At 37.6% G+C, this 139,332-nt stretch overlaps 2 protein-coding genes across 4 annotated transcripts; one reads left to right on the top strand and one right to left on the bottom strand.

The window, feature by feature from the left end:
• Window positions 1-32,181: 32,181 nt before the first annotated feature.
• On the bottom strand, window positions 32,182-96,887 carry C6H9orf85 (chromosome 6 C9orf85 homolog). 2 transcript variants are annotated; one of them, XM_004276389.3, is made up of 4 exons: window positions 96,389-96,800; window positions 68,073-68,179; window positions 37,870-37,980; window positions 32,182-37,379 (listed from the first exon to the last, which is right to left on the bottom strand). In XM_004276389.3, the coding sequence occupies exons 1-4, from the start codon at window positions 96,488-96,490 to the stop codon at window positions 37,232-37,234; spliced, it is 468 nt and encodes a 155-aa protein (XP_004276437.1). In that variant the 5' UTR covers window positions 96,491-96,800; the 3' UTR covers window positions 32,182-37,231. The 2 variants fall into 2 exon arrangements, with proteins under 2 accessions (XP_004276437.1, XP_033296074.1); XM_033440183.2 differs by lacking the exons at window positions 32,182-37,379; window positions 37,870-37,980; window positions 68,073-68,179 and adding exons at window positions 93,021-94,422; window positions 94,797-94,868; window positions 95,631-95,733 and having other exon boundaries at window positions 96,389-96,887.
• Window positions 96,888-97,442: 555 nt separating this feature from the next.
• ABHD17B (abhydrolase domain containing 17B, depalmitoylase) lies at window positions 97,443-134,754 on the top strand. 2 transcript variants are annotated; one of them, XM_049710782.1, is made up of 5 exons: window positions 97,450-97,582; window positions 116,480-116,763; window positions 125,602-126,071; window positions 130,023-130,202; window positions 133,220-134,754. In XM_049710782.1, exons 3-5 carry the CDS (start codon window positions 125,605-125,607, stop codon window positions 133,437-133,439), a joined length of 867 nt encoding a protein of 288 aa, XP_049566739.1. In that variant the 5' UTR covers window positions 97,450-97,582; window positions 116,480-116,763; window positions 125,602-125,604; the 3' UTR covers window positions 133,440-134,754. The 2 variants fall into 2 exon arrangements, with proteins under 2 accessions (XP_004276438.2, XP_049566739.1); XM_004276390.4 differs by lacking the exon at window positions 116,480-116,763 and having other exon boundaries at window positions 97,443-97,582.
• Window positions 134,755-139,332: the final 4,578 nt, after the last annotated feature.

Below are 139,332 nucleotides of genomic sequence, written 5' to 3'. Positions count from 1 at the left end.
GGAAGATCCCACATGCCGCGGAGCAACTAAGCCCACGGGCCACAACTACTGTACCCACGCGCCGCAACTACTGAAGCCTGCACGCCTAGAGCCCGTGCTCCACGACGAGAAGCCACTGCAATGAGAAGCCCAGGCACCACAATGAGAAGCCCATGCACTGCATCGAAGAGTAGCCCCTGCTTGCCACAACTAGAGAAAGCCCATGCACAGCAATGAAGACCCAATGCAGCCAAAAACAAAATAAATGTTTTAAAAAAATAAAATCAGGTGGGAATCCTATATTGCATCATTGAGGACGACAACTGGATTCTGTCCTAGCTGTATAACTGACCAGCTGTGGGCAAGTTACTTGATTTCTCTGATCTGTGGTGTCATCATCAACAACGTCATGATTATAATATTTGCTCTGTATAATTGTTCTCAAAGACAACAGAATATTTTTTAACATCTTTATTGGGGTATAATTGCTTTACAATGGTATGTTAGTTTCTGCTTTATAACAAAGTGAATCAGTTATACATATACATATGTTCCCATATCTCTTCCCTCTTGCGTCTCCCTCCCTCCCACCCTCCCTATCCCACCCCTCCAGGCGGTCACAAAGCACCGAGCTGATCTCCCTGTGCTATGCGGCTGCTTCCCACTAGCTATCTACCTTACGTTTGGTAGTGTATATATGTCCATGCCTCTCTCTCGCCCTGTCACAGCTCACCCTTCCCCCTCCCCATATCCTCAAGTCCATTCTCCAGTAGGTGAAAGACAATAGAATACTTTAAGAAAAACACCTAGTCAAGTGGCTAGCAAGCAGGAAGTGCCCAGTCATTGGCTGCTTTAACTAATGCTACTACAGAGATGGTTCAAAATGTTAGAATCCTTTCTGTTAAGACTAGACAAACTCTTATTACACCCATGTAATAAGTGCTAGAAATTTAGAAGGGGGGTAGATGCTAAACATTTAGAGGGGGTTTAGATATGCAGGAAAACCTGAGGGAGAATCTGGGACGGGGATTTCTTATTTACGAAGAAGCCATTTAAAATCTTTTTCTAAAAAGGCTTTCCCATGGAAAATGGTAACAGCTCACTGTCCCACCTCATGTCCACTAAAGCAGGGGTCCCCAACCCCCACCCGCAGCCTGTTAGGAACTGGGCCGCACAGCAGGAGGTAAGCGGCCAGCGAGCAAAGCTTCACCTGCCACTCTGCATTGCTCCCCATGGCTCGCCATCACTCACATTACCGCCTGAACATTCCCACCCCCCGTCCGTGGAAAAACTGTCTTCCGCAAAACCGGTCCCTGGTGCCCAAAAGGTTGGGGACTGCTGCACTCAAGGAAGAACCAGAGGAAATGAGGAACCAAATGGTTTGTTAGCAATTATGCTTAAACCAGAAATAACTCAAAGACATTTATGGATCCTCTTTATGCTTTTAATCTCAAAAAAAATTGTATCTCCCCTTAAACAGAATGAAGTCCCAGATATGGATTGGCATAATATGGTCTGAATTGCCACTGCCAAGGTGGAAGAGGTCTAGTGTTATCAACCTGCCACTGGGCAGCTGGCTGATCTCCAGGTATTGTACCCCCCTGAGGGTTCAGTGTCATTCCTGGGTACTAACATGCTGGAAATTCAGCCTTGGCAGTAGCCAGTAACCAGTAGGTCAGCCTTGGTGAGAGGCAGCTCCATTCTGTTAGAAAAATACAGAGCCTCAATTCATATTAGTACAGTCACTCTATTTACAGGCCCATTGCTCAAGCATTTGGTGGCCAGGGAGAGATGTTGGCTGAGTCATCCTGTCCACCTGGTTATTGAGCATCTCCACTAGAGTGGATGCCCTTGTATCCACTCTTATCGGTCCACCTACATATCTCCAATCTTCCTATCTTGCTAGTTTCATGCCCCTGACCAACTAACCAAACTATTTGCTCCCTACCCAGAAGCCTATATATATATCCATATCGCTGGCCATCTCTCCTCCCATACAAATCAAACAACCAAGTATCCCAGCCACAGCTCTGTCCACTGGGAGGATTCCCCTCACTCTGTCCTTGAAGATCAATATTGAATGACTATTATGTGACAACTGTTCATTTCCTTCTCCCAATATACTGATCCAACCCACCTATGAACCAGACACAAGAAGTTTCCGCTTCGACCACTGGATCATCTGGAAGCTGCTGTGAGATCAAGTGCATAAGTTGAGGAAGAGGTGCTATGCCACCAAGGTGACACACCCTCTAAACCTGCTTGGGCGTGATCTACATGAACCATTTTTCATCATGCAGTGGATTGTGGCAGCTCGTTATGATTCAGTGGTTACGATGTCGCCTAGCCCATGGTGATATCATAGTCACTTGATATCCATCTCTACAATGTCGCAGTAGCCCTCGTGGAGCTTTTTTTTTTTTTACTATGGTGAGTTGTTCTCTGCTACAGAAGGCATGGTGATGTCCAGAACCCTTCAGGTCTGTGCTGTGGTTCTCCTATCAGAGCTTGTCAGACACTAAACAGTATCCTTTCCACCATGGGTACATCTAGCACCATTTGGTCTGTTGAATCGTTTAAGCACAACCATCCGGGCAGACTGTAATGCAACCCTAACCTGTGATAAAGTCCTTTCTTGCTCTGGTCTCCACTCAAAACTGGCTGTGTCCAAAATATAAAGAGGCCCAACAAGCACTGAGCCTCTTTCTTAGTGATTGAAGGTATAAGGTACTATAAGTTGGTTTTCTCCCTTAAAGGGATGTCCCAGCATACTCCAGACAATTGAACCCCTAATAACTTCACCAATACGGCAGGACCCGGAATTTTTTCAATTTGTCTTTCATCCTTTGGGCCACATATGTCTAACTAAATCATCCATAATATTTGCTACTTTCTGTTCACCGGCTCCAATTAACATTGTATCAGTGATATAATGGACCAGTGTGTTATGCTGCAGAATATCAAGATGATCAAGGTTTATGAAGATTATTTTGTGCCAGAGATCAGGACAGTTGATATAACTTTGGTCAAAATCAGAGAATGCACCTCACTGTCTTTTCCACATTGTGAACTCTTTTGATCATCTTCACTGAAAGAACTGAAAGAAAATGCATTCCCCAGACCAACAGCCATATATCAAATGTCCAATCTGCAACAATAAAGATGCCACATACAGTACAGCAGCTATAATTGGGGGTACCTTTGTTTAAGTCTATATAGTCCAGCTTTACTACAACAATCCACCTGGTTTTTGCAGGGGTCATGCAGCTGAATTGAACAGGAATACAATGGAGAGCCTTTAAGATTTTGAGCTCAGTCCCTATATCTGTGTGGACAGTGCTCAGATAGAAACTGTCTCAGTATATACGTCTATTTGGGGAAGAACTGAAGGAATATATATTGTATATACTTGCTGGAGAGTTGCAGAAGCCTACCTCCAGGGACCCTTCCTCCCCTTCAAGTGATGGGCTTTGGGTCTTAGAACCACTCAAATATGAAAACTGGGAGAAAGATTATTTATAGTGGAAAAGTGACATCAGTCTTTTGCTCACCAATTCTTAATTTTTTTCTGGTGATGCAAGTCAAGCATCTCCCCAGTTGGCAACCCATTTTTCTCATCCCCAAAAACACCATAGTCTATTAGCCATCACTATTCATCCCTGCAGGTCAAGGTGCTCTACCTGATATTCCACCCTCGCTGTTAATTATGATAATTATGCATACTTTGCATCTGATGTTTACATGCTGTCACTGGCCTCTGTTACTCTTCCCATTGACACTAGGAAGATTAATTTTGCAAAAGCACCTATGATTGATAATCCCCGCCTACAAGGACAGCCACCACTGAGCTTTCAGTGATTTTGGTGCCCCTCACGAGTACATTCGTTGTCACTTTTATACAAGCAGTATGTGCTGGGTCTTCTTTGAGAATCCAGCCAGCAGGTGGCTTCTCTGGTCTTATTAATAAATCCATTCTTCATGCCCACCTCTTTGATCATACCTACTCCTTCCTCCATATGCCTTCACATCAGTTCTGGCATCTCCACATCATTTGCTGCAGGTCATCATCATGTTCAAGCTTCCCATCCCAGTGGCATATGGGGACCAGCTGCATGTTTAATCCCAGGTTACGGGAGATGCTCCAGCGTCATTTCACTCTCCCCCATCCGGCATTATATTCTGCTCCTCCACCACCCTGCCCATCCCAATAGTCTCAAAATCCATTCCTGCACATGCTCCCCTGGTTCTTCACAATACATACTAGTCATGCCCTGCAATTATTTGGGTGAATACCTATTTCTACCACAGTAAGTTTTTTGGTTTTTTTTTTTTTTGCGGTGCGTGGGCCTCTCACTATTGTGGCCTCTCCCGTTGCGGAGCACAGGCTCCGGACACACAGGCTCAGCGGCCATGGCTCACGGGCCCAGCCGCTCCACGGCACATGGGATCTTTCCGGACCAGGGCACAAACCCACGTCTCCTGCATCGGCAGGCGGACTCTCAACCACTGCACCACCAGGGAAGCCCTACCACAGTAAGTTTTAAACCTCCCCTCCTGGGTTATCCTGAGACCTAACCCTGGTTATTGCCTCCAGGCAATGAGCTGGAGGCTGGGGATGGGAGTGTCAGATCTTGAGAACAAACATCATCTTGTAACACAGCCACCTCATAGGTGGTCTTTGAATGTTCTCCAGGCAAGAGGAGACTGTTGCTTCTGCCAGCCCCGTGGGTTCACAGGAATATAGGGAGGGGTTCAAGGTTCTTAGACACATCCTTGAAAATGTCTTCATCCTGAGGCCCTGACTTTAGTACAGGAGACTGGTGGAGGCTGTGCACTTGAATAGTGTTCTTTGCAGCCCAGCCACCTTATTTAAATCTTGGGCCTGATTTTTAGCGCAGATTGCCCTATAGCTGCAAGAGATAAGACTCTTTTTATATGCTGCCAAGCAAGCCTTCTGGCTCTTACAGCTTCCTTTGAGTTAATAGTTGGCTGACCAGGATGTGCTCTTTTCCTTCAAAGATTCCAAGGTAGATATCCAGCCAAGTCCATCATCTTTATAATAGCCACTGCCCATACCACTCAAGTGCTGAGCTTCTGAACAACTCAGGGCTTCCCCTTTCACTTATACCAAACACAACCCACCACACTGAGAGCCTTAGCAACTGTGATGCTACCGCAGGCAAAGGATAACATCACCCACATACCACTAGCCAACCACCAGTAAGACATTTCCAGAGACCATTTTAATAGCTTGTTTTCTAGGGCTAGTTCTGGTCCAAATATCTTAGTTCAGATTCACCCTAAAGCAGAACTTGAGACTAGGACTTGAGCGCAGGTTGTTTATTCGTAAGATGAGCCCAGGAAACAAGAGTGAAGAAGAGGGGAAAGTGAATCAAGAAAGAAAAGTCAGTATTAGTGTGCATTGTCAAGGTTGGTCCTATCTTGATTCTTCTGGTACTTTCTGAAAAGGAGAATTTTCCATCTTAAGGATGGAAAGCTGTAGCATTTATTCACTGGCTCCCATCCGCCATTGGCTGAGGACTGCTCCTGAGGCCATTAACTCCCCTCACTTCCAAGTTGCTCTTGGGGGGGCGGGGCCTCATCTTTGAATATTAATTAAAGTAATAATCTACAGAAAAGCATAACCTCATGAATCCTGAGTCTTATGGACATAAATTCTTTCTTTAACCCAAAAGACCCTCATAATCATAGGCTTATAGATAATATTCATCAAGTTTGGGGGTTTTGATACAATTTACTCATGGCAACATTACCTGTTGACTATATAGATTCAATGAAACCAACCATTTTAACTGACCATATCAGTTCTTTACATAAGACTAGAAAGCCATAGAAAAGTAGGCAGTAGAAACTTTAAGTGAATTTTTAGCAAGATCAAATATAGATACCAATTTAACTAAGATTTCCATAGGTCTATTATATCTTAACCTTATTGTCTAAAATGTTAATTATCTTGGCACTAAACTTTAGATTTCATAAAGTTGTTCCTGTACAAATTTCATGGTTATTAAATGTGGTAAAAAATCCAACATGAGCACACAACAGTCACTATAAATAGTCCCTTCAACATCAAACACATACATACACAATTACATTTCATATTTATTAAGACTTGACTGTTAGAAAACAATCATAAGAAATATTTAAGACTAATGAGGAATATGAAAAAATAGTCAGAGAAATAAGAGCTGAAGAATTTATATACATACATGACTATGGAATTCTCTTGGCCAAAAAACAAAGTCGCCATATGTCTGCCTCTTGGGAGATATGAAAGGTAGTAAGTATTGAATGGGTCAGACGGTCATTGAGAAAACATGAAAAAAATGACTGGCTAGTGGGTCTGTTGCAATGGGGTATATAGGCTGGGGTTCTTCCACACACCGTCCTAGTTTCCTAGTGGCTGTCACTTTATCCAGCTCTTCCTTATGGGAGAAGTTGTGGCTTTAGGCTTTAAGCCACATTCTTGGTCATGACTTCTGGGAGGGTCCTGCCTCTTTAAATCCTATACCTTCCTCTCAGCAAGACTCCAGAGCTACTTTTTTTCAATCCAGCATCTCAGTGGACTAATGACAAGAACACCTGAAATGCTGTTGACCCCAGATTTGAGTATCGTGCTTCTGATTGGTGGAGGCCTGCTATTCGGTCCAGTTTAAGAGAGTGGTCCTCCTTGGGGAGCCTAAGAGGCAGCGGAACGTAAAGCGAAGGGTATGAATTTAGGCATTGGGCACACCTGGATTTGAATCCGAGCTCACTGGATGACTTGGAGAAATTATTTATACTCTCTGAATTTCTATTATCTACTACATGAGGAAACTAATGATGGCCATATTTCAGGGCTGGGTCAAGAATAATTTGTATAGAGCTCCTGTCCTATTTTCCACTCAGTAAATAGCAGTGTGATATGGGGTTGAAAAGTGTGGGCTCTAGGGCTCTTGCCACGCAGTCACTGTTTGATCTTGGGCAAATTATTAACCTCTCCATGCCTCAGTTCCCATGTCTACAACATTGGAATAATGACAATACCTTCCTCACTGGCTTGATGTGAAGAGAAAAGTATTGCTGGTCTTTGTACACTGACCTCTTTCTATTCATCCAACATAAGCTTATTAGTATCTCAAAAACTTTGTGCCTTTTTCCCTGACTGTAATGTTCATTCAAAGACTGGTTTGTTTGTGTGTGTGTGTGTGTGTGTTTATAAAACATTTAGAACAGTGCCTGGCACACAGTTAGTGTTCCATATGAATGAACTATTGATAATAAGGAGAACAAAAAAAAAGATTGAGCTATTACAGTATCACTATTATCCCGTAACCCTATAGAACTGAAAATCCTGAGGTCAGGCTCTTCCAGAACCAGTTCCTCTGTCTTCTAGAAATCTTCAAAAGCTAGCTGAACTGCTGCATGTAAGTTCACTAAGAAATATATCTCTCCAAGACACCTCCATTCCCCAACCCCTTTATCATGTACTTAGTATGTGTGCAAATAAAATACCACATCCACACTCTTGTCCTTGCCATTAATCTTACTTGGCACTCAGCTGGTGCCCAGAGGACAACACTGGACTTGGAGTGTGAAGAGCCAGGTTTCAGACTCTGCTCAGCCTTTGCTGGGTGACCGCTGGATCTATCAGTATCTTTCTTTCTTTGTCTTAAGCACTAATTTCCTCATTATCTGTTGAAAGGATTAAATAAGTAATATAATTTGTATATATGTAAATAATATTGGGTCACTCACCTGCTCAATGGCTCTCCTTTGTCCTCAGAACATTTAAACTCCTCACCATGGCCTTTGCCTGTCAGACACACCCCACTACTTCACTTCCCCTCTCTCCACTATAAATACATCAAACACACCAAGTTTACTCATAGCTCAGCAGCTTTGCCCTCGTGTTTTCCCCCATCTGTAATGTCCTTCTCCAGATCTGTTCACAAGGGTTTGGGGGGTCTGTCTGTTTGTTTGGGGCCTTCTTCAGATTTCTCGCCAAGTGTCCTCCTGTGGGAGGCTTTCCCCACCTGCCGAGTCTAAGTGGTGCTGTCCCAGCTGCTCCCTATCACATCATCCTCTTTCATTTCCCTCATTGCACTTATCAACATCTGAAATTATTTTGTTCACTTATTTAATATTGCTTCTGTTTTATGTTTTGGTTTTTTGGCTGCAAGGCATTTGGGATCTTAGTTCCCCAACCAGGGATCGAACTCGCACGCTCTGCATTGGAAGGCAAAGTCTTAACCACTGGACCGCCAGGGAAGCCCCTGTTCACTTATTTAACAATTTTCTCTGAAGGCAAGGGCCATGTCTGTTTGGTTGACAGCTCTCCCCACAGTGTCTAGACAGCACCTGGCCTATGGGAGATGCTCCTTAAATATTTGTGTATAAATGGATGTGGACATGCTCCACAAAGGGGTACGAATGCTGGTGTCCTAGAGGATGTATTGCACTGGCTGTGGCCACTCACTGCTAGAACCACAGCCAAGAGAGCAGCTGTTCTCAGGGAGCCAGCCTCAGAATCCCCTGGAAGGCTTAAGACACACATCGCATCAGGAATCCCCAGCGTTTCTGATCCAATTGGTCTGTGTGGGACCCATGAATGTGCATTACTAATAAGTTCCCAGATAGATGCTGATACTACTGGTCCACAGACCACACTTTGAAAACCACTGCTTCCAAGGATCTAAGATCCTCCTTTGTGTCTTCAGAAGCAGAGGGGAAACAAGACATTTGAAAAGAGACCATACTAAAAGGCTCAGGAGGAAAACAACCCAACACCAAACCAAAAAACCCACAAACACCCAGGGCTAGACCCAACCAGATAATATGGTTTATATTTTATGGCTTTGAGTTCCGAGAGCCCTCCGAGTCCCAGCTTCCTGACAGATCCAGCCTCTCTTCCCCAGCCCCTTTCTTCAGAGCATATGCACATGCCACATAGAGATAGTAAGATGTTTCACCCCACAGCCTTAGCAGGAACAAAACCAATGAGAACATAATACAACACAAGAATTGCATAATCTGAGCAAATGTGATACATATAATATAGCAGGAAGTCTTTATTTCCTTAACAGTGTCATGTATTTTGCAGCTCCCTCCAGTTCCTAGGGCAGGGCTTTGTCCCTGGAGTGTGCCTAATAAACATCAGAAGTGAACTGAGTTATGGCTTATAACATCTCTTCACCCACAGAAGCACAATATACTTTACTGATGTTACCCATCTGTTCTTATCCAACTGTATTTACCCATAGTACCTGGGATCATTTATTATTTTTAAAGTTGCTGTAGCTTTCTAGATAGCACACAGGCTCAATAAACTACACCTTTATCCTTCCTTCTCTCTGTACTATCTTTCTGGATCATTATCTTGGAAACCTGTGCTTAATTACTAGCCTTGTATTTACTTCAGTTGTCATGGCTTGCCATGACTGTGGGCTGTTTTTGAACAAAAATATGCATAAACATTTCTCCCTTAAAGCTCAACAATAAGTAATTACCCTTTAATGCCATCTATGATCCTCTTGAGAATGAAAATTAAACTTCCCACTATGTTTCCCTTCTTATCCTTTTTTTTTTTTTTTTTTGTGGTTGTGTGCCCCTTACATATAGAGGACCCTGTTTTCTTGCACACAAGTATTTCCAAAAGCCTATTGGTCTTCAAAACATAGACTAAAGCAGGAGTAGGAGGACATGAGGACTGACAAGAGATGACCATAGCATCTAGATGCACAGTAACGTTTCTCTGTGGATATCACTGAGTTCCAAATAAAAAACAAGATAAAGTAATGGACAGAAGAGTACTAGAAGGGGTGCAGATCAAGCTCCACCTGTGGTAGTCATGGGTGTACCAGTCCTCTTCACTCCCCAGCCCTAAGTCTCAGGCAAAACCTTTGCTCTAGACCTTAAAAAGACATGCCAGGAAAAAACTGGAGTCAAAGCAGGTCTAAGACAAGGAGCAAAAGAGAATCTTAGACTGTGAAAGTAGAGAAAATGAGCGAGAAGATGGAGAGAGCACAAAAGAGGAGGAGATAGAGATGCAGAGACTCTTCTAGAAGGATGAATCACTCTTCCGACCTAGCTACACACACACACTCCCCCAAAACACCCTGCAAGTCCCTCAACCTGGAAGTCCAAGCTTCCACAGACTGATTCACCATCCAAGCCCTAAATAAACTGCTTGACTTAGTTCTGAACAGGATTAATCTCAGCCTTAGTCACTCTTAGATTAGTATTTCCTTTATACCTGCAGTGGCCGCCTGTTTTGTCCACCCAAGGTGATTAATGGACTGAAGTCATTTTTCTGACATCAACTTCATGCAGCCAGGTTTTTTTTTTTTTCTTTTAAGACCATTCAAAGCCTCAATAAAATAGAATGCGGCCTCAGGATTCTCATCCAGATTCAAACAATTGAAGCAATTCCTTCATTCCTAGACCAGGTTAGAGAAACGTAAACAAAGAAATCACAAGAAGTTAAAATGTGGCAGCTGTTTGCCAACCCCCAGCCAAAAGGTAATCTTTTATGAAAGGATGTCTTGAAGAGCAAGTGTCATGCTTGCAGATCTCTGGGGAATGGAGGGAGTTAAGAAATTTCTGACTGATGATTTATGGGTGAAGACAATTGGTATATCACATTTGATCCCCATAATGGCCCAGTGAGAAAAAAGAATTTCATTTTATACATAAGGCAACTGAAGTTCAGAGAAGGGAAGTGATACACCTATGATCACACAGCAAGGACCAAGAACTAAAACCCAGGCCTCCTAACTCATAGTCTAATGCTTGTGAAAGTATGTACAGGCAAAATGTTGGCCCTCCCCAAACTTAAGACAAAGAAATGTATCTCCTTACAGTCAGTACTATTAAAAATCTCCCACAAAAGTATGCTTATACTTGCATTCGCCCATAGAAAGCATAATCGTCTTATTCAGAAGTCAAGACTGGGGCTTCCCTGGCGCAGTGGTTGAGAGTCCGCCTGCCGATGCAGGGGACACGGGTTCATGCCCCAGTCCGGGAAGATCCCGCATGCCGCGGAGCGGCTGGGCCCATGAGCCATGGCCGCTGAGCCTGTGCGTCCGGAGCCTGTGCTCCGGAACCGAAGAGGCCACAACAGTGAGAGGCCTGCGAACCGCAAAAAAAAAGTCAAGATTGCTTGCATTTTTTTCCTCCCAAGACAATAATGTATGAAGTTGAAAGGACAATAATCAAGAACTAGATGTCTAGTTCAAAAACAATGGCAGCCAAAGCAAATCCTCTTTATCCTTTAATTTCCTCTCAGTCTCTCAAAGAATATATTGTTTGCTATGAATCAAGCATAGTCAGATATTGTTGAAAGCTTCAATAGGAAAAATAGAGGCCCAAACCAAACACAAAAAAGGGAACCCAGAGGAAACAGGTATAATGTAGGAAGTAGCATAAAATATTTTTTAAAAACCATCATTATTTTCATTGAGACAAGAGGAGATATTTCATCCATAGAAACTAAACAGTGTGCTATGGAAAAAGAATCAAGAATAAAAAAAGTTCTTTGAAAACTCAGAGTATGACCAAACAACTTACAAATTCAATAGAGGAGTTAGATGATAAAAATTAAGTAAATCTCCCAAAATGTCTTACATAAAAGACAAAGAAATGGAAATAAGAGAAAAAAGACAAGAAACTTAAAGAGGAAATCAAAGATATCTACCAAGTGACAAACAGCAGTACCAGAAAAAGGAAATAGATAAAATGGAAGGAATATTATCAAAGAACTAATACCCAAAACAAAACCATCCGGAATAGAGGAACATAACTCTCCAGTTGGAAAGAGCTCACCAACTGCCTGATTTAAACAAACAAAAAAAGACTCACACCTCAGCATATCACAAAAAAATTTTTGGAGGAACAAACTAAAGATTCATACCACTTTCAGACAGGAAAAACAAGTCACAAAGGATGGGGAATCAAAAGGATATTTGATTAAATATTAAAGGACTAAAAAAATATATATACATATTGCCAAGAGAAAAAAGAAAAAATAACTTCATTAAGTGAAGTGCACCCTTAATTCACAACAAATATGTTTTTGAAAACTAGATATGGCTTGGCTGTCTTAGAAACCTTTCTTGTTATTCATTTGCATCAGACTCAGTCATTATTAAAGGAAATTTTGCAAAAAAAAAAAAAAAGGATATTTGATTCTGAAGAGCAACACCAACACCAAAAGGTGTGAAGACAATTACTTCAAAATGTTTAAGCAACAGTGCCTGCCAAATTCTGTATCAAATTACAAATCAAGTGTGAAGATAAAGACACTTACATACATGCAAGGGCTCCAAAAATTTAGCTCATGTGTCCTTTCTTAAGAAGCCACTGTAGAATGTGCTTCAGCAAGGTAAAGGAGTTTTAACAACAACAAAGGAGACAGCATGGCATACAGAAAACAGGGACCCTACAAAAGGAAGTCACAGAATTGAGAGGCAGAGCGGTGACCAGCAATTCAGAATGGACCAAGGGGACCAAGGACAACAATGGTCAACCTAGAACCACATTCTCAGTAAAACTCTTTTCCTTTTTAGAAAAACAAAAACTAAAATTGCTTACCACCAAAAGACTCTCACTAGAGAAATGTTAAAAAAAAACATACCTGAAGATGGAAAATGATCACAGGTGACTGAAGGAAATAGGAAGGAGGGATAAAGAAATAGGCTAAGATCCTGGTAAATATAAACACATAGAGATTGACTATATAAGTCAGTAATAATGAAGTCTAATTAGGGGGGGAAACAAAAGAAGATAGAATTAAAACCCTGACAAAAATAACGTGTAAGACAAATGCCAAGGTTCTTGAATTCGGGGGGAAACAGATTAACTTAGATTTTGTTAAGAACACACATTAAGATTGTAAGGGGTAACAGGAAATAATTAAACCTTTATACCATCTTTGAAGTAAGAACTACAATTAAGAGTAACCCAACAGCCCTAGCTAGAAAGAAAGCTCTTCCTTACCATAGAATTTCAGCTAATACATGTAAAAGAAGTTAAAAATTAGTAAGTCACCATTTTGTAGCCCCTAACAAAAAGAAAAAAAAAAAAAAAGGGTCCAGCAAGGATTACAAATGAACAGTAAAACCAACAGGTAAAAATTTGATGGAGAATGAAATATTTACAAAGCAAATATTTCACAGGTTACTTGTGAGTCACAAGAGGAAAAACCAAACATCATGTTGAAGGCATTAGGCTTACCCCATCTGAACCCAGTGATGGATATTTTCATCACTATTAAATGGAATGAGACATTATGTGCAACTTGATGTGATGCAATGGGAAGTAAACAACATTGCCTATGATGTATTCTTGCCAAAAATGCTTAGCCTGAATCTAATCAAGCCTTTAGCTCTCATTTGTAGTTTACAGGAAATACAGGGACTAGAAGAACAAGTTAAACAGGACTACAAGGAAGCAGTCAAACAAAACCAGAACTGAGGTCATTCTACAGTTAAGTCGACAATGTCATGAAAAGGCGTGTGTGGGAGGGAGGAGAGGAGTATTCTAGATTCAAGGAAGCTTAAGAGACATAAAACATTATGACCAAAAGATACATACAGACCAAGATTGGATCCTAGTACACACTAAGTAACTGCAAAAGCTATTTTGGAAATAGTTGGAGAAATCTGAATACTGAGTACTCAGTGATATTAGGGAATTACAGTTGATGTTGTTAAGTTCGATGACGATATTGCAAATATGTAGAAATATTCTTATTTTTAAGAGACCTGTATTAAACTATTTAAAATACAAGTTTTTTCCTTTCTGCAATTTACTTTTAAATACGTAAAGAAAAAATAAATATATGAAGTAATTATGGCAAAATGCTAATATTTGTTAAATATAGGAGATGTTTTTTTCATTAAACTAGTGCTTCTCACACTTTAAAGTGCACATGAATCAACTGGGACCTTGTTCAAATGCAGATTCAGACTTAGCAGTTCTGGGGGGCCTCGGATTCTACATTTCTGAGAGGCGCTCAAGTGGTACCGATGTTATTGCTTCATGAACCACATTTTCAGTAGCAAGATATTATAATATTTTCTATGCATTTCGGATTGTTAATTAAGGCTATTCACTAAAGAAAAAGAAATGAGTGCATAAAATCCAAAACAGAAGAAACCAAAGTCAAACTGAAAATAAATTCAGAAGAAAGTGTCACCAGCAAAGCCCATTCTGGGTAATAAAATAAAGTCTAACCTTTTTTTTCCTTTCCCTTTGTGCTTAGTCTTTCACTTGCTTGTAGGACGCCGCACTCGGAAGCACTGCACGCAGCACTTCAGACGGAGCTCCTAGTGAGAAATGGCTGTGCTGACACTTGCACTCGGAGGACGCGTGCGCAGAAGCGCTGCGCAGAAGCGCTGCGCAGGACGCCTCCGTTCAAGATGGCAGCGGCGGGCTGTGTGCAGAGACGCTGGGCCTGGCGCTGGGATCTGGAGCCTAAGCAGCGCAGCTGCGTCCAACATGCAAGAGCTCTGCTCCCTCCCCTCCCCACTGACAAGATCCCTATGAAACACACCTGCCCACAGCCGGTGGGGAGAACAAGTACTCCAGAGTGCTAGCTCGCACCTCTCCATTCTTGGATCGAAGAATAGAACTTTCCTTTGCTTCTGAACCAAACTTGGTCTCATTCTCTTGGCTACAACGACACTGGGCAGGAAGACCCTTTCAGGGTACCAACCCGAAAGGGTCAGTAACAAAAGCAGTGGTAGAAAAAAAGAGGGAATATAGGAAACAGCAGGATGAGAAAGCAAAAGATAACTTAGAAATAAATTTGGGCACATCAGGAATCACAAAAAAAAAATGAACTCAATTTACCTGTTAAATGACTGAGATTGTCAGACTGGAAAATAAAAACTCTAGTCATATCCTATATACAAGAGAAAGACCTAAAACATAAGAACATAGAAAAACTGATAATAAAACAACTGAAATATAGATAGTACTAACCAAAATAAAAGCTTTTGTAGCTATAGTACTAATACAAAATAGAATTTAAGGCAAAAAATATTATTAGGTTAAAGAAGTTCCCTAGGTTGGTAAAAGTTTCAGGTACTAAATTGTAGTATTCTTGTAAAATGGAATACTCTTAAAAGCAGTGAAAAGGAATGAACCAGAGTAAAAACAGTAAGTTATAGAAAGATGTGTGCAATATTATACCATTTCTATAAAGTATAAAACCAGGCAGAAAATATATGCACACACGTGTGCGTGCGTGTGTGTGTGTGTATATAATATGCAAATACATGTGTGTGCACGTGTGTATAGTTTAGGGATACATAGACATGGGAAAATTATAAAGAAGTACATGGGAATGACAGAACATGAATTCAGAATAGTGGATCCTTCTCAGGGGAGAGAAACACGGGAATAACAAGTGTCCTGGAAACATTTTATGTATTAAATGGCTCTGGTGTTTATTACATTAGTCTTCTATATTTCATAATATTTTTTCAAAGATGATGTAATGAGAACATGTACTTACTCACCATTTGTTCAAATCCCATTGTAATGGCAGAAAAAAATATTTTTAAAAGAATGAATTCCTAATAGCTTCAGAAGCAACAGCAAAAAGGGGACACAAACCATCAGACTAAAACAGTGCAGGTTCTTACATAGAGTAGTAAGAGCAGGGAAATCATATCCCCAAACCCACAGCAGGACAAAGAAAAGAGCAGTCCTCTGGGAGAGACTGGAAGCTCACAGTCATGACTTGAAAGCACATCTCAGTTGCTAACACCTGGAAAACTCTCCAAAAGCAATTGTTGACAGGCTGACTTAATTAAGTCCACCTGCAGCAATCATCACGGAATAACTGGGCCAGACTGACCCTTCTCTTTCTCCCCCTCCTCTTTAAAGCTGAGGCAAGTGGAGCTCCATGAGATTAAATGATCTGCCGAAGGTCATACAGGCTCTTAAGTGTCAGTCTACACACCAAGCATCTCTTTCCACTTTACCGTTTAGTCTTCCAGGAAAATAGCTTTAAACCAAATGATCTCTAAGAATGCATCCAGTTCAAAAACTCTTTATTAATTTTAAAAAATATTTTTAGTTCTTTTCAAACTCTTTAAGATTCTTGAAAATGTTTCACTAGTACCTCTGCCTAGTGCCTGCAAGCTCCAGAACCTTCCACTTCTAACCATAAATAAGTGAATAAATTGGATTATCTCTTTTTGCTTTTTTAAGGCAGGAAGGTATTAGCAATTCAGTTAAATCTATTTCCAGGTAATGAAAAGTAAAGCAACAGTAGCACATATAAAAACGGAGCCCTGGTGAGACAAGACACTGATAGGTAAAAGTTCATGATGAGTTATTCTTGTCCACAGTTTAATAAGACTCAGTGGTTTAGGTATCCATTTCCCCTAATGGCCTGAGGGAAATTGTTTCCTGCCACAGACCCTGGGATTACCACAGTAATCTCTCTAAAGATGTTGTATGTTAAAACATGAATTGTATGCCGTATCTTCCTCATAATTCTTGCCATTTAATTTCCAAAAGGATTGTGGTATGTTTTTGAGTTCATCCATTCTTTTCAGTTTATATTTATTGAGGGCCCACCATATACAGACTTGGGGCCCACCATATACAGACTTAGGCTCCCACATGAAGCCTAGTGTCTAGTGGGAGAGGTTGGTTAATGAGAATGTCAGTAACTGAAAAAATTACAGATTTTGAAAAATGCTAGGAAAAGAAAAAAAACAGGATGTTGAAATGTAGAGTTTCTGGGGAAGGATCCTTTGGATAAGGAGGTCAGGGAAGACCTCTCTGAAGAAGGGATATTTGACCTGAAACCTGAAGAATAAGAGGGGGCTGGGTAGAAGAGAGCTGGGGAACAGCAGTCTGACATGGGAGCAGTTAATACAAAGTTCCTAAAGTGGGAATGAGCTTAGTGTTCTTGGGAGACAGCAAAAGCCGGTGTGACTGAAACACAAGAAAAGAGAAGAACCCTATCAGATGAGGTTCAGGGTGGGCAGGCCACAGATCACACAGGTCTGAATGCCTTCGAAATGAATCTGGATCCTACTCTAAGAATAATGAAAACCCAAGTAAGTGTGCTAAGCAGACGGGTCTTCCCGTGTCCCTTGTCAAACATCAATCCCCATTTTTTCAAGTACACACCTACCAGGAGGGCCAGGCTAGGACCTATAAAAGCGAGGCCTCGGGGCCTTTAACGAGCATCATAGGTGATCCTGATCACACACTCAGGGAGACATTGCAGTATTTGGTTCACCTGGGGTCAGTGTTAACTCAAAATATAAACAATCCAATAAATTGTTACATTACTTACAATATGGAAAAGCAGTGAGTGTTATTAGCACACCAAAATCTAGAAAAGTCAAACAAAAAAATGGATACAACTTTCAGGGTTTGGGTAGGAAAGCTGTTTTTCAGTCCTTCCTGGTTAAGAGGGCAGCTATAGAACACTTGGCTGAATCATCCCCCTGGCTTAATGGGATTTACGAAAAAAAAAAAAGAGACACTGTACAAAAGAATAGAAAGTCCCAACAGGACTTCAAAATGAAAATATCCATCATCAGGAACGCAGATCCTAATGTTCAGTAAATATAACGTGATTGAGAAACCATCACCGACTGGTTCAAATCATGACCCCTGAAACTAAACTTTGTAAACTTCGTAGCCAAAAGAAAGAAAGGAGAACAAAGCCTCCACTGGGGATGGAGGGTGGAGGGTGGATAGTGAAAATACTTAACAACAGGTAGCACATGGTCATGGTTCAGTCAGCACAGAGGCCAGCTGTGAACCCCTGAAGCTACGTGTACAGTGTTTGAGCAGGAAGGAGGTGAACGTCAGACCCACTTCCTCTATTCCCACTCTCCTATCCACCACGGACAAACCAAGAGGTCACTCCAAAACTGTAGGACCTCTTCTGAGGCAGTTAGAGCCACTGCCACACCCCTAAAGTGATTATTACTTTCTATCCATTCTGAGTCTTCAAACCCTAGAAATGCAGCATGAGCAGTGATGCTGATGCTGGCCGTGAGCTCAGGAGGGCTCTGAAAGCAAGTGTTGCTCTCTAGGCATTGTGGTTTTCCAGGTACCACTTCTGATCAAAACAAAGCAAGAAAGCAAATTTCAGGGTTGGGAAGATCTCTTTTTCTTTTTTTTTAATTTTTTTTTTTTGCGGTAAGCGGGCCTCTCACTGTTGTGGCGTCTCCTGTTGCGGAGCACGGGCTCCGGAGGCACAGGCTCAGCGGCCATGGATCACGGGCCCAGCCACTCCACGGCATGTGGGATCTTCCCGGACCGGGGCACGAACCCGTGTCCCCTGCATCGGCAGGCGGACGCTCAACCACTGCGCCACCGGGGAAGCCCTAATTTTTTTTTTTTTTTTTTGACTGCATTGGGTCTTCGTTGCTGAGCGCGGACTTTATCTAGTTGCGGTGAATGCGGGGCTACTCTTCATGGCGGTGTGCAGGCTTCTTATTGTGGTGGCTTCTCTTGTTATGGAGCATGGGCTCTAGAGCGCCGGGGCTTCAGTAGATGCGGCACGTGGACTCAGTAGTTGTGGCTCATGGGCTTTGTTGCTCCGTGGCATGTGGGATCTTCCCAGCCTAGGGCTCGAACCCGTATCCCCTGCAATGGCAGGTGGATTCTTAACCACTGCTCCACCAGGGAAGTCCGGAAAGACCTCATTTTTCAAGGAACAGTACACAGACGACAGCACTGCAATACTTACGGAATATTCTGCAACAAAAGAGAAAGGACATTGTGTCAAGCTGCAAGAGAATGCCTTACTTGTTGAGAAAAATATACTTCATAATACTAAAAACATAAAAAAAAAATAAAAAGCATTTGCGTTATGTTCAAAGGCAATAACATAAGAAAACGGTGCCTTTGAAGTTAGATTCATAGCGGAAAATCTTTACAAATAATATCACAGAAAAAGAGCCACTCTCCCTAATACTTAAAGAGCTCCTAGAAATCAAAAAGAGAAAAACCAAAAAACCAGTAGAAAAATGGGCAAAGACCATTCACAGAAAAAGAAGTACAAATGACTGTGGATATATGAAGAGTTGCTTAACCTCACTCATAATGAAAGAATGCAAATTAAGACTATCATGAGATATCATTTTCCTCCTCTACTAGATTGGCTAAAATTCGAAAAAGTAAAAGTACATTCTTTTAGCAAGGAAGACCGACACTTCACTCTGATTGCTAGTAGGAATTTAAATGGACAACCCCAGTCACTTGTTAAAGTTATTAAAGATACTATTGCAGATTCTTTTAATCCAGCAATTCCACTTCTGGGAATTTATCCTGTATCCATAAGTTCATACCTTTAAAGTGACATATATATATAAAGTTATTCATTGTACAATATTATTATGACAGCAAAAGATTGGACCATCAATGATAGGGGACTGGTTAGATAAATTATGATTGGGGGAGGAGCTGGGGGAGGAGAGAATCATGTTGCAGAACAGTGTATATAATAACCTTGTGCATATAAAAGAGAAAAGTTTGTTTCATCATTCCTCTATAAAGGGGTATTTTGATTGTTTTCAGTTTGAGGCTATTACAAGTAAAATTTCTATGAACATTCATGTACAGATTTTGTGAACATGAATTTTCATTTGAATTTTCATTTTCATTTCATTTCATTTTCATTTGAATTTTCATTCATGTACAGATTGTGTGAACATGAATTTTCATTTCTATGGGATAAATGCCCAGGAGTGTGATTATAAGTCATATGCTAAGTGTGTGTTTAGTACTATAAGAAACTGCCAAAGTATTTTCCAGAGTGGCTGTATCATTTGACCTTCCCACCAGCAATGTATGAGAGATCCTTATCCTTGCCAGCATTTGGTATTGCCACTATTTTTAATTTTAGCTGTTATAATAGGTGTATAGTGATAGCTCAGTGTGGTTTTCATTTGCATCCCCCTAATGGCTAAAGACGTTGAATGTCTTTTCATGTCTTTATCTGCCATGCATATATCCTCTTCAGTGAAATGTCTCTTCATGCCCTTTGCTCATTTTCTAATTATATTGTTTGAACACACACTTGTAAAAAGTTTATGGATTTACTTTATAAATGCAAGTTTATTTTGTAAGCACGAAGGAAATATAACAAGGCTATATGATGATATGGATAATTAAATTAGTTTCAGGAGACAGAATGATGATGTCACTAAGACAAATATTGGGGAGATAGTACCAAGATATGAACATAAAAAGGAAAAATAAAGAGAAAAAAGGAGGGGGAGTGAGGGAAAGTGGATAGAGGAAGAGAGGGAGAGAGAAGAGAGGGAATAGAGAGTACAGGGGCAAAGACAGGGAGGGTTAGAACAGAAAGAATAAAGAAGGGAGAATAGCAAGAGAATAATGGCTTCAAGGAGAAAGATGAAATAAATCAAGGCGAAGTACACCCTAGGACTAAGGGCTTTTATTGGGGACTAGAAGGCACCTCCAAGACGAGTGGACAAGGAGACTGAGGTTTTCCATAAAGAAGTTTTTGGTATTTTAAAATCGAATTGAAACCTGCAAAGTGGTGAGACTTTGACTTTTTCAACTAAATCTAGGCTGATTGTTAATGGTGAAGTTGAAAGAGAATTAGAGTCAAAGGATATGATTTTTAATCCCAGCTCTGTCGAAGACTGAGACCCCGGACAAGCTTTTATTTGTAGACTAGGAAATCTGCCCTTTCTCTCTCTTGGGGGTGTCGTATGCTATAAAGCACTTCCTAGAAAACACTTTTGCACCTGTAAGGTATTCTACAAATAAAAATTGTGATTGCTGGTATTACAATGACGTTGTGCTCTTCACATTATAGGTAATTTCAAATGTAAATGATACAATAATCTACATAAGTATATAGGACCACAGAGAACAAGGTGGGGTGCAGGAGACATGAAAGAGGTTAGAGTTAATGGCATGGGAGGCTGTGACCCAGTACAGCCTTTGGTGAGAGGAACCTCTCAACCTCTGTCTTCCTGTTATGGCAGTAAGAGGAAAGCCTGGGGTCATCTAGCAGATAGAGAGGTGGGAAATTCCAGGGGTGGTTTCCCATACTGAACCCTCTCTTCCCAATCCAATTAGACACCAATTCAAAGACACTGTCCTCTTCTCAAAGCCACCACCGGATCAAAATCCTTATCACTTCATACCAGAATTTGAGCATCAGCCTCCAACTCAGCAGAGCATCAGTATTTCCCAAAAACCAGCTTTTCCTGATTTTGCCATCTCAGGCCATGACACATTTAGCCTTTCTGTTTAACCTTTTCAGTTTCTAAACTTTAAAGTCATTCCTTGTAAATTGGTGCAGCCACTATGGAAAACAGTATGGAGGTTCCTCAAAAAACTAAAAATAGAGTTGTCATATGATCCAGCAATCTCACTCCTGGGCATATACCCAGAAAAAAATATAATTCAAAAAGATACATGCATCCCTATGTCCATTGCAGCACTATTTACAATAGCCAAGACACGGAAACAACCTAAATGTCCATCAACAGATGAATGGATAAAGAAGATGTGGTATATCTATGTACACATACAGTGGAATATTAGAGCCATTAAAAAGAATGAAACAATGCCATTTGTAGCAACATGGTTGGACCTAGAGATTATCATACTAAGTGAAGTAAGTCAGAAACAAAAGGACAAATACCATATGAAATCACTTACATGTGGAATCTAAAATACTACACAAATGAACATATCTATGAGCCAGAAACAGACTCACAGACATAGAGAACAGACTTGTGGTTGCCAAGGGAGTGGGGAGGGGAGTATTGGGAGTTTGGGGTTAGCAGATACAAACTATCATATATAGGATGGATAAACAACAAGGTCCTACTGCATAGCACAGGGAAATATATTCAATATCCTGTGATAAACCATAATGGAAAAGAATATGAAAAAGAATATATATACAATGTATAGCTGAATCACTTTGCTGTACAGCAGAAATTAACACAACATTGTAAATCAACTATACTTCAATAAATTTTTTTTAAAAAGACGTTCCTGAATCATCCTCTTACATATATATGTATATATATAATAAAATTTTATAACTGTATGGTTATAAAGATGGATACAATCCAGACTGGATTCATTTTATATATCTTTTTTTTCTCATTTTGAGATAAATTAAAATTCAAACACTGTTGTGGGTTCCTGAAAATATCATGAGTCCTAGGCACTGTGCCTACTGCTTAAGGGGTAAGTGAATCCTGTTGTTCACTAAGTTCCACAGGCTGTGGGACAAAGTCCCAACTTTCTATACAGAAATTCAGAGCCTTCAAAAATCTGACTATTGCTCACCATTATAAGTGTTTCTGCCTTTGCTTTCCCCAAAGGATACCTTTCCTCTCTCAAACTAGCCTGCCCACTGTTTTTCAAACACAGTTGTTCCTGCTGCCATTGGTAGAGTTGCTTCTAACCTTTTGGAATCTATTTCCCCAAATCTTTACTTTCACTTATATCTGTTATAGGAGGCCCATTTCAATTTCTGGTGTGAGAAAGAAAGACAGCACGGTATAGGCAGAAGAATATGAAGTAGATTTAGATGGATTTAGGTTTCTTTTCCTCTCTGAGTTAGAGTTTCCTTATTTCTACAATCAATATATTACCCTCTCTTAGGATTGTCATGAAGATTACATGAGATGAAGTACAAACTAAAACCCCAAAACCCTAGTAAGGTACTGACCACACAAGCATCCTTTCTTCCTTTCCCTTTTCCTCTCATCTTCCTAACTGTGCGGGATTTCCATGATCTATTTCTCTGTTGAAACTCCTATACTACATATTTAATTAAACCCAGGCAATTTCTTCCGGGATTGGGTTATAAATATAAAGAAATATAAAGAAACAGCTTTACTAGGTATAATAGACATACTATAACTTGCATTTTTTAAAATGTACAATTTCTTGGGTTTAAATATACATCTCTAAACCCATGAAGCCATCACCTCAATTGAGATAATAGACATACTTGTCATCACCAAAAGTTTGTGGTCCCTCCTGTCAACCCTCCCAATTCCCCTCCTGCCCCAGGCAATCACTGATCTACTTTCTGTCACTATAGATTAGTTGGCCTCTTCTAAAACTGTATATAAATGAAATCATACAGCAACTATGCTTTTTTATATCACTTCTTTCATTTAGCATAATTATTTGAGATTCATCTTTATCGTTGCACATATCAATAATTTGTTCCTTTTTTGGCTAAGTAGTATTCTAATGAAATATCACAATTTATTTATCCATTCACCAGTTGATGAACATCTAGATTTTTTCTCCCAGGTTTGGGCTCTAAAGTTGCCATGAACAATCTCCTACTGGGGATTGCCAGAGGTTTCATAAGACATTCTGTCGGTCACAGATATTTGGGGTATGATTGGGTCTACTGGGTCATAAGGCTCAAGTGGCAGGGCAGCTTGCACCTCAGCCTGCACCTGTTTCAGAATGCTTTCTTGCGCTGGAGCTCACTCAAAACTGTCAGCTTGGGCTTCCCTGGTGGCACAGTGGTTGAGAGTCCGCCTGCCGTTGCAGGGGACACGGGTTCGTGCCCTGGTCTGGGAAGATCCCACATGCCGCGGAGTGGCTAGGCCCGTAAGCCATGGCCGCTGAGCCTGCGCGTCCAGAGCCTGTGCTCCACAACGGGAGAGGCCACAACAGTGAGAGGCCCGCGTACCGCAAAAAAAAAAAACAAAAAAAAACTGTCAGCTTCACAGCTTACTAGGTAAGTGGGTTGGAACATTATGCTCAAATGTGGCATATGCTGCCTCCAAAATCCAAAGAAACCCAACATACTTTGTGCTTCTTTGTGGTAGTCAATGCAAGGTGCAGCAACTCGCCTCCCACTTTAGAGAGACATGCCTCAGCCTGTTGCGCACATCAAAACATCACACATGTGGAAGGCCCTTGAACTTTCATAGACTTTTGTCCCACCTTCTAGGATGAATGCGACTTACTAAGGCATCTAGGATACATGCTACTTCCTGTTCCCCAGGTCCTATTAGCATTGTGTCATTATTGTAGTGGATTACCCTGATGCTATGTAGACTATCAAGATGATCAAATCCCCTTTGGACTGTTTTATAACAGAGCAAGAGGGTTCACACGGCCTAGAGACAAATCAGGAAAGGTATACATTGCCCTGCCTTGAAAAGGCAAACTACTTCAAGATGCTTCTGATTTTTAGTAATGATGAGAATGGAAAAAAGCATTTGTCAGGTCAACAGCTATGTAGGTAAATTGTCAGGTAAACAGATATGTAGGACTACACTGATTTGTTCTAGTAATGGTACTCCAGTCAGGCCATGGTTATGACTGTCATTACCATCTGTTTAAGTTCTCAGTAACATCTCCATAAACCATCTGACTTTTATACTAGCCAAACAAGCAACTCGAAAGGGGATATGATAGAACCACACCACTGCATCTCTCAAGTGTTTGATGGTGGCACCAACCTCTGCCATTTCTCTGGAAACAGAGCATCGCTTTTGGCTTACTATCTTGATGGGGAGAGCTGTGTAGCTCCAGCGTTTTCACTTTACCCTTTCTATAATAGTAACCACAGTGACATCTGCTCCATAACTACAGGAGATGCTCTCATCTTTCAAAATCTGACAACCTTCAGAAGCTTCAAAAGGCTTTCGGATTATCCACTTACAGTTGGAAACTCACTGTTTCATTTCTCCTTTATCTTTCATACACCCTCTAAGGCTGTCAGAAGAAGCCAGGTGGCTCCATGATCTACATAATCATTTATTATCAGCATAATGACTGAATGCCACAGCTACTTGATTTCCCAATGCCTTAACCTCTTCCTGTACTTCATCTCATGCCCACACAGTGATAATCTGAATAATCACAATGCTGCCTTATACCAGGGATTATATTTCCTCTGCCAATAGTTAGTTTCTCCCACATCTCTCGCATAGCACAAGATTTAATCTGTCCTGCTATATTTCCCTATGGCTCCTAAATCTCACCCACATTTGCCCCTTACAATAGAATTTTTCCAAATATGGCCAGCTTGTCCCCATCAGTTATGGCCCACACCTAAGGTTTAGACAGCCCGGTGCCTGAGGGTCTGTAGTACCAGGCTGTCCAGCAGGGTGAGTCCATCCTTCTAGCTGTGCTAAATATACTGTAATGACACAATGCACGGACAGCTTGGACCTTGGCCTGCTGAGCCATTTCAGCCTTCCCTACTCGCTCCCCATACTAGCTGGTATCAACTTTGCAGAAGAGCTTTGCCTAAGGGGCCGGAGGATCAGTAGTTTAAATGCACATCACAGGTGATTTTGATGTACACCCAGGTCTGGGGACCACTGCCCAATATGATATCTCAGTTGCTGGGGGTTTTTTGAGGGGGTTAATGGCACTGTACAGTGATCTTAGTGTCCACACTTTTGGGCAGTGGAGAAAATATTTTCAGTTTCAAACAGGAACAAATTCGTTCCACCAAATGGGAAGAGAGAAGAGAAAAGAAACTGCCTCAGGCAGAGACTGCAAGTGAGGGGCTTTTTTTTTTTTTAATTTGGCCATGCTGCGCGGCATGCAGGATCTTAGTTCCCTGACCAGGGATCAAACCCAAGCCACATGCAGTGGATGCTCGGAGTCTTAACCACCAGACTGCCAGGCAAGTCCCACAGGGCATTTTTATATAAGATATTTTTAAATGTTTTCTTATAGAAAACTGATGCAGACTCATTTTATTTTTTAATTTATTTATTTTTGGCCGCATTGGGTCTTCGTTGCTGCGCACGGGCTTTCTCTAGTTGCGGCGAGCGGGGGCTACTCTTCCTTGCAGTGCGCAGGCTTCTCATGGCAGTGGCTTCTCTTGTTGCGGAGCACGGGATCTAGGTACACGGGCTTCAGTAGTTGTGGCACACGGGCTCTAGAGCGCAGGCTCAGTAGCTGTGGCCCATGGACTTAGTTGCTCCGCAGCATGTGGGATCTTCCCGGACCAGGGCTCAAACCTGTGTCCCCTGCATTGGCAGGTGGATTCTTAACCACTGCGGCACCAGGGAAGCCCCAGACTCATTTTTGAATGAGAACATAAGCAAAGACTTAATGACTCTCTGATGTGGAGCAAAAGGCTGCTGGTCCAGTGGTGGACAAGAGCAACCTTGAAAATAAAACTACAAAATAAAAAAGAGGCTCTAGATGGACCAAAATGATTCCTGCTACTACAATGGTTATACACCATTTTCTTAGGAAGAACCAGAGGCTAATATGAGAATCTACATTTGGCTTTTATGGTTTGTTGTATACACAGTTTTCATTATTGAAGGTAGATCCAGTTATTCTTTTGTGCCCTTCCTGCAGTACCTGGTTGAACCACCTCCTCCAACCATGTTTGTTTATTTACACACAGAGACATACACACACACATACCTTTATACACATACTGAAATACAGAAATACTACTTTGACTTAAAGATAATGAAAGCCATTTCTTCACATTCTCAAGAGATGCCGCTCCCCCCCGCCCCCACTCCCTAGTCATACTGGACATGCCCACAGTATACCCACCACAGAAGAGAACAAAAATTCCTAACAGGAAATTTCATACTAACTTACTGGGGCAATGTGCTGGACTACATGCTCTCTGTCTTCCAATTCTAGAAATCTACCCAAACAAACAAGACTGCATGCGCAATGGTTACTCTAAAATTTTCATAAATGATGTAGCATGTAGCTGGGAGGGGCAGTGGACAGTTAGCCAGGCTTCAGGACTGCAAACGTCCATAGCTACCAGAGGGGTTATTATGTCTCTACACTGGTAATTTCTTAATGTGAAGGATACTACTTTTAAATTGAGTTACATTTATATATCTGCCACAGACTGGCAGAAAAATATTTCCAAGTTATATCAGATAAAGGATTTGTAAGAAAACAACCCCATTTTAAAAATAGGCAGGGGCTTCCCTGGTGGCGCAGTGGTTGAGAGTCCGCCTGCCGATGCAGGGGACACGGGTTCATGCCCCGGTCTGGAAAGATCCCACATGCTGTGGAGCGGCTGGGCCCATGAGCCATGGCCACTGAGCCTGCGCGTCCGGAGCCTGTGCTCCGCAACAGGAGAGGCCACAGCAGTGAGAGGCCCACGTACCGCAAAAATAAATAAATAAATAAACAAAAGTAGGCAAAATATCTGAATAGACATATTACCTAAGAAGATATACCATTGGCTGATAAGCACATGAAGAGATGCTAAGTCAACATCATTATTCATTAGGAATATACAAATTAAAACCATAATAAACTTCACACCCACTAGAATGGTGATCATCAAAATGGATCAACAATTACAAGTATTGGTGAGGATGTGGAACCTCCTCAATGAGAACCCCTCAACACCGATGGCAGGATTATAAATGGTGCAACCACCCTGAAAAACAGAAAAAACTTGGTAGCTTCTTAAAAATTAAATGTAAATTTACCATAGGATCCATCAATCTCACTCCTAGGTATACATACACTCAAGAAAAATGAAAACATATGTCCACACAAACACAATGCAGATGTTCACAACAGCATTACTCATAATAGCCATAAAGTGGAACCAATAAAGATTGGAATGGGTAAACAAAATTAGTATGGCCATACAATGGGATATTATTTAGCAAAAAGGAAAAAGAGAATGATGAACTACTGATACATGTTACAACATGAATCTATCTCGAAAATGTTATGTTCGATGAAAAAACCCAGACTTACCGACTACATATTTTGTGATTTCACTTATCTGAAAGGTTCATAAAAAGCAATTTTATAGATACAGAAAGGAGATTAGTTGCCTGGGGCTGGGAATAGGAATGGGGAGTGACTAAACACTAGGCATGATGGATCCTTCTGAGGTGATGGGAATGGACTAAAACTAGATTGTGGTGATAATTGTACCACACTGTAAACTTACCAAATCATAAAATTAAACACTTAAGTAAATTTTATGGCATATAAATTATACCTCAATAAAGCATTTAAAAAGTATAGAGATGGAATTATCACTATGTTGTATGAAAAGCTTTTATAGAATTTTACAGAATTTATAGCACAGTGAAGACTGATACTTTTAGCAGTGATTCTCAACCATTTCCAGGACTAGAATCCTTTTTTAACAGCAAAAATAGTGACAGCCCTGCATATTTATACATATATGAATTGAACATCTGGTATAAATTGAGGAAACATAATTTCAAGAATACTGTGAACTCAGTAATAATTTTAATTGAATTTGCATTTAACTAATCACATCTACACATAAAAATAGTAGATACATATGTAAGATGTATTATTTATTCAGTCTACTGTCAATGCTGAGTGCACATGTGGATTCATAGGCTTCTTGAATACTGGTGGGGTCAGTAGCCCCTGACTTGAAACTTCTTCGAAATTTTTTCATCTCCTAATGCAGCACTGAACCAAAAAAAAGCAAATTTACTACTTTAAGTTCAGTTCCATGGTGTTTTAGTCATCTCTGTAGTCCCACATGGGGGCAAAATGTACTTAAGTGGATCATGGAAGAAGAGAAGTCGTATGACTGGAAAAATACAGAAAGTTTGGCTGGTTGGATGCTTGTTCAAACATACAATGGAACTGTTTTGTGGATTCCTGTTTTGTCTCCAGTCCATCCCCAGGGCCCATTTCAGTTGTAACCAGTCGTGTCACTACAGTTCTCCAGCACAAACCTTGTATTAGGTGATCATGACCATGCAGAGACAGCATACTCCCACATGTCTTGCTTCCTCTGGGATTTTCATTTTCTGTAGGATATCCTCTCAACTTTACAGACAGTGGCATAACGTCATTAAATATTTCCAGAACTACCAGTTTAGGGCTTCCCACATATAAATCAATCACTTAATAGGATCTGAAATGTACTATTTTCATTGCCAAGAAATGGATTCCAAAATTGTTTCCAAATTATTTATAAGAAACACTTGTTTGTTTCAGCAAGTCTTGTTTTTGTCACTGTCCACTAGCAGCCGCTCTTGCTGCACCTGCCTTGTTCAGCTGGTAGTCACAAATGTTGCAAAGGCGAGAAACATCGGAGAAACTTATTTTTTAAAACAGTGTGTAACTATTCAGTTGTACTTCCAAATAGTATGTTCAGTATGCTCTTGGATGAAGTATAATAAATACACTATTCTCCCTGTGTTTCCAGATGTTCTGGACACTCTGTAGTGTATCGATTATATATTTTTCTAGAATAACAATTGGACCTATTGCTTTAAATTCAGAGCACTTCATCAGGAAACGTACTGAGTATACTATTTGAAAGTGTAAATAACATAATTTAAGTCAGTTTATGTTTCCAAATTTCGTGGACATGCTGTAATATCCTCTTCTAAGGGACGTCAGTTTTGTCCGTAGAAGATCATCTTTCCTAACCTCAGCTGGTCCTGGCAATTTCCCCAGGGCCAATTCATTTCCTGGATCAGCCATTTAGGTCATTGTTCTCCATGTTACTGTGATTTTTGTTCATAACACTAAGAGAAAAAAATAACTTTTACAGAATAAAGAAAATATACCCCACAAATAAATTGTGACTAGATTAAATAAGTGAAAATAAAAAGTAGAATAAACAATAACAATTACAAACAACTACACAAATAATGTTGTTTGTAATTTAAATATGCAAGCTTATAATTTAAATAAAAGTTCAGTGTAACGGAATATGCTTTTCTAATTTATTTTGTATTTTTAATTCATTAGCTAATTTTAAAAATATAAATTTTTTGATCATTTGATTTACTAAAGTTTCTCAGTTCCTGTGTCTGTGTGATATTAATTACGGCTGGCAATATGGTATTACTTAGTTTTAACAAAGAAATGAAGGGCAGTTTATAAAGTTGTTACTGTCAGAAATATTTTTTCTAAAGCTCACTATTGTACTCACAAATTTATGGATGTTATTTTTTTTAAATAAATTTATTTATTTATTTACGGCTGCGTTGGGTCTTTGTAGCTGCATGCGGGCTTTGTCTAGTTGCAGCGAGCAGGGGCTACGTTTCGTTGCAGTGCACGGGCTTCTCATTGCGGTGGCTTCTCTTGATGCGGAGCTCGGGCTCCAGGCACGCGGGCTCAGTAGTTGTGGCTCGCGGGCTTAGTTGCTCCGAGGCATGTGGGATCTTCCCGGACCAGGGCTTGAACCCGTGTCCCCTGCATTGGCAGGTGGCGTCTTAACCACTGTGCCACCAGTGAAGTCCCTGGATGTTGTTATTGAAGGGCCTATCCCTCACAAATACTAAAAATAGCCGATAGCAAGCCTGACATGTCTTATTACAAATGGAAGGGTTTGCCTCTTACTTTCAGCATGCAAGAATTCTGTATCAAGGTTTCTTTTCTCTCCCCCGCCAAAGAATTTTCAGTTTACCTATGTCTCACCCACACAAAGCATCTTGGGATAATTTGAAAGAAAATGTCTAAGCCAAAATTTAAAAAATAATATTTATAAGCTCTATGAATAGAGCACCTATGGGCCAGAAGCTTTATAGATACTGTATTTAAACTAATAGCAATCTTATACTGTAGAAATCAGTCTTCATTTTACAACTAGGTAAAGTGCACAGAAGGTAACTTCACAAGGAAATTGGCCAAGGGTCACAAAGCTAGTGAAGGAGCAGGGTTAGGGTTCAAACAGATCTTTCTGCCTCCAAGTCTCTCTGCCTGCTACTCTTCCTGACACCAAAATCCACATTGCTTTATTTCAAGGAATGGATCTGCTAATGGTATCTATTAATTTTTTTAAATTAAGTACTATAATTACTTTTGAATTCAGATAAAATTTAGATACAATAAAGTGAACAAATCCTAACTGTTAAACTTTATATTTTTAGATACTTCTGTAACTATCCTTAGATCAGGATAAGGGCAATTCCAGCACCCCAGAAGTTTCCATTGTGTCCCTTCCTAGTCAATACCACACTCTCAAAGGTAGCCACTATTCTGATGTCTATCATCATTAGTTTTGACTATTTTTGTTCTGTTTGGTTTTGTTTGTTATTTGGGGTTTTTTTATTTTTGGCCACGCCGGACGGCCTGTGTCATCTTAATTCGCCAACCAGGGATTGAACCCGCACCCTGGCAGTGAAAGCTCTGAGTCCTAACTGCCGGACCACCAGGGAATTCCCAGTTTTGATTATTTCTGAACTTCATACAAATGGAATCATAAAATATATAATCTCGTGTTTGGATTCTTTTGTTCATCATTATCTGTGAGGTCCATCCACGGATAATGTATAATTTTAAAATGTTAATTACAAATTAATGTTTATGTTCAATTCAAAGACATTTGATTTGCCTTAGAAAATAGAAAAAAGTTATTTTTAAATATTATTTAAATAATATAATTTAAATATTGAATATTTGTATTTAATTTATATACTACAAATTAATATTTCTGGAGGTTACAGAAACTTCTAAACCAAATTTTGATGGAATATTTTATCAGTCAACTTTTGAACACTAAGGTACTGTTTGTAATTTTATATCCAATATATTTTTTAAAACCCTCCATATTAGCATCAAGTACCAACTATACATTTTATAATGCAAACTATTTGATTTGAAAGGAAACATTTTTAAGATTATAAATTTTTTTTTACTTTTAAGATTATATAGAAGTAACTGATGTAACCTTATGTGTAGTTTTATGTAATGATATCTTTTGAAAGCCTGGTATTTTAATTCCTTAAAAATTAGTCTTATTTAAGAGATTTGGGGATGCATAATTTTTTCCACAGTTGTTGATGAAATTGTGCAGCTCATTAGCATAGAGCTAAGTAATCCCAACGTACTCCCCTGACTCCATAAGTTTGCCAGTAAAAATTGTGCAAAACGAAAAAAAAAAAAAAAAATTGTGCAAAACGATCTTGCAACATTTAACATTACTGACAAATTTGAAAATAATGAGTGACAAAAATTCTATGCCACAAGTTATATGGAGGATATCTATAATCTTTTTATTTTTAAAAAAATGTAGCTTTTAAACAGGGCAATCATTCAGTACAGGACTAATGTTACGAGAGAGGGAAAAGACCTAGAAGGAAAGGATAGAGGTGTGTTCAGGTTAATGTTGTTACACATTTCACTTAAGAAGAAAAGCGTTTAGGAACATGGAATATTTGTAATTTTGCACAAATGTGGTTGAAATAATATAGGCTTTGGAGCCACATAGACTTGGTTTGAACCTCAGGTTTATTACTTATTATCTTTTTGACTTTGGCAAGTTACTTAACCTCGAGCCTTAGGTAAGTCACCTGAAAAATGGAGAACACTAAGAATATTGCTGTTTATCTTTTACAATGAAAAAATATATATAAGCACCAAGTACATATAACAACTTTTTACTCTCCTAATAATTATTACCATATTAGGAGATAATCACTACAACTTACCTTCCCAATACAGCTACTAGATATATCCAGAATTGTTTGCAAACACCTATATTCCTTCCATTATGCAAGTAGCTCTCACAATAACAAGGCATCACTAATTAGGAAGATCACAGGTATTATGATTCATATATGGAAATCAATAATCATGGAGGAGAGTACAAAAAAAGTGACTTGAATTCAGGTATATCAGCAGTGGCTAAAAACTTAAGCTCTCTCCAGTGATGCCTGGGACAGTTCTTCAGAGAAAAAGAGAGAAAAGCTCTAAATTTTCTCAAATAAAGGAATATGAAAGTGTGGCAGTGGAAATGACTGTCAACAGAGCCCTGGAATAGTAGTATGAAAAATAGTGGAGTTATCCAGTCAGCAACTCACATATTTTTCTTAAGCATACTAACCCTAATAGGCAGAATGGGGTTTGGGGTCAGATGATCATGTAGGTTCAAAACCTGGACCTAAACACTTTGTGGATGTATGTCAATTTATTTAATCTCAGTTTCTCATCTGTAAATGTGGATAATGATAGTTATCACTATGCAGGGCCATGATATACATTCAAGGAGTTTATCATGTAAAGGGCTTAGTTTAGAGCACTGTCAGAATATAGTAAGCACTCAATATGTGTGCCTGTTGCCTTTCAGGACACCCTTTCTTGGTTCGCCTACTTCTCTGGTCACTCCTTAGCCTCCTAAACTGCACACATGCAGGGCACAACTCCAGGAGTCCTAGCAGAGAACAGCTGCTGTGAGGCTGAGAGGTAGGCAGAGACTTCAGAGGTCACCCAGTGTTGCAGTCTGGGCTTACCCAGAGGGGAGATTCCTTGGTGAACACCAGTGGCATTAAGACCTCAGAAAATACATGCTTAGGAATAAAAACAATACTCAAGGAGTAAGAGCCAGGAATAAGTGTGAAAATGAAATAGACCACCCCAAGCCTAAACCCAAGTTTTGACAGGATCAAGGTGATCTGCAGTAATTTATTTTTCAGAGGAAGTCTCTATAATGTATCATCCACAATTTCTAGCATACAATAAAAGTTATTAGATATGCAAAGCCAGGGGTAGACCAACAATCAAGAGATAAAATAATTAGTAAAAGCAAACAAAAGTGAACAAGAACTTCAAAATAACTGTAATTAATACATTAAAAACATAGAGAAAAAATGTACAAGATAGGTAGCACAGAATATTTCAACAGAGATAAATCTATTTAAAAAAAAGAATCAAATGAACATTTTAGAACTGCAAAATTCAGTATCTGAAATTAAGAATGTATTAGACGGGTTTAAAAGCATACTAGTAGGAATTGCCTGGCTGGTGGTCCAGTGGTTGAGACTCCGTGCTTCCACAGCAGGGGGCACGGGTTTGATCACTGGTTGGGGAACTGGGATCCCGTGAGCCTCATGGCCAAAATAAACAAATAAATATAAATACATAAATAAATGCACGTCCTTTTCACAGGGAATTATACTCAATATCCTGTAGTAAACTATAATGGAGAAGAATATGAAAAATAATATATATATGTATAACTGAGTCACTTTGCTGTACAGCATAAATTAACAGTGTAAATCAACTACACTTCAATAAAATTTAAAAAATAAAAGCATACTGAACACATTACTCCTGTTTATATAGAAGACAGAATTATGAATGCAAAGAAAGGCCAAAAGAAAACATACAAACAAACAAACACAAAAACAAATAGAAAAAAGAAAGCAGAGCATGAGAAAGACGTGGGACACACTCCTATGCATATAGAATGGGAGTGCTAGGAGAGGAAAGAATAGGAAAAAGCATTTTGAAGAAATAATGGCTAACGACTTTCCAAGTCTGTTCAAGGACATTGACCAACAGATATGAGAAACTCAGAAAACCTTAAGGAGCATAAATAAGAAATTCATACCTTAGAAATCAGTCAAATGGCTGAAAACCAAAGAGAAACAAAAAACATCTTAAAAGCAGGTTTCACATCATCTGACCTTCCATTACCTTCCTGATCTTATCTCTTTCAACTCTCCAACTGAATCACTCCCTTCCTTGCTGTCCCTTGAACACACCTGGCACAATCTTGCTTTAGAGGCCTTGTAGCGGCTGTTTCCTCTGCCTGGAACATTCTTCCCCAACATGTCTCTCTAGGCACCTTATTTAAAAAGACCACTTCCTATCCCCTTGTGTGCACTCATTCCCACCCCATCCATACCCTTAGACTCCCAATCACCCTACCATGCCTTATTTTTTTCCCACAGAACTTTTCACCTTCTAACATTCTGCATTCCATATATAAACACATATATATGTTCTTCTGAAGAACATAGGCAAACAACCAAATTGACATCTTCATTACTAATAATTAGTAATTATTTCACTTCCAGTTAATAATTACTAACTCATTACTAATATATATATACACACAAACTCACAGTAGCAATAATAATATCAGTTATTTAGTGCACTCATAGTTGGCACAGAAATATTAATTTGTACCAAGTCACACAGCTAGTAACCGGCAGAGCCAGGACTTAGATCCATGCTGAGTTCCAATAAAAATAATTTTTAGATGGGAAAGGATAAGACCTAAAGATATGTAAATGAGCTAAATGTAACAATTAAATTTCAGTCTGTTGAAAAAACAAAACAAAATCTCTCTTAGCACTAAAGAATGAAATGCAGATATTAGTACATGTCACTAGGTGATGCTCTTCATTAAACTTCTCTCCTAGTAAGGTAATCTGAGGAATTATAACTCACTCAGATGGGGAAGAATTTATGCTAGGTCTAATAATAATTAAGCTGGCTCATTAACCACAAAAGTTACATAGTTCAGAAAACAAATTTACAAACAAAAAGGTAAGCCACACGAATTTATGGTAGAAAAACTTTCTGTAGACTGTAAACTTAGAGGTTTCTATATCATAAACATGATATTTCTCTCCATTTATTTATTTTTATTTATTTATTTATTTATTGCGGTATGCGGGCCTCTCACTGTTGTGGCCTCTCCCGTTGCGGAGCACAGGCTCCGGACGCACAGGCTCAGGGGCCATGGCTCACAGGCCTAGCCGCTCCGCGGCATGTGGGATCTTCCCGGACCGGGGCACGAACCCACGTCCCCTGCATCGGCAGGTGGACTCTCAACCACTGCGCCACCAGGGAAGCCCTGTATCTCTACTTTTTTATGCTTAAAATATTTTAAAGTAAATTGACTATACACCCTTTAATATTTCAATATGTATCTCTCAAATAACATTATTACACCTAAGCAAAATGATTCCTTAATATCATCTATTACCCAAAAACCAATGGTCGATAAACATTAAAGGGGGCTCAGGCTCATTAGTAATTAGAGAAATACAAATTAATAAGACAAAGACATATGTTGCACACATATCTGACAGAAATTTAAAAGTATGATACCAAGTGTTGGAAAGGATGCAGAGCACAGGAGCTCTAATACATTGCTATGGGGAAGGGAGATAACAATCCTTCTGGAAATACAGCATTACATAGTACATAGTAATAGTGAAGATGCATATATACCTGATGCCCTCTACCACTGCTAGACACACCTAACAGAAACTGTAGCAAGAAACAAGACAAGTACACCAGGAAACATTTCAATCTTCTTCTATTACATACCTAACAGAAAATGTACCAAGAAATAAGACACTTATACCAAGAAACACTATTGTTTGTTATAGGAAAATTCTGAAATAACTCAAATGTCCCTCAGTATTAGAGAGGAAAAATAAATTGTGGTATGTAAATACAATAGAACAAAACAGAATAAAAAATGTAGAATAAAAATGTAATCTTAACAAATTAGAGCTCTTGCAACAACACGGATCAATTTCACAAGTTTCATAATAATGAAATAAGAAGAGATACAAATTAACATGCATAGTATAAATCTGTTCATATAAAGTTTGAAACCAATGCCTGCCACTTATTTTCAAATGGTTCAGCAAATAAAAAATATATCCATATATCTATTCAAATATAAAGAAAATGTGGCAAAATGTTAACAATTGTGAATCTAAGTGAAGAGCATACAAAGGTTCGTTGTACTACACTGCTACTTTTCTTTAGGTTTGAGATTTTTCAAAACAAAAAGATAGAAAAAATGTTAAAAAAATCAGACAAAGCTAACTTATATTGTTTAGGAGTATTTTATTCACGTGGGTGACAAATGTATGATTTTTCTTTATGTGTTAAACTATACATATAGATTTTATGCATTTTTTTCTGTATGTAAATTTCATAAGCGAAAAAAGTTAAAAATAATGTGATAAGATACATTAAAAACATTTTCAAAGAAAAACTGCTATATACTTGTTAAACATTATTATTAAAAAACAAACGTTTTGCTTTACAACAAGCAAGCGTAAGCAAGAGGGCTTTTGTTATGTGGGACATTAACCTGAGATCAATCTATCAAAAGGTACCTCCTGAGGACCAATTTTTGAGGCTAGCAACATAATAATGTCATCTGATTTTTCCATGAGATAGTTTCTATACAAGCATCAATTCTGAATCTTGCTTAATTTGATACTAGATAGTATATTCTTCTAAATAATTCCCATGAACTGCAATACAATACTCCAATACTCATTTTGGCAGATATACTAGCATATGCTACTTAAAAATGTATTATAAGAAAACTCTGGATGAAAGCTTTATCACTATTCAAATATCATACACAATTCATATTGTCCATGTATTTTTCTATATGTTTTTCCAATGTCCTTACTAGTATTCCACAGTATTTTTTTTAAACCCTAAAAATTAAAGTTGTTCAGAATTTCATGCTTCCAAACTGTCTTTTAATATAGTTATATCAATCCATCTGATTGTCTTCTTCTGTGTCATCTAAATCAATATCAAAATCTAAATCATCACTTTCTTCATTTCTTCTGCAGCTTCTTCTGTGGCTGGAACGTTGATTATTTTCACCATTTTCTGTCTTTTCTGGTTCTATATTAAACCTAAAGATGGAAGAAAAAAACTTTATTTCTCAGGATTTCATTGTTTAACTGTGTAGACTGAAAAGACTTTTACACTACATTTCTTGATTAATAGGAGCCTAATGAAATAAAGAGGAAAAGATCCTTGAAGATTAACTTAACTCAAGAGCCAACCAATTATAATACAGTTGTCAATAAAGTATGATCAAAGAAATTAACACATGATGTCCATTAAAGAAAAGAAGTTATATAATGAGTAATTCTTTTGTAATGTGTAATAAATGTGAACCTCATAAATATTTTAACTTTCTAAAAATGATGTTTCACTTTTATTATAATGATAGAAATATTTAGCAATTAATTAAGATGTTCTTCCTGCTGGGTAGAACAACGTCTACATTAGTGTGACATTCTGCATCTTAAGACTCTCAGAGCAACTGAATGTTTCCTTAAAAGAAAATTCACATATTAATTAAAAGAGTAAATCCCAAACATAAAAAGAAATACTCACGGAATAACATCTTCTCTCTTTCCACATTTGGCACAAACTTCAAGATCACAGGCACATGGTCTACACATTATGTGATAAGAATCCTTCACTGTCTTTTGTAAACATTTAACACTAAAAGTAGAAAAGAAAAGAAAATCTTAATTTTTTACTCATTATCTAAGGTTTATTTAATGAAATAAGGGGGTGTGTGGCTAAGTGTATAGCTGATAAGCCTCAATCTCAGATATTACTCTCATATGTTATTTAGATTAATTACATAGCATTTCTAGAGAACAGTGTACAACTCAGAATAATAGTAGATTCTTAAAGCTTTTAAAAAATGTCATCTGCAAATATTAACAATTTTACTTCTTCCTTTTCAATTTGGATTCCTTTTATTTCTTTTCCTTATCTGATTGCTCTGGCTAGGACTTCCAACACTATGTTGAATAAAAGTGGCAACAGTGGGCATCCTTGTATTGATCCTGATCTTAGAGGGAAAGCTTTCAGTTTTCACCACTGAGTATAACGTTAGCTGTGGATTTATCATATATGGCCTTTATTATGTTGAGAAACTTTCCCTCTATACCCACTTTGTTGAGAGTTTTTATCATATCATTGTGTGAAATGCTTTCTTTGCATCTATTGAGATGGTCATATGATTTTTATCCTTCATTTTATTAATGTGCTGTATCATATTGATTGATTTGAGGAAATCGAACCATTCTTGCATGCCTGGAATAAACTCCATTTGATCATGGTGAATGGTCCTTTTGATGTATTGTTGAATTCAGTTTACTAATATTTTGTTGAGAACTTTTGCATCTATGTTCATCAGGGATAATGGCCTGTAATTTTCTTTTCTTGTGGTATCCCTGTCTGGTTTGGTAGCAGAGTAATGCTGGCCTCATAAAATGAGTTTGGAAGCATTCCCTCCTCTTGAAGAGTCTGAGAAGGATTGGTATTCGTTTTTTTTTGGAAGAGTTTGAGAAGGATTGGTATTAGTTCTTCTTTGAATGTTTGCTAGAATTTACCAGTGAAGCTGTCTGGTCCTGGACTTTTGTTTGTTGGGAGATTTTTGATTGCTAATTCAATCTCCTTACTAGTAAGTGAACTTTCAGATTTTTACTTCTTCATGATTCAGTCTTTGTAGGGTGTATGTTTCTAGGAATTTACCCATTTCTTATAGGTTGTCAAATGTGTTGGCATACAATTGTCCATTGAAGTCTCTTAAAATCCTTTGTATTTCTGTGGTATCTGTTGCAATGTCTCCTTTTTTCATTTCTGATTTGATTTATTTGAGTTCTCTTTTTTCTTGGTGATTCTAGCTAAAGGTCTGACAATTTTGTTTATCTTTACAAATAACCAGTTCTGAGATTCGTTGATCTTTCCTGTTGTCTTTTCAGTTCCTATTTCGATTATTTCCAATCTGAACTTTGTTATTTCCTTCCTTCTTCTAACTTTGGACTTCATCTATTTTTCTAGTTCCTTTAGGAACAAAGTTAGGTTGTTTAACATATATATGGAATTCAAGAAAAAAAAAACATGTCATGAAGAACCCAGGGGTAAGACAGGAATAAAGACACAGACCTACTAGAGAATGGACTTGAGGATATGGGGAGGGGGAAGGGTAAGCTGGGACAAAGCGAGAGAGAGGCATGGACATATATACACTACCAAATGTAAGGTAGATAGCTAGTGGGAAGCAGCCACATAGCACAGGGAGATCAGCTCGGTGCTTTGTGACCGCCTGGAGGGGTGGGATAGGGAGGGTGGGAGGGAAGGAGACGACGCAAGAGGGAAGAGATATGGGAACATATGTATATGTATAACTGATTCACTTTGTTACAAAGCAGAAACTAATACACCATTGTAAAGCAATTATACTCCAATAAAGATGTAAAAATAAATAAATAAATATAGTTAGGTTGTTTAAGATTTTTTTTGTTTCTTGACGTAAGCATTTACTGCTAGGAACTTCCTTCTCAGAACTGCTTTGTGGGTTAACATAAAATATATCCTGGAGAATGCTCCGTGGACACTTGAGAAGTGTACGTATTTTGTTGCTTTTGGTTGGAATATTCCATATGTACCCATATAATATTGTTTAAAAGGCCATACTACCAAAAGCAATCTACAGATTCAATTCAGTCCTTATCAAAATTTCAGTGGCATTTTTCACAGAAATAAAACAAACAATTCTAAATTTGTATGGAACCACAAAAGACCCCAAATAGCAAAGCAGTCTTGAGAAAGAAGAAAAAAGGTAGCGGCAGCACACTTCCTGATTTCAAACTATATTACAAAGCCACAGTAATCAAAACAGTGGTACTGGCATAAAAATAGACACATAGATTGATGGAACAGAATAGAGAGCCCAGAAATAAACCCATTCATATATGGTCAATTAATTTATAAAAAGGAGCCAAGAATATACAATAAGGAAAGAACAGTCTCTTCTATAAATGGTATTGGAAAAACTGGACAGCCACATGCAAAAGAATGGAACTACACCACTATCTTACACTATACAAAAAAATTAACTAAAAGTGGGTTACAGACTTGAATGTAAGACCTAAAACCATAAAACTCCTAGAAGAAAACTGGCAGTAAGCTCTTGACATCAGTCTTGGCAATTTTTTGGAAATCATTTTGGAAATAAAGTAAAAAAGAAAATAAACAAGTGGGACTATAACATACTAAAAAGCTTCTTCACAGCAAAGGAAAACGCCAACAAAATGAAAAGGCAACCTACAGAATGAGAGAAAATATTTGCAAATCATGTATCTGTTAAGGGGTTAATAACTCAAATATACAAAGAACTCATATACCCCAAAGGCAAAAAAAAAAAAAAAAAATCTGATTAAAAAATGGGCAGGGCTTCCCTGGTGGCGCAGTGGTTGAGAGTCCGCCTGCCGATGCAGGGGACATGGGTTCATGCCCCAGTCCAAGAAGATCCCACGTGCCGTGGGGCGGCTGGGCCCATGAGCCATGGCCGCTGGGCCTGCACGTCCGGAGCCTGTGCTCCGCAACGGGAGAGGCCACAACAGTGAGGGGCCCGCATACTGCAAAATAAATAAATAAATAAATAAATAAATAAATAAATAAATAAGCAAAGGATCTGAATAGACATTTTTCCAAAGAAGACATACAGATGGCCAACAGGTACATAAAAAGATGCTCAACATCACTAATAATCAGGGAAATTCAAATCTAAACCAAAATGAGATATCACTCCACACCTGTCAGAATGGCTATTATCAAAAAGACAAGAAATAACAAGTGTTGGCGAGAATGTGGGGGAACAAGGAAAGTTTATGCACTGTTAGTGGGAATGTAAATCAGTGCAGCCACTATGGGAAACATTATAGAGGTTAATCAAAAAATTAAAAACGGAACTACCATTTGATCCAGCAATTCTACTTCTGGGTATTATTCCAAAGAAAACAAAAACACTAACTTGAAAAGATATATTCATCCCCATGTTCACTGCAGCATTATTTGCAATGGAAAAGAAATGGAAACAACCCAAGTGTCCATTGATGGATGGATAAAGAAAATGTAATATATACGTACACACACACACACACACACACACACACACACAATGGAATATTATTCAGTCTTTAAAAAAGAAGGAAATCTTGCCATTTGTGACAACATGGATGGACCCTGAGGGCATTATGCTAAGGGAAATAAGTCAGACAGAAAAAGGCAAATTCTATATAATCTCACTTCTATGTAAAATCTTGAATGAATGAATGAATGAATGAATAAATAAATAAAATACCTAGCTCATGGATACAGAGAACAGATTGGTGGTTGTCAAAGGCAAGGGGTAGGGGGTGGGCAAAATGGGTGAAGGGGGTCAAAAGGTACAAACTTTGAGTTATAAAATAAATAAGTCATCGGGATGTAATGTACATCATGGTAACTATGGTTAATAATTCTGTATTGCATATTTGAAAGTTGCTAAGAAAGTAAATCTTAAAAGTTCTCATCACAAGAAAAAAAATTTTGTGACTATGTATGGTGACGCATGTTAACTAGACTTATTGTGGTGATCATTTTGCAATGTATAAAAATATCAAATCATTATGTTGTATACTTGAAACTAACATAATGTTATATGTCAATTATATCTCAATTTTCAAAAAATTAAAATTTTTTCTGCATCAAAGGACATTATCAAGAAAGTGAAAACAAAACCCTGCTGGATGGGAGAAAATACTTGGAAATCATATCTGATAAGGAACTGGCACCTAGAATATACTAAAAACTCCTATAACTCAATAATAAAAAGACAAATAACACAATTACAAATAAACAAAGAATCTGAATAGACATTTTCCCAAAAAAGATATACAAATGGCCAATAAGCACATGAAAAGATCATCAACATCTTTAGTCATCAGGGAAATGCAAATCAAAACCACGATAAGGAACCACCATATAATGACTAGAATGACTAGTATCAAAAAGAAGGGCAATAACAAGTGTTGGTAAGGATGTGGAGAAATTGGAATCCTCATATTGCTGGTGGGAAGTAAAAAGGTACAGTCACTTTTGAAAACAATTTGGCAGTTCCTCAAAAGGTTATAAATACAGAAGTATCACCTAACCCAGAAACTCTACTTCTAGATACATACCCAAGAGAATTGAAAACACATATGCACGCAAAAACTTGTACATCAATGTTCACAGCAGCATTATTTGTAAGAGCCAAAAAAGTAGGAATAATCCAAATGTCCATCAATTGATGAATGGGTAAATAACAATATATATCCATACGATGGAGTATTACTTATTAATAAAAAAGAATTAAGCACTGATAAATGTTACAACATGCTTGAAAAAAATATGCTAAGTGAAAGAAGGCAGTCATAGAAGACTACATATTATATGATTCTGTTTATATGAAATGTCCAAAATAGGTAAATCTATAGAAAGAGAAAGCAAGGGTTGGGGGAATGTTTGGGGGAGAAATGGAGATTGACTCCTAATGGGTATGAGGTTTCTTTCTGAGATGATGAAAATGTTCAAAATTTGATGTGTTTGCAAAACTCTGTGATATATAATACTAAAAGCTGCTAAACTGTACACTTCAAATGGATGAACAGTATAGTATGTGAATCTTAATAAAGATATTTTTAAAAAGCCAAATAGAAATATATTAGAAATAAGAAAGACATGGAGCGAAAGACACAAGAAATCTACTTTAAACATAAACAGGCATACCTCATTTTATTGTACTTTACAGATATTGCTTTTTTTTTTCTTTTTTAAACAAATTGAAGGCTTGTGGCAACCCTGTGTTGAGCAAGTCTATCGTTGTCATTTTTTCCAACATTTGCTCACTTTGTGCCTCTGTGTCACATTTTGAATATTCTTGCAATATTTCAAATTTTTTAATTATTATATTTGTTACAGTTATCTGTGATGAGTAATCTTTGATGTTACTATTGCAAAAAGATTACAACTTGCTGAAGGCTCAGATGATGGCTAGCATTTTCTAGCAATATTTTTTAAATAAGGTATGTACATTGATTTTTTAAAACATAATGCTATTGCATACTTAATAGACTACAATATAGTGTAAGCCTAAGTTCTACATGCACTGGAAACCAAAAAATTCATGTGACTCACTTTACTGCAGTGCTTGCTTTACTGAGGTGCCCTGGAATCAAACCCACAATATCTCTGAGATATGCCTGTAGAGAGTTAAAAGGAGAAGGGCAGGAAAAAAAAACAAATGCAGGGCTTCCCTGGTGGCGTAGTGGTTGACAGTCCGCCTGCCGATGCAGGGGACACGGGATCATGCCCCGGTCTGGGAAGATCCCACATGCCGTGGAGCAACTAGGCCCGTGAGCCATGGCCGCTGAGCCGGCGTGTCCGGAGTCTGTGCTCCGCAATGGAAGAGACCACAACAGTGAGAGGCCCGCGTACCACAAAAAAACACACAAAAAAACAAATGCAAACACTAATCAGAAGGAAGGTACATTATTATTGAAATAGACTTCAAAGCAAAGAAAACTGTCAGGTTTAAAGAAAGGATATTACATGACAATGAAGGAATCAATTTTCCAAAAGCATGAAATAATCCTAAATATTTATGCACCAAAAAAGTGTGTTGAAATAAATGATGCAAAAGCATTGAACTAAAAAGAGAGATAGACAAATCCACAATTACAACTGGGGACTTCAACACTTCTCTCTCTGTAAGTGAAGAAACAAGCAGACAAAAATCAGTAAAGATATAGAACACCTGACTGATAGAAGCCTATCAATCAAACTGACATTTACAGAACACTCCACCCAACAAGAGCAATATATTCCCTTCAAGCACACATGGAACAGAATCTAATATAAACCATATTCTGAGCTATAAAACCAACCTTAAATTAAAAACAAAAGCCTAAAATTTATATAAAGTATGTTCTCTTACCACAATGAAATTAACCAGAAATCAGTAACAGAAAAACATCTGGAAAATGCCCAAATATTCAAAAATTAAGCAAAACAATTCTAAATAACCTACAGGTTAAAGAGGAATTCACAAAGGCCATTAGAATACTTCGATTGAATGATAATGAAAACACAGCACCAAAATTTATGGAATGGAGCTAAAGATGCTCTTGGGAAATTTATATAAATAAATGCTTATATTAAGCAAAAAGAACTATCTAAACATCCATCTTAAGAAAGAAGAAAAAGAAGAGTAAATTAAACTCAAAGTAAACAAAAGGGAGGAAGCAATATCAATGTGAATAGAAATTGATGAAATTGAAAAACAGAAAAAGAGAAAACCAATAAAATCCAAAGCAGGCTCTTTGCAAAGATTAATATAATTCATAAACATATAGCCAGGCTGATCAAGATAAAAGAAGAGAGACCACAAATAATCAATTTCAGGAAAGAAAGAGGGAACAATACTAGAGATGCAACAGATATTAAAGAATAATAAGAAAAATATACTAAAAACTCTATGCCTATAAATCCAACCACTTCATTGAAATGGACAAATTTCTGGAAAGACACAGTACAAAAACTTGCTTAAGATGAAATAGATAATCTAAAAACTCCTCTACCCATTAAAGAAAAATTTAGTTATGGTTAAAAACTCTCCCAACAAATAAAACTCCAGGCCAAAATGGCTTTAGAATTGGTGAATTCTACCAAACATTTAAGAGATAATACTAAATTTACACAAATCTTTCCAGAAAATAAAATAGAAAGAAACAGTTCCCAACTCATTTGATGAGGCCCTAACATCAAGATAAAAAAAGACAAAATTACAAACGAGTATTGGTAATGAACACATGCAAGAAAATGTAACAAAATGTTAGCAAATCAAATCAAGCAATATGTAAAAAGGTTACACATCATGATCAAGTGGGGTTTATCTAGGGACATGAAAGTCTCATTCAATATTAAAATCAATAAACATAACTCATCAAATCAATGTTCTAACGAAGGAAAACCATATGATCATCTAGGTGCAGAAATAGTTATTTGACAAGATTTAACATCTATTCATGAAATAAGCTCTCAGCAAACTATGAATTGAAACTTCCTCAACCCAGTAAAATGCATCTAAAAAGAATCTACAGCTAATATCATACTTAATGATAAAAGACTGGGTATGTTCCCCATAAGATCAGCAACAGGGTAAGAATATCTGTCCTCATCACTCCTTTTCAAAAACATACTGGAGGCCCTAGGCAGTACAATAAAGCCAAAATAGAAATAAAAGTCATACAGACTGGAAAGCAATAAATAAAACTGTCTTCATTTTTTATCTTTTTATTTTTTTCCCCCACCGCACGGCTTGCGGGATCTTAGTTCTGTGACCATGGCAGTGAAAGTGCCAAGTCCTAACCACTGGACCACCAGGGAATTCCTATGTCTTTATTTTTAAAAAAATTCACACAGAGAAGCCACAACAGTGAGAGGCCCGCGTACTGCAAAAAAAAAAAAAAAATTGTCTATGTAGAAAATATCACAGAATATACAAAAAAAAGTGTTAGAAATAAAATTGGGGCTCGGCTGCATGTTCGTGCGCTGTGCACCCTCCAGCCACTACATGCCATATTCATGCAAATGGAAATCAAAAGAAAGCTGGAGTAGCAATACTCATATCAGATAAAATAGACTTTAAAATAAAGAATGTTATAAGAGACAAGGAAGGACACTACATAATGATCAAGGGATCAATCCAAGAAGAAACATAACAAGTATAAATATACATGCACCCAACATAGGAGCTCCTCAATACATAAGGCAACTGCTAACTGCTATAAAAGAGGAAACTGACATTGACACAATAATAGTGGGGGACTTTAACACCTCTCTTACACCAATGGACAGATCATCCAAACAGAAAATTAATAAGGAAACACAAGCTTTAAATGACAAAGTAGACAAGATAGATTTAATTGATATTTATAGGACATTCCATACAAAAACAGCAGATTACTCTTTCTTCTCAAGTGCGCATGGAACATTCTCCAGGATAGATCACATCTTGGGTCACAAATCAGGCCTCTGTAAATTTAAGAAAACTGAAATCATATCAAGCATCTTTTCTGACCACAATGCTATGAGATTAGAAATCAATTACAGGGGAAAAAATGTAAAAAGCACAAACACATGGAGGCTAAACAATACCTTACTCAATAACGAAGAGATCACTGAAGAAATCAAAGAAGGCATCAAAAAATACTTAGAGACAAATGACAATGAAAACACGACAATCCAAAACCTATGGGATGCAGCAAAAGCAGTTCTAAGAGGGAAGTTTATCACAATACAATCCTTCCTCAAGAAACAAAAAACATCTCAAATAAACAATCTAACCTTATACCTAAAGGAACTAGAGAAAGAAGAACAAACAAAACCCAAAGTTAGTAGAGGGAAAAAATCATAAAGATCAGAGCAGAAATACATGAAACAGAAACAAAGAAAATAGCAAAGATCAATAAAACTAAAAGCTGGTTCTTTGAGAAGATAAACAAAATTGATAAACCATTTGCCAGACTCATCAAGAAAAAGAGGGAGAGGACTCAAATCAATAAAATTAGAAATGAAAAAGGAGAAGTTACAACAGACACCACAGAAATACAAAGCACCCTAAGAGACTACTAAAAGCAACTCTATGCCAATAAAATGGACAACCTGGAAGAAATGGACAAATTCTTAGAAAGGTATAACCTTCCAAGACTGAACCAGGAAGAAACAGAAAATATGAACATACCAATCAGAAGTAATGAAATTGAAACTGTGATTAAAAATCTTCCAACAAACAAAGCCCAGGACCAGATGGCTTCACAGGTGAATTCTATCAAACATTTAAAGAATAGATAACACCGATTCTTCTCAAACTCAAGAAATTGCAGAGGAAGGAACACACCCAAATTCATTCTATGAGGCCACCATCACCCTGATACCAAAAACAGACAAAGATACTACAAGAAAAGAAAATGACAGACCAATATCACTGATGAATATAGATGCAAAAATCCTCAACAAAATACTAGCAAAGAGAATCCAATAACACATTAAAAGGATCATGCACCATGATCAACTGGGATTTATCCCAGGGATGCAAGGATTCTTCAATATACGCAAATCAATCAATGTGATACACCATATTAGCAAATTGCAGAAGAGAAACCATAGGATCATCTGAATAGATGCAGAAAAAGCTTTCGACAAAATTCAACACCGATTTATGATAACAACCCTCCAGGAGGTAGGCATAGAGGGAACTTACCTCAACATAATACAGGCCATATATGACAAACCCACAGCCAACATCATTCTCAACAGTGAAAAACTGAAACCATTTCCTCTAAGATCAGGAACAAGACAAGGTTGTCCACTCTCACCACTGTTATTCAACATAGTTTTGGAACTTTTAGCCACAGCAATCAGAGAAGAAAAAGAAATAAAAGGAATCCAAACTGGAAAAGAAGAAGTAAATCTGTCACTGTTTGCAAGTGACATGATACCATACATAGAGAATTCTAAAGATGCTACCAGAAAACTGCTAGAGCTAATCAATGAATTTGGTAAAGTAGCAGGTTACAAAATTAATGCACAGAAATCTCTTGCATTCCAATACACTACTGATGAAAAATCTGAAAGTGAAATTAAGGAAACACTCCCATTTACCACTGCAACAAAAAGAATAAAATACCTAGGAATAAGTCTTCCTAAGGAGACAAAAGACCAGTATGCAGAAAACTATAAGACACTGGTGAAAGAAATTAAAGATGATACAAATAGATGGAGAGATATACCATGCTGTTGGATTGCAAGAATTAATATTGCGAAAATGACTATACTACCCAAAGCAATCTACAGATTCAGTGCAATCCCTATCAAATTACCAATGGCGTTTTTTATGGAACTAGAACAAAAAACCTTAAAATTTGTAATGGAGACACAAAAGACCCCAAATAGCCAAAGCGGTCTTGAGGGAAAAAAACGGAACTGGGGGAATCAGAGTCCCTGACTTCAGACTATACTAGAAAGCTACAGTAATCAAGACAATATGGTACTGGCACAAAAACAGAAATAGATCAATGGAACAAGATAGAAAGCTCAGAGATAAACCCACGCACCTATGGTCAAGTAATCTATGACAAAGGAGGCAAGGATATACAATGGAGAAAAGACACTCTCTTCAATAAGTGGTGCTGGGAAAACTGGACAGCTATATGTAAAAGAATGAAATTAGTACACTCCCTAACACCATACACAAAAATAGACTCAAAATGAATTAGAGACCTAAATGTAAGACTGAACACTATAAAACTCTTACAGGAAAACATAGAAAGAACACTCTTTGACATAAATCACAGTAAGATCTTTTTTCATCCACCTCCTAGAGTAATGGAAATAAAAAACAAAAAATAAACAAATGGGGTCTAATGAAACTTTTTGCACAGCAAAGGAAACTACAAACAAGACGAAAAGACAACCCTCAGAATGGGAGACAATATTTGCAAACGAATCAACGGACAAAGGATTAATCTCCAAAATATATAAACAGCTCATAGAGCTCAATATTAAAAAAACAAACAACCCAATCCAAAAATGGGCAGAAGACCTAAATAGACATTTCTCCAAAGAAGACATACAGATGGCCAAGAAGCACATGAAAAGCTGCTCAACATCACTAATTATTAGAGAAATGCAAATCAACACTACAGTGAGGTATCACCTCACACCAGTCAGAATGGGCATCATCACAAAATCTAGAAACAACAAATGCTGGAGAGGGTGTGGAGAAAAGGGAACCCTCTTGCACTGTTGGTGGGAATGTAATTTAATACAGCCACTATGGAGAACAGTAAGGAGGTTCCTTAAAAAACTAAAAATAGAATTACCATATGACCCAGCAATCCCACTACTGGGCATATACCCAGAGAAAACCATAATTTAAAAAGACACATGCACCCCAATGTTCATCGCAGCACTATTTACAATAGCCAGGATATGGAAGCAACCTAAATGCCCATTGACAGACGAATGGATAAAGAAGGTGTGGTACATATATACAATGGAATATTACTCAGCCATAAGAGGGAACGAAATTGGGTCATTTGTAGAGACATGGATGGATCTAGAAACTGTCATACAGAGTGAAGTAAGTCAGACAGAGAAAAACAAATATCGTATATTAACGCATATATGTGGAACCTAGAAACATGCTACAGATGAACTGGTTTGCAGGGCAGAAATTGAGACACAGATGTAGACAACAAACATATGGACACCAAGGGGGGAAAGTGGTGGTGGGGGGGTGGTGGGATGAATTGGGAGATTGGGATTGAGGTATATACATTAATATGTATAAAATGGATAACTAATAAGAACCTGCTGTATAAAAAAATAAATAAATTAAAAAAATAAAATTGACAAGCTGATTCTAAAAGTTATAAGAAAAAGCAAAGTAAATATATTAGCCAAAACTATTTTGAAAGAAAAACAAGGTTGGAAGACTTTCTTAAGCCTGGATTTCAAGACTTATCTTAAAGCTGTAGTAATCAAGGAAGGCAGTATGGTATTGGTGAAAGATAGATACATACATCAATGGGACAGAATAGACTCTTACACATAACTCAACTGATTTTCAACACAGTACACAAAGGGAATTCAATGGAGAAAGTACAGACTTTTCAACAAATAACCATGGAACAGTTGGATATCCATAAAATTAACAGGAAATGGATCATAAACCCAATATAAAACCAAGAATTACATAACTTGTAGAGGAAAACAAAGGAAAAAATATTTGTAACCCTAGGCAAAGATTTCTTAACTACAACAAAACCATCATCAATAAATCCTGATAAATTAAACAGATCTTCACCATACATTCACACAAAACTCTGTACATGAAATATTTATGGCAGCATAGTTCACAATCACCAAAAACTAGCAAACCTAAATGTCTATCAACCGGTGAATGGATGAACAGTCGGTGATACATCCTGATTGAATACTACTCAGCAATAAAACCGACCTAACCACTGATCCACACAACAGTGCAGATGAATCTCAAATCCACTATGTTAAGTTAAAGAAGTCAGCCTCAAAAGACCATATACTGTGTGACTCCATAAATATGACATTCTGCAATAAGGTAAAAGTATGGGGAAAGAAAACAGATCAGTGTTTGCCAGGGACTGGGAGTGAGGTAGGAGGAACTACAAAGTGGCATAAAGGAATGTTTGTGGGTAATAGAACCGTCCTATATCTTAATTGTAGTGTTTGTCTCACAACTGTATTCATTTGTCAAAACTTATAAAACTGTTGTTAAAAACAAAACAACTGCCCCCAAAATAGAGTCACTTAAGCTAAGGCCCAAATCACCAAATTGAGACAATTTCCGTTTTGGTTTTCCCAGAAATGGAATTTTAAACCAATCAGGACTCATCTAATCAGCACAAGCTAAGTACTCTGCCTGATAGGCCCTTGCCACCCCCTAAAGGAAAGTGACCTTGCAGTAACCAATCTGCTTTTTTGTCTAGTGTGACTTTCTTGTTCCCACACCCTTCTGCCTACAAAAGTCTTTCATTTTCTACAGTTCCTCAGAGCTCCTTTCCATCTGCTAAATTGGATAAAGTCAGTAAGATCTCTAAAATTCACTCAGTTGAATTTTGTTTTTCTAACACTGTACACTACAAAGGGTACATTTTACTGCATGTAAGAGACTTCATTAGGAAAAATGAATCAGAATTTTAAAAAAAACTTCACAATCGAAGTGAAAATAATTATGAAAATTTTTTGTTAAATAATTTGGTATGTTTTGTGTTTTGACTTTCCAAAAAGCTTTACTTAATTACTTTGCAATAAAAATTAGATTAAAATATTATGCCATTAGAATACACACAAAATTCTAATAATACAAATGGACTAGGAAAAATTTCAGTGTTTTTTGGCTTCAATTTCTTTTTTTTAAATAATTTTAAAGGAAGTCTGTTTTGGTTAGATTTCTGAGGCTTCCAAGAAATTCATTTCTATTAATACGTTGTTTTATAACAGGGACTCCTGGGGTAAACTAATTCTTAAGTATTCAAATTACTAATTCGGGGATAAAACTGTATTTGTAGAACTGTTAATGTTAAAATTTACATGTAAAATAGGCTCAAAAATGGGATATCCTGTTTTGGAATGCAGAGTTAAAAGATACCAGATTCTACATTTTCTAGCACATCTAATCCTCAAAATAGTGACTTTTATCACTGGCTCAAACACCTGTGTAGCTTATTAAAATGCAGATCTCTGGCCTCCACCCATTATTTATATAATCAGAATCTTGGGGATGGGTTCCAAGAATCTGTCTGTTAATAAACTCTTAAAGAAATTCTTAAGCACATTACCACTGGAGAACTCTTGACCAGATCAAAGTACTACTGCCTAGATAGGGGGGTCTTTCAATATCCTTCAATATGGTTGAGAAGAGAAGGAATTTTTTTGCTGAAAGCAATTATGCTCTTTTCAAATTTAAATCCACTCAGAAAAACAGGTTGTATTAGGCTAGTAGCTCTGAGTATAAATATACCTATCTTATAAGGAGATACACACACATACACATTTTTCAAATGACACGTTTCCTTTTTATAAACGTGAAATGTTTGTGAAAAGGTAAATTATATACATTTTTAGACGTTTACAACCCTCCAGTTTCTCTGTCACAGAAGTGAGATCTTTGTGCGCCTTCAATTTCAAATCTCTTAACCTAGGCTTTATGTCTTCATGGGGAATACAGTGAGAGAAGACCTGAAAGTAATTGAGTTTCAGCCTCTTTTTCTCACCTAAATACATCACATTCGTCTAGCCAAAGAATCTTGATCTTAAGCATGAAATGGTTTAGACATTATTTTAATGATAAGAGATATACATTCCAAGTTGTAATAAAACTTGTGCAGTATCTTGAAACATCTTTAAAAATAGCTGTAAATTATTTAATCACTCCCGAGTATTTTTTTCTTGCAAAATGTGTAGTAAGGAAAAACTTGAAATTCACCTAAATACAAATTTTACCTAATTTCCCCTGAAAATAGCTACATTTTGAATATTTTGTGAGTTCATTACCAAGAGAACTCCAGAGATGTTAAAATAATGGTGATTTTGCCTTCTTTTCATTGCTCCATGAAATACAATTCCCAGAAATAATCAATCTTGACCATGCATATACCACAACTAATCATTTTAGTGGAAACTGTGCTCAAAAAAAGGCACAGGTTACTCCTATGAACCACGTTTACTAACAAAGGAGACAGTAATACACTTTTTAAAAATGTTATTATATTTCCTTTTTTTATACTGAAAAACACAAAAGGAAAGAAAAAGTAATTAAAAGCTAAAAAATGTTCACTACCTATTTAAGGATAAAAATCAGAGACAAAATTTGATTTTGAGGACCACTGTAAATACTAGAAAATATTATGTATTTTGAAAATAGCACTGATTTGGGATATCCGGATATCCTTGCCACATAATCATTGAAAGTCACTTTAACTTCTTTGAGTCTCTTTCTTTACAATGGGTACTAAAAGTGCTGGCAACTTAGCATGAACAAAGACAGCAGCACCAAATTGTACTAGTAATCACTGTATTTGTCACCTCCACAAATTCATAGCTAAATGACAAAAATGAAAAACCCACAGACTTTCTAATGACATTCTTGTAGTATTAACACATTTTCTATTGTATAATAAAACATAGCAACATTTGGAAGATCTGTATAATTCAATGAACTAATATTTTCCAAATGAGCAAATGCATGATGTTACAAAAGCATGCATGAGTGAAAGATCCATTCAATTGCAAGACAGACCAATGGATTTTAGTATAACAAAGTGTTCTCTGATGTGGTTTCAGATTCTATACCATAACAAACCTTTAGGAAATTACCCTTCTGAGATCTGGTATGGTATCAAAGATAAATTTCTGCAATTATCTGGAAAAGGTTATTAAAATTTACTCATACTCTTTTTGAAATGTACTGTTTCCTTTTCCTTCTACTAGTCAGACACTAATGAAATTCATAGAAATATAAAACAATGCCACTTGTCTCACTAATATTTTTGTTTCAAAAGTTATTTTTTCATAAAAAGTTATTAGTATTAACACTTAATGGGCATGTTGCTTACATTCATATTATTTATTAAATAATTATTTTAAAATGTCTCAGTTTTCATATCTAATACAATAAATATCATTATATCTAATAAATATCATTAGATATAACCCATAAAAGCCAATATAAACCAAGCTATCAGGGCTTCCCTTGTGGCACAGTGGTTAAGAATCCCGCCTGCCAATGCAGGGGACACGGGTTCGACCCCTGGTCTGGGAAGATCCCACATGTTGCGGAGCAACTAAGCCCACGCGCCACAACTACTGAGCCTGCACTCTAGAGCCCACGAGCCACAACTACTGAAGCCCGCCCGCCTAGAGCCCGTGCTCTGCAACAAGAGAAGTCACCGCAATGAGAAGCCTGCTCACCACAACTAAAGAAAGCCCGCGCGCAGCAACGAAGACCCAACGCAGCCAAAAATAAACAAATAATTAACTTTTTTTTCAAATAATTAATTTTTAAAAAACAAGCTATCTGAGCTCCTCAGTAAATTTTTTTTTTTTTTTTTTTTGTGGTACGCGGGCCTCTCACTGTTGCGGCCTCTCCTGCTGCGGATCACAGGCTCCAGACACGCAGGCTCAGCGGCCATGGCTCACGGGCCTAGCCGCTCCACAGCATGTGGGATCTTCCCGGACCGGGGCACAAACCCATGGTCCCCTGCATCGGCAGGCGGACTCTCAACCACTGTACCACCAGTGAAGCCCCTCAGTAATTTTTAACAGTATAAAGAGGTCCTGAGAACAAAAGCTCTGAGAAATACTGATCTGGACAATAAATACCAATGGGAAAAGAACTGATCTGATATTTTTAGTAACTTCTATAAGTAAAAGACTCATTTTACTCTGCCACAACTTTTCTGGTACTGCCTTCATTTCCTGGTTATATTATTACACTTTAACCTTTATCATAGTTCAGCTCCACTTGTAATATTCTGACAGGTGACAGCTAGGTGCTTTTGTAAACAGTGAGCTGTGATACTCCACTCTTGGTGTACAAATAATAGAAACTCACATTAACAGAGTTCTATAAAGTGACATTTCCTACAGTGGCTCCAAGTAACCTGTGCTAACACAGAAAGATCCAGAATCCATACTAAGGAATTATATCATATGCTACTTAGGAAATGTTTTTAAGGAAACAATGTCCCCAAATTCCAAGAACTTTGAGTAGAAGTTCAATTCACTTCCCTGTGTCCCTAAATGATGTATTTGAAAATACGTGGAGAGATTTTACCTCTTCTTATTGCAGTAGATTTGATTAGAATAATTCTTAAAAGATTACAAAATATTCACCTTTGACCAAGAGTAGTTTAGAAAAAAAAAGAGAAAATGGAAACTACTGCTCAAAACTATTACTTGGAGCAGGTAATTTAAAATCAAAGCTTGCTGTATCAATCAATATTAATGTCAAAAAGTAGGCTTTATGTACAGATGCATTAGTGATGATAGTAATGAAAACTCTTCACTTTTACCTTTAAGTATTAAAGACCAAAGTCTGGGCAAGAATAAGGTCAGGGTTTACAGTCACTGTATACTATAATATGATGCAGAGTGGCCTGTGACTAAAACTCCACTCTAGGACATTTTAATACTCCTGGAATGTGGTGACGTGACTCTCATTCACTGATTAACCATCAGAGCCTCAAACTATTCTAAGAAATGCTGGAGTTGAAGAGCTAAACCAAAGAGGCCAAACTGGCACTCACTGTCTTTCTCTCATATATAGTTTATTGTCACACACTGGTATACATGGAAGGACTGATCATACTGTAGTATATAACAATGTTTACTTTTGTTTGATAAAAGATCAAAAAAAATTAGTGATCAATACACTTTTTTTAAGGCTAGAAATCTAACCGCTAAACCAAAATTCTGTTTTGTTTTCTCTTTGTTAAATGTATACTCAAAGCAGATCTTTTTGACAAGGAACATTGATTAATGTTTATGAATCACCAAGATTATGTAACAAGAGGAAAGAAAAAATAAGAGCAAATGAATGAACAAATGACAACTTATGTAGAACCCAAAGACAATACATATAGAGACAGTTTGAGAGTACCTGCATTGTCCATCAAAGAGAACAGGGGATTCTTGCTCATTTTCCCTCCATTCCCTGGTGCCTTCCTCATAGGGTTTCCTGTAAACATTGTTTACAGCACTCTACTACCTTTTCTAGATCTGTCTTTCCTATCTTCATCTTATTATTCCTCTGCAGTCTTAACTTGTGCCCTTTGGGTCTCTGTCTCCTTTTACTTACAACTAGCACTTCTTGCGACCTGCCAACAGAGTTACCTGTGGGCCCACCTCTCCTAACAGACTGTAAATTCCTTGGTGTCACAGAGTCATTTTGGTATCTTCTGTAATACATAGCACAGTGTCTTGTACATTGAAGATGCTATTTAAAATAATTGCAGGGCTTCCCTGGTGGCACAGTGGTTAAGAATCCACCTGCCAAGGCAGGGGACATGGGTTCAAGCCCTGGTCCGGAAAGATCCCACATGTCGTGGAGCAACTAAGCCCATGTGCCACAACTACTGAACCTGCACTCTAAAGAGCCCACGAACCACAACTAATGAGCCCGCATGCCGCAACTACTGAAGCCTACATGCCTGGAGCCCGTGCTCCACAAGAGAAGCCACCACAATGAGAAGCCCGCACACCCCAATGAAGAGTAGCCCCTGCTCCTGCAACTAGAGAAAGCCCACGTGCAGCAACAAAGACCCCAACACAGCCAATAATAAAAACAAATAAATAAATAAATTTATTTAAAAAAATAATTGCAAACTGAACCAAATTTTTTATCTGTTATCCCTAGCAATCCCATTTCTTTGTCAGAAAATAGCTATGTTTGGGATAATATCCTCCATCACTACCCTGGACTCTTCCTAGAGACAATTTTGTTCCTAACAAAACATGTAGATTACACTAAATTATCTTTCAAATACAGGGCAGGTTTCTTGGTTCTTGTAGGTCAAGTAAGGAAAATCTGGTTATACAAAATAAAGTTTTTTAACAGATATGTTTTCATTCTACAAGTGAAAATTTTGTGTTCGTTAATTTAAGGTATAGAAATGGTTCAAGTTATAGTGGATGACTTTGAGTCAAACCTTAGGGATCTGACATTAAAATGAAAGCCAGGAATGAGAGATTATGAAAAAACAAACAAAAAAACCTCTGCATTCTAATTTTGAATCTGCTGTTTACTAGCTGTGCCTACGGTAAGTCGCCTAATTTTTCTAAGGCCACTTTTTCATCTGCTGCTCCTACCTCCATAGGGTTCTTACTAGAAGCCAATATATATAACAAAGCTTTGAAGACATGCAAAGTTCAGTACAAATATCTTAATTATCTACTTGCTTAAGACACTATCAGAAAAATGGAAAAACGTATAGTACTAGGGTTAAAGTGAAATCTAGCTTTACGTGATCTTAGGCCAGCTCTAAGTATTTGAGATCTTTTCCTTTCCTTTTACCATGATTCCTCAAACAGTATCAAGTTCCTGATAATTCTCTGAAGAATTCCAGCAATAAATTCTCCCAAGTCTCACCAACAGAATATAATTTCTACTTTTAAGGGACTTCTTAGCTTTCTGGCTTCTACCTTTTACAATTAAGATCCAAATCAGAAAGAATACATCATTTCAGTGCCCAAACAGTAAAAGTAAAATTGGGGGCTTCCCTGGTGGCGCAGTGGTTGAGAGTCTGCCTGCCGATGCAGGGGACACGGGTTCGTGCCCCGGTCTGGGAAGATCCCACATGCCGTGGAGCAGCTGGGCCCGTAAGCCATGGCCCCGGACCTGTGCGTCCGGAGCCTGTGCTCCGCAACGGGAGAGGCCACAGCAGTGAGAGGCCCGCGTACCGCAAAAAAACAAACAAAAAAGTAAAACTGGATTTCTAAAATACCAGTAAAGGAGAAGGTTCTATAATAACAAAGCTATTTCTGCATCCCAGAGTACTAAAAGTACTTTACTGATCTAAGACATAGTCTCTGCAATGCCACTCGCAGTTCCTATTCATGGAAGTCATGCTGTCTGAACGGAAAAAGGCACTCAACTGCAGGGGTTTCCCCAGCTATTTACAGTACACCTTTCCCAGGTTGATGGGGTATGAAGGCAGGAGGGGGAAGGAAAAGAAAGAGTCAAACTACAGTTGAGTCTTTACTATCTTTTAATTCTGCTTGGATTCTGACAGATAGCATACACTGTTAAACTATCTTCATCCCAATCACCTCTGCCATCACAAACTTACTTGAATTTCCAAATAAACTGCATATAGGTACACACACATCTAGAGAGAGGACCTGACTGACAATGAAGGTTTAATCATTAAATATCCTTTTCTCCTATTTTATTTTAGAACAATTTTTCTTCCTAATTTATTACATTCTTTGCAACAGTAAGTAATCAATTTTTCACTGGTCTGGAAACGTGATATTTAATAATGTATTTATTTCAATGAAATTGATCGGGATGTTGCCTAGACCTGGTGTAAAACTTAATTCACCACTTAAAAATTCCAACCCTTTGTGCTTCCCTGGTGGTGCAGTGGTTGAGAGTCCGCCTGCTGATGCAGGGGACACGGGTTCGTGCCCCGGTCCGGGAAGATCCCACATGCCGCGGAGTGGCTGGGCTCGTGCGCCATGGCCGCTGAGCCTGCGCTCTGCAACGGGAGAGGCCACAACAGTGAGAGGCCCGCGTACCGCAAAATAAAAAATAAAAAATAAATTCCAACCCTTTTTGCCAAGCCAATAAAATTTGTAAAATGTAATGAACACAACTGGTATAAACTTCACCTTCTATTTCCACCCAGTCTAATACCCTAAGTTAATAATAAAAATGATGGGGTTTGAGAGCTAAGATTAGAAAGAGCCTAAAAATCTATAAACCAGATAAACAATCCAACTGCTATGTTTATTTTAAATGGTAAAAATAAAAGAATGTATAGAAAGCCAGTCTTTATTTACCACAATAATATATATATGCTATATACAGGTATATACAATATATATAATACATGGTGCCAGCGAAAGAAAGAAAAATAGAAAGAAAGAAAAATAGAAAAACAGGAAGGAAGGAAGGGAATAAAAGCCAGTTGTCAGGCAATAAACCCATAAATTAAGCATCCAATTTTTACCAGGTTTTTTTTTTAAGATTTTTTTTGATGTGGACCATTTTTTTTTTTTTAACACTAAAGAGGCTATTAAGTATGTAGTATTATCTATAAGTACAAAGAATTTCCCAATCACGTCACTTAGAGATCATTTTATCCACTGCTCTGTTTGGCTGCCAGTCTCTTGTCTCTCTCCTCAGCAATGGTAAGGCGGATACCCTTTCCACAAGGAACAGAGATCCATGGTTTGTTGCCTTTGCCAATAACGAAAATGTTGGAGAGCCGGGTGGCAAAGCTATTGCCGTTGGCATCTTTCACATAAACTACATCAAAAGAACCAGGATGTCTCTCCTGGTGAGTGATCATACCAATTCTTCCCAGGTTAGCACCTCCAGCCACAATTCACAGGTTACCAGTGTCAAATTTGAAGAAATCAGTAATCTTGCCAGTCTCCAAATCAATTTGAATGGTGTCATTCACCTTGATGAGGGGATCAGAGTAGTGGATGGTGCGAGCATCATGGGTTGATGTGGACCATTTTTAAAGTCTTCATTGAATTTGTTACAATATTGCTTCCATTTTATGTTTTGGTTTTTTGGCCGAGAGGCATGTGGGATCCTAGCTCCCAGACCAGGGATCCAACCTGCACCCCCTGCATTGGAAGGCCAAGTCTTAACCACTGGACGGCCAGGGAAGTCCCCAATTTTTACCAGTTTTTAAGGAATTCAACTTTGTTCGTTAATCTGTAGCCATTTCACTATATAAAATATCACCAAGTCAACAGCCTTCTCTGGCTATGAAATATAATATTTATAAAATATAAAGCTTTTGCATTTCCATCCCAATTAATTTCGTTAAGCACCAATGTTTATTAGCACTGAGACAATTTTTCTATTAGAAGAGTCTACAATAAACAAAGCATTTAATTTTCAGATGTCCTGACATAAATATTTTCTTCAAATTTAAAAAAGGAAAAATTCTTTCTCTAATAATTTATTTAAAAATCCATTTATTTTTCCTTTTCACTTGAATCTGTTTATCTTTCCCATGCATGCAATATAGCTTTAGGCCCATAATGGCTCAGGGACCCCTCAAAGGTGTATTTTAATAACAGAAGCTGTGCTTCTAGAATGCAAAGAGCTGATAAATGTGCTCAGTTTTACAATACATCAAAAGGGAGGCAAGTCAAAATGTTCAAAACATGTGGATTGTAGAATTAGCCACCTAAACAATGGGTCTTCACTCAGACGCTATAAACTCAGATTATATGGAGGAATAAGGGCTCAATTTGGACTGGTCACGGCATATTGCAAACATTATTTTTCAGGTATCTCACAGTGAAGTAAGTAGTATGCTCAGTTCCTAAGCACTGAAAGCAAGTACACCTCGGATAGTTATGAATAGAATCTATCTATCTAAAATGTGATTATAACTCGTTCAAGGAGATTCACGTTACAGTGTTTGAGCAATGAACAAATACAAGTAATGAATGCCAACTCATGGACAAATAAAATAATTCAGCACCAAGGAATGAGTGCAAGGTACTATCATGATTTAACCATTAGCTGGTGGATATACCTGGTGCTTTCTGTGCATTAATTTGCTTTCTTTGAAAAGTGAGGGCAGTGGTACTCTTTATTAGGCAGAATTTTAAGAGTACAATACTTCTTCCCTTTAAAAAAAAAGGGAGTTAACATATTTTGGCAAGTATGTAGAGAAATTTGAACCCTTGTGCACCACTGATAGGATTATAAAATAGTGTGATCACTATAGAAAAAAGTATGGAGAAGCCTCATGAAAACAGAACTACCATATGATCCACCAATCCCTCTTCTGCGTATACATGCAAAGCACTGAAAACAGAGTCTCGAAGAGATATCTGCCCAACAATGTTCATAGCAGTATTCAAAATAGCCAAGAGGTGGGAGCCACCTAAAGGTCCATCAATGGATGAGTGGATAAACAAAATGTGATACATACACACACACACACACACACACACACAATTATTATTCAGGTTTAAAATGGAAGGAAATTCTGTCACATGCTGCAGCACAAATGATCCTTGAAGACATCATGCTAAGTGAAATGAAAGTAAAAAAAAAAGACATACACTGTATGATTGCATTTATATAAGGTATTTAAAGTAGTCAAATTCAAAACAACAGAAAGTAGAATGGTGTTTACCAAGAACTAAGGAAAGAAGAAGAGGGGAGTTGTTGTTAAATGGGTTATACAGCTTCAAACTTGCAAGATGAAAAAGCTCTGGAGATCTACTGCACATGTGATTATACATAACACTACCGAACTGTACACTTTTAAATGGCTGAGATGGCAAATTTTATGTTATGTGTTTTTCACCACCACAACAAAAATAGATAGATAGATAGATAGATAGACAACTTAAAAAAAGAACACAGTTGGTCTATAAAAGATTATCTTTAAGGATTTAGTTTGGCTAATTAAAAAAAAAAAAGCTTTTAGTAAAGATGGAGCAAACATCTGGTTAGAGAGGTAAGCAATAGGGTAGCATGACCTGTTGAGCAACACCTCACTTTCTCCCCAATAGTACTACGTTTTGTTTTCTCCCACAGTTTAGAAGACCACCCCCACCCATTCCCCCAGCACACTACAGTAAACATACAAAAGCAAAACTTCTGGGGGGACAAAGTTCCACTTAGCTGCCTGCTGCTGGAGACCCAACTCTTCCCCACAAGTGCACTTGAAACATTCATGTGAAATAAGCCTTTTTAAAAACACTATTTTATTCATCTGAGCCAAGGGAGTAGAGATGAGATAGGGGAGAATTTATTTATTTAATGCAATGACGTGTGAAGAGATAAGGGTTGTACCAGGGCAGTCAGTGGAGATAAAAATTAAGAGGCAATACGTTTTAAAATTGTCAAGTAAGAAGTGCAATACCTGGGGACTTCCCTGGTGGCGCAGTGGTTAAGAATCTGCCTGCCAATGCAGGAGACATGGGTTCGATCCCTGGTCCAGGAAGATCCCATGTGCTGCAGAGCAACTAAGCCCATGCTCCACAACTACTGAGCCTGCGCTCTAGAGCCCGTAGGCCACAACTACTGAGCACACGGATCACAACTACTGAAGCCCGCGTGCCTGGAGTCCATGCTCTGCGACAAGAAAAGTCACTGCAATGAGAAGCCCGCACACCGCAACTGAGAGTAGCCCCCGCTTGCCGCAACTAGATAAAGCCCGTGCGCAGCAATGAAGACCCAACGCAGCCAAAAATAAATAAATAAATTAAAAAAGAAGTGAATACCTGGATGTGAGGACCAGGGGGAGTGACTTTGTTTAATGAAAAGCAAACATTGTTTTAGGCATAAAGCACCCACAAGTCATGAAACTGGCCAGACATCCCTAGAGCAATGTGGTTCCAAGGTATGGTACGCCAGTTCTTCTCCTCTTCACTTGAAATATGTTTCGGATGAAATCGACTTTCAATCAACATTCTTCCTTTGGCATTTAAGGTCTTCTCTCCATTCAGGGCAGCTCCATTTTGGTCTGTAGCATTCAGTGGACTCCTGGGTAACCTTTTGTTTTATTCAAAAACTCTACAGCTGCAAAGTTTGAAAACCACTGAACCAAATACGTATGACATTTCAGTGGCTTGACCCTGTGGGTATCCACCTATTTTGTATGCAACACGGTTCCTCAACCACGACACTACGGCCAGGTCAGGCGGCTATAGCTTCGTTGTAAGGGCTGTCCTGGGCGCTGTGGGATGTTTAGCCTACACCTGGGCCTCTACCTCCTAGATACCAGTAGCATCCCTCCCAAATTCTCTAGTCATGACAATCAAAAAGTCTCCAGACACTGCCAAATATCCCCTGGGAGGCAAAATCCTCCCCTCCCAGACTCTAATCTGTTTGTGGTCTGTTGCTATTTTATACTAGCTTCTCCTTTCTCTTCTAATGGTTATGTTAAACATGAGCTAACACTATATTATTGGTGATTTCTTTTTAATGGGTAGGAAGAGAAAACAAACAGGCTAGAGACTCTAACAGATATGTGGGTATTTGCCTACCACATTTCAAAATTGACAGGAGAAAAAGGTTGCTTGGTTACCTGAAACACAAGGCATATGAAGTTTCTATGCCTTAGGCATTTCAGGACCTAAAAGTAAAATTTGTCTAGATACAGGCATTTCAAAAAAAAAAAAAAAAAAAAAGCAGGACTATATATACTACTCAGCAGTAGGAAACTTCCATAAACAAGATAGGTGACTTATAAAAATTAATATAGTATTAGGCTCAGGTGAAGAGGGAAAAAGGACTTTTTGAATGAATAATAAAACACAGAAATCACTGTGGGAAAGTGGAAAAACAGAGCTTTGCAATAAGACAATTTGCATCTGAATCTTAACTCCATTTGCTTTACTTTCTTATCTTGGTAAGACATTTAATCCCTCTGAGCCCAGAATAAAAAAAGAAAGAAAGAAAGAAAAGAGCCCATCTCATTTCCTTACATTGCTTGAGGAAGGGGACAGTCTTTTAACCATCTGTATTTCTAGTACCCAGAAAATAATATAAATGTCTATAAATGAGTTTTAAGTGAAAAATATCAAGATTCCTTTCTTCTTTTAAGAGTTATACAAATCAGTTTATATTTTTAAGATTTCTTGCTTTTCCAATAATTTTCAGCTCCACACCTAAAATTATTTACAGTGTTCATGAATGGCTTGTGATTGACCAGGAATGGTAATGAATGGTTTTAATTTATCTTTGGGTTTTTTTTTTTTCCCTCAAAAGTAAAAACAAGACACTTGACAGAAACTAACACACCATTGTAAAGCAATTATACTCCAATAAAGATGTTAAAAAAAAAAAAACAAAAAACAAGGCACTTGAAAAATGAGGGGTTTTTGGGGTTTTTTTTGGCCTCGCTGCGTGACTTGCAGGGATCTTAGTTCCCCAACCAGGGACCGAACCCCACCCTTCACAGTGAAAGCGCTGAAAGTGCAGAGTCCTAACCACTGGACCACCAGGTAATTCCCCTTGAAAAATGAGGTTTTATACAAAAAGATTTAGACTCGTCCTGAACCACAATTCTACATCTAGCAGTAATCTTAATAATGATTATACCATTCAGGGGTCAAGGGAGATGTCTGTCATAGCACCACAACAGCCCTCCACCAGGGAGTAGCGATTTCTCGCCTTCAAATAAAAAAACACGAGCCAAAATGATGGGGAAATCCTGGTACAACTACGCTGACCTCTGATTAAGTGACAGTGGAAAATAAGGATGGCAGCTCATCTTAGCACTTTTACAGAGATGAGAAGCTGTAAAAAACTAAGCATTATGTTTATGAGCCTTTCATTTTATTTCTATAAAGACCTACAGCTTTGCATACTCAATGACATTTAAATTATCTGATCATATCAAAGGGTAGTATCATATCAGTATCTCATTGTTCACACATCACTAATACGTGACATGCATTTTATCCCCTTCCCCTCACAGCCATCATCCCATCCCTCTCTAGCAAAAATAGTTTTCAACTCTTCCCTCTTTCAGCTAAAGTTAGGACATCTATTCTTTTCTTAAAAGTCTCTGGGAATGGTCCACGGTTGTTTTCAGTTATTGGAAGAAATTGTAATAAAGAACATATAAAAATATAAACATAAAAATCCTGTAGCACATCACCTTACTGAAGGAAAAAGAGAAACATGAAAATATTTTCTGCCACTTACAAACACCGTACAATTTTTGCTTCCCATGGTTGAATGAAGAAGTTTGAAGAGTTTAGATGTCAACCTCTGTTTCTTGGATCTAACTGTTTGGTATCAGATCCCATGGACAATGGAAATTTGCTAGATGTGCGTGGTTTTTGGTGATTCACACGCCAAACAAATGGGAGAAAAGGCATTAATTTTCCCAATATTCAGAATATTATCTCATTCCAAAAGAAATGTCACTTATAAACAGTACTTCCTCCTCCATTTTATGTTCTGCTGAACTTTTCTTTATGTATATCATTTGGTTACATAATTTGTGGCATGAGACAGACAAATGAAACAATGCTCAGCGTTTTAACCAAAAGTAACATTCAGGGTGCTGGAAAATGAATCTTTACACAAAAGACACATCTAGTGTCAAAGTAAACTTCTTATACAAATCCTAACAAAGGACAAATTTATTTATAAGTGATTAGCTTGAACAAAACATTTAAAATTTCAAAACAAGCTACGCTACTTTAAGCACTGTTCATCAATGGATTTAAAAACCTTACAGCATTGGTCAAGTTTTGATATGCAGAGACAGCAAAGTGTACATAGGTGATTTATGCTTTCTATAACACTCAATCTTGGTTTGGAGTTTGAAAGCTAGGCTTTCTAAAATGCCTAATGTAATCTAAAATTCTAACATAGCCTGAAATTCATGATATTCTAGGCCAGGCAAGTGACCTCCTAAATAACGTGTTCAGACTTGTTTTAACTAGCAGTTTCTTAGTCTCTCATAAGCTATCATTTTTGTATTAGCTTGGGCTTCTTTATTACTAGAGATCTTCCTTTAGGCTTTAACGTCTTGTTACCTGTACTTCGGTATTTGTATAATATATTTCCTTCATTTTGCATTCAGTGGGAGCTATTCTATGGCTAACCTCATCTGCTTCAGGGTGATATAGAACAGCAGCTCCTGAGGTCCTCTTCTAGCTCTCATTTCGAAGACCTCTGAGTCACATACTACCGGCTATTGGCAACATCACCATGAGCTTCCCTGACTCCAAGGACTTCAATGTCTCCAAGACAGGACAGAGTTACTGACCTTTGGGTCCATGTGTCCACATTCAACCATTCTTAGGTTGTTGTGTTATAAGTTTTCTGGAACTAAACATAAGATTTGTTACTGTTTCCTTTTGTTTTTAACGGAGTCTTTCTATCTGAATAAAATATCTGTTCTTCTAGGAATTACAGTATACAAGTTCTTCTGGAGCCATAAAAATATTAAGGCCATAAGTAATACACAAAAAGAATAAAAATTCAAGAGCTGTCTAAAATAACTAAGTTCAGAAATTCTATGGCATGGGACTTCCCTGGCGGTCCAGTGGTTAAGACTTTGCCTTCCAATGTGGGGGGTGTGGGTTTGATCCCTGGTTGGGGAGCTAAGATCCCACATGCTTTGGGGCCAAAAAACCAAAACATAAAGCAGAAGCAATATTGTAACAAATTCAATAAAAACTTTTTAAAAAAAAGAAATTCTCTAGCAAATCACAGCATCTGAAAATGTATAATAATTGATATGATCTTTTATATACTGGCACATTCAATGAAGATAAACATAAAGGATGCAGCACAAATTAAAGATAAGAGATTAAATTGCAGATAATGGATAAGGCACAAATGTTTTTAAATTATTTCCTTTGTTATATCATGAATCTACTAAAACTCTACAGCTACATAAATACTTACTACCTATAAAAATTCTTTTAGGAACTAGCACTACCAAGAGAAAAATGGAGACTGGTGATGAAATCTCAAAATACCTTTATAAAAAGAAAGACCTGTTGAAAATATTCAAAAAACTACAAATCTTGTATTACGCCTATTAACTAAAACTACACAGTTTATAGTGAATCAGCATCTAATTTCTGTGGTAGGAAACAGAGTTAATCCATTCATGGAAATCCAGCACTGAACAGTACAAACAGTTGCCAAATTTCCCTACTGCTAATTTGGGCCAATGAGCATAAAACTTTAAAATTTTCTTTATAAGTGTTTTCTTTGGGGAGGAAATGCTAGAGAATACAAAGAAAAGACTGGAAGACAGGAGACAGAAACTTGTATAGCTATTTAAAAGGGGGTCAGCTGTACCTGTAATAAATACTAAAAATTTGCTCTGAAAAAGCAATACAGAAATAAAAAGCTGAAGTTAGTCTATCTTTACTTGAGGTTTTTAACCTTTCAGCATTAAAAAGAAGCATCTTGGGCTTCCCTGGTGGCGCAGTGGTTGAGAGTCCGCCTGCCGATGCAGGGGACACAGGTTCGTGCCCCAGTCCGGGAAGATCCCACATGCCGCGGAGTGGCTGGGCCCATGAGCCATGGCTGCTAGGCCTCCGCGCCCGGAGCCTGTGCTCCACAACGGGAGAGGCCACAGCAGGGAGAGGCCCGCGTACCGCAAAAAAAAAAAAAAAAAAAAAAAAAAGCATCTTAAGCAAACTAAAATGCCCAAACATTCAAAGCTATTAAAATTCTCAAATAAACAAATTACCCCATAGCTTGAGTTACAGATCCACAAAAAAGCTGACATAATTTTTCAATAGAAATAAACAGCAAAGGTTATATCATATTTATTTATTATTATTACTTTTTTTTTTTTTTTTTTTGTGGTACGCGGGCCTCTCACTGCCGTGGCCTCTCCCATTGTGGAGCACAGGCTCCAGACGCGCAGGCTCAGCGGCCATGGCTCACGGGCCCAGCAGCTCCACGGCATGTGGGATCTTCCCGGACCAGGGCACGAACCCGCGTCCCCTGCATCGGCAGGCAGACTCTCAACCACTGTGCCACCAGGGAAGCCCCATATTTATTATTTAGACTGACTTCCAAACTTTAATTAAAATTTCCTCCCCAAAAGGGAGAGGGAATACATTTAAGGAAGTTGCTACTACTGAATAGCTAAAAGTAAAATAAAGCAACAATGAACAAATGTATTCTAAATAGCTACTATATAGACTACCAAATTAAAACTCATAATTGTAAAAATAATATTGTACATATTAATGCTAATTTTTATAGGTAAAATAATCAGTTTTCTCTTTTAGGCAGCAACTACCCTCCAATATGGCCCTTACTCAGCTGAGCCAAAGGATGTAAGGGAGCTGCACCAGGATGTACATAAAGCTGATAAAACAGAATGCCAAAATTACAGAGGAAGGGTAAAGGACAGAGAGGTGAGAAACAAAGTCCAGTGTCTCTTCATGTAGACCCAAAACTTCAAAGGAATGAAATTATAAATTATCAATCTAGTGATTTATTTATGATACTCAATCTAAGGCATTTCAGTAATCTTCATGGGTCAAATTAAAAGGTCAGACCCTTTTTAAGACCCCCTTTAAGACCCCCTTTGGTAAAAAATATTATTTAATTTAGTAAATTAAATAGTAAACATTATTATCTCATCAGTGGGAGATAGAATTTTGCAAAACAAACTTTCCCTTCTCTGCCTTAAGCCTAGTCTCATTTTATGAACAAGATGCTATAAAAATGGTGCATTATTTATTTAGGGGAGAATGGGGAGAGGGGAATGGTGAATCCACCCTTTCAATCTATTTGCCTTCACAAGCTAGGATTCAGCATGTATGAAATTCTATTCTGCAGGGAATGGAAATTTTTTCTCTATTCACCTTAATATTTATCTGGACATGATTTTGAAAATCAGGGAATGAAGTCATATACTATGATACTGATAGTACTGGTGAGGTAATTAAGAAACTTAACTTACCATTTTTTAGGCTTTGATAAGGGTTTGTACTTGCTGTATTTTACACGCCACTCAAGAACTTCTTTACAACGCTGACATACTCCATCATGAAGTTTTGCATTAATTTTCTTAAAAAGAAACAGAAAAACAAATTGAGAATTTCACTTGTGAGCCAGCATTACAAACCCCAAAAGGTACATGAGAAATTTAAGGTTTTTTTAATTTTAATTATTTATTTTTATAAATTTATTTACTTTTGGCTGCGTTGGATCTTTGTTGCTACGCGACCTTTCTCTAGTTGCAGTAAGTGGGGGCTACTCCTTGTTGTGGTGCACGGGCTTCTCATTGCGGTGGCTACTCTTGTTGCAGAGCACGGGCTTTAGGCGTGTGGGCTTCAGCAGCTGTGGCACGTGGGCTCAGTAGTTGCAGCTCGCGGGCTCTAGAGCACAGCCTCAGTAGTTGTGGCACGCGGGCTTAGCTGCTTCATGGCATGTGGGATCTTCCCAGACCAAGGCTCAAACCCATGTACCCTGCATTGGCAGGCGGATTCTTAACCACTGCGCCACTAGGGAAGGCCTAAGTGTTTTTTTAAATAGCAACCTAACTTCAACCTGGGTTAACATTTTATGGTATACTATGTATTTCTATGTACATTATCAATTTGGCTCTTTACAAAGGCAAAGATCCTTAACTGGCTGTAGCTCAGAATCATCTAGGGAGCTTTTTAATTTCCTGGAAGGAGTATTTTAAGCACATCCCCATTGATTCTGATGCATATTTATTTTACAACTCAAACTGTATAGTTAAGATATATGCATTTTACTGTATTACGTTATATCTCAGAAAAAGGTAGTAATAAAAAAGAAAGTCTAATTCATATTTTAAGACTACTGTTTTGACAGTTCAAATCTTACCACTGAGAAATGAGAAATTAAACTGAGAAATTAGACAGTCCTGAATTGTCAGTCTGCAGGGGACAGCAGAGACTAAGAAACTTGAGAAAGGAGAGCCAGGGAGAAGCAGCTGGAAGCAAGAAGGTATTTAATTATTCAATTTAAACCTTTTGTATTCTCATGTAAAGATGTCTTAGAAAAGTTACCTTGCTAACCTGGTTTCTTCAAAACAGAAAATAAATATGTGCATGTGACTGTGGTAGAAAAGGGGCTTTATGAAGAAAATAAACATTTTTATTATAATATTAGTCTCAAAATGTGTTGCGAAATGAGGAAGGAAAATTTTTAAATGTGTCATGTGTTCTCACAACAGCTTTATATTTTATAACACATTTATTTGACTCAGGACCTAGACTATATATTTTCACTAAGTACTCTGGGAATTCTCTAACTTACTTTGGTTGTGGAAGCCTGGTCTTTGCCTATTGTTGGAATAATGAAGAAAGGACATTTTAAGTTCGCTTCCTTTGTTTGCTTTTTTAATTCTCAAAAGGAGAAAAAAAAAGCATCCCAAAAGATGCAGATTCTTTGGAAGGTTATTTGATACTGAGTTAAAATCACAATATTTAGAAATCATCTGAAAGAAAACAAAACTTCTAAACAGCATTTGATATTCTTTAAAGTTCTAAACAAGAAGGTAAGATAATGACAAAACGTTTATTCAAAGAGATATTTCAAGGGTATTTTCAAAAACCATAAATTAAGCTGTGAATACATTATGTGTGAATTTAACGCTGTGGTGAAAAACATATTCTATTACTTATGAATTGTGTGTGGGGATTCTTTTCTTCCTGACCTAGAAGGAGAGTCCCTGGGAAGATAAATTCTGCATGCCACTATATTCCCTCTTTTCTGTGGTCCACTGACTGTTGCCAGAAAGAAGGAAGTCTGTGCCTAACACCAAACTCCTCTTCTTATCAACCTTGGCACTTAGTTATTGCATACAGGGCTTGCTAAGAAATATCCAGAACTAAGGTTCACATTTCATCTTTGATTCTCACTGCCCTCTGTTGCCTAGAATATCTTACCGAAAGCATTACTTATATCTTCCTAACTCTAACAATAATAGAAACAAACTAATGACTTGATCTATGATTATAATATGAATGTGATATAAACTTTCAAATTAGAATGTTCTTAGAATGCACACCATTTTGTTACCTGCAATTTTATTGTATACAACACACGCTACTTGTTAACTAGGAAGGATTATTTGGTTTCTTGCTTGTTTCTGTTCCAATTTCCGACCATTTCATCTTGATTTACAAAGCTGTGCATAGTTTGGAAACTGGTTTCTTTAGGGTGGATCGAGAGTAGAACAAAACAGGTCTTTGTGGGAACTTGCCCTGTATGTGATGTGTGAAGCAGTATAAATGGAGACGTTGTACAGCATCCACATGACCAGCAGGCACTACTACAAAATTAAACTTGATTTTCATGTGTTAAGAAATGAATGAGAAAAGAAATGAATGAATGAGAATGAACAGTACTTTCACTTAAAAATAATTGCAGAAAGAAAACAGTGTACCTTGCTTTACTGTCTTTTGGCAAACTAGAAAAAGTGAATTCCAGACAACTGAGCAAAGAAAGCGAAATCCTAGTTCTAGGAATCACTCTGCCTGGAGCAAAGGAGATGGCAATCTTACCTTACACCTATGTTTACAACTAACCCTGTTTTGGCAGTTAATTTTAGCATGTCCCTCATGGTAGAAGATAATAGGTTATTTAAGGTTAAGATTTAAGCATGTTCAAATATAAAATCAAAACTTAGTTTTATAAGTACAAAAGCCTTTAAAGATCATTTAGTTTAACAAGCTACTATCCAGATATCTAAAGGAAAAAAATCATCAGTGGAAGATTCCACTGGACTTAAGAATCTTAGCTAAAAAAAGAAAACCTTCTTTATCAATGAATACTTCTTTTAAAAATTAGAATAGACTTAAGATGTATCAGAAGACACTCCTACTTCACATACACATAGTCTTAAAAACTGTCTAAGCCATTATTAATTCATACAACACATTTTATAGTAAGTGCTGTTATCCCTGTTAAATGTTGTTATCCCACAATGCATCAGTGGTAAAATACACAGCAATCCCCAAAAGAAAACTGGGTGAGGACTACAACCCCAAGAAGGCAGCAAGAGCAAATTGTAAATATAACATCTGTATCAATATGCTGATGCTGAAAAATATTTTATAAAATATAAAGTATCATTTAACAGAAGGAAGGCACTACTATGTTGGGGGGCAAGAATCTGAATAACATTCAAGAGCAACTAATATAATCTTTCATTAGGATTTTCCGTACATCAAAATTCTTTCAGAAATGCTAAAGGTAAAACAATGGCATATTTTACTTCCCTTCATTAATGGAAAAAAAAATCAAATTCTCAAGAAAAATGCCAATTCTAATGGCAGCTTAATTTCCATGGAATGGAATGGAATGGCCGTGTTCTCTCCCCTGCCTTACACCAAAATAAGGTATTTGCTGCCAATATAACTACAACAGTGTTATTTCAGAAAATAGGAATTTTATATTTTAACTATATTTAAAAGTATATATTTTTAAATTTTCTAGTAACACTCCTTTATTCTAAATTTGGTTAGAGGATAAAGGATCTCTGAATTTAGGAGTAAGATATTATATGACTAATAATGTGAAAATCTGTATTTTAGGTTGTGACTTTCAAATCATAAACTGTATTATTTTAAATCCTTTTAATATGGCTAGAACATTGTTGGGCATAAAGTATCTTATAAAATAAATACAACCAAAAATAGATGAGGGAGTCAGATTGAGGGAATAATGAGAGTTGGTAGCGAAAATTACAAAGCAGTCAGGAGTACAGCTGGGAAGTGCACTTGCTAGAAATCGGCCACAAGTGAGATGTGAGTTTTCTAGCAGTCAAAAAAACATGAGCTCTGCTCACCTACCTGATTCAATGTTTGTAACATGCCAAAAATCCAGTTTCTCAGAAGCAGCACAACTATTCTTGTCATTGAAATCCAAAGTTTCATTTTCCCAAAAAGGACACCATATAATACAGTAAACAATGCTCTCAAAAACATCCTTACAGGACTCCCCTGGTGGCGCAGTGGTTGAGAGTCTGCCTGCCGATGCAGGGGACGCGGGTTCGTGCCCCAGTCCGGGAAGATCCCACATGCCACAGAGCTGCTGGGCCCGTGAGCCATGGCCGCTGAGCCTGCGCGTCTGGAGCCTGTGCTCCGCGACGGGAGAGGCCACAACAGTGAGAGGCCCAAGTACCGCAAAAAAAAAAAAAAAAAAAAATCCTTATAATTCAAAGTATTTCACAGAGCTGTTTTCTACCCTAGTTCTCAAAGTAGGCCGGTGTTACAGCATGCCAAACACAATGTAGTAAAAAAGTTATTTTCGGGTGTGCAAAGTAGATACAGAGGCCTGATATTCATAAGATCTATAGAAATGCACTGCAAATCATAAGGCCATCTTCAATAAATACTTTCTCCCAAATGAGTTCTAAAAACATTCACCTCTATTACGAAAAATTCAAACATGCAGAAAAAAGTTAAAACAATAATACTAACGCATAGCCATATACACTATCTAGAGACAACTGTTAACATTTTATGTGTGTGTACACTTAAAATAAGTTGCAAACATCGAGACAATTCACCTGTCAATCATACATATCCTGGAAATAGACCTTCTCCTACTTAACCACAATACCATTACCACACCTCAGAAAAATGAAAAATAATTCTCTAATATCATTGAATGTAGCCCGTCTACACTGAAATGTCCTCAACTGCTCCCCTGCCCCCCCAAATCAGTATTCAAGTTCAGTTTGTTATCTCTCTTTTGATCTAGAAGGGTTTTCCTCTTTTACCCTCTATTACACTGATTTTTTTTCAATTATTTTTAAAAAAATTTTTATTGGAGTATTGTTTATTTACAATGTTGTGTTAATTTCAGGTATACAGCAAAGTGAATCAGTTATACATGTACACTGATGTTTTTGAAAATACCAGGCAAGTTGTCTTTGAGAATATTCCACATTCTGTATTTGTAAGATTGTTTTCTCTTGGTGTAATTTAAGTCATTGCTTTATGTCCTATAGTTCTGCAGGGTGGAAGTTAGGTTTAAAGGCTTGATTAGACCCAGGTTTAAGATTTTTTTGACAAGAATAGTTCATTTGTGCTGCTGCTATGTACTCCATATTACTCCAAGTCAGGAGGCAAAAGATGTCCAGTTCTCACCTAGTCAGTGATGAGAAATTTGACTGATCACTTGGTTAAGGTAGTAACTGTCCAGATCTCTTCAAATTACAAAGATTAGCAATAATGTATAGGGGTCATGTCAATATGCTGGTCCACAATAACATTTCGCTTCATGGTTTTAGCATCCATTCAAGGTTCTCTGTCTGAATCAATCATTTTAAATGCTAACTCTATCATTCTTTCTACATTAATTAAATTTTTTTTTAAAAAAGGTTGACAGCTTAAGTCAGTTTTGAGGTATAATACATATAGAGTAAAATTCACCCAATTTAGGTGTATAGTTCCGTGAATCTGACAAAATATAGAACATTTCCATCCTTCTAAAAAGTTCCCTCATGCCCCTTTGTTGTCAACCCCCAGACAACACTAAGTTTCAGTCTGCTCCTATAGTGTTGCCTTTTCCAGAATGTCATATAAATGAAATGATCAAGTATATAACTATTTGAGGAGCTCATTCCTTTTTATTGGTGAATGGTATTCCATTGCATAGATGTGCTATAATGTTTATTCATTCACCATTTGAAGGACTTTTTTTTTTTTTTTTTTTTTGCGGTACGCGGGCCTCTCACTGCTGTGGCCTCTCCGGTTGCGGAGCACAGGCTCCTGACACGCAGGCTCAGCGGCCATGGCTCACGGGCCCAGCCGCTCCATGATATGTGGGATCTTCCCGGTCCGGGGCACGAACCCGTGTCCCCTGTATCGGCAGGCGGACTCTCAACCACTGCGCCACCAGGGAAGCCCTTCAAGGACATTTTGAGTTGCTTCTAGTTTGGGGTGCTAATGAATATTTACATACAAATTTCTGTGTGGAAATGTTTTTATTTCTCTTGATTTACTATCTAAGAATGGTATTGTTGGGTTGTATGATAATTTTATGCTTAACTTTCTAAGAAACTAACAATTTTTCAAAGTGGCTATACCATTTTGCATTTCCACTAGCCATGCATGAAGATCCAGTTTTTCCACATCCTTTCCAGTGCTTGAAATTGTAAATATTTTTTTTATTTTAGCCATTTGAATAGGTGGATAGAGTTAGCTATTTATGCTTTTAATTTGCATCTCCTTAATAACTGATAATGTTGAATATCTTTTCATGCACTTACACGCTATCATGTATTTTCTTTAGTGAAGTGTCTGTTCAAATCTTTTGCCGTTTTTTTTTCTTTTAATTGTATTGTTTTGTTTGTTTTCTCATTATTTTGATGTGAGGTTCTGTATATATTCTAGATACCTGGCCTTTACTGATACATACTTTGCAAATATATACGCGCAGGCTCAGCAGCCATGGCTCACGGGCCCAGCCGCTCCATGGCTCACGGGCCCAGCCGCTCCATGGCATGTGGGATCTTCCCGGACCAGGGCACTAACCCGTGTCCCCTGCATCGGCAGGTGGACTCTCAATCACTGCGCCACCAGGGAAGCCCCCAATCTGTGCTTTTATTTTCATTATCTTAACAGTGTTTTTCTAAGATAAAATCTTTTAAATTTCAAAGAACAATGTTTCGATTTTTTCTTTTACGGACTATGCTTTTAGTGTCAAATCTAAGAAGTCTTTGAAGAATCATGATTTTTACCCACGTTTTCTTCTGGAAGTTCAGTAATTTTAGGCCTTACATTTAGTCTATGATCTATTTTGAGCTCATTTTTGTACATGGTGCAAAATACTGGTAGGAGGTTCTTTTTAAATTATCTATGGGCGGGACTTCCTGGTGGTGCAGTGGTTAAGAATACGCCTGCCAATGCAGGGACCATAGATAGCCTCGATCCCTGGTCCAGGAAAATCCCACATGCCGCAGAGCAACTAAGCCCGTGTGCCACAACTACTAAGCCTGTGCTCTAGAGCCCACTAGCCACAACTACTGAAGCCCGTGCACCGCAAAGGAGAGTAGCCCCCGCTCACCGCAACTAGAGAAAGCCCGTGCGCAGCAACGAAGACCCAATGCAGCCAAAAATAAGTAAATAAATAAATAAATTTATAAATTATCTATGGGCATCCAAGTTCTAGCATCACTGAATTGTGTTTGTATCTTTGTCAAAAGTTAAGTATGTGTGAGTCTATTTTGGACTCAATATTCCATCACATTAATCTGTGTCTACTCTTTCTTCAGTACCACCCTGTCTTGATTACTGGAGCTTTAAGGTTTTGAAGTCAGTATTGTGTCTCCTCCAAATTTGTTCTTTTTCAAAATTGTTTTGGCTATTCTAGTTCCTCTACTTTTTTGTATACATTTTAGGATCAATTTCTTAATTGTAACAAAAAAAGCCTGCTATGGACCTACTAGAGAATGGACTTGAGGATACGGGGAGGGAGAAGGGTAAGCTGGGACAAAGTGAGAGAGTGGCATGGACATATATACATTACGAAACATAAAATAGATAGCTAGTGGGAAGCAGCCTCATACCACAGGGAGATCAGCTCAGTGCTTTGTGACCACCTAGAAGGGTGGGATAGGAAGGGTGGGAGGGAAGGAGATGCAAGAGGGAAGAGATATGGGGACATATGTATATGTATAACTGATTCACTTTGTTATAAAGCAGAAACTGACATACCATTGTAAAGCAATTATACTATAATAAAGATGTTAAAAAATTTTTTTTAAAAAAGCCTGCTATGATTGCAATTAGGATTATATTGAAACTATAAATAAATTTGAGGGAGAATTGACATCTTAACAATACTGACTATTCCAATCCATCACCATTGCATTCCTGGGATAAACCTCATTTGTCTGAGGTATATTATCCTTCTTATTGGTGAATACAATATGATAATATTTCACTGAAGATTTTTGTGTTTATGTTCAATGAGGGATATTGGTCCATAGTTGTTTGTTCATTTGTTTTTTTGTTGTTGTTGTTGTTTTTTGCGTTACGCGGGCCTCTCACTGCTGTGGCCTCCCCCATTGCTGAGCACAGGCTCCGGACGCGCAGGCTCAGCGGCCATGGCTCAAGGGCCCAGCCGCTCCGCTGCACGTGGGATCTTCCCGGACCGGGGCACGAACCCGCGTCCTCTGCATCGGCAGGCGGATTCTCAACCACTGCGCCACCAGGGAAGCTCTGTTCATTTGTTTTAATAATGTCTCTGGTTTTGGTGTTTAGTTCAGCTGCTAGAGGATTCATATAAAAGGGTTAAAAGGACTTAAAATAGAAGTAAAGATTTTATATATCTTAGAAGAACACTAAAATATTAAAAGTCTTGTAGAATAAGCTCAAGTCCTTATTTTTAAACGTTTAAAAGTACATTTATATGTTAAAAGTGTTTTTTTGGTTACAAACCAAGAAAAAGTTTATCCTAACTAGATGGAGTTCAATTTCTTATAGCTAGCCTTTGGTTTATCATATTATATAACACTTTAGGAAATCAAATTTATCACTCAATAAATATGTACAGGGAAGGGGAAAAAACAGAGTTCAAGCTTCACGTAGAAATCTCTTTTGTATTCTGTCCAGTAGTCTGTAAATTTTGTTCATCTCCTACCACCTCATTTGGTTTTACAACTAGTTCTTTCCTTTTAATGCTTTTTTTCCCCACTGTGTATTAACAATGGTATACTATATTGTATAATTTTCTTATGACAAGAATTTATTACTTTTGTAAATGAAAAATAACTTTACTGATCAATTTTATAGATTTAAAACAATATGAGCACTTATATATAAATATTCACATTGTAGAAATTTTTATAAAAATACAGATAAAGAGAAAAAGACAAGTCTTATCACTCAGAGATTCTATACTTTCCAGCATTTCAAGCATATATATTTATAGAAATTTGCACTTTTTAATGTATGCATTGCTTTATAACTTATCAATTTTTTTCATAAGAGTATATATACTTTTAAAACATGTTTTCATTGGCTGTATTTTATTCTCTCAGAGTAATACTTTCATTTACTTAACCTATTCTCTTGAGAGTTTGCTTGTTTCCAACTTCTGACTGAATACGTATATTTTTAAATGTACTATGTTATAAATATCAGAAAACTTTTAATGAACATGCAAATTCTCATTTACACAAAACAAGTTCTTATCTCATTTCAACAAAAGAGTAAAAATAACAGGAATTTTATCAGAGGTAAAAACTCATAGTAAAGAATAACTGTCCCTTTCTTAAATCAAGTACATAATTATTTGGACATTAAAGCAAATGTTTCCTAATATTGTCTATAAAAATTTGCTTTGTTTTTTTATCCTGGCAGTTAAAAAGTTAAAAAGAATAGAAGACATTGCCACTTTCCTTTTCAAAAAGGGAATTAAAAATCATTCTTGCTGGGAATTCCCTGGCGGTCCAGTGGTTAGGACTAGGCTCTTTCACTGCCAAGGGCCCAGGTTCAATCCCTGGTCAAGGAACTAAGATCCCGCAAGCCTCTCAGGACAGCCCCCCCCCCGACAAAAAGCATTCTTGCTATAATCAACAATACCACAATTACTATAGATAGGACACCACTATTACATGATCCAGAATATTAATACTGAGTTCTAGTCTCTTAAAACTTTCAAACGTACAAACTCTTTTTTAATGTAATAAGAAGTAATAGTCTGAATGTCTATTACTCTCAGAAATACCTTATTTGGATAAGTTACTGAGTCTTACTATTTTTATGTATTTTATTATTTCACAAAATGAGCTAGTTATATAAATAGACCAGAAATACTTTTGAAGTGAGTTCTCCTAATAAAATTGGTTTTATTGTCATTTAAGGATAAATAGAAGACCAAAGTTACTATACGCTTACTTCTTTTTAGGAAACTACATTGGTTTAATGTAGCTAATTAGAGATTAGCTCTCAACATTCATAAGCAAAATATTACCTTAGTGTTCTAAAATACTTGACATACATATATATATACATCAAATACATAAACATTTCAGTTACCAATATTTGATTTTTCACTATATAAAATTCTAATTAAAAGATACCTAAGGCATAAAATGAGGTATCTTTCTACTGTAAGTTAAAATAATTAATTTTACTCCCTGAAGTCTAGTCCATCTTCCTCTCATTCACTCTGTATTCATCTTAAGTCCTTAAAACACCAATACCAAGCAGAGGAAAGTGAAAATATATACTAGAAATACTCAAAATTCTCCTCTTGTTCAACATATTTACAATACTAGCTTTTCTAGTCACGAAATAATATTGGATTCCCTCTCCCACTTTTTTTTTTTTTACTACTGAAATGTTTAACAAACGACATCTGCAAAAATAAACAATTGCATTTTCATCCAAAGACTGAATATAAAATGAGTTCTGATCATCCTAAACAGAGGACTATTCTCTCAAAAAGCGGGTAGAGCTATTGTCAGTTGCAATTATACAGAGAGGGTCTATGTACAAACTACCTACTGATTTATTTCAGCAGCCATGCAAACTACTCAGATTTTCACTGACAAGCTGAATGCAGACAGACACTTAAAAGAAGCCACACCTGCCTACAGGCAGAAACATGCTGTTGCAATATTTTCTGGCAGTAGCAAAACCTATTAAGAAAGCAATTTTTTGTCCAAAGTATATTTCACTCATTTACTTTTAAGGAAAAATTAAAATAAATTGGCGCTGTAAATTTTAACAAGCAAATATCTCTGAAGGATTCTAACAACCAAATCACTGCACTGATAAACCAATCACATCTTTAAAAGGTGTGGTCAGTTGGAACAAAGAGCACTCTGGTATGAAGATTTTTAATTCTCTCCATCTTGTTCTAAAAGGAACAGTTCAGGAGGACATGTTATGAATGTTAAAAAATATTTCCATAGAAGGACCCAAAATGCAATGCTAAGAACAAATTATAAGCAGAACATAGAATAATCTCCTGAGGACAAGAGAAATTTTGCCTTACAACAATTAAAACATTGGGAATTTAGTATTTTAAGATAATGTGCTTTCAATTATATTTAAGCCATCTTCATCATTAACTATGGGATGTTTTTAGTAAATAAATAACCCAAGAATAACTTCTCTAAGAGGAAATAGCATTATTGTCAGAGCAGTTTTACAGGAAGTAAGTTTTTTCTCCCTCAAAATTTTGCTGTAAATGGTCAAAATGTCAATGATTTTATCTAGGGATAATCTGTGTCGTTCCTGAAAAAAGACCCGCCTTACAATGTAGGATTGTACCCCAAACTCCATTTGCTCCTTCTTAAGATCCTTTGCTAATACTTCTTCCTCTGATTACCCCTTAAAATTATACATTCCTCAATATTTAGTCATCAACTCACTCACTCACCTGCCCACTCTCTCTCTTTTTCTCTCCTTCAACTTAGATGTCTACCAAGGAGGTGATACACTTTTCCTTAGAAAGAAAGTTGATTACTATAGTTGAAACACCACTGGTTAGTGTGAGAAGAAATAATAACAATAATGGTAATAATAATAATGACATTTATATAGTATCATCTTAAAAATCAATATTCACAAAAAAAAAATCAATATTCACAGTTAATCATATCAATTCCTCATGACTATCTTAGGGATAAATAGTATTATTCCTATTTTACAGATGAAGGAACAAATCCAGACAGGTTTAACAATCTGCCTACAATCACACAACTACAAAGTCATACAACCAGGGCTCAAAAGCATGCTGACTCCAAATTCCATATTTTGCCCTACCATTCCATACTGTCTCTCTTTTAGAAACTAAATCTCAGGGCTTCCCTGGTGGCACAGTGGTTAAGAATCCGCCTACCAATGCAGGGGACACGGGTTCAAACCCTGGTCTGGGAAGATCCCACATGCCGCAGAGCAACTAAGCCCGTGTGCCACAACTACTGAGCCTGTGCTCTAGAGCCCACGAGCCACAACTACTGAGCCCACGTGCCGCATCTACTGAAGCCCCCGCACTCTAGAGCCCGTGCTCCACAACAAGAGAAGCCACCATAATGAGAGGCCCGCGCACCGCAACAAAGAGTAGCCCCTGCTCGCCACAACTAGAGAAAGCCCGCGTGCAGCAATGAAGACCCAACACAGCCAAAAATAATAAATAAATAAATTTAAAAGAAAAAGAAACTAAATCTCAGTCTGATTTCTAGTTTCCCCATTGAAAGCATCATTACGTGGGAAGATGCACTTTGATTTCCAATCGAGTAACTTAGAGAAATCTTTGAAACATACAGTGTTTGTTGAAACGTACAGTGTTGTCCAGAATAACCTCAGAACTGACAGGAAAACCTATGTTAGAGACATAGGTCAAGAGTCCAGAAGAGCTATTACTTAAGAAGCTTTTCCAAAGTTTAATATCAAAAGATATCACCCCTAAATGTAATTAATCCTAGATTCTCAGTCTGTATGTCTAAAGTCCCTTAATTCAGACATGGTTCACAGTGGTATTGCACTGTATAGAAACCATCTGTTTTCTACTCTGACTTTCTCATGGTCAGGAAAAATAGAATTTATAGAAATAGTTTATGGCCTTTATTCCTATTCCTGGAATTTAGGCCAAATCTAAACACTCTGAAAGCTGGGGAATTACTTCTTCACTCTTCCCTATGTTTTAACCCTGCCTTAGTTAAAAGGTCAAACATCAGACCAAATCTCAATTAGCTATGGAATCTAAGATTAGGAACATGCTAGGAAATCTGGGTAATTTCCAGATCAGTGATACTCAACCTTTGTTTCTCCCTCTACTGTTCACAACCCCATGTTACTCTCATCATCAAATACAGAAAATAGTACAACTTAATTAACAGGAGAGTTAATGAGTATTTGGGGGAAGCACAGGGAAGAGAGGTCCTAATACATTCTTTTCCAACAGAGGATGTCTCTCAAAACTAGAGGAGATAGAGCTAAATACATGTATTTCTAGCTTCTCGAGAAATCTTCTACTGTACTTATCATTTAACTCCCTGCTCGGTTGTTTACAGTTCTGGTCAATGTTCTTTTGCTTATGCAAGTCCTTGAGTGATTTCATATCTATGGGACATGTCTGTACTTTGATCAGGTGTCTAGACAAAGCATGCTTAGGGAAAGGTTATTTATTTACATGGTTTATTATAAAACAGGTCTTTTTGGTTTTCACTATAAAAATAATAGCAAACTAAATAATTTTTATGTAAAAGACTGCTATCATAAATCTATAAACCACATGCCTAATCCTTTATAAAAATTCTCCCTGCTGCTATTCTTAGCCACATTCCTGTGGCTAGGGGCAGGCATAATTATCTTCATTTTGCAGATGAGAAACCTGAGGCTCAGAGAATTAAGAGATTTGCCTGAGGTCACACAATTAATCAGGACAGCAGAGGCAGAACCCATAAAAAGATGCCTTTTAGTTTAGGGCATTCTATTAAAGTTACAAGTAGAAAGTGTTCCCCTATAGCTTTCAAGGTTTTCTAAATAGTAAAGGAAAAAAGAAAAAAAGAAAAGCACAACATTTTGCAGAGTAAAATTCTGTCTAGTTTTTGTCCTATGTTTTGACTCAAATTCTAACACTGGTATGTTCATTGTTTTGCAAATAGGGCCAAACCTGCTGGCTTGTTCCTAAGGTAACCTAGCAGTATTATATGTTATTTGCTTAAAAGGCACAAAACAAAATTCGAAAGTTAGAAAAATTCATTTAAGAAAGAAAATATTACCTTTGCTAAGCAATGTTCTAAAAGAGGAGGATTTACTTTTCTACAATGTTCTTCACAGATTTTCAACACACTGACACCTAAAAAATAAAGTGTAAACTAAAGTAGTGAGCTACATAGGCCAACTATGTATAATCCAATTGGAATGCAAAAAGCCCTACTCAAGCAGCAATTGTGTAGTGTCATGAGGCAACACGTGTTTTCAAAAGCACTCATTAAAAGTTAGTCACAATTTGATATCCTGTCCAACCAGTATGGTATGCCCCAAGTTAGTGATCTTAAGAGACAAACTATTGACCAACCATTGTTTAGCATGTATTAAACAAAAAAGAACAATGATATTCATTTCCTTCTAATAGCATATTTTAGGAATTTATGGATTTAACTCTTCCAAGCATAATAACTGGCAATGTCCACAAACCAAATGATTTTATCTTTTAAAATAAATCAGCATTGCATGTCATTTACTTGGGTACAGGTATACAAGGACAACTGCCATACTGAAGCTAGTTAATTTCTTCAAAGATAGTTGCCTTGTTCTGGTCACACTAATATATCATTAAGAATAGCCTGTATATGCTGACAATTGATTGAGGAGTCAAGTCACAAAAAATTAGGTTTGTGCCATGATTCGTTTAGTCTAGAGCGCAGTATTCACATGTGACTTACCTAACTTCAGTTGCGAGCATTTTCTCATTCTTAAAAAAGAAAGATATTTTTGATGACAAGAATATAAAAAAACTAAGGGATAAAATTAAGGTGTGTTCTGAAGTGAAGGATGCAAATCACCTGTAACAAAACGCTACTACATTTTATTTCCATAGTTTTTTTAAAATCTGAAGTTGTCCTATAGTTCTTATTTTATTCTCACATCATCCCTGTGTGGAAGGAAGAAAGTAGTTTTGTTATTTATTGTTATTCTAATTTGTAGAGAATTGATATAACTTACCTATGGTTACAGAGAGTGACTCAGTAGCCATACAGGAAGGAATCTGAAGAGTCTACTCCTGCTTTGCCCTGACTCCAAGTTTAGGACTCCTTCCAACAGTCAAATTATAAAATGTATCACAGGTTAGAAGTAAGTACACCATGTACCGTGACCATCTCTCTGCTGTCTACAGGAACAATTGGAAAAAAGTACAAGCTAGTGTGTACTCAGTACTATGCTAGGCATTGCAAGGATTCAGAAGATTTACAATACACAGTTCTTTCCTCACAGTGCTTCACATCTAGTTGAGACAAAAGTAATGGGCATGAAGGAAATCTGAATAGTAAGCAATAGTATTGTTAAGAGTTAAAATAGTGTTTAAAACAATAGATTAACTGTTAGCTTCTTCAAACTGGGCTTTTGGAAGGATTTGGATTGAGGGGTAGGGGAGTCACTGGAGATTCAAGGCTGACTGGTAGCCTTGCAGATTTAAAAACTCTATTGTTTCATTCAGTCCCAACCCAATGGGACAAAGAGAGGGAGTTATCTATCTCTACTACCCAATGACAAATTTGCAAAGGTGTCACAGAATGGGGAAGACATCTTATGTTTTCAAAGACCATTGTTAATCTTGTAAAATAAGTCCTCAAAAGGTTGCAGATCAAAGCCTAACGTGACACACGGGTTTAATTTAAAACAGCAGCAATTCATCTTCTTTCATACCTTCTTTGTACTTCTACCAGTCAAGTGTTAAAACCAGAAGTGGGATTTATCCACAAGTAGAAGCAGGAGAGACTATGTACAGATGATCACACAGCCCATATTTTTCGGCCTTTCCTGAAGGTGTCAATAAAATTTCTAGTTTGCTCTTACTTCTTGTACACTGGTCTTAACTCCCCAGCTATACTACAACACCATGAAGACCAGAACAAGGTCTTATTTTCATCTCCTTATTGCTTAGCACAGACACTAAATAATGGGCACTTAGACTTTAAAACTTCAATGATGGGGACTTCCTGGTGGCGCAGTGGTTAATAATCCACCTGCCAATGCAGGAGACACGAGTTCGAGTTCTTCTCCGCGAAGATCCCGCATGCCGCGGAGCAACTAAGCCCGTGCGCCACAACTACTGAGCCTGCGCTCTAGGGCCCGCCAGCCACAGCTACTCAGCCGGCGTGCCGCAACTACTTAAGCCCGCGCGCCTAGAGCCTGTGCTCCGCAACAATAGAAGCCAACGCAATGAGATGCCCACGCATCTGCAATAAAGCTTAGCCCCTGCTTGCTGCAACCAGAGAAAGCGTGCACGCAGCAATGAAGACCCAACACAGCCATAAATAAATAAATTTATATTAAATAATAATAATAATTGTAGGAAATGATTTTTTTTAAAAAAGAAGAAGAAGCCTTAGTAAAATTTGACTGATTTTTTCTTACTGGGTAGCAAAAAGTAGGCATTAATAAAGGTGTCTCTAGAGAATCCCTAAGATGAGTGTTAACTACCAAGATAAACCAGGATTTTTATTTAAATATACCAGGGAACAGCCAACGAAATCATCATATGAGGGTCAAAGAACCATCCATGGTTCAATAATAAGGAGTTTAAATTAGAGCAACAGCATCACATATGTAAAAGTAACCATAATATTCTTTCATATGGATGATAAATGACAACTTATCCCATGACTATTCTAACTTTATTAAAAATTAGATCTAGCATTATGTCCTACAAGCATTCACATTTACAGGAAACATGATATCATATTACTATAATGTCTTGTGATAAGGGCTAATGATGGTATATAGAACATTCACAAATACAAGTATATACTATGATGTCAGGTATATTATTCAATTTGATGACTTCAGGAACATGAGTAATTTCAAAACAAACAAGTCAGCCACCTGGTAAGACAGGGCTGAGCATTTAGTAATATATAAATCTTTACAGAACAACAAAGCATTTAAAATAATCCCTAGTGTAGCTTGGTATTTCATATGCGTGTTGTAAACGGCCTTCAAAACCAGGTGCAATTAATATAAAGCTACAACAGAATTCTAATGCTGATGGGCCATCACTGAAAATTATTATACATGTATACTTCTATCACCTACAAGAAGAAATACTTCTTTGTTAATAACATATAACTCTGCCAAAGCAAAAACAAAAAAGAAAATGTGTCATACAACTCCGTTCCGTAAGGACAATTTGAATAATTACATTAACTTTAGAATATAAATCTAACTATTCCAGTTAGAAATGAACTTGATAAAATATCTAAGAAAATATGCACCATAAAGTTCTAAAAATGTAATTCAACCTCATAAGTAGATAAATTGGAAGACATTTAGGACTGAGGTTGAATCAACTCCAAAGCTAAAGGAAAGTTCAAATTTACTCTTGATAGTTTTAGAAGTCAAAAATCCTAAAGAGACCAAATCAATCACTTGGAAAATCAAATCACACCAATTTCTTTCATCCCAAAGAAGGATTATATCAAGTCGTGTTGTACATTTAAGCAGTTAAGATGATCCATCAGGATGCTTGCCTACATCCACTAATACTATTTCTGTAAAGAAAGGCTGGTCATCCAGGCACCTATAACTCTCTCTCCTTTGACTCCAAAAGCCGTGACTTTAAGGTTATTTAAAAATACTTCATATTCATCAAGATAATGGTTATTAGAGGAGAGAGTGGTGGTGAATAGGAGAGGTCAGTGACATTCTCTTGATCTGAGTTGACTGGGTTCAGTTTGTGAAACTTCATTGAACTCTATTACGATTTTTGCACTTTCTATATGTTGTATGTTATACTTCAACAAAAGTTTAATAAATGAAAATGCTCCATATTTACCTTTTTTCACTTTTTAGAGTAGTTACTAGTCTGAGATTCCTGAATGAAGGATACATACCATACTCATCTTTTGCAAATGCTTGCTACATAACAATAAGACAGATGTCATGTCAATAAAGACAGATGAATTAACAAAGACCAACAATCAATTATACAATGTCAATAAGAACTACTTGATTTGCATTCCTTCATTCCAGAGCACTGAACTGCTGCTACATATTACGTAGTACACCATGAGTAGTTAAAAAAAAAAATGCTTGAGCCCCTCCCGCCAGAGGTGGATGGCATTTGTGTATGTACACGTAAGAGAGAGAAAGAAGCCAAGACATATATACTAATAACTAATAAGACATGCACTATATGTGTGGTGAGAGCAATAAATGCCACAGGGCAGGAGTGAGACATTCCAGTGGGATTAACCAGGAAGGGCATTACTGAGGGCGTAGTACAAGCATGATGAACGTCTTAGTAAGATGAAGGAATGGACCAGCATTTACAGAATACTTAACACTGCATGCCAGGTACCATGTGAGCATTTTCATAAACCTTACTTAACTTTCACAATATAGCTAAACTCACTAAGATCTTGACTAGTTAAGAAATTTATCTAAGATCACAGAGCCAGTACATACTAGAGAATTTGACCTAAATCTTTTCACTCCAAGATCAATGTCTTTCTACCACACCATGCTGCCACTGTCTTGAATAAGAGCTTGATATCTGTGGCCAAAAATCCAAATCTGAAATCTGACAAAAAAAAATTTTTCCTACCCAATGGATGCACTTCAAAATATTTTTATTCTTCAAAGTAACTGTATCTGGGCTTCCCTGGTGGCGCAGAGGTTGAGAGTCCGCCTGCCGACGCAGGGGACACGGGTTCGTGCCCCGGTCCGGGAAGATCCCACATGCCGCGGAGCGGCTGGGCCTGTGAGCCATGGCCACAGAGCCTGCGCGTCCGGAGCCTGTGCTCCGCAACGGGAGAGGCCACAACAGTGAGAGGCCCGTGTACTGCAAAAAAAAAAAAAAAAAAAAGTAACTGTATCAAAACCAAAACAAAACAGACCACATCTATGTATAGGAATGATGGCCTAAATTGACAGTTTTGGAATTCTAATTCACAGCTTGAGATCAACCTATTCGACTATCCTTTTTGGTAAAAAGGTCTCAGTCAACCATAGTCTTCTAACAAAAAGCCGACTACCAAAATAATGAGGTTATGAAAATTAAGATAATTTAACAGTTGACAGTCTTGCTGACAAACTGAAACACAGAATGTGAGAAAAGGCCAAGAATCAAGGGTAATTCTTACATTTTGGTTTGAGGAACTGGGTAAATAGTGGAGTTGTTTACAGAGTTGGGAAGCACAGGAGGAGGAAAAGGTTTGAAAGAGAAAAATTAAGAGTTCTTTCTTTGCCATGTTAAGCTTAAGAAACCTTTTTGATATTTAAGAATAGAGGTCAAGTAGGTAGTTAAATATACAACTTTGCAGCTTAGGAGAGAGGTTGGCCTGGAGTTCCAGATTTGGAAGGTATCAGCATAAAGATGGTAAAGTCATGGACTGAGCTGAATGAAAAAAATTATTTCAAGACAGTGCTGGAGAGGCAAATGCTGCTGATCAACTGAGTGAGATGAGTACTGAGCATTAACAAAGATTTGGCAACACAGAGATCGATGACCTTGACAAGGGTGCTTTTAGTGGAATGGTATGTACAAAAATTATTTAAATAGGGATAGAACAAAATGGGAGGTAAAGAAATGGGAGATCCAGGAGCTTTTCTTATAAAGAAGAAAGAAGTAGGCTGGGGCCAGAAAAGAACATGGGTTTTATCTAAGGAGGATTTTTTTTTTTAATTGAAATAACCCATTACAGATGGAAAGATTGATGATGCAACAGAACATGGACAAATGAGAATTCTTAAGCCTTTAAGTCCTAAGGTAGGCAAGAAGAAATGAGCTCTAGGGTGCAAGGAAAGGGACCAGTCTTAGGCAGAGACAGGCACTTCATCCACTGTAACAGGAAGGAGAGTGTATGGGTGTAAGGCCAACTGGCCCGAGGCAGGGGAACACAATCAGATTCACAGGTTTCATCAGACCGAAATTCTCCGGACCACCCAGTTCCAGAAACTGCCCTGGAGACATTCCGGACCACCCAGTTCCAGGAACTGACCTGGGGACTTTGCACCCGGCCCAGCCTTCCCGCCTTTCGAGGGGCGGGACTAACGGTCCCCTAGGATACCCGAAAAGACCACCAAATAAGGAATACCCTGCGCCCTCCCAGATTCACCACACCCCTTTCCCTTCTTCCCCTATAAAATCTTGCCCAACCCTCGCCCGCGTGCGACTTCTCTGGCCCCTTTCTCTCGGACCAGTGAACCTCGCCCGGGAGCGCTCCCTAATAAAGCTCACTTGAAGCTTTCCTGTTTCGCGGTGCCGTTTGTTAAGATCCGACCTTACAATGGGTACAGATGCAGGTAGTTTGGTAGATATGATGGTGGATAGAAAGCTGGATCTAAGCAAGGTTAGGATTCTGTCAGGTAAGTACCACAGAAGGAAAGAAGGATAAGGGATTTGAAGTACATGCAAAAGAGCAGTTGTACTGATAGAACATGGTCTCCAAGCTAGATGAGGGAAAAAAGGACATGAATGAGGTGCAGTGGAAAGTGGAAAACTTAATGTACATGAGCACCCAGTGGAGTTAAAAAAAATTATTTGAGTAATAAGGAAACCAGGTAAGTAGACAGTGGGTTTTTTTGTTGTTCTTTTTGTTTGTTTGCTTGTTTTAAGTTTATAAGAGGAGCAGTTACCAGCAATGAGGTTTAACATTTGACCATGGGAATAGATTTCTGAGGTGGGGGGATCTAAAAGCTGTGAGATCAGATGTTTGATTATCCATGTGGCTGTAGCAATCACTAAGTCTAATGACAGGAAAACTGTGGAAAAGCAGTGAGCTGGGTACTAACGAGGAGGTAAGGATGGATCTGGAGGGGAAAATAGTCTGATGGCATGCATTTCAGAAGAGCTGGGGTTCTGAGCAAGGAAAAAATGGACTAAAGCAACAAATGGGAGAAAGGGTTCTAAATGAGGGGTTGAAGATGTGGGGTGAAAAAAACATCATTACTTAAAGACTATAGGGAAACAAGAGTTCCCAGGAATAGTCAGGGCAAGAAAGTGAACGAAATTTTATTTTCAACACTATGTCTGTTTGATGATAGTAAACTATCAGTTCCAGGAGGCAAATTGGAAGGGTTAGGGGAAGGGGACATTGAAAAGTTCAAGGATTGTATCAAGTTAGGATCTACATAAAGCAAATGAGTATAAAATTTCCCAGCAAAAATGGCCAACTTGGGAATCCTCGACACTAAAAATGCAACCGAAACAAATTAACAAACACCTTTTCTAAGCTTCATGAGAGCAGTTCAGTATCTTTCCAATAAATTCCCTTTTTGCTTAAGTTAGCAACTAAAGAATCCTAATGATAATCACCTGCATGTAGAGGGCCTTGCATACATAGACAAGTTCAGAAGAGGAATGTTTATTCAATTCATTCAGTATATTTAAGTGCTATTTGGCCTGGAGTGATAAGGAAAATCTCAGAAAGGAATCTTAGGCATGTTAGCTATCCGTTTATCCCCTTTCTCATTTCATTTCTTCCTTTCACAAAAGTCAATGGTGAGAAAAAGTTCAATAACAATTAGGCTGGAGTGAGCGGGCAGCAGGGTTGCTCTGAGGACAAACAATTCTCTGTACACCTGCCTGTGACCTCACAAAAACACTTGTGCAGGTGTGGAGAGTCCTATAGCTTAAAATAACAAATGCCGCAGCAGTCTGTAACTGTCATCCCTGAGGTTCCTTGTCCAACTGCGCCACTCCGTACTACACAGTGTTTCTCCAAACGGAAAATAACCCATTTGGGGAAGAGTTAATATACATTACGACTTTCTCTCTCTCAGGTGAACTAATTTACCTAGATGAAGAATTCTGAGAATACTTTATTTCTAACAGGGTAGTATTTAACTTTATGTAGAAACAAGTGTTGACAATGTAATTATAAAATTTTATAATCCAACAGTGAGTATGGTAGTATTCCTTAACACATAGACCAAATCAAGACAAATTAATTTCAGTTGTCATTCATTGTACATAAAATGAAATGTCTACAACATACGGTTGATGTAGAAAAAAACAACTGTAGCAGGCATCAAAAATAAGAAACATGCAAAATCAATTTATTGGCTTCAAGTGGAAGCACCTTGAGAATGTAGGTATAATGAAATATCCCAAAACATGGATGAGATTATTTTGTGTAAAAGACAGGGAATACTATACTTCAAAACATTCAAAGTAGTGAATATTCACTGGCACTATGACTTTTATTTAGTACAATACTCTTATGTATCATAATGCCCCGCATACCATAGATTAAATCACCTTGTCAATTGAAAAAGTATGTTGAATTTAATAAGAAGTCAATTGGGGGGAGGATACATTTAATTTCAATCCATGTAATAGACAGCCTTGGTGAAATATATCAAAGAGCACTTCCCAATCTGGAAAAAAGATCAAAGGGGGTCCCAGGTGATCTCCAGAATGCCAAAGATGGTTACCTTGAAACTACAGTGGAATCTATTTCTGCCCAGCTGCAGATTTGTTTAATGGCTACTCACTCATTTAAACCTTAATTGTTGAAATCCATTGATTAAGAAATAACACTTATTCCCATGACTGGCACTTCATAACTCATACCAAAATTACTCACATCAGAGATAACACAAACCAATCTGAGACCATTTCCTAAATTACAACATCTTTGGGCTCGAGGAGATAGGACAAAGATCCCATATGACTTGATTCCAAGCTACCTGAACAAAATGAGCCTTACCAATAGTATCTTTTCCATAGCAAGGTTTTATTCATTCATCTTACAGTGTCAGGCATCATGGCCAACTAAATTATTATGACTCTATCCTGGAGTCAATCTAGGAAAAGTAAGATCCAAGCTCAGTAATCTTTTTTTTGTTGTTGTTGTTGTTGTACGTGGGCCTCTCACTGTTGTGGCCTCTCCCGTTGCGGAGCACAGGCTCCGGACGCGCGGGCTCAGCGGCCATGGCTCACGGGCCCAGCCGCTCCGCGGCACGTGGGATCTTCCCGGACCGGGGCACGAACCCGTGTCCCCTGCATTGGCAGGTAGACTCTCAACCACTGCGCCACCAGGGAAGCCCCAGGCTCAATAATCTTATGAACAAGATCCACTTTGTTTTTTGTTTGTTTTTTATTTTTTGCCACACCACATGGCTTGTGGTATCTTAGTTCCCTAACCAGGGATCGAACCCACGCCCTCAGCGGTGAAAGCACAGAGTCCTAACCGCTGGACCACCAAGGAGTTCCCAAGATCCACTTTGTAACGACCATCTGTATTTCTCTTACAGAGAGATAATATTTAACTTAAGGGTCATGACTGGAGTTTGTAGATAAAAGCTTAAAAAATGGGAAAATATTAGAAGACAACTATTAGAATTAATTTGACTTATGGTTAGCTAACATATTCAATATGACAGAATGTCAACCTGTCATTTGTTTTCTTTCTGGAGAAGTTAAAAAAATAGTTTTCTTTTTAAAACATACTGATAATAGGTAGTATTCCTACAACTTCCCCAAACAAAAAGCAAACAACAAAAACAGAACTTCATGACATCTGAGTAGTTAATCAGTCATTCTGCGGTCATATCTGTTTATAATTGAGGTAAAATTTATATCAGTGTCATGCACAGACCTTAAATGCTCAATTCAATGAGTTTCAATAAATGCTTGTGACCTTCATGTTTCCGTCACTCCAGAAAGTTGTCCTGAACCCCTTCCAGTCAATTCCCCCACCACCCAAGGCAACTACTGTTCAGATTTCTATAGATGTGAGAAACACCTGACTTCTTTCCTTCCACACGATATTTTTGAGATTTACCTACATGCTTGCATGTATCAGTAGCTTTTTTTTTAAATAGCAGAGTATTTCATTATATGATTGACACAATCTGTTTATCTATTCTCTGTTGAAGGATATTTGTGGGGGGTTTTGTTTGTTTTTTGTTTTGTTTTGTTTTTTTGGCTATTGTGAATAAAGGTACTTGTAAACACAGAATCCTGTTCTGCTGTATAAATGTAATCATATCACCTTAAACTTAAGACAGCTTTCTGCCTAAACTAGGGGCTGAGGGTCTTGAAGGAATTAGCATCGGCTTTCACACAAAATGAGTGAGGAGCCCCACCCCTGCTCCAGAGCCCTGGCTGATTAGATGGGACCTGCTCCAACCAGCCCGTATCTGTGATACGTGACACTCCAGGGTGCCACACTTTATGAGAATAGACTCTTTCCCCCGAACATTTCAAACAGGTAGTGTTTAGGGGTAGTGTCAATAAAGCTCATCTCTGTTCCAACCCTAATCTGGTATCACATTGCTTCTATTATAGACAAAAACACAGTATTCAAAAACAACAACCAACACACAGACACAAAAAGGGACTTTTAATTTACCCGTTCTTTAAGGTCTCCCAGCACAGGCTACACCTAATCAATGCATAGCCAGCCACATGCTATTAATACAACTTTGGGCACATCATTCACCTCTGAGTCCTAATTTCCCAAGATGCAAAATGGGATAACTGTAGCACCTGTCTTAGGGTTATTTTTGAAGATCAAATTAGATAATACATATCAAGTATTCACAGATGCTAACATACTTAAGTACATAGCATTAGCTATTATTAACAAAACTTTATTTCCAAAACTATTTAGAGAGTATAACCTCAGATTTTCCTTTTCCTTTTCCATTTCAAGGTAGTAACAAGAGTTGCCCAAAATGAGTGTGTTCCCCCCAAAATTAATTCACATTTAACTGGTATTATGTAAACCAAAGTCTACAGCCAGGGAAGTTTTGGCTAAATAATTTTTTTTTAAACTGCAAAACATCTAAGTGTTTTATGCTAATGTACACTATGACCCCCTAAAAGTGAGATCTAGTATTGACCACGAAATTGACTTCTGCCCTAACAAAATCATGTGATCCTGTGGCTCTAACACTTTCAGACATGCTAGTAAAAACAATGCTGACTACACATATGAAACAAACAGCATCCTTAAGAAGATAATATATGCTCTTCCCATTTCATTTAGTTAAATGCTATCCATCCTTCAGACCTCAGGGAAGCCTTCTTAAACCCTCCAAACTTACTCAAGACTTCCTGCTAGATACTCTCAAGCTTCCCTTAGACTTTTCCTTCCTAGCTCTTACTGCCATTTGTATTAACATACTCAACAAGATTATTTGATTAATGCCTGTCACCTTGCCCACCAAACTATAAGCTTCAATTAAAGGCATGGCTGTATATTATGCTCAACCTTATACCCCTAGTATCTACCACAATGTCTGGTACCAAATAACTGATATGGAACAAATATGTGAATACAAGAATTCACTGCAACTTTATTTGTCATAGTGAAAAATTGAAAACAACTCAAATGTTTATTAATAGGAAAGTAATTAAATAAGCTACTCTACATATATATTATAGAATATTATACAACCATTAAAAAGAATGAGCTTCATCTCTATGTTCTGACATACTCAATTTTCTAAATGAGAAAGGGAAAATGCATTTTATTTCATATGTACTATATTGTGCATAGATGTCTAAAAACATACACATCTAACTCTTAACAGTGACTACATCTGAAGAGGAACAGGCCTGGAAAAAGGTACTTTCACTTTTATACTTTATACATTTCTCTGTTGTTTCAATATTCTTCAACAAACATGTATTTCTTTTCTAATTAATTTTTTAAGCTTTGAGCAACTGCAAGTCCACATAAATTATCATATGCTTTATGCTTCCACAAAGCAAAAAAAAACAACAGAACTGGGGCTAAAATGTGGCTTTTTCTTGGTCCAGTGTTCCTTCCACTACACATTATTGCCTTTCCAATAAGGGACACAAGCTTGATATCGATACAATCAATATTTTAGTACCAAATGACTAGAAGAGATTTAAACCTACTCCCCTCTCCACCTCACCTCTGCAAGTCATGAGAGGGCACTGCAGGCCAATGGCCATAGAGGCTTCTTTTAATAACCCCAGTGACAGGGAGGTTACAAAATTCTAGTGCATGCTCCTCACTATTAAGACAATTCTTAATTAAGACAATTATATTGAGCTGAAACCTATCTCTTTTACTTTGACCCGTTGGTTCAAGTTTGGCCATTTGGAATGCGAAGCTTCTCTCCTCTTCTGGAATATATTCAAGTATATGAAGACAGTTATCACCTGTGTCTTTTTGGGAGTGGGTGCTTTACTTAGATAAACTTTCCAATAAAACAGCTGTCATTATCCAACTTCTAATTTCAGTCCTGACAAACTGCTTGGCAGACGAGGAGACGGAGAACCATCATGTAAGACTATGTCAAAATAATGAGGTACAAGTAGTCAATTGTTACTACAATCCTTCAAGGAGAGTTACAGAGAATCATGCACATCTTACCACTCCTTTATTAGATGTTGCTGAATAAAACATCTTTCTGGTATAAAGCACAGGAATGAAGACAGGGTCAGATGCTTCTGACAAAATCTTGGCTTTAGACAGCTACACATAGATGGTTCAAAAATTTGCCATGAATGCAGCCAATTATTAGTCCTCCATCAGACAGATGAACAATCAACCTAATGATCTTCCTCAGTAAAATATTTCTTGCTGTTTTTGTTAGAACCTCCAATAACAAAGCACCTGGTGGTTCTACCAATGGACGAATGAGACTTCCTCACTATTTAAAAGAGACAAAGGAATTAATGATAACAGTGATAAACAAAATGAAACTCAGGAACTGAACTTGAGACTCATGAAAACATTTCAGACCATAATGACATGGTTGTTAGATAACACCAGAAAATACACGATGAAAAGTACAGGAAGTCTAGGACGAAGTACTAGAACAAGAAGTACAAGTTCAAGAAGTCCTGTACTTAAAAGGACAACAAGCACAGTAAGCGACACTGTAGCTAAATACTTATTAAAACTGCTTTTTATCACCTGATGAAAAACAATCAGCAGTAAATGCTTGTGAAAAGACTTAGAGTAAGAATACAGGGCAAGATAGACATCTATTTGGAATAGCACAGCTTTTTTACTCTGGTTTACCTATTGATGACAGGCACAAACTTGGGAAAGTCTTCCCAAACGTTGCTCCAGGTTTTCCTTCTGAATCTGAACCTAATTAAGGGAAAGGAGAGGTCCTCTGAGCGCCCAATTGAAAATATCCCTCCTTATTCTTCTTTACTCAACTGTGATTCCCTTCATCATAATTTATAATTATATATCTCTGTGCTTATTGTCCCATGACCCAGAAAACCATAAGTTCCTTGAAGGCAGAGTCAACTCTTTTGAACACTGTATACACATGCACATGGGACCCTGTACATGAAAGATGTTCATTATATATCTGTATAGTGAAGACAGAAAGGAAAGAAAAAGGAAGTCACTGGTTACCATGAACTGTCACTTTGGGACTTCCCTGGTGATGCAGTGGTTAAGAATCCGCCTGCCAATGCAGAGGACACGGGTTCGATCGTCAGACCTGGAAGATCCCACATGCCGCGGAGCAACTAAGCCCATGCGCCACAACTACTGAGCCTGCGCTCTAGAGCCCGCAAGCCACAACTACTGAGCCCACGCGCCTACAGCCAGTGCTCCGCAATGAGAAGCCCACGCACCGCAACGAAGCGTAGCCCGGCTCGCTGCAACTAGAGAAAGCCCGCACTCAGCAACAAAGACCCAACGCAGCCAAAAAAAAAAAAAAAAAGTTACTTTTCTTGCGTAGCCAATGTTGGGAAATTTATCACTTGTTGGACACTAATGATCCAGATCATTTATATATATCATTTAACCTCTCAACAATACAGGCGGGTTTCTCATTTGAGACCAAAGTAAGACTCAGAGAAATTAAATATTTAATAACTTGCTTAAGCCACACACCTAGAAAATTTGAGCTCCAGTTTACGTTAACGTCAGGTTTATCTGATATGATGGCGGCTGCCCCCAAGCTGCTCTTGTCTTCAATTATCTCCCCTCCATACAGCTAAGTGAGGAGAGAGAAATACTTAACAGCAAATTAGTAGCTGTATACAACCCAAGACCTCTGGCTATCTATACAGTCTGAATTTCCTTCCAGCTTAAATAAATCTGCTAAATAAATATAAACAGCAACACAAGCAGTTTTGCATTCATCAAATAATTTGATTCTCAAAACAATCTTACAAACGAGAGAGAAATTCCCATTATGTTGGTGTGGACACTGGGGCTAAGAGGGCTTAAGAGCTTTCACATTCTCCCTACAAACCTATGGGCCTGGGATTTTCCAAAAAGAAACAGTGACTGCATAAACCTGGTGCAACATTTGAAAAAGACACTAGCGTCATAATGCTCGTTTTCCTACTGCAAATATGTAATCCAAATGGGAGCGTTCAACGACTCAATTTTCCCTTTGCATTTTAGGTTTGATGAGGGTCCCGTTCATTCAGTACAATTAGTCAAATGTTCACCGCCAAATATATTTACAAGGAGACAACACATCCAGGTCAAAGAAAAGGCTACACTGCAGCCAAAACTAACTCTGGGCTGCGGTCCACATTTGCCCTGGCCAACTCCTCTCACTTCCTGAGAGCCAACTCCTCTCACTTCCACTGAACCATTCCTCCCTGGAGTCAGATTTAGTGTAATAGGCAGGCTCCTACCTTGGTCTGAACACTCTTATCAAACTTGTCATTTTTGAAGCTAAACGTATTCTGGTGCCTCTGAGGCCTGGAACGAGCCACGTTCCCCTTCTGGGAGCTCATCGCCGAAACAACAACCACCTCGAGCTGGGACAAGGAAGATGCACCCAAGCCTAGGGTACCAGGAACTATCTCCACGGAGTTCACGCTTCTGTCTCCGACCCGGAAGGAACTTAACCAGCATTTCTGCCTCCGCCTCCGGCATCCCACGTGACTCCTCGCGGAGGTCAAAGGACACCTTTCGGCCCTTCAGCTCCAGCAAGGGTCTTTTACTCAGCCCAATCTCTACCCCTCCCCATCCGCGAAGCCTCTTTCTCAAACCCGGCGAAAAATCCCACTTTCTTCGAAGCGAGAATTCCCCCATTGGTCCGAATGTGGCAGTCAGCCCAAGTGAAGGGGAGGGAAAACTTTGCTCCTATTGGCTCTTCTTTTCCGCAATCCCCGCCTCCTGCCGACTCAGCTCGGCCTCTCCGGGCGCCCTACTCCTCTGGGCGGCTTGTGATTGGTGGAAGTCGGGCTAAACTGGACTCCGTCCAACCCCCGGCCCGCTCGCAGGCTGGAGTCCGGGTCAGCCTTGGCGCTTTCGTTCAGTCAGTGACCAAGTCCTAGCTTAGTGAGTTCTCTGCTAGCCCCTGGGTTCCCTTCCAGCCTCCTTCCCGCCACGAGAGCGAACCCCGCTGCCGGCAGGCCGAAGGGGAGCAAAGAAAGGAGGATTAAAAAGAAGAAAGACCTGACTGGGTCTGGGTGGTGTCTGCAGTGCCAGAAAGGGAGGTGGCGGCGGCTGCGGCAGCAGCGACCACGGCCGCGCGGGACGTGAGGCCCAACAGCAGCCGACGGCGGCGGCGGAGGCGGCCGCTCCAGCGCCTCGCGCCGAGGCCGTTAGTCAGCAGAACGCGAACCCGTGTGGAGGAGCAGGGCCGTCGCGAGGCGAGACTCGGGAGCGCGAGCCGGCCCCCTCGGGCGCCGCCGTTCTTGCTCGTCCCGGCGCCGGGGGCTGCCGCCCTCGTCCCCCCTCTTTGGCCGGGCCCGCCCGCAGGCCGGGAGAGTCGGGCGGCGGCAGCAGCGCGCATCGCGCCTCGTAGAGGACAGCGCGGCGGCAGAGGTTCTCTCCTGGCCCTTTCTGCCTGACGCCTTGCCTGCGGCCCTCAGGTGCAGGTGCGTGGGGCCACGGGGGGCCGGGGCGCTGCGGCTGGGCTCGGGGAGGGGGCGCTAGGCCCGGAGCAGCAGCGCGGGAGGGACGAGCCCGGGCCGGGCGGGGGGAGGGGAGCGGGAGGCGTCTTTGTTGTTGGCGACTGGGATGCCTCTCGGCGCCGGCAAAGGCGGAGAAGCCACTCCCGATCGCGTCTGGGTTTTTGAGAAGATTCTCTGTTGGTTCGGTGAAGGGGAGAGGTAGGAAAGTCTTCGTAGTCGGTGAGGCTGCGGGAGTCTGGGGGCGGGAGAGGGACGGACAGACGGACTGGCAAAGGTCTTGGGTCCTTCTTGCAAAGAAGGGCCTCATTTCATTCCTTTGCTATTCTCCCTGTGGACGGAAAGATGGGTTCAGGTTCACTTTTCGCTCCCTGGCTCATTGTGAGAGTCGCGACGCCTGAAGGCTGTCTCCTGGATGTCCTCGTGTGTGCCAGCCTAGACTTTAGCTCGTTTGTGCACCGCGCTTGGTGATTTGTGTATTCTGGTCCGCCGCCGTAGGGTGGTTTTCTCTCGATGGTTGAACTCTACTTGTTTTCGAACTCTAGGGTAGGCTCATCAGGAATTGTTTTTGAATTGAAAAATTAGAAGTTTTCTTTGGAATTTTTTTTAACCCTGAAACGAAAAGTTAGATTGTACTGTTGTGAAGGGCTTTTGTAAAGAAGAGAGTTTAACCCTGGCTTCTTATTCAAAAAAAAAAAAAAGAAAGAAATGTTCAGAGCTTTGATCCGTGGAGATTTCTGCCAACGCCAGGATATAACTTTTTTAAATGACTCATAGATTTAAGTCAGCGTGAAGTGGATTTGTTAAGCAGAAGGATGAGTAACGGAATACAGGGAGGGTGACCTTTAAATTTTGGCTGTTAGCTTACAAAAAGGCATTCATGTTTAAAACTTTTCTGTAATATGCAGTACTTGATCCGTAAGATAATTCATTGAATTCTTTTTAAGGCTTCAATAAATAAAAAGTTTGGAAATCTCGCGTCATTTAAAACTACTAGTCATTAGGTAATGAGTCTGAGTAAAAAGTCAGGTACATGTTGTAAGAGCATTCATCTGTTTACATTAACAAAAAGACTTAAAATAAAATGAACTTTTCTCTATGAAGAGTTTGTCTCATACGTTTATAGCATAAACTCATTTGGGTGATTTATCTAATATCTAATCAGAGCCAATATTTTGATAATTATCATAATTGCCAGTGTTCTAATTTGGGTGCCCAACTGTTTGGTTGGGAGTAGGGGTGGAGGCTTACTTAAAGAAGAGCAGTGGAGATAGACATGTTTCACCTTATAAAAGAAATAAGGTCCCTGTTGTGCAATAATTGCTATATTACTTGAGATCCAGGAGGAAACCCTCACCTATATTTTGACCTCTCTTTTCTCCTGCTGTAGAATTAATAAGGTTAATTGTCAAGGATAGGATTAGAGTTTTAGCACGCCTAGGCAGTTTTAATCTTGTCACTTGCTGTGCAGTACTGTAGTTGATAAGTGGCTTGTTTCCTTGAGTATCTTTGCCCATTTTGAAACGTGCATGACATCTGACAAAGAATTTTCTATTTCCTGTGACATACAGAATTGCCATAAAGCATTATGGCAAAGTAATGTTTTTGGTAGTTTAATGAACACAGAAAAACTAGGCAGTTAGTGTCTGTTCCAAGTTTTGTCGCTGAATTGGTCTACAGCTCCAGGCAAGCTATCCCACATCTGAGTCAGTTTCTCCATCTGTAATATAGGACTAATAAAATGTGCATTTGCTCACTATGTAGAAAGGGCAGTGAGAACCAACAGTTCCTCTGGTTATGTGACATTGATTGTTTTAGTTAATAAGAGTACTTTTTAATGCAATTTTGTTTTGGTATCATGAATTTCAGTTCCTTGGTGAAGAATTACGATAAAGAAACATAGTTATAATAGGGAGACTGTCTATCCATATGCCATCACTTAGGAAGTGATAAACTCAAAATTTCTCCATTGTTAAGAAAATATAATTTGGTGTCATATCTTTAGAATCAGTGATGACAAGAAAATAGAGTGACAGATTGACTTGCTTGGTTTGTTTACTGATAGATTTTATTTCTAATATATCCAAGGTTTTGCTCTTAATTCTCAAAAATTACTCCTACCTACTCCTACCTTTCCTATCCTGTTAAAGATTTCTCACATAGCAATATGGCTCTCAAACCCAGCCTTGTGAGTTGGAGAGGAAAAATGATGCTTTATGACTTTATTACAGATGAAATAAAGCCTAGAGAAGTTCGTTATTTGAATTGCCTAAAGCTACACAATTTGTAAGAACCAGAACTGAGACTTGAATCTGGGTCTTCTGACTTCTAGTCCTGAATCTTTGCTTTGGAGCAGTGTTTTCCAAACATCTGTCTAGGCCCAACAGTTTTCGCCAACTGAGGTGAAATGAGAAATAATATAGCAATGTAAGTATTGATAATATACAATATAATGAATATTCATGCACTCATTACCCAGTTGGAAACTTAAAACTACAAAACAAAGCTTCCTCTGTACTTGGTACCCCTCTTAAATCCTATTCCCTCTTTTCCCCACTCCCAACTGCTAACATGCATCCTTCCGTTTATACTTTACTACATTCCTTTATATCCATGAACCCTATATGGTTTTTCTTTGATTGGTTTTAAGACTATTTAAATATGAATTTTGTATCTGTAGCTTGCTTTCTTCACTGATCATGCCAAGATTTATCTATGTTTATTCAGGTAGCTCTAGTTTATTTTTACTGTCATATGGTGTGTGTTTCATTATGTGACTGTATCAGGTTTCTGTTGGTCATTTTAGTTGTTTCCAATTGTTTGCTTATTAAACAGTGCGTAGGGAATATTCCGGTGTATGTTTACTTAGGTGCATGTGCAAGGCTTCCTCTAGGGTAGTGGTTCTTGAACCTATATCCCATTTTTAAAGTAATATTTTACAACTTCCTCATTACTGTTAAAATGAAATTCATAATAATAAACTTACATTCATATTTTAAATAAAGTAATGCCCTGACTAAAATAAAGAAGTAATTTATAACAAAGTAATATATTGCACTGTGTCAATGCTCAGGCTCAACCACACTGTAATCTTGCTACCAAGTGTGATAGTAGACCAGTAACATTAGAATTCTGGGAGCTTGTTAGAAATCAGAACCTCAGGCCCTACCCTAGTGATTCAGGTGCTGAATATTAACAAGATTCCCAGGTGAGTTGAGTGCACCTTAAAGTCTAAGAAGCACTGCTAGAAGAAATAGTAGTAGTAGATACTTTGCACGGATAGGATCACCATGAATAGGACAGCTGCTAAAGCAGATTAAACAGGTGTGTTGAATTGGCCATTCAAATACCAACAGAGGCACTGATACTGATAAGGGAGTTTCTGAAATAACTAATTTCAGTAAAGTTGGAACAAAAATAAAAGTGCAGTCTTCTCTCTTTACACAAGGGTTGCATTCTTTAAAATCTTCACCTATATTAAAACAATACAAATATACTTTGTGTTAAATCCTATTTATTAATATTTGACCTTATTTTTTCCTTCTGTTCCCTTAAATGATTGTCCAGCAGAATGTTCAAAAGTCATGGGACGTGTCACAGCATTATCTTTACACACCAAGTGTGCCTCGTGTCCCTGGTATCTATACAGTAGTACCCCATTCGTTACAACAACTAAAAAGCCATTATTGAGAAAGATTGCACTGGGATACAAATCTAATAGTAGATTGCTAGAACACAGGGTAGGAGCTGCTTCTTCAACTTGATTTGATAACTACCAGTTTTCTCTCCAGAGTGTTTGTATCAGTAATGGATTAAAGGGTCTGTTTTCTCACCTTCCAGATACTTTAGACTTGTTAAGTTTTGACATTATGAGGAGTATGAAATGTTACTTCATTGTAGGTTTCATCACACTGTTGAGAACACTTTCATTTATTTTTTGGCTATTCATGTTCCTTCTATGAATTGCCTATTCTGTTTTTCTACGGGTTTATTTTATTGATTTGTAAATGCTTTTTATGTATTCTGGATAGCAATGCTTGGTAGGCTTTACAGATATTTTCTAGTCATTTGCATGCCTTTTCACTTTAAGTATGGTATCTTTTGGTAACTAGATGTTCTTAATTTTAATGTCAAATTCTTCTATGATTATGCTTTTTCTCTTTAAAGGAAATCTTCTCTATCTTGAGATTATAAAGATTCTGTTATAGTTTGTTTTAAAAGTTTTACTTTTTCACATGTAAATCTTAAATACACATGGAGCTATTTTTATAAATGAGGTGTTTGTGAATCTAAATTTACTCAGTAAAAATGACTACCCTTTATACTGAAATTATTTTTATGTTAATGTGTGCTTATGAAATTATAGTGATAGTATATTATATTTAGTTTGTAACACCCCTTTGTGGCAAAATTAAAACTTGTTAACTCTTTTGTCATTCCAATTTTTTTTTTTAATTTGGATCGAACACACACGCTCTGCATTGAAAGGCAAAGTCTTAATCACTGGCCCGCCAGGGAAGTCCCCAATTTGACTTTTTTAATAAAAGGTTTGGGAACCACTGCTTTTAGAGTACTCTGATTCCTTTTTTCATCTGTGTCTCACATTCGGCCTCTAAAACATCACAGAAAGTGAGCAGGTACTCTAAGGTACTAATCTTTCATCATTTGCATCTCCACATTTTACAGTTTGTTTTATGTGTCTTGTCATCACTTTTTATTCTGCCTAGAATTTTAAAAATGATACTTATTATCCTAATTTTTTAACAGAATTTCAGACTAAATTCAAGTATTTTAATGTTAATTTGGCTCAGATGTAGGTCCTGTTTTGTTTTCCCAGGAATTAAAGGTGAAAATGGTTAAACAAGTCCTTGTACAGTTAAAGATGAAAAGTGGGAAAGGAAGAATGGGCCGGTGTCTACTATCAGTTACTCTTCTAGGTTTGAGGGGTGCATCTGTAAACAAAATAAACAAAGATCCCTAACCTTCTAGAGCTTACCACCTAGCAGAGGACCATACACAATATGCACAATAAATATCTAATATGTTAGAAAGCGATAACTTCTAAAGAAAAGGTAGAGAATGGTAAGGAGGAAATCAAACGAGGAAGTTTTGACCTATTAAATAGGTCTCCCTTTTGAGAAGGGGAGAATGAGCACAATGTGCAGTGAGGGCATTAACCATGTGGATAATCTTGGAAGAGTGGACAGAATATAGTCAAGTTAAACCTATGTTCCTGGCTCTCCCATTTAATAAGTTGTGTGAACTTGGACAAGTTGATTGACTTAACCTGAAGCCTTGATTTCTTCATATGTAAAGGGATGATAACCTGAGAAAAGTATTATTAAGATTAAAGGAGACAACAAGTAAAAGCCCCTACCTCCTTCCCTCCCTGCCCCAGCCCCCTGCCATGTAGTTTCATGTAGCACTCTGTACTTTATTTTTATGGCAATAGAGATAGGGGTCTTTACCCTTAAAAATACATACTGCTAAAGAAATTCTTTTCATTATGTCTGTCTTAGCATATTTAACTAAGATTTATTTTTAGAATGTAGCCACAGTGAAAGAATAGGATTAAGAGAATAAGTATATGCTTGATGTAGGTCAGGATGAAGAAGAAAGAGACGTTGAAATAACCTCATTAACTTGGTGTAGGCAAGTCTCCATTCCAATCCCAACAAACCTGAAATAAAAGAAAACGCCTCCAGGAACAAAAGTAGAAGACATTATCAGTTTATCTAGTGCAACAAATTTGTTTGGCTTCTGAATTTACATTATTCTTAAATGTGTTTTGAAAATTAAAAGCAGTTGAAATAATTCCTGTAATAAACTACCCCCCCCCAAATTCCATCAGCAAACTGTAGCCTAGATTTTTTGTTTCTGATTAGTATCCTGCTTGGTGTACTTATAATTTTTCACTCTTTAGCTTTGCCATCTCCACCCCTAAAAAGTAAAAATTATTCTCCACACATCAGCTATTAACGAGAAAATAATGCCATTCGGTAACTTGGTTTGGCAAGCTTACATTTCATTCACAGCTTTTTAACAGACCTCACTGTCACTTTTATTAATGAAGATTTAGGGCGGTTAAGTTAATGGGAGTGAGGAAGACCTTTAAAAATTATGCTTGGAAGACATTCTGATAGAATTCCCTAGGGTAGTTGCTTTCAATTTTTCATTTGTTAAAATCCATAAGAAGTTTTGCTTTCGTGACCTAATACATGCATATGCACACACAAAATAATGTTGCACCTAAGATTATCTAAATGCTCAGTAGAATGAATGGAAAAGGAAGTACTCAGAAATAAGGATAGATGCCAAGAAGGGAAGAGGGTGGGGGAATCATGTATGACATGTTAAAGAGTTTAGATTAATCCAAGAGGGATATAAGACCTATTGAAAGATTTTAAACAAAAAAATGAAATCACTTGGCAACAGTGTAGAATGTGCATTAGAGGGGTATGAGATAGATACTACTGAGTGACTTTTTAATAAGTTGAAAAGTGGTTGAGCTAAGATGTGGCTGAGGGGATGGAGAGGTACCTAGGAGTTAGGCCTTGATTGAATGAGAAAACTGAAGAGAGAGGGAGGGAGGAGGAGGGAAGGAAATACAGATTTAGATATTCAGGGTCTATAGCTTAAGGGAGAGGTCTGTGCTAGAGATTTAGGTTTAGTTTTTTAGATTTAGACACCATCAGTGTATAAATGGTAGTTAAAGCCAGGGGTATGGCTGAGAACAAAAGACAGGAAGGCAAAAGACCAAAGTTGTAGCTAAAGCATAGGTTTGGGCGAGTTAAACAAAAGATAAGAGGACAATAAAGGGCAATTTGTAAATAATAATAATAATAGTGTAACCTTTGAAAAGATCACCAGAAAAACCTAGATTGGAAGTTAGTTTCAAGAAGGAAAGGAGAGGATGATGGTGTTTAATTCCACAAGTGATTGTGTAAAAGGAAGACTAAGAAATACCCAATGCACTTGAAATTATGAGGTTACCGGTAATCCTAAATGGATCAACAACTTCATGATAGATGTTAGATCACAATTCATTTTGGCCCTCATGGGGAACAGTGGAAAATGAGAAGTAAAGAAGTTTGATTTTGAAAGATAGTCAGAGAAGGTAGTAAAATCTAGATATATACACTTTTTTTTTTTTTTTTTTTTTTTTTAAAGAGGAGACTCTTGAATATGTTTATAAACAGCAGAGATGGATCAGAAGAGCAGGAGAGGCTGAAGATACAGGAAACATCAGAGAGGATAACTGGTTAGGCAGGGTCTCTGAAGATGCTAGAGGCATTGGAACCCTCCAGAATATGTGTGGAGGAGTCGGTCCTGAGGGAGTGACACTTCGCACAGTCAGGATTTGATTGATTTCGAGGGTCCAGAAAGGGATTATAAAATACATGCCTGCATTTTCCAAGTAAAAAGAACATCTTTTCTGCATCTAGTATGGCAGGAATTTAGATGTCTCATTTCATGTTCCCAGTAACTCTGCACAGTTTACAAATAAGATTGAGGCTCAGAGAAGTACTGTGATTTGTCTAAAGCCGACACAACTTAGAAGGTAACTGAGCTGTGATTTGATTGCATTTATATCTAGTTTCAAAGCCCAGTAGTTCTAAAATTTTTTATTTTTGAGGGGAACAGTGAAATTTCCAAAAAGGGGGAAGGATAATGAGAGGCTACCAATTGAAGTTTTGCTCAGTACAATCACTTCAAAAATAAAAACTTAGTACCTATTACCATTTCTTAGTTTCTTACAAGAGTTTCATTTTTCACAAAAAAAGATATATTTTAATGTTAGAAAACTGTTGAAAGGATATAATCTCCAAATAGAGGGCAAACCTTTAAATTTATTAACTCACTACTTTTGTCCATAACTTTTCTCATTTTGCTGAAGAATGGTAAAAACTTGATTATAGGCCAGTACCAGCCCTCAAACCACCCATGCCAACAAAGATTCATGAAATGAAACTTATATATATACAAAAATATAGTACATTGTTACCATTGTATAACAAACTTCAGTTGTTATAGCTGAATATTTTATTGTGTTCAAAAAAACTAAATATTGTATTTCCCCCATGTTAGAAACTTCTTTCATATTTTGTTTTGCTGCAAATTGATTTCTAAGGGTTCTCATTACCAAACTTGTAAGAAATTAATAAAATGATAAACAAAAGCAACTCCTAGAAATTCAAAGCATTGATTCACAAACTGTTTCCTTTTGTAAATTTCTTAGATACTTCTGGGTTTTGTGTATTATGGCTTATTTTTTAAATTGCTGAAAGCCGCTGTAAATCTAAATACTTTCAGAAATAGAAAATCAAATTGCTCTAACAGATATTTTGTACCATTGCTTACTACCCTACCTTGTCCCACTTTGGGAATATTATCCTGGATACATAAACTTATTTGCTTATAGAAGTGTAAATATTGCCTAACCAACTATAACAGTACATCTTTAATCAACACATGTGTATCTTATTTTTTTAGAGTTCCTATCAAAGTGAAGAACTGACTTAGTTCCATCTTCTTTAAGTTTGAAGTTCTGCTTCTGCCTGTGATGGCACTGGAAAGTAGTACTAGTAATACAGGGGGGAAAAAATCACTGTTCAGGGGCTTACAGTGGGGCACTGACTGATAACTTATCACTTAGGGACAATATGCTCCACCTGAGGGCTGCAGGAGTGAATCACTCAGTTATTTTAAGTGCCCAAATCATTTAAAAGTGAATGCTTTAAGAATATAAATTCTTCCCACTAGCACACATTTCATCCCAAAAGAAACTGTCAGTAGCAGAGAATGTTCAGTTTTTGCCAATACAAAATTTAAATTAACTCTTCGAAGTAACTCATGAGTACAAGGCTCGCTAAAATGGCTCCCAAATTAATCAACTTGGAAGAATTTCAACTTTTTTTCTTTTTGCCACCATTCAAATAACTTTTAAAAAAGGATTTTCTAGCCTTGTCAGAAGATACTCGTGATATAACTTAATAAAGAAAAATATAGTATTATAGCTTTATAATCAGGAAAATGGATTTGCTATTGCAGTTAATGGGTATTAGCCAGATAAAACATCCCCAATTAGCACATTAGTAAAATGTGCATGTGGTAATTATCCTTAACTTACTGGTCTGCTTATTTAACTACCTTTCTTAAGGATTTTAAGTATATCAGAAGGTGTTTTTTTTAATGCATAGAGTGCAATGTAAATAGAAGCATAATTTGTTAATTATTATGGTTTCCAGAAAGAGTCAAGCCATAAATTACACACATTAGTGTTGTGAATCCTGGTTCAGAATAACAAAACAAAACCTATTTTAATTATATTTAGCATTATCTATCTCAGTTTATGTTCTGTCAGGTCTTTAGGTATAACTGAAAGTTCTTATTTTCTTTACTCTCTTTCATTTCATTAGTAAATTATTATTGATCAGGTGCTGCCTGTATACTGCTGAAGAAAACACATGGTCACTAACGTCATAGTAAAGACAGTAGGCATTAATCAATTAAGCACACATGGCAAGGATCACAATATTCAACTGTAAACGAAAAGAACTGGGTGCTATGAGGAAGAATAACAATTTAGATTTGAGGCTTTTAAGACGTCTGGGAAAAGTGGCATTTGAGACTGGAATATTGAGAGGTCAGAGGGAGCAAATGAGGCAAGTGTGCAAATCCTGACTTGGAAACAGCTTTCAAGAAACTGAAAGAGGGTGAGTGAGGGAGTCTGCAATCATAGAGGTGAAAGTATCAAGATAAGTTTGGAGGCGTAAGCAAAGGCCAGGTCACACAAGGCCTTTAAGGACCTGTGGAGAAGTTAGATTTTATTACAGGTACAGCGGGAAGCTATCAAGGAGTTCTTGAGCAGATTACTTTGTAGGCTATGTAGAAAAGAAATTGTAAGTTAGGAGAACATATGAATGGAAGAAATTCACATTTACTCTCAAATATTTTCCATTTGTTCGTTTACTCACACATTCTACGTTGTTCCTTCTGCTGTGTTATTCTACATAACCCTGGTCACTCCTTTATTTGTGAAAGCCAGGAATTACTATAAAAGAGTGGAAAAGGTAACCTCAGTAAATCAAAGGAATTGCATGTGTTCTCACCTGTAATAAAGGATGAAAGAAATTGTTTTTCCAAATTGAACTCTCCGTTTAGTATTTATTTAGACTTTACAATATTGAGGTCGAGGTCATTGAAAACTACCTGTTTGATACTGTTTTAACTTAATTTCAATCATGTTCCCACAGGTTTCACAATTTTTGTTCTCTTTAAAATGTTATACTTCAGAGGCTATTTTTATATTCTTGGTATTTTTAATAGAATAAACAATCAAATTTCTATAGGGTCAAGGAGAGGAAGGGAATTATATCCAGTTGTATAAAGAGCAACATTGTGAACATAGGATACAATGCCCCCCAAATCCAGGCAGATTACAGAGGAGAATTAGGATTTAGCATAATAAAATATTCTTGCTGGAAAAGCTCTAGATGTTATAATTGAATCTTCTCACATTAAAATTGAGGTAGTTGGGGGCATAAGAGCTCATTTAAATAGAGTTGTAACTAGAACCTGAGTTCCCTAACTCCTCAGCTGCTGCTGTTTCTACCATTCCTTTACTTTATAAAAATGAGGTACATATAATGTGAAACAAGACTTCTTCAAAAGGTAAAAATTGTATGCAATACCAAAAATCATTAGATGAATTTAATATTTCATGCCTAAGATGATATTTAGTAACCCAGTTGATGACATTTGAAAGGATGAGTGGACTACCCATCTTTAATGCTTGTTTTCTTCCTCCTCCCAAACAAGTATTTACACCAGAGATACACAAGACATGTATCTAAAACTAGCTCTCAGATTCTTCTCAAATCAAGTATCAAGGATTTGCCTCAACTGTTTTTGCAATCTTCTGTTCCCCTTCCCACCATCCCACTTTTCTCCAGTTGCATCACTGGGCATACAGCATCAGAAACATCATTGTTCTGTATCAGCTTTTACTAAAATACTTTTCAGACCTATTCTAGAAATTGTCTCTAAAAGAAAACAAACAAACAAAAAAATGGCTGCAGTATTTACTTTGTTTGCTACTTGCCTCATTAAAAGGAAAATTTAAGACAATTTTTATTAACTAAAATATCCAGTAAATCAAGATTACCTTTAGTTTATTTTGTGTGGGAGAAAGTTTTATGTGTTACTTATTCGGAGAAACAATTACCTTTAAATGTAGTCATGTGTTGATATTTAATTAAAGGATGTGGTTTATACATTGTGCACCATATAGCCATTTGTTAAATCTTCTGCTTTCTAAATAATGTGTGTTTGATGTACCTCCATGTAGCAGGTTGAAGAGTATGCCTGTTTGAGGTTTGTTTTTGAAAGCTTAAGATTTAAATAAATAAAGTTCTTCAGTAGTACACAAGTTACCAAGTTACTGTGCTCTAAAATCATCAGTACTATCAGATTCTAATGTAATTCCAAGTCAGTGCAGGCTTATATGCAGTTGCCTAAATGACTGCATCATTCTTTATTCCATGTGTAAAAGAACTACAATGGTTTTCTATACATTGTTAAACAGATTTATTTTTAAATTTCTCATTTATCTAATCCTCCCCTTTCCCTGTTTTTTTTTTCTTCCTTTCTACCATATACCTTTGCCTTAGTTCTTTCTCAACTGTCATACTTTTACATGTATTATTCTCCTAGCCTGGAGGGTTTTCCCTCTGCTTTTGGAAGTCGTATTTACTGACTTTTTAGTTCTAACTCCTTCATAAGGTCTTTCCTAAGTGTTATCTACTTTTGTCTGATTTCTGAAACTTAAAGTCTACCCTGTATTACATAGCATTTAATTTTTTATAAGATGAAAAGAGCCTGTAGAGCATTAATTTATTAATAATACATATTCATTCATTATAATACATTTAAAATACTGACAGCCAATTTACAAAAGAACACATGAATTTAAGAATTAAGAGAGACTTGAATGAATGTTACGCCAATTACCTTATTTTTTCAAATGAAGAAATATAAGAGTTAAATTACTTGCCCGAGGTCTTAAAGAATTAAAACTGACTTTTAGTCTGTTAAATATGTTGTTCTTATTTTCTTTAATTGGGCATTTAAACCTTTCTTCTTTGAAATAGTTATTCTAGTTCTTATCAGGCACTCCTGGAGAAAATTTGCACAAAACTTCCATGTTTGAAGAAATGATGGCAAAATGTTGATTTGTTGAGGCCAGGAAAGGTATTAAGCACAAGTTACAGTCATGAGGATTTATAACACACTTTCTAGGAGTGGTAGTATTTCTTCAGACCTTTACTTAACAGGTGAGTATAGCTAAGGAAAAGCAGCTGGCAACCAGGAGAAAAAGGAAGTGGTGGAGATGGCAGTTTATGTTGTGTTGATAGACAAACTGAAGGCCATATTAGTAAGAACTGATTGGCTTGTTACACAATCTATATAAGAGAGGCAATGATACTTGTTAAGGAATGTTGTACTTATATTAAGGCCTCATAAGTGCCAGCATTCCCCCCATATCCCTACTAAAAATATGGAGAAGGGATTGTTATGAGGAATATACTTGTATGCTGCTTATGCAGTTCTGTGGTTCTTTTGTCCCAATGCTTAATGAAAATACCTCTTTCAAAATCATATCTATAGAACACTTGAAATTGTACCCTGATCCACCCTGAAGCCGTGTGGTTTTGTGTTTTTTTTGTTGCCTGCTTAAACAGATTTATATGTTTCACTTCTATGTACTGCTTTATTAAATAATGGTAGGATAAAACTGACTTAATTTAAATAACCTAAATTTCACTCCTTCACCAAATAAACATTTTTTTAAGAGGTTAAATCTCAGAGCTGGCCTAGTGGAAGAGCCTGTTATTTTGAGAATTGATGTTTAATATATATATGCAAGTTTGGACTACTTCCATTTTCAATGGGAAGAATGTGCCAAGATCTCGGCTTCTGTAATGTCATCTTGTCAGTGTTCTAATGCTTAGAATTGTTTCTTATTAACATCTTCTACCCCAAAATGGCAGTGTATCAGGATAACGTAATAATGTATTTCTCTCAAGAATTGACATTGGACAAACACTTAGCAGGATGGTTCAGAGCTAGGTACTATTTAATCAATTCCATGCAAAAGCAGTTACTGTGCTATCAGCTTGGGTGTCAAATCTGAAAATTACATTAGATACCAACAGCACTATTAAGGATATGTGTGGTTCTATGAACCCTGAAACTATATGCAAAATTTTTAGAAAAAAGGATCCAAAACATTTAATAACAGAGTGACCTGAAAACTCTCTTCTAAAATATCTGGTGGTTCTTGAGTTAGAATTTCTGTTACATAGTCATTTTATGCTTCTTAAGTCTTATTAACTAACCTACCTATACTTTGATTCTGTAAATGCTCATTTTGTCCCAAACTTCACTTCTGTATGGTTAATATTCCCAGCTCTATATTCTCCTGACTTCAATTTCCTTTTTCCCTTTTGGCAGTGCACACAATCCAGATTACAATTTTGGTGGCGACTTCCTGACCTTGGAATATGCCTTCAACCTGGGCATTAAGGAATATTCCTAGCTTGTTGTTGTATACTGTCAGTACACAAAAACATATTACATTTCTATACATTAACAAAGAATTAGAACATGGTATTTTTAAAAAGGTTAAATAGAGAATACAGGAATACAAACACTCAGAGATTTCAGTTCTTCCCAAATTGATTTCTAGATTCAGTGCCACTCATCAACATCCCAGAGAATATCAAGTATCAAAGTTAATCCAAATGACAAATCCCCATCAGGTGGTTGTATAGTTGTTACTGGAAACTGATGCCACCTTTGAGAGCAGTTTGGCAGTCCATTTTGGATACATTTTAAGAAATAGAAATTTGACAATATTAAAGCATATATCCAAAGACTTCCAGAATCCTTGCATACTTGAAGGCCACTGAAATATATCACTTTCTTCCATGTAACAAGTACAATTTGCCTGTTTTAAACAGTGACTTCATAATCCTCAGAAAAGAACATCAAAGCTGTGAATTTATAAATGCCAGTCTAGGTTTTACTTACTTTTTTGCCACCTGGTGGCCAAGACCACTTCCTTCCTCTTGCCCCAGGTACATAGTCTCATATTCTGAACACCCAAACAAACTTTTTTTTTTTTTCATGTAGTCTTAGATTTTTAAATTTTATTTGGTTTGGCTTTAGTTTGTTCTTGTGTATGAAATGGGAAGGTCTTTCATCCTTGTTCTTCTTTCTCCACTGGACTCGTTATATACTCTCCATATCCACACCATAGTGAAACATTTCATTCCCAATACTAATCTTAACTCAATGATTAAAAGCATGGACTCTGGGTCAAACTGCTAAGTATCAGTCCTGGCTTCACTACAGTGATCCGGGGGAAACTAAACTTCTCGGTTTTCTCATCTGTAAATTGGGCTGGTGGGGAGGATAATGGCATCTCTTTCATAGGGTTGTTATAGGGATTATTTATGAAGTTTTTTTTTTTTTTTTTTTACAAGATCTAGCTATATAAGTATTTTGATAAATAAACACTAACTTGGCTTTTGTAACCTAGCAAAATATCATACCTGCAGGTTTAGATTTCTGAATGTCAAAAGTGATATTAGGGCTTCCCTGGTGGCGCAGTGGTTGAGAGTCCGCCTGCCGATGCAGGAGATGCGGGTTCATGCCCCGGTCCGGGAAGATCCCACATGCCGCGGAGCAGCTGGGCCCGTGAGCCATGGCCGCTGAGCTTGCGTGTCCAGAGCCTGTGCTCCGCAGCGGGAGAGGCCACAATAGTGAGAGGCCCGCGTACCGCAAAAAAAAAAAAAAAAAAAGTGATACTAATGTTTGATTTATTTTGTTTTACAAACTAGCTCAGCTATCATTGGCTTTTGAGCGACTTCTGTGTGGCAGCCATTGCTAGAAGTAGGTATACTTGAATGTTGAGTATATGCAATGAAGGGTATGTGTGAGATATGATTCAAAACAATAAGGACAGAAATGTCCTTGTGGTTAGTAAATAGTTGGTAATTTACAAAGTGGTTCAGCTGATTAATTGTACAATAAAGAAAAAACATTTTTAAGCCCAAAATGTCTGGCTCCTTTTGGAACGGGACTTCATGGGCCCCTCATATACATTTCCATGCTTTTAGAAGATACCTTTTAATAATCTATACAGACTGGAATTTAATTTTTTAGTGATAATTCACTGAGTAGTGCAGATATAAAATGTCTAAAAATTTTGAAGTTTAGGAGTTTGCAGAGTATATACTAAAATTTAAATTTCTTGAAAAATTGAAATAAGAAAGTTTTATTTTAGGAATATAAAATATTTTAAATATTTGACTGTATAATTTTCATATTCAACATATTAAAATTTAAAGTATATTTAACCCATATTTTAAAAATTAACTTTGAATTGTTAACCTAGTTTTGTTTTATTTTATTTAAATATACAGCTTGCTAGATACAGCATTTCTTTATTTTGTTTCTGATAGATGGGAAGTGAGAAATAATTCAAACAAAATAAATCTACATTAGAATGAAGCTAAAAATATTTTTATACTTTTTGAAACATTGTTTCTCCCCCAAAAGAAATGAAAGCAAGGACTTGAACAGATGTTTGTTCACCCATGTTCATAGAAGCATTATTCACAGTAGCCAAAAGTGTCCAGCAGATTGATTAATGGATAAACTAAATGTGATATGTACATAAAATGGACTATTATTCAGCCTTTAAAAGGAAGGAAAGTCTGACGCATACTGCAACATGATGAACCTTGAAGATGTGCTAAGTGAAATAAGCCAGTCACAAAAGGACAAATACTATATGATTCCACTAGAGTAGTCAAATTCATAGAGACAAAAAGTAGGATGATGATTGGGAGGGGCTGGGGGAAGGAGGGAACAAGGGAATCATTGCTTAGTAGTACAAACTTCCAGTTGGGGAAGATGAAAATGTTCTGAAGAAGACTGGTAGTGGTGATTGCCTAACAGTATAAATGTACCTAATGCTACAGAATTGTACACTTAAAAATGCTTTAAATGATCAATTTTATGTTATGTATATTTTACCACAATTTTAAAAAGCACATTGTTTCCCCCGGAGTGGCCAGGAGACACAGAGATCACTCATTTTGAAAAGCAACTGTGTAAAATAGGAATCTTTCACCCCCCTCAGGAATACCTGCACTCCCCCTCCCCACATTGTCACTAGCCTATCCCCCTCCCCCAAATTACAACTCATTAACTATAATTTGCAAAATATAAATTAACATGCTTGTTTAGGTACTTTTTTAGTGGTGGGGGAAACTTTGAAAATCTCTGAAGTTTTTCAAATTATGTATTTCTTCACTCTTTTACATGCTAAGGAAGATTGAGTGAATTGAAGCTTTTGACCGTAAATGAAGCTTAATTGTAAAGTTTTAGAACTAGAAGAAATCTTAATATCTAGTTCAAACTTCTCATTTTATTTAAAAGGAGAATTAGATTTAAAGGGATTGACTTCCCTAAAGTCACCAACCTTATAGTTTCTGGACTATACTGTACTCGTTTGAATAATTTACTGGGTAGAATCCCTAATTGCGTTACTGGACCAAATAGTTAAAGCTGTACCATGTTCTTGAATATTTGTAAGGTATCTTCTGTTCCCATTGAAAACGGTAAATAGAACACACTTTTTTTTTCCATAGGCAGAGGTGGATGGATGGATATGGGAGAGACTGATAGACTTGAGACTGACTCAAGTAAAGTACCCTATCCCCAGAAATCCTCTTTATTTTCATAGTTATAGGAGTTCTAAGACTGCAGCCAGTTAGTCCTATTCAGACTAGAAGTCTGCTGAACAGCATGCTTACACAAATATAAAGGATACTCAATTTAATTCTTTGCTCATAAATATGAACAGTCAGTGAAGAAGCAGTCTAACAGCATGAAAATCAAAGATGAACAAACAGAAGGAACAAACATCTGAAAAACACAGATGGACAGAACAACAAAAATTTGGCTCACTTGCTACTCTAAGAGAGATTTCAGAGGATATTGCACCCATAAACCAAAAAGTTGGGGGTTTTTTTGTTTTGGGGTTTTTTTGGGGGGTTTTTTGGCTGTGTTGGGTCTTCGTTGCTGTGCGCAGGCTTTCTCTAGTTGCAGCGAGCAGCAACTACTCTTCGCTGGTGCGCGGGCTTCTCATTGCAGTGGCTTCTCTTGTTGCAGAGCACAGGCTCTAGGCGGGTGGGCTTCAGTAGATGTGTCTCGTGGGCTCAGTAGTTGTGGCTCTTGGGCTCTAGAGCACAGGCTCAGTAGTTGTGGCGCACGGGCTTAGTTGCTCCGCGGCATGTGGGATCTTCCTGGACCAGAGCTTGAACCTGTGTCCCCTGCATTGACAGGCAGATTCTAACCACTGCGCGACCAGGGAAGCCCAACCAAAAAGTTTTAATGTTAAAATTGATTTTATACTCTAGAATACCAAAGTAGCGATCTGTGAGATAAACTAGAAGAAATTACCTAGGAAATAGAGCAGAAAGAGAAGGGAAAAGGAAAGAAAATTTGTAAGTATAATAGTCCTAGGATTCCTAAATAGGAATTCCTGATAGAAAGAGAAAGAGGTGGAGAGGGAATTAAAAAACAGAAGAAAAATTCTTTGAGCTAAAGAAAAGTCTTGAGGCTTTAGATCAAAATGACTTGTTAAATACACAACAGAAAGAATGAAAACACATTTAGATATAGTCTCATAAAATTTCAGAGCTCAGGATAAAGAAAAATCTCAGGTTTTTTTTTTTGTGGAAGAGAGATGGGAATTACTTTAAAAAACAAAAATCAGATTGGTATTAGGAGTCAACATTGGATGCTAGAAGATGTGGGCCAATGATTTAAACTGGGGTGGAAATTTCTTTAAAAACTTGTAATTCTAAAGCATGCCTAGTTTGCCATTTGTGAAATCTAAGTAAGAACTTTGTTTTTAAATAAATATTTTTGGCTGCGTTGGGTGTTGGTTGCTGTGCGCGGGCTTTCTCTAGTTGAGGTGAGCGGGGGCTACTCTTCGTGGAGGTGCGCGGGCTTCTCATTGTGGTGGCTTCTCTTGTTGTGGAGCACGGGCTCCAGAGCGTAGGCTCAGTAGTTGCACTGAGGCATGTGGGATCTTAACCACTGCGCCACTAGGGAAGTCCCAAAGTAAGAACTTTTTAAAATTGTACATTAAAATATGCTTTATCCCCTAGGCCCTTGTGAGGGAGGGAGGGCAAATGCTTGGAGATGTATTCTAGCAAAACCAAACAAAAAATAATCCCACAGAAGAATTAAAACATGAGATTATGAAACAACAGAAGGATGATGAAAAGAAATCCTAGCTAGACAGACCCCTGGGCTTTGAACTGTCCCAGAACTTAATTGTTTCAGTTTAAAATAACTCACTGGGGACTAAGAACATCTTCAGAAACACAGATTCTGTTGCACAAATTCGAAGAATAAGAAGTTGGAATATATTATATGTGATAAAAGCTTATGAACTTTATGAAAATTAAAAAAAGGCAGCAGCTCTAGGAAAATTAAAGGCTCTTCAGAAAGTCAAATATGAAACAAACTGAAATGTGCCTTATTTTTGAGCAGTTATCAGAGTTATAAACACCTTCACACTTGGAATTTAGTGACATAAAATATCCCACTACTTGGATGGCAGTGGATAACATTGTAAATACTTTTTGTTACCCAGTTTAAAAAAATCAACCTATAGATAAAACAAAAATTTTATAATTATAAAACAAACTGCAAATGATATAAAACTTAATGTGAAGGTAATTGTATAGCCAATTATAATGGTATTTGATTACATAGGAAGCCAGTGGAAACTTCCTAAAGTTGATGGAACAAGAAATGGAGGGCTTGCCTGGTGGCGCAGTGGTTGAGAGTCCGCCTGCCAACGCAGAGGATGCGGGTTCGTGCTCCGGTCCGGGAGGATCCCACATGCCGCGGAGCGGCTGGGCCCATGAGCCATGGCCGCTGAGCCTGCGCGTCCGAGCCTGTGCTCCGCAACGGGAGAGGCCACAACAGTGAGAGGCCCGCGTACCGCAAAAAAGAATATTGAATTCCTTTGACACCTTAAAACCATGCATTAAAATGTATGGATAGTCTGATTGATTTGCATTCCTCCTTTTAAATAAAATGGCTTTTACGTTAAGGTTGGGCTTGATGTAATATTTTTGTCAAGATAGTAGTCTTCTAAAACAGTATTGTATAGGTAAACTCATTTAGTTCTGGGTGGCTACATTGTTCAACAGGACCTATAAAAATAGCTTATATGTACTATGATGGAAAGACTGGAGAGGAAGGAGCTCCAACATTTAAATCTAGTATGAAGCATGTAAGTTTTGGTTCTGCATTGCCTGGGTTTAAAAGCTTTTAGTTCAGCACTGCCCAATAAGGACTTTCTGCAGTGATGGAAATGCTTCTTCTACACTGTGCAATTTGGTAGCCACTAGTCAACATATGGCTAGTGTGGCTGAGGAACTGAATATTTAATTTTAATTACTTTAAGTAGCCGTATGTGGTTAGTGCCTCCTGTATTAGTGCAGTAAGAATTAAGAAACTAGGGGAAAACATTAGTACTGTAGAAATGGCTACATTGACCTATGTAGGAGTGCTGAGCCAAATTAGTTTGCTTGGCCTAGCGTATAGGCTCTTCAGCCTTAATTTCCATCTTCTATAATCTTGTCATAAATCCAGTTTCCTCACTTCTGATTCTTACTGTTTAACTTTCTTTTACTGAAGAAAAAATAAATAAATAACTTCATACTAACACTAGGATTGGGACTATTTTGGTACCTCTGGTAGACCTCAACTTTCTTCATGTGTCTAACCCCAACTTTTCTCACCAGCGGGAAAGGAAACTTATTTTGACATACCCATTATGTTTTGCCTGTTTGAGAAACTCCTCTAAATTTTATAAAACTCGCAATTATTAAGGCATCTGTTCAATTTACCAACAAAAGCCACGTTTCATAGGTGTTTTCAAGTGATACATTGGCCCAGTTACTAAGTATCTCTAGAATCTTATTAGTATTTAAAAATTATAACTATCTTTAAAAGTAACTGACATGACTCTTTAAAAGAAAATAGTTTTACCAAATTTCTCCTTCCAATTTGAAATACAAAAAATATAGTGCCTTTAAAAAAACTTTTCCTGAGTTATTAAGTTTCCATTCCTATGTAACACAACCCATGCGTTCTGTCTTCCAAGTTTTCCTAGCAAAATCAGCCAATCAAGTCCTTTGATCTCACAGACAGTGGAGTACTTCTGCTGCTGATTCTTATAATGATCTAAAAGAAATAAATACAACCTACCCCAAAGAGATAAGGGCTACATAAGCTGTATTTCTACATAAGACATATACAAATAAGAAAATGTGTTAAAGTGACATGTACTAAACACCTAGTTTCTAAGTAACATTTAGCAGAAATTTTGATCATTATGAGTATTTGGAATACTCTGTCTTGAGTGAAAAATAAGGCTGGTGCCAAACTTCTTTAATGGTGATTATTCAGCTTCTCTGTATACGTTGAACTCTGTAATACATATAGCTCTCTGAAAACAGTAACGCATGTGGTTTCACTTGTTGCTGTACTTTGGTAAATGCTACTACAGATTACATGCTGGATATTAGGGTGGCAGTACCTAACTCCCTTGGTGCCCTCCAAGGATACTGAACTGAGCTTAATTTGATTTAGATACACCCCTAGGCTACTGAGCTGTATGTGATTGACCCCCTTTGTATAGTAGTATTATGGTGATTTCCTTTGGATTAGTCAGCTGGGATGTGTTGGGCTCATGGCCCCCTTGTACAGAACTAACCTAAAATCTGATTTTTTTTTCCTGCTTTTTCATAGTTGAGTATCTTCTGTGCCATCGCTTCGAACTTCATTCTGATCTTTGCTACCTCTTGCTCTTAATAATCAAACATCTACCTCGTTTATCCATTTCTGGTGTTAGGCAGGCTTTGCTATAAATCTATTTTTATTTTTATTTTTTCTGGTTTCTTCTGTCAGTTTAAAAAACATCAAGCTTTAATTTTTATAACCAAAGATAAGCATCAAAAATGGGTTGTTTTTACAGTAGCAAACAGACCAGTCTTTACATTTTGTGCAGTCTTCCCTTTTTTACTTATTTTTTGTCTTTGAATGCTCAGATATTTATTTATCTTAAAAAATTAATCTCTGGGAAGCGTTGCTGTTATTCTGAATCACTGGGACTTCTTGAAACCTGATTGCTAAATAGATAGACGTATAACTAACTGAAAGTAGTAATCGCAGATTCTCTAGGTAACAAATTCTGACATTCTACAAAACAGAATATGTAATATTACTTCCCCAGATTTCCATGCATGAAGCCAAATTCAAAGAAATTCATCTTGGATTTTAGAATGTAGTTCTTAACATGAAATCTAGTATATCAAAATTTAAGCAGTTTACTGACTACACTCTAAATTGGGTAAGACTTTAAATCAGCTCAGATACTATTTAGAGTAAAATTGTCAAAATACCACACAAAATGAAGAAAAGTTATAAGTATTGATACTTTTAAAATGTTTTCTCTAAAACCTTTTTTAAAAGACTATTGAGTACTACTACTGTTCATCATGACAAAATCTTGAACCCTAAAAGAATCAATCAATTGTCCTTCGTAGATGGTAGTAATATGAGTCAATCTGCATTACCAAGAAATTATTACAAAAGAGTTGAAAGGGAGATTTTTTTTCAGTAAATGTTATTACATCAGGAATTAACAGAAGTCGTTTCAGTTATTTCTTCTGTCAGAAGAGAGGAAGGAGGGGCTTCCCTGGTGGTGCAGTGGTTGAGAATCCACCTGCCAATACAGGGGACACGGGTACGATCCCTGGTCCGGGAAGATCCCGCATGCTGCAGAGCAACTAAACTCGTGTGCCGCAACTACTGAGCCTGCGCTCTAGAGCCCGTGAGCCACAGCTACTGAGCCTGCATGCCGCAACTACTGAAGCCCATGCGCCTAGGGCCTGTGCTCCGCAACAAGAGAAGCCATCGCAATGAGAAGCCTGTGCACCAAAACAAAGAGTAGCCCCCCAACACCACCGCTCACCGCAACTAGAGAAAGCCCACGCGCAGCAACGAAGACCCAACTCAGCCAAAAATAAATAAATTTTTTAAAAAAAAAGAGAGGAGGGGCTCCCCTGGTGGCCCAGTGGTTGAGAGTCCGCCTGCCAATGCAAGGGACACAGGCTCGTGCCCCGGTCCGGGAGGTTCCCACATGCCGCGGAGCGGCTGGGCCCGTGAGCCATGGCCGCTGAGCCTGCGCGTCTGGAGCCTGTGCTCTGCAACGGGAGAGGCCACAACAGTGAGAGGCCAGCGTACCGCAAAAAAAAAAAAAGGGAAGGAGATTATAGTATGTCATTTTATTTAAGGACATTATTTAACAGTAGTCTTCCTGTTTTGCTGAGAAAGGACTCAGGTGTTCATCTCTTTTCCTTTGTCATTGAGCAGGAAAAAATTACCAGGAGAAGCAAGTTCTTAAATTATTATTTCATGCAATTTTAGGAACTTCCTCCTGCTATATAAGTGAAGTAACTCTGAGTCCCCTGCCAAAAGGAAAACCTTAATTTTCACAATGGGCCATCTGTTTAACATTGAGCTGACCTTTCATTTTGTGAATTGATTTCCAAAGGGGCAAGATTTCCTTCTCCCTGGACGACTGTTCTGTTCTGTGCTTTATAACACACTGAATGATTTCAGTAACTAGCAATGCTTTTCCTGCCTGAACTCTCCCTCATTCAGGTTCATACATTTTTATTTGATTGCTTCTATTCTGACCCATAAAAGAAACCTAAGTAATTGTCACAAAATATGTTGGATTTCTTTCTTAACATGTGATTTGTAAACTTTTTTCCTTCTTTTGTGGGGGCTTCTGAGGTGCAGAGGGTTGAATTAGTCTTAATAATTTACTAACTCATTCATCTAAAAAATAATTAGAAACCTCATTATGTGTTAGATACTCTGCATGGCACTAGAGGTCCAGAATGACCTCTTTTTCTGTTGCATTTTGTTCTCTATTTTGTTGATATCTACCATTAATTTCTTATTTCTTTGTGTTTACACTCCTTCTTGAGTTTTAACATGCTGATAAATACTCAAGGCTAGACATTTGTAATGAAAACTATAACTACTCTTCAGGTGTATCATAGTATCATTTTTATGCTGGTTATGTCTGACTTATTTAGAGTCATAATGGGAATTCCCTGGTGACCCAGTGATTAGGACTCCATGCTTCCACTGCAGGGGGCATGGGTGCATTCCCTGGTCAGGGAACTAAGATCTCCTGTGCTGCTTGGTGCAGCCAAAATAAATAAGAGTCATATTCATGCCTTTATTCTGTGTCTTAATCTTATCAGTATTAATATTCCCAACAATTCAAGTGACCGGTGCCCTGGCACATTTTTACTTCTTAAATATTTCCTAACTCTTATTCCAGTCCCCTCCACATTGGTATTCTCCAAAGTTTTGATTCTGGATTATTAGGGATGTACTTTGCTGCTTTTTCTTTTCCTCCATTGCTTACTTACCAAAAAAGACATTATATTAACTATTATTTATTTGTCATATCTCAGATATCTCAGACTTTTCTTGCATTTCTTTTCCTCCTTGCTGGAGTTTTTCAAAGAGGGTCTTGACTTAGTAAACCTTCTCAGTTTTTGTGTGCCTGCAGATATCCTTATTTTATCCTTATATTAAATGGGTATTTTTTTTATTTTTTGTTTTTTGCTGTACGCTGGCCTCTCACTGCTGTGGCCTCTCCCGCTGTGGAGCACAGGCTCCGGACGCGCAGGCTCAGCGGCCATGGCTCACGGGCCCAGCCGCTCCGCGGTATGTGGGATCTTCCTGGACCGGGGCACGAACCCGTGTCCCCTGCATCGGCAGGCGGAGGCTCAACCACTGCGCCACCAGGGAAGCCCTAAATTGGTATTTTATCTGTGTGAAATTCTAGCTTCAAAGCTTTTTCCTTACTTTAAACTTACCCCTTCAGTGTCTTCTGGTTTCTAGTGTTGCTATTCAAAAGTTAGATGTTCATCTGATTCTTGTTCCTTTGTAAGTAATCTGTTCTTCCCTTTTGGAAACGTTCAGATTTTTGTTTCTGGCAGTTTTAATATTTACTGTAATTTGTCTAGCTGTGAAAGTTTTCTTAAATACCTATTTGGCATTCTGAGCTATTTCAATCTGAATTTTCTCTCTTTAATTCTGAAAAATTATTAGATTGTCTTTATTTTCTCCTCTCTTTTTTTGGAGGGGACTCCTATAGGGATATTGGTATTTCTACTGAAATCCTCCTTAAATTTTCTTCTATATTTTCCATCTCTTCATCCCCCTGAAAAATTCCATACCTGGGAATTCTTCAGCCTGATTTTCCAGCTCACTAATGTGTTCTTCAACTGTTATCAATATTTGTACCCAACCCATCAGTTTAATTCTTTATTTCAGATACTGATTTTTTAATACCAGGGATTCCAGTTGAACTTTTCTTTCTGACACTTTTTTCTGCTTCATCTTTAAGTTTTCTCTCTCTCTCACTCCCTCCTTCTCTCTTTCTCTCTCTCTCTCTCTCTCTCTCTCTTTTTTTTTTTTTCTTTGGTGCGCGGGCCTCTCACTATCATGGCCTCGCCCGTTGCGGAGCACAGGCTCGGACGCGCAGGCTCAGCGGCCATGGCTCACGGGCCCAGCCGCTCCGCGGCATGTGGGATCTCCCCGGAACGGGGCACAAACCCGTGTCCCCGCATCGGCAGGCGGACTCTCAGCCACTGTGCCACCTGGGAAGCCCCTCTCTCTCTCTTTTTAAATAGGTTTATTATAACTTAGTTTAAATCCTTGTTTTGTCTTGTCCAAAAATTCAGCTAGAAATTATTCAATTTGTTGTATGACCTTTGTGTACTCTCATAACTCTGTTTTCCATCTGTGATTACTCACTGCCTTGTCGCCTCAAGATTTTGTTGTCAAGAAATAACTAGTAAATAAAATGTTTATATTCAGGTGAGTTATATGAAACAAATTGGATTTAAATTATCTAAATTTAACAAGATTTCAGTGATTTATCAAGAATAAGATATTCTCCCTCAGTAATTTGCCCAGCTCTGCTCTGATCATACTAAAACATAGGTTTATTTGTTTTATTTATATTTTCTATTGTGAAAAATTTCACGTTTATAGAAAAGGAGAGAATAACTTTTTTAAGCAAGTCTATGTTGCTGCCCTATATCAGACCTATCATTAGGAAAGTGATAATTTCCAAGTTTATCTTATTAAGTGGATACCAGTTGTCTGGGTTTGAGGCAGTGGAGGTGGGAATAATTTCTTCTGCCACCATAAGAAGGTCAGATTGTCTTTCATTTGACTTGACCCTGGCATTGCAGCTTTTTCTCGTCTAATTTTTTCCTTTGGTGTTCATCTTCAGAATCGTCTCTGCAGCATTATATATGTTCGGTCAGCCAGTTTATTTCAAAATTACTTTATTATATAGTACATAAAAGTCTTCACGTTCAAGTGGTAATTTACAGGAACATAGTATAGCTATATACAGTTTACTTAATCAAGCTTTTAATATGCTCTTCAGGGTCAGCAGTTGATGGCGTGTAAGGTAATTGGGGGTAAGAAATGACCATAGGTAGATTATTAAATGGATAGCACTGATATATTGTACCTTCTACCTCATCTTCTTTTTCCAGGTTATCTCCTTCTTTGTTTTTAGGTTTTTTTGTTTGTTTGTTTTTGTTTTGGGGATCATCTCCTTCTTTGGAACTGACCCTTTGAACTCCCTTCTCTGCCATCTTCACCAGATCCTTTGTCCTCCTGACCAGGATAATAGATTTGTAGCCAAATTCTGTAGTAGACTTTGCTAATTTATCACACATTCTTTGCCTGCTAAGCCCGGGGCATGCTCTCAGAATCCTCCTCAGTACAACATGTCATGGAGCCAATTAGAGTTAGCACTAAGGATGACAGCTAGTTGTCATTTTTGTTCTATCTGACTCTTGTTCCAACCAGAGTAAGACATTAACTTATTCAGGCTATATTCATTTTGAAGGCCGAAAGGGAATAAAAATAGAATAACAAGTAAAGGTGCTTCCCATTAGCCCAGAGACATTTTTCTGCCCTTCCCTTACTCATCTTTTAAAGCCTTTCATGTCACTCCTACTCTTCTCTCTCTGCTGTTTCTGCTTCTTCTTTCTACCTAATTAGTTTACACTGGGAAATTAACACATTTGTATTAAGCAAAATAAACTAGATTTTGAATCAGTAATTAATGAAAAAGGCATTCATTTCTTTCCATATGTACTCAACACTTTAGTCACTCTTCTGAGGTGATAGTTTCTCATTTTTTGGTAGGATGAAGTTCTTTTTTTCCCTATCCTTTTATTTAGATTTTTTTGGAGAAAATTAGGTGCCACCAAACCTCTGGAAGGTGTTTGTTTTGAATGCCTTCTTCCTGGAACCTAAGCAATGGTCTACTGCTAAAAAGAGATAGGAATTTGAGAAAGGATAATTAGAAGGAAATGCTGGTAGGGCAAACAAGTAGTACTTTATTTTGTTTCTGAGTTAATATGAGCTGTGGATACTTTTAAAATATTGATGAAAAGGGCATAGGAGAAAGTGGACCATTTCTGAGTGTGTCAGCTCTACGGCCATTACTATGTTAAGAGCCTTAACGATATCATTATATTTGTTCTTCACAACCACTGTGTTCATTGTAGGCACTGGCCTCATTTACTTATGAAAACAGTGAGGGTCAAAAAGGTAAATAATTTGCCCAAGGGCACACGGCTAGTAAGTGCTACCACAACTCTCTGACTTCAAACCTTATGCTCATTTCCATCTAACCATTTACGAAATTTTCCTTGAGCAGATCTTTTTTCCATAATAATAATGCCTTCTTAATTTGGGCAATAATTTCATACATACATATATTCATATATACATTTTAATGTTTTACAGGTTATTTAGGCCATTGGCACTATGGCTAACATAATAGGCTTCTGAGACAAATATGGCTAAAATAATAAGCTTCTGAGACAAATAGTGTTTTGAGCCCTTGAAGCAGTGTATGTAGCCCAGTGATGTAGGACGATGACTGAGCCTGGTGTCAAATCCTGGCTCCCTCACTTCCTCAACTTGTGCAGGTTTCTTTTCTCAGACTACCATACAGAGTTGCTTAGAGGATTAAACATGCTGATATGCATAGAACCCTTAGCACAATGCCTGACAAATAGTAAGTGGTATTATTATATATTTACTATATTATGTTAAATCCCTAGCTTCTCACGAGATTCTGAGAATTTTCACTGAGTTACACAGAAATTAAAAGCTAACTAAAGATATTTCATACCTACTATGTTGTTATTTGTAGAGAAATAACAAATTTATACCTCTACTCTCTGGTAAGAGTATCATTTTTCATATTTTGGTTAAGTATTATAAAATATCAACTACTGGGCTTCCCTGGTGGTGCAGTGGTTGAGAGTCCACCTGCCGATGCAGGGGAAACGGGTTTGTGCCCCGGTCCGGGAGGATCCCGCATGCCGCGGAGCGGCTGGGCCCATGAGCCATGGCCGCTGAGCCCGCGCGTCCGGAGCCTGTGCTCCGCAACGGGAGAGGCCACAACAGTGAGAGGCCCACGTACTGCAAAAAAAAAAAAATTCAACTACTATTTGCAACATGTCACATAGTATTTGAGTCCGTTTCCTGGTCAGGAATATTTGTCTCACCTCATGATTTCAAGTGTTTCTAGAAAGATGCCAAAAATCTATTTGGGAAAGCATACTTCATATAATAGTAGTAGACACTGTCCAGTAGTAGAATTTACTGGTGTCTTTGTTTTAACTTTTATTGTATGCAAATGCAGAATGGACATTCAGTGATTAAAACATGACTATTCTTTTCTTTTTCAGAAGATGAATAATCTTTCATTTAGTGAGCTATGTTGCCTCTTCTGCTGTCCACCTTGTCCAGGGAAAATTGCTTCAAAATTAGCATTTTTGCCACCTGATCCAACTTACACGCTGATGTGTGATGAAAGTGGAAGCCACTGGACGTTACACCTATCAGAACGAGCAGACTGGCAATATTCTTCTAGAGAAAAAGATGCTATTGAGTGTTTCATGACTAGAACTAGTAAAGGCAACAGAATTGCCTGCATGTTTGTGCGTTGCTCACCCAATGCCAAATACACTTTACTCTTTTCACACGGAAATGCTGTTGATCTTGGTCAGATGAGCAGTTTTTACATAGGACTGGGATCACGGATTAATTGTAATATATTTTCATATGATTATTCTGGATATGGTGCAAGTTCTGGGAAACCGACAGAGAAGAACCTCTATGCAGACATAGAAGCTGCTTGGCTTGCTCTTAGGACAAGGTAAATGGTGATTGGGAATTGTTTTCCACATTTGTGATGGCTGATAAAATTGTCTTGTATAAGAATAGAATAAAATCTGTTTTTGTAACACATCTTGAAGTACTAAATAAAGATTATATTTACCAGTATAAACCTATGAAGAGTTACACTTTTAGATTGTAATTTTAAATTTTGTATAATAGCATAAAAGAGTTTGACAGCTTGTGTGTGTGTGTGTGATTTTCCTAAAAATGTAAGCCAGTGAAAAATGTTTGGTTTTAGAAACTTACTGGATTGTGGTATAAAAATGTTTATTCAAAGTTGCAACATTTCAAGGGAATGAGAGAAAACAGTGATTTAGCTAATCATTCTCTTGATCTGTCATTAACAGAGTAAGAGGCTAGATTGTTAAAATCCTAAGGCAGGGTTTGCATCATTTTATATATTAATAATTAAAAATTATTTGCTAGTCACAAAAAAATCTTTGCTAGTCACAAAAATACTTATAAATTTTTCTTGAAAAAGATTGCAATTTTGTATACTTCAGTGTATTTTCTCATCAGTTAATGTACACTAAACAGAAAGATACCTCAATACAAATTATTCTTCATTGTACATTAATAAGCTGCCTGACTTCCAGAGGTGTTTTTTTGTTTGTTTGTTTGTTTGTTTGTTTTTTGCCTGCGTTGGGTCTTCGTTGCTGTGCGCGGGCTTTCTCTAGTTGCGGTGAGCAGGGGCTACTCTTCGTTGCAGTGCGCGGGCTTCTCACTGCGGTGGCTTCTCTTGTTGCGGAGCACGGGCTCTAGGCACGCAAGCTTCAGTAGTTGTGGCATGCGGGCTCAGTAGTTGTGGCTCTCCAGCTCTAGAGAGCAGGCTCGGTAGTTGTGGCACACGGGCTTAGTTGCTCCGCAGCATGTGGGATCTTCCCGGACCAAGGCTCGAACCCGTGTCCCCTGCATTGGCAGGCGGATTCTTAACCACTGCACCACCAGGGAAATCCCTCCAGAGGATTTTAGACTGAAGCTAGAGTACATAAAGAAAATCTACCATTCCTAATTTAATTTAAATATTAATGGTTTCAGTTAGTTGGGAAGAACTTTCTCAATTTCATTAGTAGATATAATCTTTTTTAGAAAAATCTTTAGAAACATTTACCCCTCCAAGATGTGTAGTAAAACTATAGTTCCATAGCAGAATTCTGTATAAAAGGGATTCTTAAGTCAATTGAAATGATATGAAAACAAATTTCTGACAAGTAAGAAAAAAAATAGATGGTAAGTAGTAATTATGGAGTTTAGGAGTGGGAGGGAGGCACGCACAGAGCGGTAAAAATTTATAAACTTAAAAGCTACCTTAAATGACCACAGTCAAAATATGCTTCGGTTATACTCCTGTCAGTCCCCTCAGGCCCGCAAACAAAACTGAGTTCCCCCTTTCAGATTCAACCAGTTGAATATAGTATATATAATACCTGTCAGGAAAATATGATAATTTTTTAATAACAGATTTATTGCAATATAATTCACATACTATAAATCAACTTCAGTGAATTAGTATAGCATCTAAAGGTGCCAAAAGCAGATAGCCTTCATTATTAGTGCTTCCAAGTAGCACAAAAGTATAAATTATTCAAGCAAAACATGTTAGTATCCAGTTAAGTGTTCTTTCTATGTTTATGTAAAAGAATCCCCTCTTGTAAGTGGTCAGCTTTATTATTTTTTTTAAATCTTATCAGATATCAATTTACAGGAAACTTTCTTCAGTGATTTCTAGTCTGGGTTAATTAAGCTTTTTATACACTCGACCAGTATGAATGAAGACTAGGAGTAGAACAGATAGATTGCTACCTAGTCCCACATACTAGTTTAGCATACAATTTCAGAGTTAAAATTTCTCTTATGTTGAACTCTAAATATGGTTGGAAGAGTTAGTAAGGTTAGGAAGTCTTGGGAAATTTTATTTAATTTTTCTGAGCCTCTGTTTCTTAGTCTATTTAATGAAGCGCTTGAGTTAAATGATCTCCAAGATTCTTTCCTGTTCTTGAATTCTGTCATCTAATAAAATGTGTATAATTAGAATTCATGCCTTTCATTTAGTTTACTTGATTAAAGTAAAAAAGAGCTTAAGTAACCAGGAAGGGAAAAAATAATGAACTTAAATAATTATTATTTGAATAACTTCCCTTTAAGGATAATTGCATATCTATAGTAACCATGTTTCTGAACTTCTGATGGATCAACAGAAAATAAAGTATGAATATTCACTATGCAGCCTTTCCCCCACAGTATTTGAGCTCATTATCTGTGTGCTATAATAGAAAAGGCACTGGACCTGGAGTCAGGATACCTGGGTTCTAATTACAGGTCTGTCATTAACTTACTCTGACTTTGAACATCTACTCAGTAAGCAGCCAACCTAGATTAGATGGTCTCTGAAGTCCTTTCTAATGTGTACTATTCTGAAATTCTGTTACTGCTTTGAGTCCTCTGATAGTAAATTGGCAGATGCTTCAGCTACTCTGGAGCCTTGCCATTGCTAGCTTTAGCCTAAAACCCATCGTTGCCACCCACAGTTCTGCTGTTCAGCTAAACAGCATCCATGCAGCCCCAAGCGTTATGCTGATGCGATGCTGCAAATGTTCATTTTCCTAATTTCTTCATTCCTATGAAGCTAGGTCTGTTGCAAAGAAAAAACCTTTTCTTTTTTTAATTAAGATTCTGTGTAGAGAATTTATTTATTTATTTATATATTTTGGCTGTGTTGGGTCTTCATTGCTGCGCGCGGGCCTTCTCTAGTTGCGGCGAGCAGGGGCTACTCTCAGTTGTGGTGCGTGGGCTTCTCATTGTGGTGGCTTCTCGTTGCGGAGCATGGGTTCTAGGCGCACGGGCTTCAGTAGTTGTGGCTCACAGGCTCTAGAGTGCAGGCTCAGTAGTTGTGGCACATGGGCTTAGTTGCTCTGCGGCATGTGGGATCTTCCCAGACCAGGGATCAAACCTATGTCCCCTGTGTTGGCAGGCGTATTCTTAAACAGTGCATCACAAGGGAAGTGCAAAAAAAGCTTTTCTGAGTTTAGTTACATTTAGAGTCAGTCTGTAGTAGATGGAACCCAATCTTTGGGACATGGTCCAAATTCTTCTGTAAGACTGATTTGAAGAAACTATGGAGAGGTAATTAGCTCCTATAGTACCTCACTTACACTTGCAGTAGTTTATAGTTAAGACAGTTATACTGTACACAAGTAACAATGCCTGGAACATAGTATATACCCAATATAATTGAGTTAGTGAGTTCATATATTTAAATCTGAATCATTTTTAAAGGAAGTATTCATAAATCACTGGCCCATGTGGCTTTTGGAATTCTCATTCATCTATTGATCTTTCCAATCATTAGTCCATTTCTATGGGTAAATAAATGCAAATCTCAAGAAAAATAAGTAATTTGCTCTTGGCTAAAACAATACATATATTTTATTCATCATTCCATACTGTAACTATATGTTGCATTTTCATCACTATGACCAACTTCAGAAAATAAAATGAACCACTTTTAATGCCTAGAGAAATAAAGAACCTTTTTTACATTGAATGGAAAATAAACACTAAATCTCCATTAAACATCAGTCCATTAAAATATTAGTGACATAGTATGTTCCAAATATAGTCAATAATATGCTACATTGAATTGCATAAATGATTTAATAAATTCATTCCTTAAGATTAAAATTTTAAGAGACCTCAGCCATTATTTTTCCAAAAGATAGACTTGAAACAGATGAAATAGTATAGATTTTATTGTGGCATTAAATATGTTAGTGATGACTAAGAAACTTAAGTTTTAAATATAAATTTATTGACATTGTCTCATTCTTTCATTCTTTTTTAAGAGTAAGTCCTTAGTAGTGATTGAACACTTCATACCAGTCTGACTCTCCAACTCTTTTTTTTTTTTTTAAACTTCTGGACTCTGTAGATATGGCATTCGCCCTGAAAATGTGATTATATATGGCCAAAGTATAGGGACAGTACCATCTGTGGATCTTGCTGCTCGGTATGAGAGTGCTGCTGTTATTCTTCATTCTCCTTTGACCTCAGGAATGCGAGTCGCTTTTCCTGATACCAAGAAGACCTACTGTTTTGATGCATTCCCAAAGTAAGTATTAATATTCAAATAGTTTAATTCGAAGAAACTTTTGAGGGAATTTTTTTCCATCACTTAAGGTATTCATGATACAGTTCACTCAGCCATGAGCTCCTATTTTACATATATTTTAGAAATTGTGGAAAAATTACTTTGTGAGGAAGGTGGTGGCAGGACATCTGTCAGAAGGCTGAAGTGTTTGAGCAATAGTAAGCCAAGTGAAAAGTGCTGAGAGCCTTATACCCCAGATGGTGGCACTAGTATTGGAGATAAGAGAGTGAATTTGAGAAAAAATTGATAGAACTGAATGTCAGACTGTATATAGGATGCTAAACAAAAGAATTTGAATATAATTCCCAGGTTTCTGACTTGAGCTGCTAATGGACGATAGTACCATCCAGTGAGGTGCATAATACTGGAGGAGAGGAACAAGTAGAGGGAAAATGAGACACATGTGCATAAAATATGAATGAACGGGGCTTCCCTGGTGGCGCAGTGGTTAAGAATCCGCCTGCCAGTGCAGGGGACACGGGTTCGAGCCCTAGTCTGGGAAGATCCCACATGCCGTGCAGCAACTAAGCCTGTGTGCCACAACTACTGACCCTGTGCTCTAGAGCCTGCAAGCCACAAGTGCTGAGCCTGCGTGCCACAGCTACTGAAGCCCGTGCGCCTAGAGCCAGTGCTCCACAACAAGAAAAGACACCGCAGTGAGAAGCCTGTACACAGCAACAAAGAGTAGTCCCCACTCGCGGCAACCAGAGAAAAGCCCACACTCAACAACGAAGACCCAACACAGCCAAAAATAAAATAAATAAAAATTTTTAAAATCTTCTGTAAAAATGAATGAATGATGTCTAATTAGTGATATCTGATTTACAAAAGAAGTGAATTGTGAAAATGTTGAGTCTTAAATGAGCCAGAAATGAATGAATGATGTCTAATTAGTGATATCTGATTTACAAAAGAAGTGAATTGTGAAAATGTTGAGTCTTAAATGAGCCAGAATAATTACTGCCCCCACAAAGTCTGCAAACATAAGTGTTAGACAAATTTAAAAGAAGGGCTACTTTTCCTCATGCTTCTCAACACAGGATGGTAGTTCCCACTAGCTCTTCTTCATTGTTACAAAAAAATTGACGGCCTATTTTTCTCAAAGAAAGGAAGGGAAGAAGTGACAGGGTAGCAAATTTCAGTCGTTATTTCCTTTCCCAAATTGGTAGCAATACAAAGATTCTTTGTGAATGATAGATAGGCCAAAGGCCAAGTCACCACATGATTCTTTATAAGAACAGGAAGGGTCATTTCAAAAACAAATTTTTTCTTCTTTAGCCAGTAAGGGGTTACTTTCTTAGGGAAGCGTATGGGAGCATATGCTATTATCACCAGAGCAGGCTGTGGGAGGTTTTTGGTTTTTAAATTTATTGGGGGTTTGTTTTTGTTTTAGAAAATGGTAGATTGGAAGGTATGTGCATTATACTTTGTAGCTGAATGGTAGGAATGATAGGGAGACAATTGGGGTAAACTATTGCCAAGTTACATCTCTGTTTAGCTCCCTCTTTCATTTCAGCTGCACCAACAGAGTATGCAGCACTAACAGTAAACTGTTTGAAAAAGATCATACGTTTCCTTTTTTATTTAATTCCTCTACTATTGAAGAGTTGACAGCAAATAATATACCCAAGCATTTTTTCCTTACCAAATGCTGCCTTGAATTATTTCATTGATGATTTTCTTCTTTTTCAAGATTCTGTCCTCATTTTGTAGTTATGCCTTGCGCCTCTTTCTATCAGAAAATTTTTAAAACTTGTTCTTCGTAAGGTTTTTTCTTTGTATTGTTTGTCTCTTCCAAGTTGCCCTTTTTTACTGTTTATTTTGATCCTTGTCTTATATGTAAAGTGACATCTCCTCTGATGTCTGATAATTCTTATTTGTGTGCTCATATGGAAGAGTAAGGAACTAAAGAGCTGAGCTGAAGTGTGGGGAATTAAGACTTGTTGACTGTGAGTTTCACTATCCAGTGATCTGGCCAAGCCAGTTAGTTGGGGATCCCACCCCGATGTCAGTATTTATCTTTCCTCTTAAGGCAGATATATAGTCTCCAAAGAAGACTCCGACTACAACTATCTCTTAAAAGGTGGAGGCTTGGCTGCCAGCATTCTGGGAGCCCAGTAGGGAAAATGGGTTCATAGCAGACAACATGTATATGTTTACTTGCTATTTGGTACCTCTGCCTTAAACTGTGTCCGGCAATCCCCTAGTCCACAAACCCTCCAGTTTTAGGTAGAGGGCATTTACCCAGCTGCAAAAGGGAGGAAAGAAAAGAACTGGGGGGGTGGGGCGGGGGTGCAGGACACTATTTCTTAAACAGACTTTGAACAAATTCTGTAGATTTGAATCACCCGCCTTTATCTGCATGTCAGTTCCTAGCCTTCTGGGGGTATTCCATGATATAAATTGGATTGGTTCTTCACTTTACCCTTCTGTCCTCTTAAAAATTATGTTTTCTCCTATACTTTTAATCTGTTATCTCACATATTCATCTGCTTTCCAGCTCCAAAATGTTATGTTTTATTTTATTCTTCCTATTTTTGTAGTAAATACCCAAAACAAAAAAAATATTTTGCTTATCATTTTAGTAGGATATTGGGAGGGAGAAAAAAATATGAATGCAGAGAGGTATGAAGTTAGCACATAGCTGAAATGGTCCTTGGTTTCTTCCTCTCCTTGCAACCTAAGTTTCTGTGCTAAAATATCAACATTGTAGAAAGGCGAAGTAGGATGACTATAATGATTGAGTGATTCCCTCAAAACAGAAGTGCATGAAGTTAACGTTCTCAGATAATCTTAAGGTAGGGAGTAATGTAAAGATGACTTTTGAATCATATTTGAAATCCAAGAGGTATCTATCCCTTCTGAATTGATTCAAAGATGGTTCTGATATTTAAATTATCTAATATAGCACAAGAAAATTTTTTTTGTTTCCTTTTCATACTTAATTTGTTGACTTCTTTCCTCCTCTTTCCCTACAGCATTGACAAAATCTCTAAGATTACCTCTCCAGTATTAATAATTCATGGGACTGAAGATGAAGTCATTGACTTCTCACACGGCCTCGCATTGTTTGAGCGTTGCCAAAGACCTGTGGAGCCTCTGTGGGTTGAAGGGGCAGGTCACAATGATGTGGAACTTTATGGACAGTATCTTGAAAGATTGAAACAGTTTGTGTCACAGGAACTGGTAAATTTGTAAAATATTCTGAAAATTTGCATACTGGGTTTTCTTTCTTGCTGAACTGCACTCTTTGGTAAATAACATAAAACCTGAAGGTTTTGTTTGCAAATCATGTCAGTTGCCTTCATAAATGTACAGGTAATGATTTGTTAACAGACTTAATGAAGGTTTTAATTACCAAACTAGAAACTGGAAATAACAATATCATGCAGTCAGGCTATGTAATTTATATTTTTTCTGTGAATTTTTTTTTTAAACATCAAGATGAGTACTGTATGAAATTTTAATTCTGTAAGATCAAACGCTATGAAAGTATTGCCAAATGCTTTTGCATATCAGAAACAAATTTATAAATATTTTTAAAACATCTCAATGTACTAAATCTTATCCTGGTATACAAATGTAATATTCTTTCAATAAAAAGCTGTATATCTTAAACAATTAAAGTACTCAGAATAAACCGTATGAAAACATGCAAGTTCACTAAAGATGACCTAAACCCTGTTGTACAGGGATAGAGATTTAAAGGTTATTTTATTGTAAAATACATTGAATTTTCTGTATTCCCTGGTTATCATACATTTTCTCCTTTAAAAAAAAGATGTAAGTCTTAATTTTTATGCCATTTGTTAATTTACCCACTAGTTACCTTGTAAATGATAAAGTCACAATAGCACTGAATTTTAACGAGTTTTGATTTATAAGTTTGGTACTGTGAGGCAACTACTTAAAATTTTCATTTTAGTAATTTAAAAGGCATTTAGAGCTTCAAGAATAATTTTGTACGCAATGTTGTTTTAAATTTTGACTAATCTCGTAGAAATGCAATACTGTCACTGTTAGAAAACCTGAAAGTCCATTAGATGTTCTTTAAGACCACAAACAGACTGGCTATTTGATCCCTTTTCACTTTGACTATTTTTAAGAATAGGACCTGTTGTTTTGGATTACTATCTGAGAATTTCATGGATTTACTCCTGGATGCAGGAGATAAGAAAACATCATAACTTTTATATTAACGAATGTAGTGAAAAAAATAAAGCTCACACAAAAACTAAGTTGCCTTTCCTTGAATGAATCCTGCTTGAATAAAACAATGAAAGAAAAATAAAAATAAAATTAATGGTATGTAGTCTAATTTGTAAATGAATGAATATTGAAATAATACACACTGTGGATATATTTTAAGGCCTTATGTAGTTTTAATTGTTCTGCTTGTTCTGTGGTTATGTCTAAGACTATAGTGTATGACTCTCTTCAAAGTATATCAAGTATTGTGAATGCTTTGGTTCAGATGTGTCAAATTAACAGTAAAACAAAAATATGCCACTCAGCTGTGCTTGTTTTTCTTCTTCCATGCTCCTCACTCCCTACTTAGTACAAGGACTAAAAAAAAAATATACCATTCATCTTTATAGTACATAGATCTATAGTTTCCTAAATTTTATTATTCCTTCTTTCTTTTAGAGACGTTTTTCCTTCTCAAGATTGTCTTAAAGCCTATACGTTTCCTTCTTTGTACAACATACACCCTAGAGTTTAACTGTTTTCTTTGATCACCTGGGAAAATCAAAATATTGATCACACTAATTCAGTATTCACTCATTCATTCAACAGATACTTATTGAATGTTTAAATCATTCAAAACCCTATGCCAGATAAAGATAGACATCTACCTTGTCCTCACAGCCTTCACAGTATAACTGAGACAGACACCTTATTGCACAAGTATTATTACTGTTTGTATAAGGCTGAAGGAGCTTTGTAGGGTATTATAATAGGTAAAAGGTGCTCTTGAGGGAACATGGGAAGAAGGGCAAGGAGGAGTCCCACAAAGAAGTGGTATTTGAACTGAGCTTTGAAGGATGACTAGGAAAACACTGGGCCTGGGTTGTCTGAGGGGAACAGTATGTGGAAGCCTAGAGGAAGGATGGTGCGTTTGAAATTAAGAACACTGGTCAGAGGTCAAGGGGAAATGATGGCAGAGGGATGAGGGTGGTGGCTGACAAGCTAGTTAGCGGCACGATCACATATGGTATCATCATTCTAGAAATAGTAGAAAACCGTTGAAAAAAATATGATACTACACTTGTCAAGAGCTTATAGATGAAAAATATCTGGGGGCTTCCCTGGTGGTGCAGGGGTTAAGAATCCACCTGCAATGCAGGGGACACAGGTTCGATACCTGGTCCAGGAAGGTCCCACATGCCATGGAGCAACTAAGCCCATGAGCCACAACTACTGAAGTGTGTGTGCCTAGAGCCCGTTCTCTGCAACAACAGAAGCCACCCCAATGAGAATCCCGCCCAGCACAAGGAAGAGTAGACCCCGCTTGCCACAACAAGAGAAAACCTGCACGCAGCAATGAAGACCCAACACAGCCAAAAATAAATTAATCAATTTTTTTAAAAAAAACTATGGAGGAAAAACATAATTTAAGAAAAATATCTAGAGATTTTAACTTGCTGGAAATAATATTTGAGCCAATTGTTTACAACCTGAAGTAAGATGATGGTGATGAAAAATTGATCATGGGGAAATAAATCTTATATACAAAGTGCTGGTCAAACCACATCTGCAATAATTTCAGGATGCAGTGACAGGATATTCACAAATTAGAGCAAATCCTGGGGTGTTTTACCAAGTTGGGAAGAATCCCATAAACTGAAACCCAAAGAATAACTGAAGGATTATTATCACTAAGGAATGATAGCTGTTTTCACATATTTGACAGGTATGTACAATTTACCCTTTTTGGCTCGGTGGAACTAGGTGAAAGTTGCAAAATGGCAGATTAGAGCTCAAAGAATTTATGGCTTTTTGTCCATCAAGGAAAGGGATCACCTCTGAAGGATAAATGAGTATGTTAACCGCTGGAGTAGAAGCTGAATGACATCTGACACGGTGCTACAGAAGAAATTTCAGATTTAAATGAGAAGTTGAGCTACATGGACTGTCTTTAAAGTGCCTTTAAGATTTTATATTCCATTTGGAGTTATACCTAATCAAAGGATTGCCTGCTCTGGCATCTAGGAGAAGGACAGTATGATGTAGAATTGGCAATCGGATCTGGGCACTCTTCTCAACTGACAGTAATTAGATCTGTGACCTTGGCAATTCACTTCTTTGGACTACAACTTCCTACTAGAAATGAAAAGATGGAACTGATTAATCCCTTACATTTTTAATGTAATGTGAAAATCTCAGCCCCACTCATATGTAATGACTCATATTAGTTTTTAACCTTCCTTGACTAGAGTAGCCCCAATAATATATTTCAATATGTGGCTTTTGTGCATACCATCATTGTGCAATTTGAATAGCAATGTTAATCCTGGGATAAGGGTCAGCAGTGTACATAACTCCTACAATATCTTACAATGAGCAGAATAAGAACTTAAATAAATTGATTTATCATCTTCACACTTTCCCCAGACTTCTAACTTAAATATCACCAGTTCTATATTCCAGCTAAGAATATATTCCACAGTAGTTTTTTTCTTGGTGATTTCTATAAATATATACGTTTTGCTCACTTTAAGAAAGCTTAATAAATGAAAATGAATTTTTAATTGTAAACTGAGATCAATTGTCATGTAAATAGGATGTTCTTGGTGCAAGCAGACATTCTATATGGCAAAAACTTAACTTCAAAAACAGCTATTATGGGAAGTCAGATAAACTCTTAAATCTTAAAAACTTTAGACAATAAAGCCTAATCCCTTCATTTTACAAGTGAGGAAGCCCAAACGAGAAGTTACTTTGCCAAGGTCTACAATCTAATTGTCAAGAGTTGTACTATCTCTCATTATCTTCTCTTAACCAAATTTATCTGGACTAATATATCAATGATCATTTTGAGCTATAATACAGCATAAACTTATTTGCTCTCCAACATTAATCATAAGTATTTTTTAAATGGCTCCTAGAGTTCTCCATATCAGCTAGTTATTCATTGAATAGCAAATTGATAGGTTGTATCTTTAACATTTCTCAAATTATTTCTATATTTAAAGTATTTAACAATAATCCATTTTACAAGGCTCAGTAACAGCTATTTGGTGTGTTAAAGCCTAGTGAAGATGGTAACTATAGTCACATGAATAAACAATCAAATGTTTACTTCAGCAGCACATTTACTACAAATTATAGCATGCCAAGAATAAGCAGTTATGTTGAAAAAAAGCATCAAAGCGGTTGTTACTAGTTGGTGATGGATGGGCTTTAAGTGTGTTGTTTTGGTTTAAAACAGGCAGTATGTTTAAATACATGACAGCATGTTGCGTTCTAACAATAATGTATATCCCAAATGTCCAGTAACCAAAAAAGGAATTATGCATATGATAGCTGGAACTGAGTTATAATTTGCAGAACGGAGAGGTCTCTACTGCATCTATAAATGGTTATGCCTCTGGCTGAATTGGTTGAGTAATGCTAAGGAAGGAAGCAAATACCTCTATCCTGGAAGTGACCCACTTGACAGAGTTTGGCCGGGGTGGGATGGGGGGAGAACAGGAAGTAAAGCATAGAGTCTTTATAAATATCAGTGAGCTAAAGTCTGTTAAACTGGTTATCACATTAGAAGCCAGATGGACCTTAAATTATTTTTCTCCCTCTATTTCCTCCTGTAGGCCACGTACTGAACTTGCATAATACAACTATAACACTCCTAGAAAAACAATTTAATAGTATGCTTTAAGAAATAACATACTTATATTAGAAAAATTGGGAGAAAAGCTGTTTTAAAATAATTTGTGATATTTTGTACGTGCTGATAAAAATGCAAATTTCAACTATTGTACTACTTGATTAATTCAGAGTTGAACTTTCTTTTTCCAAAATTACTGCTTAATGCAGTATATTAGTTGAGGTAATAAAGGTAGCAGGTAGCTTTATGAATATAGGGCTATCTGAATCAAACATTTTAAATGTAATGCTCTTTTTCAGATTACCTGCAGAGTATGGTGGATTCATAGACTATAAATCAAAACTTTCAACTTCTAATAGCATTTTACATTATAAATATTAGATGGAAAAAAACATCTTATTCAGATGAAACTTGTATTTATATTTAAACACTTAATTTCAAATTGTGTAAGTTCAGTTTTAAAGCTTTGGTAAAGTAAGAGGCTATATTACTTCACCGAAGTTTTACATTTTGCTATATTTTCCTAGCTGGTTTGAATCTGAAAATCTTGAGCCTTCTAAGTCCACCAATAGAAAATAGAATGGGCAGATGGGAGCGAGACATGAGAAAATAGCTTATATATCTCTGAATATATGTGATGCTATCAAAAATGATAATTAAACTTGCTGAAGTATCCAGTGTAATATCAACTGAAAAAATAAAAATATAAATGGTTATACCTCCATAAAATAAAATTAAATTCCTCTGGAATAAAACCAGAAGAGAATAAATACAAAGAAAAATTATTGTGTTGAGGTAATAGGATTGTGGGTGAGTTTTTTCCTTTCCTTAGAAAGGTAACTTTTTATGTTGCTATGTTTTTGTTTGTTTGTTTGTTTGTTTGCGGTACGCAGGGCTCACGGGCCCAGCCGTTCCGCGGCATGTGGGATCTTCCTGGACCGGGGCACGAACCCGTGTCCCCTGCATCGGCAGGTGGACTCTGAACCACTGCACCACCAGGGATAGTTTGATAATTTTTAGAAAGAAGTTTGGCTTTAAAAATGCCAAGATAACAGGAGAAGTAGCTCCTCCCAACCAAGAGGCAGCAAACAAGTTCCCAGATGCCATTAAGAAAATCATTGAGGAGAAAGAATACCAATATCATTGAGGAGAAAGAAAAAATGCCACAAAGGACATTTATTAGTAAGGAAGAAAAATGAGCACCAGGATTTAAGACAAGAAGGGATAGGTTACTGTTTTGTGCAAATGCAGTTGGGTTTATGT

The sequence above is a fragment of the Orcinus orca genome, chromosome 6, assembly GCF_937001465.1.
Source record: "Orcinus orca chromosome 6, mOrcOrc1.1, whole genome shotgun sequence".
Lineage (NCBI taxonomy): Eukaryota > Metazoa > Chordata > Mammalia > Artiodactyla > Delphinidae > Orcinus > Orcinus orca.
Note: the sequence above shows the minus strand (reverse complement) of the source record. Positions and strands in the feature narration are given on the sequence as shown.

Excerpts from the sequence above, each read along its gene's own strand:
- C6H9orf85 (XM_004276389.3), bottom strand. The coding sequence starts at position 96,490 with ATGAGCTCCCAGAAGGGGAACGTGGCTCGTTCCAGGCCTCAGAGGCAC. Across the intron at positions 68,180-96,388 it reads ATAAGAGTGTTCAGACCAAG|AAAATTAATGCAAAACTTCA; the intron begins GTAGGAGCCTGC and ends TTTCTTTTTAAG. Across the intron at positions 37,380-37,869 it reads AAGAGAGAAGATGTTATTCC|GTTTAATATAGAACCAGAAA; the intron begins GTGAGTATTTCT and ends TTCCATCTTTAG.
- ABHD17B (XM_004276390.4), top strand. The coding sequence starts at position 125,605 with ATGAATAATCTTTCATTTAGTGAGCTATGTTGCCTCTTCTGCTGTCCA. Across the intron at positions 126,072-130,022 it reads TGGCTTGCTCTTAGGACAAG|ATATGGCATTCGCCCTGAAA; the intron begins GTAAATGGTGAT and ends TGGACTCTGTAG. Across the intron at positions 130,203-133,219 it reads TGTTTTGATGCATTCCCAAA|CATTGACAAAATCTCTAAGA; the intron begins GTAAGTATTAAT and ends CTTTCCCTACAG.